Source organism: Notamacropus eugenii, chromosome 2 (assembly GCF_028372415.1).
Source record: "Notamacropus eugenii isolate mMacEug1 chromosome 2, mMacEug1.pri_v2, whole genome shotgun sequence".
NCBI classification, from domain to species: domain Eukaryota; kingdom Metazoa; phylum Chordata; class Mammalia; order Diprotodontia; family Macropodidae; genus Notamacropus; species Notamacropus eugenii.
The window spans coordinates 538,459,904-538,581,799 of record NC_092873.1 but is presented as its reverse complement, the minus strand read 5'-3'; the positions used below and the strand labels follow the sequence as shown (position 1 = coordinate 538,581,799).

The following is a 121,896-nucleotide window of genomic DNA, read 5'->3' as shown; positions in this document are numbered from 1 at the left end:
CATTGGATACCCACAACACCCTGGGAAGGATGTGCTATTATCCCCATTTTATCATTGAGGAAACTGAGGTGAATTGTATGAACCTGTTTGTCTTAGTTTCTTTATCTGTAAAATGAGGGATTAGGTTAGAATGGTGCCTGCCTTACTGTTCTCATCCCCACTGATGTGTTTTTAATTTGCACTCACCATCCAGATGGCATCCTTAGTAACTGAGGCATTTTAATTAAAGGACAATGTAAATAGAGTGATAACAGAATGTTCTCCCATGAACCTTGCATTCAGTCGATGGGCAGAGTGGACTTTGTAATGATCTTTCATAGGGTACCCATAGGTACTTGAGACGTGTCCAGGGCCCCTGCAGGAAGGTACAGACCCCCTGCTTGCCGGCATGCCTGGTTCTCGTGTTCTGAGGTTCATCTACTTCCATGGTTACCCAACATTCTGTCCTCCATCCACTGGGAATCCTGTGGGAACTTCAAGGTATTCTGCAAGCATTTCTTAAACGTTTATTCTATGCCAGGCACTGTGCTAGCCCCCGGGGGACACAGAGAAAACCCTTCCCCACTCTTCCCCTGCTTCTCACACAGTACAGGTATGACCAGACACATACGGAAGGTCACCCCAGAGGGAAGGCCCTGGAAGCTTAGGGGACAGAGGGTAGGATGTGAGGTGTCTGGGCGTGAGCAGAGCCTCCTTCCAGGCACGGGGGCCACCAGGGCAGTGATGTGGAGACGGAGAAAGGGAGTTTTGTGGGTGAGGAGCAGCAGGTGCAGGAAGGAGCCAGCGGGTCACAACTGTCCATCGGATCCTGGAGGGGTCCATCCAGGTGTGGCCAGGAGCGGGGAGCGGCCCCCAGAGGCCCCCCTGGGGAGCGGCCCCCTGGGGGAGAGGCCCCCTGGGGAGCGGCCCCCTGGGGAGCTTCTGGGACAGCCCGTGGTCTGGAAGCCCAAAGGTCAGCGGTCAGTGGCAGCGCCCGGACTTCTCTGCCAGGCTTGTCACGGCCCTTCTCTTCCACGATTCCCAGGACTGCCCCCGCCTGCGGTGGGTCACCAAGGCCTCCGGGGGCTCCACGGAGGGAGCAGCGGAGGAGGATGCTGCTGCGCTGGTAGGAGTCTGGCCTGCAGCAGGTGGGGCCGGGCCGGAAGGCCAGCCTTCCTCTCTGCTTGGGGCAGAGCCAGAGGAGCGTCCGGAGAAGGAGAGGAGCGATCCGCGGCCCCCCAAGGCCTGCCTCCCTGGGCTCGCACGAGCAGGCGGAGGCCGCGATGCCTGCCTGAGCCCTGGGGGAGCCCCCAGGCCGTCGGTCTTCAGCGGACCCCGAGAAAGCGGCGCCTGAAGCGGGGGGCCCTGAGTGGAGACTCCCCAGGCCTCTGGAAACGCCAGGCGGCCAGTGCCCTGAGGCTCCTGAGAGCGAAGGAAAGCCCCGCCGGCCCTCCCGCCGGTCCGTCCGCCCGTCCGCCAGTCCGTCTGCCAATCCCTTCCGTCCCGATCTCCGGGTCCGGGCCTGGTTTCCTTCTGGGGAAGAAGGGCTAGGAGCTGTACTTCTCCCACCCACCACAGGGGGCGCGCCGTGGGGCGAGAGTGGGGGGCGGGGCCGAGGGCGGGGCCGGGGCTGACAGGGGCGGGGCCGGGGCCACAGCGCGGCAGTGCGCAGGCGCACGTCTTGCCGGCCACGCTAGCGCAGTGCGCAGGCGCGGGTCGGCGGAAGCCGGAGCCGAAGCCGGCGAACATGGCGGCGCGCAGCGGCCTGGGCTCGGTCCGGGAGGCCTCGGCCTGGGCTGACCGGGGCCTGGGCCTGGGGCTGCTGCTGCTGCTGCTGGCGCCGGGCTGCGGGGGAGCGACGGACCCGCGCATCGAGGTGGGGGGCGGGCCCGGGAGGAAGGGAGGTTTTGACAGCCAGGGTAACTGAGGCACGGCGCGAGGCGCCTGCGGGGTGCCCGGCCTCGGGGAAGCCCCTCCCTGCTGCGGTCCTGGAGGAGCCCCCCCACCCCGGGGGCCCCTTGGGGTGCCCAAGGGGACGGGCACGACCGAGTACGGAGAGATGGCCCCCTGTAGAGAGGAGGCCCGCCGGGCTCAGACCCCTTGTCCGGGCCGACCAGAGGACGTGGAGGCCCTTGAGGCCGGCCCAGGCGGGGTTCCAAGACGCTTCGGGCCCAGCCCCTCCCCCTCCAGGCCCCCCGAGCTTCCTCAGGACTAACCCGCGCCTTTCCCTTCTCTCCGCGAGCAGGACCAAGCCGAGCAGCTGTTCAGGAGTGGGCACACCAACAACTGGGCAGTGCTGGTAAGGCCCGCGGGGCTGGGGGGCGCACAGCAGGGGAGCGCACAGCGAGGGGGCGCACAGAGCGGGGCTGGGGCTGGGGAGCGCACAGCGAGGGACATACAGTGGGGGGGCGCACAGCGGGGGGGCGCACAGTGGGGGGGCGCACAGAGCGGGGCTGGGGCTGGGGAGCGCACAGCGAGGGACATACAGTGGGGGGGGCGCACAGTGGGGGGGCGCACAGCAGGGGAGTGCACAGCGGGGGACATACAGTGGGGGGGCGCACAGCGGGGGGACGCACAGAGCGGGGCTGGGGCGGGGGGACACACAGTGGGGGGGCGCACAGTGGGGGGGCGCACAGCAGGGGAGCTTCGCCCGCACCCGCACAGCGCCACCTCCTGGCAGCACCTTCCTCCCGGCCCTGACCCTCTGTGGACAAGCACAGCTCCTGTGCCCCGCGCGGGCCTCTCGAGCCTGTTGGGGGGCCAGGCTGCAGCCGGCCTTCTTGTCTGTTCCCCGGATGTCTCTGACTTGGATGGGTTCGGTGAAAGGGCAGCGGCCTTGGTCTGCCCGCCTGCCCTGTGGGGGCAGCTGGGCCCTCTGCCCCGCACAGCCGCTGCCCCCGCGGGCAGAAGGCTGCGTGACTGTGCTTTGTCTGGGCAGGCCCTGCCCGGCCTTAGGTCACTGAGGGCGCCGGTCCTTGCTGAGCTGATCTCACATCATTTTCAGGGATCTGACCTTCGGTAGAGATCATCCTGCATGTTCTGACATTTCCCACAGACCTTGTGTCTAACAGGCTGGCTTAGAAGGCCCATGGCCAGGTAGAAGGCGTGAAGGTCCTGTCTGTTTCCAGCTGCTAGACCTTTGTCTGGGTAATGCTGGGCATCCCAGAGCGCAGGCTTCGGAGAGCAGGGTGAGCAGGCCCGATCCAGATGGCAGGGCGTGGGCAGAGGATTCCTGAAGATGGCATTCTGCTCAGTGCTCAGTGTGCAAGGAGGAGGCATGGCAGCGAGTCCTGGACAGACCGTGGGCTGGGTTCCAAGGCCAGTTCGTTGACTGGTCAGATTTCAGCGATGTACTGGACTTTAATGGCCGCTTCGTTCGGCCTGTACTGCAAAGGAGGCCCCTTACAGCATCCGTGGCATGGGATCCCCCTACTTTTCCTCTTGAAGCGTAGGTCGGGGGGAAGCCAGTCCCTGGGAGGCAGCCCCTTCCATGGTGGCAGGACTCTCATTTCTCTTTTTCTCCCAGGGCCAGACAGGAAGGTGTGTTTCTGCTTCTGGGCAGACCTTGGGTGCTTGAAGGCGGCTCTCCTGGCCCTCAGAGTCTCCTGCTGAGGCCTTTTACCGCAGACGTTGTCACCTTCTTGGTCCTGGATCCTTGAGGCAGCTGGCAGGTGTTTTTAAACGCATTAAAAGAGAGAACTTACAAAGGAAGTGAATTGCACTGAAGTATGATGATCAAGACATTAAAAAGGCTGAGTTCACAGACCCCAGACTCTTCATGGTGGAGACTTTTCAGTCTCTCAGTCTGGTACGCAGAACTGAGCCCTGTTCTCCTGCGGTGCTCTGATCACCTCCTGGTGCTGGGCACCCGGCCTCGTCCTCAGATCGGTGCTTGTGTACCCCGTTCCATACTGCTGACCCAGCTGGGTTTGATGGAATGGTAGCCACACCTCTCCCAGTTTAGGCTGGTGGAATTGATTTTGTAGACCAAAGCAGGAGACAGGTACATCCAGTACTACCAAACGTTGTCTTGTTAGGTTTGTCCCAGTGTCCCGGCCTGTCCAGATCCTTTTGGATCCTGACTGTCATCCAGCGTGTTAGCTTTCCTTCCTGCCATTGTGCCCCCCAGCCCTAAGCATAGGGCCTGACATATAGCAAGTGCCTAGTAAATGTTTCTTGATTGATCAATCTGCAAAACTGATAGTGACCTGTTAGTTTTAGGAACTAAAATTTGTTGGTCAGTCCCAGTATGTTTGTTTGGTTTTTCCCCTTTGCGTTCTCAGAGATATCTCAGAGAAATAAGGACATCAGAGAGTCTTAGAAACTCTTCAGTGCAGACCTGCTTGTGCTTTGTGTTGGTGATGGGTCTGTCTAAACCACAGTCCCTGGCCTCAGCTGGGACTCAGAAAACTGTTGGGCAGTGATGTATTTTGAGTAAAATGTCCAGCAATTTCTTATTTGAGTGTAATAGCCTGTGATGCTTATTTTCAACTTCACTTTCTCTGGAGAATGGATTTCATGTCCCTTCTTGCACTTTCTTGAGATCAAGTACAAATACAGAGGTGCTCTGTCTTCTGGCGTCTCATTGGTCTCCAATCATGGAAGAACAAATTAAGGCTCATCTTAATTTTTAAAAATCACAATTTTGCTTTGACTCTTTAGGTCTGTACTTCAAGATTCTGGTTCAATTATCGGCACGTGGCAAACACTCTCTCTGTTTATAGAAGTGTCAAGCGTCTTGGGATTCCTGACAGGTAAGAACATCTGAAATAAATCAAAGATTCCTACTCTGGCTTGTGTCCTTAAAGTGGGTTAAAAACCCTGGGCTCAAGTTGGCCCTGAGTTGAAAAAACGAAGAGGCACTGTGGCATCACACAGGTTTGGAGTCAGAGAGAGCCAGGGGGAACCCCAGGCAGATCCTTTACCTTCTGGGAGCCTGCAGCAGCTACCACTGTCTTAGGAGATCTTCCAAAAAGCCTGTCTAATTGGGTCGCTCCCCTGCTCAGTTACCCGCTGTGGCTCCCTATCACCCTCAGGAACACATACAAAGTGCTCCGTTTGGCATCAAAGCCCTTTTTCACCAGCTGCATCCTCCCTTTCCAGTCTTCCTGTACCCTTCAGTGCTGGGATACTGGTTTCTTGGCTGCTTCGTGAGCAAGATCCTCCATTTCTCGGATCCAGATGTTTTCTCTGGCTTTCCCTATTTTTATATAAACATGTACATTTGCATATATGTTTACCTGTATGTAAATATAAACATACACATGTACACATATGTTCATGTGTGTAGCTTATCCATACATTTTTGCTTGCATGTTGTCCCCAGGTAGACTGGGAGCTCCTTGAGGATGGGAAGGTCTTTTGCCCCTTTTTGTGTCCCTAGCACTTAGCACAGAGCCTGGCACGTAGTAGGGTCTCAGTAAATGCTGCTTGACCACAACTAGGTCAGTTATTTCCAGTTATTGAATTTGTGGATGATCACAATGATGGTGGTTCCATTTTCATGTGTAACTCTTTATGGTGGGAGAGGGTTTTATGTGCCACATCTTTCTCCGTTTTATGGAGGAGAAGATCGAGGCTCAGCAGTGACGGGGCTTATTCTGGCTCATGAGACGGGTGAGTGGTGGCTGACTTGGGGCTCACAGTTAGCATTTGATGTTGTATTGACATTTGAGTGCGGTGGGGGAGAGATGTTAGAAGTAAAACAGCAGAGTTCTAGTTTGTAAATTTTGTCAAGTAGATTGTCTCCGGATTTCTGGAGAATGTTCTTTTTTAATTTTTATTTTTTTTCTGTTTTCTTTTAAATATTTTTCCCATTTATTCATTTTGAACTTAAATGCAAAAGATAAGAAAAAAGAACATTTTCACATACACAGCACAATGTAAAGAACATTTCGCGCTGTTTCCTTTTTTTGAAAAACTACAGAATAAAGACTCGCCGTTGTTTTCTAGGCTACCCTGCTTTTCTGTGTTTTCTTCTAAGGTTCCTTTGGATCTCTGCTGTGCTCTTTTTGTTTTGTATCCCTCCTTGCCCAGTCCACCTTAGAGAAGGCTACCGTTAAACACACACACACACACACACACACACGCACGCATGCACACACGCACGTATGCACGCACACACGCACGTACACACGCACACCTGTAAAGCCATACTCTACACGCTTGTATTTATCAGTTCTTTCTTGGGAGTGGACAGCATCTTCCTTCCGTCGTAGTTGATTTAAGTACTTAGAATCCCCAGAATGACTTCTTTGTTCGTGGTTCTTCATGGCATGGTGTTGCTGCTCCTGTGTACAGTGTCCTCCTCATTCCGTTCACTTCGTTCTTCCTCAGCTCATGGAAGCCTTTGCAGGTTTTTCTGAGTTCGTCCTGCTTGTTATTTCTTAGAGCACAATAATATTCTGTCACAATCACGTGTTACCGCTTATTCAGTTGTTCCTCCCCTCATTTTCCAGTTCTTTGCACCACAAAGGGAGCTCCTCTAAATAGTTTAGAACATATAGATTCTTTTCCTTTTTCCCTGTAGTGGTACTGCTGGGTCAGAGGGCATAGACATCACTTCGGATTGATCTCCAGAGTGGCTAGATCAGTTCACAGCTCCACCAATAGAGCATTAGGGTCCCCATTTTTCCATGTCTCCTCCAACACTTGTCACTCTTCCCCTTGTCATGTTAGCCCTTCTGGTAGGTGGGAGGTTACCCTGGAGCATGTTCTTCAGGAACCTGTCCCTGCCCGGACTTGGCCTCTGTCTGCATCCCTGGGCTGTGAGCTGATGATTTAAATAGCCAGCTTCTGCCTTGTGACTTGTACCCACATCTGCCTACCCGTGATCCCTAAGCTGCCCCATGCTGTAAGAAGACCAGAAACCCAGGGTGCATGAACTTTGTTGGGGAACAAATTAAATCATTGATTTAGGGAACGTTATTTTGAACCTAACGATGTTTAAAGCAAGACATAGGGAAGGCCTGAGATGAATGGACTGACCTCCTAGTTGCAGGCTAAGTACCCAGCCCGCTCACCTTCTCATGGTGTCTTTGAGGGTGGTCCAGAGTGCTCCTCCCAGCAGCCCTGTGGGTTAGGCAGCAGTGTGGGTACCTTCCCCATTTTGGAGCTGGCACGACTGAGGCTCGAGGAGGTTTGTGGCTTGCTCAGGGCAACAGCACAGAGGACTTGGGCCTTCTGAGTCTGTGGCCTTTGACCCCACCATGCCTGTAATGCCAATGGGATACCTATAGCAGCTGCTATGAATATGCACTCGTATTTCCAGAGTAAATTCACAGAATATAAATAACTCTCTTAAAGGCATAACGAAAATATTTATTTGGGACATCATTAGAATGAGGTAAGATTTAACAGGGTACTTATTAATCCAGGGAGCGCCAACATCTTAAATCTTATTTCTGTCAGGCCTCCCCACAAAAACAAGTTCCCCTAGACAAATTTCTCTCTCTGCCCACTCACAGCTTGTTTCTCTCTCTCTCTCTCTCTCTCTCTCTCTCTCTCCCCCTCTCCCCCCCTCCCTCCTCCCTCCTCCCTCCCTCTCTCTCTGTCTCTGTCTCTCTCTGTCTCTCTTCTCTCCTCTCTCTTATAGGCTCCATGTGATGACAGGCTGCATGTATTAGGCCTATTAATGGGCGGGTAAGATCTTCCTATTCTATTCACATTACAATGCCCTCTCTTGTGGTAGCAGTGCTAGGGAGAGCCAACGTTAGTGGCATGTTTTCAGGCCTATGAAACGTTAGATGTCTGTTGTCATTTCCCATGATGCTCCACAACCTTGTGTCCTGACCCAGAGCTTCAATGATTGATCCCATGGCCAGTCAGGGTTGGACACGGGATTTCCTCCCTTGACTTTGGCCCTCTCTCCTTTGTACCAAATCATCTCTCAGACTGACCTTGCCATTAGGAATTCATGAAATGGTGGGGGAGGCTGCTTTTGAATTGGATCAGTCTTTTCCATTAGCTTGCATCACGGTATCAGAACTGTATTCTGTGAGGAAAACCTTTCACTGAGTCTGGCTTGTAGCAAAATTGGGGGCCCAAACATTTCAGTCTGAAAGGTTGTCTGGGCCGTCTGCCACCCTATTACAGATGAAGACCCAGACACCCAGCCACTCCTATTCCTGCCTATCTTTTTCTTCCATGGCAGCGTTCTTCCTCCTTTCAAGCTCATGATGGAGCAAAATCTGTGGTTTTTCCCGGTGGGGAATCTTGACCCTCGTGGAGGGATGCTCTCCCTTGACCACTTGGGAGACAGGAAGGTCGCCTCCTCTGCTATGGTGTGTGTGGCCTCTCCTTTTATGTCTGGAGCTGGTCCCCCTCTACCTTCTTTTACTGAAATGCTTGGCACCAAATCAACAACACTCACTGAGTGCTGCTAGGCTGATTCTTGGATTGCCTGGCAAAGGCCAGGCTGATTTAGAGGAGGCAGCTTGCACCAGAAGCATCCAGGGGCCTCAGTTGTCTGTACTCCAGTGCCCAGAAAGGGTGACTGATTTGGCAGGTACACATCTGGAGGTGCTGCCCTGGGCCCTCAGTGGCTGAAGCTCCCTCAGCCTCTTCTCCAGGAGTGCACCTTCTCTTGGGAAAATCACAGAATTATGATAGAAGTAACCATAGGTACCAAGTGCTGGGTGCATGAGTCCTGGGAGGCCCCTTGAAGAGCTGAGCCTGCCCTGGTGGGAGGGATGTGAGGGATGTAGGGTGGACTTGGCGGAGGAGCAGGTGAAAAGGGTGGTGACCAGTCATGCAGAAGCTGTGGGGGGCATTACTGGGTCAGGAGTATAGATCTCCAGGCCCTAATATCACTGTAGCCAAAGGTCAGTAACCAAAAAGCCAAATCCCTTTTTTCCTTCAGGCTTATATCAGGTCTTCACATCACAAAAGGAGGGTCCTGGGGTGTCTGGCCATCAGTGAGACATGGAGGATTCTGTAGCCTCACTTTGGGCTACGTGTCTCCAAGGAAACTATCCCATGACATTGCTTCCTATGTCCTTTTCAGGTCTCTTTATTATCACCTTGTGTCCTGAGGCCCAGTCAGCCTGGTCAGTCCTGGGCTTAGAGAGAATGTGGGACACTTACTGCAAGGAGGTGATGGGAAATAGCTGAAAAGACAGGTGGAAACCTATTTGTGACACCATGTTCTGAAGGTGCTCCTGCACGTTCACTGTGTCTCCATTGGAAGGGAAGCTTCCTGAGTGCTGGGACTTATTGCCTGACCCATTGGAGATACTCATAAGAACTTATTGATAAAGTGGCAAGCAAAGGAGCTTGAACAGTAGAGTTACATGGCAAACAGGGGGAAGTGACTTGCCCAGGGTCACACAACTAGGAAGTATCTGAGGCCGGATTTGAACTCAGGTCCTCCTGACTCCAGGCCCCACTCTCTGTCCACTGTGCCAGCGTTAGAGTACCATGAAAATGCGTGCTATGGTGAAGGCGATGACAATATATCCATGGGAAGAAATAAAGGATGGAGGAAAACATCCCCCTATATGCACCTATGTAGGTGTAGTAGCATCTTTTACTGAAAACCCCAATTGATGCCCATTGATGGGAGGATTGTGGTCTGTGAATGTGGAGTATTGTGCTGACTCTGATGAGTTCAGAGGAGCGCCCAGCCCACTCAGGTCCAATAAAGTCAGAGACTTTACTGTCAGGACAGCATTGCAAATAAGAAAAACATCCATTACCACAAAGCAACTGAAAGGGAATGTTTGAAACATGCTTCACTGCTCCCCCCAACTCCACTCCTTTTTTTGTGGAGATTACAGGTCCACATTGAATGTTGTATCTATTTCAGATTTTTGGGGATGTATTGATCAATTCTGCTAATTATTTCCGCTTCCTCTTTTTTGAAAAAATTCTTTGTTCCATGAGAGCGCTCTGTAGGAGGAGGCAGGCAGAGGGTTGAGGAGGAACTTAGGAGCTGTAAAAAGAGATCAATAACAATTTATTTCAGAAAGAAAGGATGGCTCGTGAGAATTTGGCTGAAGAGCATTAGGCAGAGAAACAAGCAGTGTTCTGTTGGTCGGCTGTCCCGGTCACATGGACAGAAGGAAGACATGGGAGCCGGCAGAGGTGCTGAAAAATGTTTGTTGACTGACCAGACTGGCCATTTGGTTGGGTTTGTGAGTCTGAGGTCGAGGGAAGAGTTGAGGATGGCTGAGGAACGGGAGAATGATGGTGGCCTTGGCAGAGATGTCAGAAAGGTCTTTGGAAGATGTTGGATTTTGAAGGCCTGTATGATATCCAGTTGGAGATGGTCAGCAAGCAGATAGAAATTTGTTGGGGTTCGAGTTGAGGAGAGAAATAGGGTCTGGATTGGTAGCTTTGGGGGTCATCTGCATAAAGATGATCTTTGAATCATGGGAGCTGGGGAGATTGCTAAGGGAAGGTATAATAACTGAAGAGAAGAGCCTAGGATTTACTCCCTCATGGGACACAGGACATGCATGATGATTCTGCCTGAGAAATAAAAGCTTGGTCTGACAGAACAGAGCAGAAGCAGGAGAAATCCATATCCCCCAGCTTTAGTGAGCTGAGAGTGTCCAGAAGGAGGGGGACGTCCATCCGTAAGCATTTATGAAGGGCCTGGAGCTGTGGTGGGTCCTGGGGAATTCACAGACACACTTGAGGCATTCTCTGACCATCAGCACTTCTTGGTGCTCGGATAAGGGCATGGGAAGATGTGATTAGATACCAACCTGTCTGAAATGATGTGGGAACTCTGTAGAGTCCAGCCGTGATGTGGATGCTGGGAGAATGTGCCCCAGGCCTTCTCAGAGTGAAGGAGGAATCATTTAATCTTCTGCTTTGTTCCGACTCTCCCAGCTGTTCAGGTCTAGGAAACCAGTCTTGATTTAGGGGCCTTTGCCAACATGGTGTATTTTTTCTTTTGAGAGGAGACATTGTGATTGGGAGTCAGTGTTGACTTTGGAATCCTAGACTTGGGGCCAGGGAAGGCCTGGGGTCTAAACCTGGCTTCTGTGCTTGGTGGTTGTGTGACCTTTGTGACATTACCGAGTGTCCTGGGGCCTCCGGTCCTCTGGTTTGTAGGCCTTTTGTGAGAGACGTGCTGGGCAGTCCTAGAAAGTGCCAGATTGATAGGAGCACGCATGCAGAAGAGAAGGGCAGGAAATGTAGACTGCATGACAAGTGAGTCTTGGGAGCCATTTCTTTTCTGTCCCTTTGCAATTTCATAAGCATCAGATAATGCTATTAAAACTGGAACTCGTGACTGCATGGTTCTTTTTGTACTGGTCAAATCCTGTTATGGTGAATTCCCTGGGGAATCAAGATACAGTTATTGGAATTAATTTTTATTGCACGTGAAATATGTCATTGCTTCTTTACCAGTGTCAGCCTCCTTGGCTCAGCTGAGATCTGTCTCGGTGGGAGCGTGGGCCAATGAACCTCTGCTCTCAAACCGATTCTGAATGAAGTGTTTCTTGTGTGAAGCAGCCTTTGCCCATGTCCTCTGTGCCTGGGATCTGCCATTGTACAGCCAGAAGGGGCGACCATAGGCATAATTTCTCCAACCTGCAGTTTCTTTTCTTTTTTGTAAATTAGTTTATTTGTTTTCAGCTTTCATCAATCACTTCCATAAATTTAAAATTTTCTTCCCCTCCTTTTTCCCTCCCTCCCCAAGATGCAATCTTATATGGACTCTACACATACATTCTTATTAAACACATTTCACATTAGTCATGTTGCATAGAGGAATTAAAATGAATGGGAAAAACCATGAAAAAACAAAACATAACAAAAGAGAAGTCTGCTTCTTTCTTTATTCTGACTCTACAGTTCTTTCTCTGAATGTGGATGGCATTTTGCATCAAGAATCCTTTGGAAATGTTTTAGGTCTTTGCATTGCTGTGAAGGGTCGAAGTCTACCAGAAAAATTCCTCGCACACTGTGACTGTTACGGTATATAATGTTCTCCTGGTTCTGCTGTCTTCACTCAGGATCAGTTCATATAAGTCTTTCCAGGCCTCTCTGAAGTCTGCCTGTTTGTTATTTCTTATAGCACAATAGTATTCCATTACATTCATATACTACAACTTGTTCAGCCATTCCCCAACTGATGGGCATCCCCTCACTTTCCAGTTCTTGGTCACCACAAAAAGAGCTGCTATAAATAATTTTTGTACATTTGGGTCCTTTCCCATTTTTATGATCTCTTTGGGATACAGCCCTCGAAGCAATATTGCTTCGTCAAAGAGTATGCACATTGTTGTAGCCCTTTGGGCATAGTTCCAAATTGCTCTCCAGAACGGTTGGATCAGCTCACGGCTCCACCAACAATGAATTAATGTTGCAACTCTCCCACATTTTCTCCAGCATTTATCATCTTCCTCTTTTGTCATGTTAGCCAATCGGATAGTTGTGATGTGGTACCTCAGAACTGTTTTGATTTGCATCTGTCTAATCAATAGTGATTTAGAGCATTTTTTCATGTGACTACAGATAGCTTTAATTTTTTTGTCTGAAAATGTTCATATCCTTTGACCATTTATCAATTGGAGAATGACTTGTTCTCTTGTAAATTTGACTCATTTCTCTATATATTTTAGAAATGAGGCCTTTATCAGAGACACTAGTTGTAAAAATTCTTTCCCAGTTTCCTGCTTCCTTCCTAATCTTGGTTACATTGGCTTTGTTTGTAAAAAAAAAAAAAACAAAACTTTCCATTTTGCATTTCACAACGTTTTTTATTTCTTGCTTCATCATAAATTTCTCCATTTTCCATAAATCTGACAAATAAATATTCCCTGCTTCCCTAATTTGTTTATAGCATCAGCCTTTATACCTAGATCGTATACCATTTGGACTTTATTCTGGTATACAGTGTCAGCCATTGGTCAATGCCCAGTTTCCACCAAATTATTTTCTAGTTTTCCCAGCAGTTTTTGTCAAACATTGAGTTCTTATCCCAGAAGCTGGGGTCCTTCGGTTTATCAAACAGTAGATTGCTGTGATCATGGACTATTGTGTCTTGTGTACCTAATCCTTTCCACTGGTCTACCTCTCTGTTTCTTAGCCAGTACCAAGTGGTTTTGATGATTGCTGCTTTATAATAAAATTTGAAATCTGGTATGGGTAGGCTACCTTCCCTAGCATTTCTTTTTCATTAAGGTCCTTGATATTCTGGACCTTTTGTTCTTCCAGATGAATTGTGATATTATTTTTTCTAGCTCTAGAAAATAATTTCTAGCTCTAGAAAATTTTAAATTTATGGAAGTGATTGATGAAAGCTGAAAACAAATAAACTAATTTACAAAAAAGAAAAGAAACTGCAGGTTGGAGAAATTATGCCTATGGTCGCCCCTTCTGGCTGTACAATGGCAGATCCCAGGCACAGAGGACATGGGCAAAGGCTGCTTCACACAAGAAACACTTCATTCAGAATCGGTTTGAGAGCAGAGGTTCATTGGCCCACGCTCCCACCGAGACAGATCTCAGCTGAGCCAAGGAGGCTGACGCTGGTAAAGAAGCAATGACATATTTCACGTGCAATAAAAATTAATTCCAATAACTGTATCTTGATTCCCTAGGGAATTCACCATAACAGGATTTGACCAGTACAAAAAGAACTGTTATCTAGAAGATAACAGTTTGATTGGTATGGCACTGAATAAATAAATTAATTTAAGTAGAATTGTCATTTTTATTATATTAGCTTGGCCTACCCATGAGCAACTGATGTTTTTCCAGTTATTTAGATCTGACTTTATTTGTGCAAAGTGTTTTGTAACTGGGTTTGTTTTGGCAGGTAGACTCCGAAATATTTTATAGTGTTTACCATAACTTTAAATGGAATTTCTCTTTCTATCTTTTCCTGTTGAGCTTTGTTAGTAATATATAGGAATGCAGATCATTTATGTGGATTTTGCATCCTGCAACTTTGCCAACGTTGTTTATTTTTTCAAGTAGTTTTTACTTGATTCTCTAGGATTCTCTAAGTATATCATTGTATCATCTGCAAAGAGTGATAACTTAGTTTCTTCTTTGGCTATTTCTAATTCCTTCAATTTCTTTTTCTTCTCTTATTGCTAAACATTTCTAGTACCATACTGAATAACAGTGGTGATGATGGACATCCTTATTTCACCCCCAATATTATTGGAAATGGATCTAGCTTTTCCCCATTACATATAATGCTTGCTGTTGGTTTTAGGTAGATACAGGACAGGAGCAGAGACTATACATGTGATGCACTGGTTAGTGGGCAGCTTCCTCCTCTGCCCAGCCCTCTTGCCTGGGGTCATACAGCCAGGGATATATCCAGAGACTGGGCTTGAGCCTGGGGTCTTTCCAAGGCTGCTTCTGTAGGACAGACTTCAGAGGGAGAAGGAAAGGAAGAAAGTGATGAAGACCAGTGATGGTTTTCTCCGACTAAGACAAACGGACAGATGGATAATGCTGCTGTGCTTTGCACAGTTGGACTTGCTGGTAGTCCGCCCCTGAAGGAGAGTTGGACTGTTTTTGTTCATAGAGTTCTGTTGAATGTGCTAAAAAAATCACTCCTCTCCAACAGGCTTCTTTCTGCAGAGAGCTGTCTATCTGGCTCCACGTGGAAGCCGAGTCACTAATTATGTTATGTTCAAGTTGGGATGATGAATGGAGTGACTCTCTTGGCCTTTGGCTTCTTGAACTGAAGCCAGGATGAGGGGACCGTTTGTTTAATGAGGAGTTGGGCTTGTTCTAAGGATCTCTTTAAAAGTGATGAAAGGTCATTTTCTCTTGTGTTACCTCCATTGGTGCAGTGGATGTGAGAGAGCAGGGAGAGGAGAATTTTACCACATTGTTGTTAGTGACATTTTAATTTTTTTGTGATGTCATAGTTGTCATGACATCTAGAGCCTGTGCCAGATTTCTTCTGCACATCTTCTGTCGTTCAGTTTTGGGGCCAGTATTCCAAGTTCCCGAAGCTTTTGGACTGGGAGGGTAGGTCAGGATTAATTTATATTCGCATAGAAATCATCCTCTGCCATGAAGCTTGGAAAGTACAGCACTCTAACAACTGTGACATAAGGCATAATTTATTTAATGCAGCTAAAGATATATAAGAGATAATTTATAATATCCTGGAAAGTTCAGTCTTGGCATGAGCATGTCAGTTATATGAAAGGAAATGAGGTTTTCAGAAGAATGTTAGGAAAACATTTTGTTTTCTTAGTTTAAAGATTTACATATGCATCAAATACAGCCTCAGACACTTAACTAAACATGTGACTCTGGACAAGTCACTTTACCCTGTTTGCCTCAGTTTCCAAACCACCCCAGGATCTCCTCCCAGAAGACCCCAAAGGGGTCATGGACAGTCGGACATGACTGAAAGGACTGAACAGCTCCAACAGTTGTAGGCTCATAAGATCATGGAATCCTTTGCTATAGGCTCCGTTCATCAGCCAGTAAACAGTGGGCCAAGCACTGGGACTGTAAAGACAGACAGCCCCTGCCTTGCAGAAGCTGAGGATCAAAAGGGGAAAATAACAAGCAAACATGTACAAATTATATACAGGATACGTCTGAAATGTGTGTTCATCCTTTGTTGCTGAAGAAGACCATGCCATCAGAGGAATAATGACACGACTTGCATTTGACTTTATTTTGAGTGAGGGAGGGCTGTTCAGGTCACCAGCCTCACTTCTTCAGAGCCATCTGAATGCAGTGACTGGATATTCATCAGGATGACTGGAGATGACCCAGGATGAGGCAATTGATTGGGTTAAGTGACTTGCCCAAGGTCACACAGCTAGTGAGTGTTAAGTGTCTGAGGTGAGATTTGAACTCAGGTCCTCCTGACTCCTGCACTGGTGCTCTATCTACTGCACAACCTAGCTGCCCCCAAACATGTGTTTGTCCTTCCTTGCTGAAGAAGACCATGCCATCAGAGAAATAATGACATGACTTGCACTTGACTTTTTGTTTTTGAATTTGGGAGGGCTGTGCAGGTCACTAGCCTCACTTCTCCTCCAGAGCCATCTGAATCTAGTGACCAGATATTCATCAGGATGACTGGAGATGACCCAGGATGAGGCAGTTGGGGTTAAGTGACTTGCCGCAAATCACACAGCTAGCGAGTGTCAAGATGTCTGAAATAATCACGAGAGGGACGGCACTAGAATGAGGGGAGCTTGGGAACAGCTCCCAGTAGGTGGGACCTGAATGAAGCCAGGAAAGCTGGGAGGTGGAGCTGAGGAGGGAGAGCATCCCAGCAGGGGTGAGGCTGGGGTGGGGCAGCCAGGGAAAACCTTTGGAGTCCAAAGATGGAGCGCCTGTCAGAGTCCAGGATGATGCATAGCAACCTAGGAATGTAGTGTTGACTTCAATGGTAACAGGAAAATTAGGAACAGCCAGAAGGCCTGTACCACTGGGCCACAGGCTACATATGTGTCGTGTGAGGTTTAAGAGACAGGAAGAGGCAGGGGAATTGTGAAAGACTTTGAAGGCCAAATGGAGGATTTTCTTTTTGATCTTGGAGGGGATAGGGAGCCACAGGAATTTATTGAGTAGGGGGTAATATGAAACCAAGGATCTGAGCTTTAGGAAGATTACTCTGGTGGCCAAATGGGTTGGGGAGAGACTGAGGAAGACAGACCCCCAGCAGCTATTATAGAGCTTCAGGTGAAGGGTGATGAGAGCCTGCACCAAGGTGGTGCCAACAGGTGTACATGGGAGATGAAGGCAGAATCAGCAGACTTTGGCAACAGCCTTGAATACAGGGGGTGAGAAACAGTGAAGAGTCCAGGATGATGCATAGCAACCTAGGAATGTGGTGTTGACCTCAACAGTAACAGGAAAGTTAGGAAGAAAGGGGATGACAAAGATAATGAGTTCAGTTTTGGACATGTTGAGTTTGAGATATCTGTGGGACCTTCCGTGCAAGATGTCAACTAGGTAATTGGAGATAGGAGACTGGAGGTCAGCAGAGAGGTTAGGGATAGATAAGCAGATTTGGGAATTATCCACACAGAGATGCTTCTTGCATTCATGGAAACTGATGAGATCACCAAGGGCAGTGCTATAGAGGGAGAAGAGAGGAGGGCCCAGGACAGACCCTGAGGGGCATTCGCAGTTGGATGTGACCTGGATGAAGACCCAGCAAAGGGGATTGAGAAGGACCCATCAGAAAGGTGGGAGGAGAATCAGGGGAGACGCTGTCCTGAAAACCCCCAGAAAAGAGAGGGCTGAACAGCATCAGAGGCTGCGGAAGGGTTGAGGAAATGCAGATGGAGAAAAGGCCGTCGGATTTGGTAATGTGAGGTCATGCTGGAGAGCACGATGAGGTCAGAAACAAGGCTATCGAATTCAGTGTCGTTGTTTGTCCTTTGTTTTTGAAGAGGACCAGTGATATCGCAAATATGGAATTAAGTGAGGCAGGGTTGCACCAAGTCATCAGCCCCACTCTCTTCCAGAGTCATCAAAGTTCAGTGGCAGAACAAAGGTCAGGATGTCAGGTGATGGCCGGGATGTGTTGGTGGCCTTGGCGTCTCCCATGTCTGAGCAAACTCTCAGCTCTCCACAGTCAGCGTATGCTTCAGCCGCCTTCAGGGCTCTTGGAACGGATTATTCTCCTCTGCCCTTTCCTCTGTAGACACCCCCCTAAGTTACCAAGAGGTTTCAGGCCCCTTGCTTAACTTCAACTAGCCTGCTCTGTGTTCCAGGACCATTTGCCAAGATGTGGAGGTGTGGCTGAGCATGTGGCACCTTCTTGGAGTCACCAGTGAGATGTCAGAGATGCTCATCCTCCCTGAACATTCCATACACAAGAATTAGAATAGAGGGAGAGGAAAGGAAATGGAGGCACCTGTTGTTGGCCTTCCAAAAGAGAGGAGAGATGTGGGATTTTTGAGGATGAGGGAAACATGGGCATGTAGTAAAGGAGCCAGTAGACTGGAAGTGATTGAAGGTGAGGGTGTGGGATGGAATGGGATCACTTGTGCATGTAGAGTGGTCGGCTTTGGTAAGGAGAAGAGCTCCCTTGTTATGGGAGAAGTCTGAAGGGGGAAGTAGAGATGGAGATTGAAGAAGAGGGAAGAAGCAGGAGCTCCTGGCAAATGGCCTCTATTTCTTCTGTCAAATGTGAGGCAGGGGCAGCCATAGGAGGTTCCGAAGAATCATGGTGGATGGTGAAAAAGTGAGTGGGATTTCTGAGCAGCAGTGAGGGCCTGGTAGAGGACCCAGGCAGAGAAGGGGTGGTGGGCTGGTGTGTGTAGCAGATGTGGAGGATGTAGCCCATCTCCCAAGAGAGTACAGGCCCTGCCTGCTGGGCTTGTTTCTCAGCAGCTGCCAGCCTCTTAGTAACTTTTGCCTCTTGGTAGACCTGCCAGACTTGGTGTTGAGTGGGTAGCCTTTGAGGCCCAGGGTCGCTCAAATGTCATAATGTCATATTATTAGGAAAGGACTTAAGGTGTGACTCAATATGGATTAACAGTCAACAGTATCTTACACAAATGTGAGTTGTTGGTATTTGGGGTTGTTAATTAAAAGACTCTTAAAAGTCACAGTATGCTGTCAGTTGTACCGCCAGATTTCAGAGGTGAGATGGATGGTCTTAGTTCCCAGTAAGAAAGGTCTGGAGCTGCTGTGGGTATCACAGCAAGCACACATTGATGGTAGAACCCCTGCTCTTCTGTAGTTGGGGCTCTTCCCCTTCCTCTTTTGTACAGAACCTTGATTCCAGTGGGGATACCCCTGATGTGGATTTTTAAACACTCCCACATTGATGTTTCATTACTGCCTCTGTTGCCGTTTGTGTAAGCAAGCCTCTTGTTTTGGCTCTTCTGATGGTCTTCCATACCGATGAAGGGAAGCATGTTGTTGCCTTGAGCTTTCCTTTGGATATATCTTGTGCTTCTGGAATATGGGCAGGGATTTCTGGCCTTCCCGGGAGCTTTATCTGGCTGCTTCAGGCTGCAGTGATGAACTATGTTAATATATTCAGCGAGTCTAAGAGGGACCATGATGGAGTGCAGAGGTTGCCAGACCTTTCTCCTTGTTCATCCTATCCAATAACATTTTCAAGGGCATCCTCTAATATGGGCACCTGTACAAGGGTGAGGTAAAGGTGGAATAAGTTACACTTATCCCTTCTACATCATGGGGGAGGAATGTGATGCCCCTGTGATCTGGAAAATTTTGCTAAAATTGTTTGGCCCTCCCTTTGTACTAGGGAAGAAGTCTGAATTTTGTCTTTTTCTTTTATGGGCTGTTGACAGAAGTTTATGGTGAACTTTGGGTTAAGTATTTGGTCATAGGCTCTATGTCGCCTGCTGACCTTTGCATGTTATCTTTGGCTTCCACAAAACTCCCTCAGAATTCCCATTTAGTTTCTTCTGCTGACCTGCGACAAAACCACAATGGGGAAAGTCCTGATGTAGTAGGGATAACTGTATATGTAGACATTTAAAACAGTTCCTGGTGTGAACATATATCCTTTGTTATTTATGAAAATCTTTGATTGCAACTGTGTGATTCAGTGTTTTGAAGGTCTGTTAGTCAGTGGGAGGCCCTGTGGTATGTGATCAGAGTACAAGAGACAGTCCCTGCCCTCAGGGAGCTCACCTCTGATGAGGGAGACAGTGTGCACACAGCTCTCTGTACAGGCAAGCTGCAGACAAGATACAGTGAACATAATCAATTCAGGGAAGGTGCTAGACTTGAAGGGGATCGAAAAGGCTTCCAGCACAAAGTGGATATTGGCTGGGACTTGGAGACAGCCAGAAGGCATCATTGTATTTCAGTCCTTGGTTTTAATGTCTGTTGTAGTTGAAAAAGATACCTCACAAAGATGCACAGGTCCAAATGGAAGAAGCCCAGTGTTGACTGTGTTTAGTAAATCATGAGATTCGTTTTTCAATCCCATCCGTCCATCCTGGAAAGGTTTTTGTTAGAATTTGGCTAGTAAATCTCCATCTTCCCTGGTGCTTATCAGTTGCTCTCATAAATTGATTGGAAGATATTGCATTAAGCAAATGGCTTAAATTGGTTGAAACTGTTCATTTTACAGTTTGTAAGATAGAAGATTCTGTCTCCAGGTTTCTGAAGTGTGTCAATAGAGAGTTTTCATGGGTGATAGACATTGTTTGCAGGAAGAAAAAAAAGAATCAGACAACAATGGGAATTTCCCGAACGTTCATTTTAAAAATCCCATCTTCATAGTGTGCGTTTCTTTGGAAAATTAATTACTTTCTCTGAAATAGAAGCTGAAATAAACAAAAACAGACGTATAAAGCTCTCCTTAGCAGTTTGATAGCGTTCTGTGCATGCCAGCATGGACCAGCCATGAGAGCTTTGGGAGCATTGGTGCCTTTCTACAGATCAGGGCTTGGCTGCTTGTTTTGGTGAGCGAGTGTGGAACCTTCGGGAAGTGATGGAGGGGATGTTCATAATGAAGCATACATTTAAAAGTGGTCAGATTTTTATTTTGCTTTTCACAGAGCTTGTTCTTAAGGATTTACCAGTGCACCAGCCAGAGGGAGTTAGTAATTGATGCCGGTTGACTGAAAAACAAAGCACCTCCCCACTGTATATACGGGGGCCAGGGTAAACTTGTCATTATCTGTATTTTGCATTATTTTCAAATGACTCCATACATACCTGCCAAAATATTTTAATGCCAAAAAAATTATACTGTGTTCAATGCACTATTATTTGTCTTTGTAAACTTAGTTTCTTGGAAGCTTTCTTAATCTCCAAATATCTGAACAGTCTGTGTATCTTTTTTAATGATGATTTGTGGCTTAATTGGTTAGTTTGGTGTTGAGGCAAGGGGTATGGGTCTGATTTGAGATTTTGCATTGGTAGAGTGAGCTTCTTGCAGTGATGTGGTTTCCTGCCCCATTCACTTGACCTATACCCTGCCAGTCTCTGTCCTTTGGAGAGCGTGATCATGTGAGCCCATATTAGACCTTGTTTTACATGTGCATTGTGGGTATTTTCTGTCAGAATCTAAAGCCTTCTTGAAATGTACTTCAGTTGTTTCTTTATCATATCTTACTGCATTATCTGGCCTGTTGTGATGATGGTGCTTTGGTAGAGATGGTAGTGAGTAAAGTATGTTACAGATAATGACAGCACGGTGACCTGGAGGCATCGTTTAGGGCTGAGCAGAAAGTCATTGCTTAGAATGGAATGAAGCTCCTTCCGTGGGACCATCACTGTTGAAAAGCTGTCCCGTCCCATGATAGAAGTGTCTGTCGGAAATCGGCCGGCCGGGCCCTTCTTTGTGTTTTAATGTCAGGGTCAGTTTAATTACTCTTCTTTGAGAATAAATGCTCCAGTACAAGCAACTTCGTCCTGTAAGGGCGAAGATGGGCTTTTCATTTGAAAGGATAACATTTTATTCCTTTGTTAGTATGAGTCAGAAACAGCTGAAGAGATGATCTTTGAATTTGGCAGTTCTGGTTTCAAAATAGAAATCTCACCAGTTTTCAAGAAAATCATAATGTTTCAATTTGAACTTTAATGTGTCTTGAACATATGTGGTGGAACATTTTCTACTTGAAGCTAATCACATGTGCTTCATTAATTTATTTTCTGTTGGGCAGCCCAGTTTTATGCTTGAAAGATTGAACAGTTGCCCTATTTCAAATCTGGTGGTAATTATTATCTGTTAGATGAGAATTACTCTTGACCTTGATTTAGCTGAAGTTTTGAAATTTTCTTCTTTAATTTTGCTTTCTATGCTCTCTGGAACCTTCCTTCTCTTGCTGTCTTAACCCTCTTACTCTTGTGCTGTTTTCAAGGCGTTGCATCCCTGGACACATACCCTCTCCAGTATCAGATAGGCCTTTTCTCCATGCTCCCAGATGGAATTTCATTGGGAGGGATGTTAGTGGGTATGTGCCCTTCTGAAGTACTCCCAACATCCAGCCTGTTCGACTTTGGGGCACTTCTCATCATTAGGAAATTCTGTCATCTCGAGCCTGTTTGCTTCAGTGACTTCTCCCCACCGTAACAAGTCTTGCCCACTGGCCAGTGACAGCAGACCTTAGCCCTTTTCCATGTGATGGACATCTGCGTCGCAGAAGGCAGCCATTCTGCTCCACTAGCGTCTTCCCTCCTGAATCCACAGTGCATGAACATGAGGCTTTTTACTATGACAGTTGCTGTCTTGGGCCTTTAATACCTGAATTAATGAACTGTTTGAATTTTAAACAAAATCAGGTTAGTGCACAGGAGGCTGGAGGGAATTATCTCAGGTGGTGTTTCACTCTCCAGAATCCAGTAGTTCTTAGTTATCGACCAGAAACAAACAGTAGCAGAGTGGTTATCCCATGCTTCTCGTCATCTTTCAGTGCATTGAGGGATGGTAGAGATGTGGTGTGTGGATGGACATTGCTTGTGAGCACTCTCATGGAGGGTTTTGTGGAAGAGGGTAAGCACAGAGGGTGGTAGTGACTCATGATCTTTTGATTACCTCTTTGTCTTTTGGAATTAACAAGGTCTGACATGTTTTCCATGCCTTTGGTATTTCCCTTCCTTCATTTACTCTGTATGTTGTCCGGCCCCTCAGGACCCTCAAGATGACGCTGTTGCCAGCGTGGGTTTCTTTTCAACACCCACATTTGCTGTCGTCTCTTTGGTTTTTCTCATATTCAGTCTTTTTTTTTACATTCACTTTTTAAGTTTTAGTTACATATTCTTTCTCTCTCTCCAACCCCTCCCCCATCCGTTGAGAAGGCAAGCAAAGCATGTGTCCACATTAGCCATATTGCAAAAAAAATGAGAAAAAGAAAGTGAAAAAAGTCTGCTTTAATCTGCGCTCAGCATCCATCTGTTCTGTCTCTGGAGGTGGAAAGCACTTTTCATTCTGAATCCTTGGGAATTGTCTTGGATCATTGTCTTGGTCAGAGTAGCTCCATTTTTCACAGTTGATCATTGTTCACTATCGCTGGAACTGCGCAGTGTTCTCCTGGTTCTGCTCACTTCACTTTGCATCATTTCATGGAAGTCTTTTTTCTGAAGCTTTACTGCTTGTCATTTCTTATAGCACAATAATCGTATACCGCAACTTGTTTAATCATGCCCCAAGTGATGAGCATCCCCTCAGCTGCCAATTCTCTGCCACCACAAATAGAGCTACTGTAAATATTTTCGTACAGATGGGCCCTTTGCCCTTTCTTGGATCTCCTTGGGTGTAGCCATTGGTATCATGACTGAGTCAAAGAGTATGCCCGATTTAATAGCCCTTTAGCCATGCTTCCAGAATGCACGAACCAGTTCATGGCTCTACAAGCCATCTGAGAAGCTTTCCTTCTTTCTTTTGTAGCCCTTGCATTTCAACCTTGTTGTCCCCTGCACTTAATAGGTTTTCATCAGGGACTGAGGGGTTTTCCTCTCCGTTGCTTGTCTCTGCTTCCTGACATGGAACTGACTGTAATGTTCTGCTATCTTTCTCCCTAGCACTTTATAGGTGAGCTTATGTTCCACTTGAGGCCTTTGGTGGCATAATCAGATCTTTGCCTTCCGGCCTCTGGTCTCTGGGGTTTGGCTGAAGTTTACTTTGGTTAAACCTTTGGACAGTCACTCTGCTTTTGTTGAAATTCATGATCCACTGAAGAAAAAAGTTTGAAATATCGTATCCTCTGTAAGTTTTCAGAGTTTCTCCCTTCTTTGTGAACTCTTCCCTGCCTCATCCCCCCCACCCCCACTTTCCTGTGCCCTACTCTAATGAACTTCTTGTCTAATTGGGATATTATTCTTAACATTTTCTGTGTGTTTATGCTCTCCCCAGACAGTAAGCTCCATCAGGGCAGGCACTTTGGCTTGCCCCACTGGCCAGCCCTACGTCCTGCCTGTGGTGAAATCTTGGCACGTTGGTGGAATGGACTTAACTATGAGCCTTGGTATTCTCGGCTGAAATTGGTGACTTTTTCTCAAACCAAGGGCTCAGGAAATGAAGGATTCTTATGAAAGTCTTCAAATTCTAGGACTAGAAATTGAGTGAAAATATAACGAATATTTTAAAAAATTCTGTTTTGTGCCATAAATAGTGTTTTTTCAGGAATCTGCTCCATTGTGTTGATTAGTATATCTGTCTTCGTTTATAGTACACATTGTACTTGGCAGTTGGACTTTCCTTCTTTGTAAAATCCCTGTCATTGAACAAAGTTCTGGGCAATGGTTGGAAAGCAGTTTCTAAGTAAATTTTATTTTTGTGGTGATTTTCATGATAAAATTAGTCATATACCTATAATAAGTTGAAAGCTTTTCATAAGGGAAGCTAGACACTGATTACTGTGCCTTTTCCTGTATTTAATGTAGAACTTTGTCTAGTTGAGAAAAATAATAAAAAGGAAACTAACTCCCTATACTTGTCAGTAACTGAGGCTTCACTTTTTTAAACCTGTGCAGTGCAAGAAAATTAACAGTCATTGAAATGACCTTGAGCATGTATCATACTTTCTTGAGTGACTCGTAATTTGGACAGGGATGAATTCAGCTCTTCTTCCTTGATGTTGAAGTTGACTTGTGCATCTTTTTTCTCCAGTAGTATGTGAGTTCGAATTCTTTTTGTTTCTTCCAGTCACATTGTCCTGATGCTTGCTGATGACATGGCATGTAACCCCAGAAATCCTAAGCCAGCAACGGTGTTTAGTCACAAGAACATGGAATTGAACGTTTATGGAGATGATGTGGAAGTCGATTATAGAAGCTATGAGGTAATGGTTTCATCTAGAAACATTTTTGCATTTTATAAAGCGTTTGGTGAACGTTAGATTTGTTGTTTCTCATGTGTTCTAAATGTTTCATTCCTCCGAGTGGATGGAACTGAAGTCACTTTCCTGCACTTAGGGGAGCTTCGTTGTCCTCTTTGTTTCAGGGCTGGGGGCACAAATACAGCGGATCAAAATTTATTATCATATTAACCTGAAGTTCTTTCTCTGCATATGCAATGAACTTTTAATGAAAATAATCAATTCAAAGGTTGAAACCAAATACATTTTACTTCCCCTGAGTTTTAAGGACTGTGGGTATCTGCCCCCCTTTAAAAATAGGTTCCAGCCAGCTAGTATTTTTCTAATATTTTGTTATGCTAAGCAGTGTACATGTGTATATCTTTGTATTCTGGGGTAATTAATTATTGCTATGAGGGAAGCTGTTTACTCCAAAGCATTGTTTATCTGCAGAGAATAAGGGAAGATACAGAGAAGGCTCATAGAGTGAACAGAGGACTTGGGGGCCACTATGGGCCATGGATGTTCAGCATCACATGGCTGACTGTAGAAACCAGGTCTTTGACTCAGCAGTCATGGATTTCATTCACATATAGTCCAGATGTCTTCTCCAGTTTCTGTAGAATTTCTGGTTCAAAATAAAGCCTTTCAAGGGTCCATGACTTTCTCTGCTTGAGAATGCCTTTCACCCATGCAGATTATGCCCCTTCTAGACAAATGACTGGAAATGAGTGTTGGATGTGTCCTCAGGGGTCTTCTGGTCACCCATCCAGGCCTCTCAACCACTGGCCCGTCAGCCTGTGCCTGTGGTGAGGCACAGCCTTGTCCGGCTCTTGGCTTTCAGATATTTTTCCTCATGTTAATCTGAAATCTGCCTGTCTTCAGTCCCCAGCCTTTACTCCTGGCACTGCCCCTCGGACTCGAAGTTCTGCTAACCTCCACAGTCAGTAAGCTGTCAAGTCTTGTTGTCCTTGCTCTCGTCATCACCTGTAAGCATTCTGTCTTCTCAGTCTGTAATTTGGAAATTCTTCTCTTTTGGCCATATCTCCTTGTCCTCCTACTTCTAACCATGCCTCACACCCCCTAAACCTGGTCTCTGTCCTCACTGCAGCCTGCAGGCATCTCACAGCCTCCTGCTTTCCCAGGCCATTCGCCTTGCTCTTGCTTTTGGTTAGCTGATTCAGCTTTAGGACACCTGGCCCCAGAATGCCTTGCCCTATCATTTTGTGGCAGCTCATCCCCCTCAGATTACTCCCACCACCTGCCCCTGCTTAGCTGCTGCTGAATGTGGCTGGAGAAGGTCCCACTGTGTTGACTGGGGCCACTCCAGTTTTATGTTAGCCACTTTGGACTGGGCCCTCCACAGTTTTGTTTCTATCCCTTTGTGGACTCGCTATCACTGTCCCCAGGCCACCTGTAGTCCCCTCTTCCCCCTCTATGCTCCACAGGAAAGAGAAGATGGGGCCATCTCTCTGGCCCTCCTCATTGTCCTAGTTCTCTATTTCAGGGCCTTCTGCATCCTCCCTCCTGCCCTTCACCTTTGCTATGGTCTTGTAGGTACAGATGTTCTTTCCAGTCCCTCTCCTTCCTGCTGACTGCTCCTTTGGGGCCCTCCTTCAGACACATCCATGTCTGACCAACTACCATGGCCTCCAGGATCATTCAAACCCTCCTAACCTGCCTTCCTACCCAGGGCTCCCTTCCTGGGCCCCATAACCCAGCTGAGCCAGCCTCTTGTTCCTCAGATACAGTATGCCACCCCTCCTTGAGGGGCCTTCCTCCAGCTGTGCTCTGTGCCAGGAATGCATGGAAAGGCTGACTGGCTCCTTCCTTTTTTCATCCCTCACCCACTTTGTGGCTCCTTCATCTCATCTCTCAGCTGACATCTCCACTGTTCTCTTTACCTCTTGCTAGCAGCCTGCTCCCAGCTGTCCTCTTCTTCCTCCTTGACCTCTAGGCCATGTGGACACTGGACATTCTGGTCCACAGTGGCCTCTTGTGGTTCATGTCCCCCTTGTTCATGTTCACCTGCCTGGATGTTGGTTCTCGACCTTTTCTGCAGGGTCAATCATCATCCATCTCTTGCCCCTTTCTGTGGCTGTTCCCCAGAGCCCTGTCCTTGGCTCACCTCCCCTTTCTCATCATTTCTGTGGATCCAGTAATCATGCCTTTAGTGAAGCCTCCCTATCTGGCCTGCTTCCCCTGTCTCCATCCCTAGCGGCTGTGCTGTGGGATCTTCAGCTTGGTACTTCCTGAAGTGAAGCCATGGCTTTTCCTTCTATGTCTGCCTCTTCTCTCTTCTCTTCCCTGTACTGGTTAGTACATGGAGTCCTTCGTGACTCTTGTCCCTCTGTGAAGGCTCCTTAATGTGGCAGCGTGTCCATTCTGTTCTTAGCTCCTCCATTTCTAGTCCAGACTCTCACCACAACTAGCTGAGAGCATTGCAAGAGCCTAATTGATGCCCCACCTCAGCTTTTCAGTTCCTCCTTCACATAGCCACCAGATTGGCCTGACCACTGTCTTCATGATACCTTTAGGGTAAATAGAACATCTTCTGATGACCCTTAGAGCCCTTGGCAGTCTGGTCCCTTCCTGGCTTTCTAGGCTCATGCCCCTTGCTCACCTCCTCTGTCCTCCAGCCAAGCAGGCCTTCTTACTGTTCTTTGTAGATGACTTTACACAACGTCCCCTCTTGGGCCCGCAGAGGCTGCCCCCAGGCCTGGAATGCCCTCCCCCCACTCCCTCCCAGGCTCCTTTGTTTCTTTCACATGGATTGTGTGTTGGATCGGTTCCCGTGGGACCCTTTTGGTACGTATTGGCCTGATACCCATCACAGTACCTGTTACACCACAGGTTCTTACTAAAGGCTAATTGATAGATTGTCTGTTCTTCATCAGTCCCTCCCCACTCAGTTGGTCACTGCCCTGGGTCATTTCCTCATTGCTTTTTGCCTGGGCTGTGCAATAATTTTGTGATTCTTCTCCTTCCTTCCCTATATAAGAAATGATTCTTTTGGACCCCTGCTCTATTCCAGTCAGTATTAATCAGTTTGATATTTTGCATAAATCGTATACGGACAATTAGGTAAGACAAGTCCTTCTAGTAGGCCTCAAACTTGAATGCAGTGTTCACCACTTGTTTACCAGTTATGAAGCTCTCTTGTGTAGCCACAAGAATGCTGACAAAGAGATCTCCATCCTCCTCAAATTCCATGTCCAGTTCTGCTGTGGGTGGGATGCCTTGATACTTTGGAAAGTCCCTCAACTTACTTTTGTACCTCTGCAGCACCCTCTCTTGTCCACCATGAGCAGGTGACCATCTTATGACCACTTAGTCCCTGGACATGACCCTTGCCTTGCCCATCTTGTGACCACTTTGTCAACGGAGATGTCCCATGCTTTTCCCAGCCTGTGACACCTCCCCCCAACCCCCGCTCCCCACTAATATGACACTTTTGACCCTCAAGAGCAAGGTCTGTCACCCAGTGGGGTTCTGTTTTTTGGCAGGCCTCTTTTGCATATTTGGGAGCCAGGCGTACCTCAGATCCTGAGGAAGGTCTGAAGTTCACTTCATAGAGGAAGCCAGGGGCCCTTTACTCAAGCATTCTTGGTTTGGAGCTCTGCCTCAGTGGTATTTCTTGCACCTTGGACAGTTCTGACCCTACACCTCATTTACTCTCCATGTAGTAGGCAAATGTTCTTCCTATAGCACAGTTCTGACAGTGTCTCTCTTTTGTTCAAGACTGTCATCTTCCAGGTTCTTGCCTGTGGGAGAAGAGGCAGACTTTTCCCATCACCTCCCCTACATACACTCCCTCCATCCTGGTCCACTTTCTCTTACCCAGATAGGCTAGTTCCTCTCCCCACTTGGTGCCCCAGTTACCTTCCATGTAGACCTTGATCGTAGGCCTTGTCAAAGGTATTAGGGCCCAGCCCTGATTCCTTGGTTTTTATTTGTAGGGTTCTTTCTATGGTGACATCAGACCACTGGGGACCACCATTTATGGGCCACCAGTGTCAGATCCACTCCTCTATCCCATTACCTAGCCTACATGGCATCTCTTCCTCTTGTCCACAGACAGAGCAGGAGCAACTTGTGGTTGACATGTAAGTTGATCTCTCACTTTTTCTTGATTTCCTAGCTCTGTAACAGAAAGAAAATGTGCTTAATTGAGTATGATCTGTCCTTGAAGAAGCGACTCTGGTTTTCTGTCATCATTCCTTTTCATTCTGTTGAGTAATCAATGGATCAGTGAAGAGGTATAGATTAAGTATGTACTTGGACCAGTACTGGATGGTCTGTTCTAGAACTCTCTAAGATCTCAAGGCCTGACTCACCAGCCTGTGGTTTATAGATTCTAGTCTCTTCCCAGTTTAGAAAGTCAGGATAGCCACACTTGGCCCTCTCCAGGGGCCAGGCAACCGATGTCATTTTATTGGCCCTTCATCAGCATGAATGACTAACGGTGGATTAAGGACACTTTAAGAGCTTGGTTTCAGCAGCCATCCTTGTGTGCCCACATTTGGGATTCTGGGTAGTTCCACCAAGGGGAAAGTGTTGGGAGGATCTGACCTTTCAGACATGGTCTTTCATACTTGATGAGTCCCTCGGAGGTGTTTGTAGGCATTTCTTAAAGCACCGACTGCCTCTTTTTCACATGATTTAAATATTAGATTGGCTTGATTCATTTCTCCATGGTAACCCAGAACGCATTTAAAGTTAAGGTTAATAATTTTACAATTTTTATAAAGTATACAGCGATGCAGGTGTTTATATGGCTCTATCTTAAGGGACTACAAGAAGGGAGATGTCTTTATATAGTAAGTTTTATTGGTACTGACAATAGAATCTGTAAATGTTGTCATATGAAATAGGAATGAAGAGAAGTAGGAGGGAGGACAAATCATGAGACTTCTTTTCTAGAGCTAAAAATGGGCTGATTTATTTTTTTTCAGGTGACTGTGGAGAATTTTTTGCGCGTGTTAACGGGGAGAGTCCCACCTAGCACTCCGCGATCCAAACGTCTTCTTTCTGATGATAGAAGCAATATCCTGATATATATGACGGGTGAGTCAAGGTTTTTGGGTGGGTTTGACTTCATTGCACTGAACATTTTTGAACTCTTAGGCCAAGAATCTTATCAGAAGAAAAAATTACTTAAAAAAGTAGGTACATTTTGAATAACAATTTGCTGTCATATAATTGCATACCACAGTGAATTTATGTGGGCTGAATTATTTGAATGCCCGTCTCTTAGCTGAGATGGCATTCTTTGCCATTCTTTATTTTTTGTTATTATAAAATTACCTGGGAGCAGTGAATCCCTGTAACAGAATATGACGCAGAAGCTCCTGGATATTTTTCCACTTTGACTCAGACAAGTAGTGGCCGAGCTACTGAGCTAACCCATTTTCTGGCTATGTTTTCGTCCAGTCATTCAATATTACCTTACTGGGATGTAAGACATGCTTTATGTTAAGTCGACTCATTTTCCAGAATTTAGAACTTACAGGAAGCAAACTGGGCAATGAAATGATTTTGACTCACTCTTCAAGAACTTTTCAGGCCAGAGTATGGCTTGTATTAGCGCAGTGCCATCTGCTGCCCTCCTACGTGTTCTCTGTCAGCCTCTTGTGCTTCTTTAAGCACCCACTGCAATGGATGGTACAAGTGGTCATTCTTTCTGAGAGTTATGCCTTGAAGGAGGAGTGGATGCCCATGTGGTGGGAATGAACACCTTTGTTCCTTCAGAGTTGGAGGCTGTTTGATGGTTAGAGATATCCTAGATAGGGATGTGTTTTCAGTGAAAACAAGAATCTTGGCCCCTGTGGTGCCCAGCATGCTGTCCACGGATGCCTGGATTGGTCTAGATGCTGGCCGGCCCTGGCTACCATCTCTTCTGTCACATTGTGGACAAATGGGAGCCAGTCTTTGCTTCAGCGCCTGAGGGCCTGGACCTTCAGCTCCTGATGTGACCCATCCTACTTTTGGACAGGCCTTCTTGCTGGTGGTTTCCTGCACACCAGCCAAGTCTAAGCCTTCCTTGCTGCTCTGAGCTTGTCCAGCCTTTCTTTTGGATGATCATGCCTTTCCCGTCCCTCTTCCTGCCACCCCCTCTTTAGGCCTGGGACCCCTGGTGCTCTCTTCAGCCCTCTCCATCTCTTTTAGACATCACTATTGAGATGATGATTGTAATGTGCCCAGTGCCTGGCATATAGTAAAAGCTAGAAGTGGTGCTTCCCTGTCCTCCTCATAGACGTGCATCTTTCCTAAAATATGGCTGTCTGCCCTGTACACGCACCCCCCCACCCCCTGCCCCCATGAACAATCACTACTGATTTGGGGATGGGGCTCAGGGAGAGAAGAGGCTTTGCCGTACTTGTTTTTTGCTTGTTTGGCATGTTTTCTTTAAATTGAGCACTGTTGGCTAGAATGACAGCTCTAGGATTCGAGGATCTGAAATTCAGAATTTACTCATCCATCTTGATTCCCTTCTCAATGAAAATTTGAAAATATAGCTCGCTTCGCACAGTTAACTATTTGAAGGCCCTTGATTATTCACAGAGGAGTGTCTTGGCTGTTTGTAAAAAATAAACAAATGCACACGTACGCACATGTACACACACGCATGCACACACACACACACCCCATGTCTGCCCAGCAATTTACTCTGTTTTCTTTTCCCACAAGGCCATGGTGGAAATGGCTTCCTGAAATTCCAGGACTCTGAAGAAATCACCAATGTTGAACTTGCTGATGCATTTGAACAAATGTGGCAGAAGAGACGGTAAGCAGTCCCTTATTTTCCTAAGATAAATTGGGCAGAATGTTTGAGGAATGCAGAACTGGAGCTGTAAGGTCCTTGGAGGTCTAGTTGATGAGGAGGGAGGAGGTTTGCCCCAGGCCAACCAGTGATGGAGAGGCTGATCCCCCCAGGAGTCTATACCCCCTGTCCTCAGTTAGGTCTATGTACTCTTGGGATGTGGGAGCTGAGTTTTTAGTTAAATTCAGTCAGTATGTGTTAAATCCTTGCTCTCTTCAGGGAACTCTGAATTCTTGGTAAAGGAAGCTGTCACAGGCGTCCCAGAGGGAGAGGCAAGACATGCCAGTAATAATGAGAATACAAATTAGAAATAGTCTGAAGGGCAGATCCTTCTAAGGGCTCCGGGAACCTCCAGGAGAGGAATTCAGGGTCCAAGTTAGACCTTCAAGAAAGGGAAACACGAATACATGGAGAGTGATGGGGCGAGGCATCCGCTCTAGTCAGGAGAGCTGTTGTGAGCAAAACTCTGGGGAGAGGGAAGGGGCTGGGAGACAGGGAGTCGTGGTTTAGTAGAATGGTGGGTGTGGCTGGGGAAGAGAGCTGGGAGATGGGGCCCCAGACCCTGGGCAACCATCAGTGGCAGCTGCATATGGCCATAGGGAGTCACTGAGGGTGATGGAGAGAGGGTCTCTCTGTGGCCAGAGAGCCTAGGACACACAGAGAGGCAGGAAGATTGATAAGAGCACTTCAAAGTTTGTAAGGTCAGTTTACACTTCACAAATACTATCTGGGAAGAAAGTGCTGTTATCATCCCCATTTTATGGATGAGAATGTTGAGGCAGGCCTTGTGAGACACTGCATCTAAAAGTGCAAAGTAAATGTTAAATGTTTGGTGATAGTGATGGTGATGGTAGTGCAGAATCGAGATGGAGGGTGGACATCAGAGAGCCCTCCCAGCCCTCCCCCTTCAAGGAGGGCACCCAAGGAGTTCTCATTGTCTCCCACCTGGCTACTCTCCTGGACTTGATCATCTCCAGAAACTTATCTTTCTGTAAGGTGACTTCGACTGGGAGGCTTGTCCACCTCAGATCATTTTCTCCCCCGCCCCCACTCCCAGCCCCTAACCCCCAGCCTTCTCCCCATTGGGCAGGCTGCATCTTGAGGGCAGGGACTGTTGCCTTTCTTTGTATTCTTAGCCCAGGGCTGGCACACAGTATGTGCTTAATCAGTGTTGATTGACTCAGGAGTCTTGGCAGGAAAGGGAAAGTAGCTGGTGAAGTAACACTTTGATCAGCCAGTGTTCCATACTGGTGGGGAAGGACCTTGGGATTCGGGCTGGAATTGAACCCTTTTCCAAAGCTCCCTTAGAATGAATGCTGCAGCTGAAGGGCCTTGGAACCTTTAGGATGGGTGATAGGATGGACTGAAGTGTTGTGGGTGGTAAGAGGAAGTGGTCTGATGCCTCTTCCATCACTCCCTCTTCTTGTCTTTCAGCTACCATGAGATGCTGTTTATTATTGATACTTGTCAAGGGGCATCCATGTATGAGCGCTTCTATTCCCCCAATGTCATGGCACTTGCCAGTAGCCAAGTAGGAGAAGACTCCCTTTCAGTGAGTATCTGTTCCCATTGTGGTAACACTGATTCTATGGCTGGCTTTGTGCTTCTGCCTCTGCCACCATCACTGCCACCACCATCCACACAGGGGATGGATGCTCATGTTTCTTTTTCTTTGCTTTGTCATAGCACCAGCCTGACCTTGCCATTGGAGTGCACCTGATGGATAGATACACATTTTATGTCTTGGAATTTTTAGAAGAAATTCACCCGGCGAGCCAAGCCAACATGAATGATCTTGTAAGTCTGGCCTCTTACAGGTTGTGAGAGAGACAGCAGTGTAAGGGTGTAGGTAACAAAGTCCGTTCATGGTCAGCTCGGGATTTTACTAAGATTTTATATGATTCTGACTTTTAGCACTCTCCATACGGAATCATCATTCTCTGTGTTGGAGACCTGTACTGTGGCCTTCAGGATGAATTTTCACGCGGTTTCTGACCATACCTTCCATTGGCCTTTTCAGGTGTATTTTATGGTAAGGGGGCATATTTTAGAAAAAGGCAGGAATTCGATCTGGCACTGTAGGACTATTGGCATTGCCACTTAAACCTGGAAAAAACCCTGTCTTTAAAAAGCTGATATTTTTTTCTTTTTTTTCTTTTTAAAAATGTTATTTATTATATGGGATGGCCCTCTGAGAGGGGAAGGTGAGATAGTGGGAGAAATTTTGGTGATATGTAGAAAGGACTAATTTTTCAAAGAAGAAAGTCCTTTGTAAAGTATAAACCTCCGAACTTCTTATAAATTATGTGAGAGGAGAAATTATTGTGCAGAAGGGGCCCACCTTCTTTACAACCACTAGCAACAGCTGCTGGCTAACTACCACTGACAGGCAGTTAAGCCCAAGATCCCTGAGATTGGTAGGACACCCCAAGACCAGTGGGCCTGTCTCCAACCCAGGCCCTCCTTCAGCCATCGTCCATCTGAGAATGGCTGCTGGAGAGGTGACCACCAAATGCAAACCACCTGCCAATCAGAGGGCAGGCAAACCAGCCTAATTAAACCAGCGGAGGCATCTTTTGATCACCTTTTCTTCCCAACACTGAAACCAAGAGCTTTGGGAATAGCTGTGTTTTTCCAGCCCAGTGCCCTCAGTCATCATTATAGGAATATGGGCCATATCCTGCGGAGACGCAGCCTGGCAACCACTTCTTCTGCTGGTGCTATATGTAGTTGCATCTATTAAAGACCTTTTGATGCTTCTCTTAATTCTTATGTTTGAAAGTCACATTTTCTTTTCAGCTCTGGTCTTTTCACCAAGAATGCTTGAAAGTCCTCTATTTCATTGAAATACCATTTTCTCCCCTGAAGTATTATACTCAGTTTTGCTGGGTAGGTGATTCTTGGTTTTAGTCCTAGTTCCTTTGACTTCTGGAATATCATATTCCATGCCCTTCGATCCCTTAATGTAGAAGCTGCTAGATCTTGTGTTATCCTGATTTTATTTCCACAGTACCCATTGTTTCTTTCTAGCTGCTTGCAGTATTTTCTCCTTGACCTGGTGACTCTGGAATTTGGCTACAATATTCCTAGGAGTTTCTCTTTTTGGATCTCTTTCAGAGGGTGATCTGCGGATTCTCTCAGTATTTATTTTGCCCTCTGGTTCTAAAATATCAGGGCAGTTTTCCTTGATAATTTCATGAAAGATGATGTCTAGGCCCTTTTTTTGGTCATGGCTTTTAGATAGTCCCATAATTTTTAAATCGTTTCTCCTGGATCTGTTTTCCAGGTCAGTTGTTTTTCCAGTGAGATGTTTCACATTATCTTCCGTTTTTTCATTCTTTTGGTTTTGTTTTGTGTTTTCTTGGTTTCTTATAAAGTCATTATCCTCTATCTGTTCCATTCTAATTTTTAAAGAACTATTTTCTTCAGTGAGCTTTTGAACCTCCTTTTCCATTTGACTAATTCTGCTTTTTAGAGCATTCTTCTCTTCATTGGCTTTTTGAACCTCTTTTGCCAATTGAGTTAGCCTATTTTTCAAGGTGTGATTTTCTTCAGCATTTTTTGGGGTCTCCTTTAGCAAGTTGTTGACTCACTTTTCATTTTTTTCTTGCATCTGTTTCATTTCTCTTCCCAGTTTTTCCTCCACCTCTCTTACTTGATTTTCAAAATCCTTTTTGAGCTCTTCCATGGCCTGAGACCATTGAATATTTATTTTAGATGTTTGGGATACAGAAGCCTTGACTTTTATGTCTTTCCCTGATGGTAAGCATTGTTCTTCTTTATCTGAAAGGATGGGAGAAGTTATGTATTCACCAAGAAAGTAACCTTCTATAGTCTTATTTTTTTTCCCCTTTTTTCGGTATTTTCCCAACCAATTACTTGACTTTTGGGTCCTTTGTCAAGAATAGGGTATATTCTGGGGATCTGTATGATCTCGGTTCCTCCAAGGTGGCACAATTCAGCGTGTACACTGGTCTTAGAGCAACCAGAAACTTTTGTGCCCAGAATCTGTGAGTATTAGTTTCCTCTCCAGGACCACCTGGCCTCTAGTTCCATCAAGTCAGCACTGGGGGCTGAGATTCAGATAAGCTGCTCAATTGCCCCAGGGGCTTTAAGCCATTCAGTGTGAGATAAAGATCAGCTGCTCAATTCTTCCAGGAGCATCAGGTGGGGGCAGGACTGCCACATAGGGCTGAGGTAAGGATCAGCTGCTCAGTGTCCCCAGGGCTTTTACGATCTAACAGTGGATGTGGGCTGCTGTGGGAGCTGCTGCCCAACCAACTGATGAGGCCTCTGCTACCTATGTGGCCTCTGCACGCAGCCCCGCTGCCTAAGGCTGAAGCTATGGGAAGACCCTACTCCCTTACAGCTGAAAAAACCCTGTCACTGACCTTTGGCACCTGTGGGTTGAAGGATCTGCAAACCACTGCTACTGCCACTGGGGATTCCACCCCTGAGGCCTGCTCATGTCCTCCTTCTGGAGCCCTGCTGTGCAGCCAAGGCTGGGCTGGGCTCCGCTCCTCCTCAGGTGCGACAGACCTTTCACGTCAGGCTTTCAGGTCACCTTGTTCTGTGGCTTCTGCTGCTCTAGAAGTTGTTGAGAGTCTTTCTTTACAGGTATTTTATGGGCTGTGGGGGAAGAGCTAGCGTATGAGCTTCTTTCTACTTCGCCGTCTTGGCTGTGCCCCTGATATTTTTTTCTAAAATAAAATTTGGATATCTTATTTTGACATCACCTATAGGACCAAATACAGCCCTCTTTCTCTCCCCTGAGAACAAAGACTAAAAAAGAAAGAAAAAGTTTGGCAAAAGTAGCCAAGCTATGGAAACTGATACGTATTCAGGGTTTCATGGGTATTTGTGTCACTTCAGTTGCTTCAGGGACCTAGAGGAGCCCCACCATCTGTTCAGTTCCACAGGCTCCCAGGCACATTTCATGCCCATCCCATATGTATCTTTCATTGCTGCCATGTTGGCTTGTTCCTTGGATGTGGAGAAAAGAAATATTCTTGCTTATTCCAGCCTTTGCGAATGGATCCCTGAGTGAATCAGGAGGTTGGGTAGGAGGCCCACTAAGGCCTTTGCTGACATCTTTGATTCCAGTTCCCTTTGTGATCTTCCAACCTGAGCTAATGTGGCCTAGATCTGGGGCAAGGAAGATGGAGTTTGTAGTTTGCCAAGAGGCATCTCTGTGGAGAATCCCAGATTGTCTTTGAGCATGGGAGTGATGTGGTCTTTGTTACACAGGCATTAGAAAGACCTGGAGGGCGTTGAAGGAATCGGTGTAAGAGAGTGAGAGTCAACCACACCAGAAGAAGGTCCTTGTTACATCCAGTCAGGCCTCATCCATTGGCTGGAAGGCCTCTTACTTCCTCCCATTTGATTAGTAAGTTTGTCTTAGAGTAAGCCCGACCTCTCTTGGCTGTCCCCTCTGTCCTTCAGGGCTCCTGTCTGAGCAAAGCCATCATGAGAGTCCTTCAGGTGCCTGACGACCGAGTGGGGACTTGCTCCTTTCTACCACCCAGGTCTTCTCTTTTATTTATCTCCAGGTAGCGCTTCCTTCCTAACTCAGCAGGACAGAACAATGTCAAACAGTTACAGAGATTTTGTGCTTCAGTTACATTAACCCAAGAAATCACTTACTGGGTACCCATTCTGCAGTGAGGCATAGTGTGTGGGTATACACATGTGTAGTGCCTTTGAAAATGAATGTGTGTGTGTGTGTGTGTGTGTGTGTGCGCGTACATGCATGTACATGTGTATGTAGGGATCAACGCTTTCCTAGAACAAAATCGTCAATGAGTTTTTCCTTGAGGGTAGAGCTGACCTTTGTCTCTTAGCTTAGCACAGTGCCTGGCACATAGTAGGTGCTTAGTAAATGCTTTCTAATGGGCAGTGCTGATTCTTGAGCCCCTGCTTAGGGCCATGGTGGCAGTTGGTTGTCCATCTGGCTGGTCTTCGTTAACAATGGAGGGGTCTGTCGTCTGCTGGGGACATGATGGATACTCCCCCAGGACTTGTCAAGCCTGATATTTGCTATGGACTTCTAGCCAGTCAGTCTATAAACATTTATGAAGCACTTACTGTGTGCCCAGCACAGTGCTAAGCAATAGGGATGTGGAGAAGCTCACAGTCTAACAAGAGAGCCAGTGTGTAAGTGGCCAGGTCCCTACAGAGTGAGTGAAAGGCAGCGGGGGAGTTCAGGGGGTGTCTCCTGTAGAAGGTGGGGCAGAGGATGGATGATAGGTCAAGATGCCAGCAGGGGCAGCAGGCCAAGTGGGTGTCAAGTGAGGGTGCCCAGGGGACCGAGGAAGCCTTGCAAGGAGGAGGGAGTCTTGGAGGCTGACACCGAACAGCTTAGGAGCCCAGGTGACACTGTCATCATTTTTTCAGGGAGGTCTCATGAGCTTTGGAGGGGAGAAGCAAATTTGGGAAGGTTAAGAAGATGGTAACTGACTGGAATCCATGTTCTGGACAGTTGCTTGAACTTGGTAATGATGGGTTCTTGACCAGGGATAGAATCGGTAAGAATGTGGACGCCTGTAGACTGTTGCCAAGGCAATATTCGTAGCACAGAGGGCGACGATGAATATGCTGGCATAGTTCTGAATCGCAAAGTCTAACAGACTCTCCATATAGAAGGCAGAAGAAAAGCATTTATACAGACACCAGAAGTCAATCTTAGCACTGCAGGGGACACCACCATTTCCGAGCCCCGCTATCCCCCCACTGCTGAGGTGTTCCCACAAGCACTCAGGAGCCTAGCTGTGTCTGCTGTGTCCTCTCTCCTCTGCCCCAGCCACTCTCTGCTCCACCCTTCCTCTTCCACCCATTCAGTAAGCTCCTCCCACCACATATGACTTAGGCTTCCATGTGACTTAAGCAGGTCACACAGGCCTCTCAGTGAATGGGAAAGATGTTCTCATTTAAATGACCATCACAGAAATCTAATGTAAAAGGCAAAGAAAGGCCAGGGAGAGGTTAACTTCCATAGTCTTCTGACCCAGGGATTTTGTCTGGATGGCCCTGGTGGCCATTTCTAGGAATAACTCTGCATTCTTGCTTTGAGGGTTTAGTGTGACAGATGTCCTGGTGGAGAGCATGAGTCGGGGAGGGCAGGAGAGACGTGAAGAGATGCTCAAAGTCATGAGAGTGAGTCAGAGTGCCCAGGGAGGAGAGAGGACCTTTGAGATGGACCTTGAAAGTGGGAGATGGCATCGAGTAAGGGGTTCCCCTGCCAGCTTGGGCCATTGACTGGGTTGTGTGGTTTGTGGAAAGAAATCCCTAGAAAGGCCCTTAGTAGGCGCTGAAATAGTGCAGTGATTGGAAATGATTCTGATACTTAATGCTCCTTCATTTTACAGTTTCAGGTGTGTCCCAAAAGTTTGTGTGTTTCGACTCCTGGCCATCGGACTGATCTTTTTCAGAGAAATCCTCAAAATGTGTTAATAACGGATTTCTTTGGAAGCGTGAGGAAGGTAGAGATCACCACAGAGACTGTTTCACTGAAACCTGATTTAAGCTCCCTGGGATACAGGTATTTTATCTTCTCTTGTTTATGAATAAAGTATGTATCAGCTTCAGCTTGTAGATTTTCATTTGGTAATCTTGAAGAGACAGTAGTTTATACATAAGAAGATTTGACTCAGGCCCATTTAACAGAATCTTCTTAACTGCCTGCTGTGTCCAAGGGCTCTCCTAAGCATGGGAGAGAGAGAGACATAGAGAGAGAGAGAGAGAGAGAGAGAGAGAGAGAGAGACAGAAAGAGACAGAAAGTGATGGAGAGAGATGGAGACAGAGACAGATCTCTCTGTATCCTACAGAGACATCTAGGGGCTTGGGAGGGCCTGAAGCAAATTGGGGAGCTCTAGTGACTGGGGGCATTGCAAAGGACCTCATGTAATGGGTGAAGGTGGGGTTTGACCCTGAACTTTGAAGGAAATAATGGATTCCAAGAGATGGAGGTAGGGGTGAATCCAGTCCAGGCATGAAGGGCAGCCAGTGCAAAGACATGTCATGGAGGTAGAAATGATGAATTTGGCACCTGCTCAGATATGAGGAACAAAGGAGGGGGAGGAGTTAGAGAGGACACCAGATTTGAGAGCCTGGGCAGACCGGAAATAGGGAAGTTCTAGAGAGGGGTAGGTTTGGAGAAAGGGCAACAGGCTTGAGTTTGAGGTGTCTTTGAGGCACAATTGGAAGCCTCTTCCAGCTGGGTGGGGCTACATGAGTATAGATCAGGGAGGAGGAAGATAATTAAATTCACTGGCACTTAGGAGGGTGTAGAGAAAGAAGAGGAGAGACACCTGAACAGAGCCCTGGCATACTCCCACAGTTAGGAATTGAGATATGGATGATGGTCCAGCAAAGGAGACAGAGAAGGAGTGATCAGGCTGGTACCTGGGTATCATGCATGTAATGCAGAATTTGTGAAAGGGAAGTGAGTGTGAGACAAAGAAGGAGGGGCGTCTGGAGTCCAGATGGTGGAGGGCCAGGCTAAGGAGAGAGGTGTTCAGCAGCCCTGGATGCCAGAGAGCGGGCCACGAGGTTGAGAATGGGAAAAGACCTTTGGGTTTGGCAGTTAAGGCCAACTGGTGATGAGGGAGTGGGTGATTTCAGGTGAGTTGACAAGATGATGAGGTTTATTTTCCAGGCTTCCCATTCCTTTGAAATTATTTTTTTCATTGTTGCTGTGGTGTCTTAAAAACAAAGTGATTATGCAAGAGTTTGAAACAGCCACTGTAATGAAAACATCGTTGATTATAATTTGACTCCACACGTTTCACTATTAAGCTGTGTTGTGTGTGTGTGATGTCATCTCTTAATAGGAATTTTTACCCCAAGGAAAAGTTTTAGATTGCACGTTGAAGACATCTCTTTTAGAGTTCTTTTAAAGTTTTCTCTCATTGGTGTTCATTTGCAGTAATGAAAAACGGAAGAGAGAGCACAAACTATTGTCATAAGATTTTAAGTTGGTACTGTCCCTCATTTACACATTTTGAGCGTCTGACATGAAGGTTTGGCTTTTTTCTTCCCTCTAGTTACATGTTCTAAGAAACAGACTTCAGGTGGGCCAAAGGAACTCTGGTTATAATGCTTAGGTTGTGTAGATAATTTCCAATTTGCTTCTAAACCACTAAAATACATATTGATTGTAGCAAACAGTTCAGGAGTAACTTAGCTAATTTAAACAGCTGAAATTTGTTGTTACTGTGCCTGTCACCAGAGCCATTTTAAAATTCCCATTGAATAATAACAATAGGGAGATGCAGGCTTACTTGGAAACAGCCTGTTCCTCGTTATTCCGAGCTTTCGGAATCGCTCCTGAGTATTTGCACTCCCTGGTCTGCCCCGCTGCTGGTCCAGCTGCCTCTCAATCCTCCTCCTTCTCCATTTCTTCACAAATACTAGATAGTAATTATTTCTTTTTTACCCAGGAACCCTGAGGGTCTTCTCCTCCCAGTTTGATTTTTTTTTTTTGATTAAAGGGGCCATCCCTTGAGCAGCTACTTAAAGAAACCTATTCATTGAATGGGTGTAACTCACTCAAAGTGAGGATGCTGTAAGACCTTAACCTGAAAGAGGCAGCATCTCCCATTGCATCCTGGGCCATCTCCAGTCATCCTGATGAATATCAGGCCACTGGACCCAGATAGCTCAGAAGAAAGTGAGGTTGGTGACGGTGCACAGCCCTCCCTCACTCAAATCCAAGTCAACTGCAAGTCATGTCATCATCTTGTTGTCACAGTCCTCTTCGAGACCGAAGGACAAACACACAACAACAGTGGTGCCAGTGGGACGGTTGCTCAGGGACAGTGGTTTGCTGCATTTTTTCAGGAGACCCAGAGGAGCACATGGGATTTGGATGAGTTAAGCGATGTTAGCTTGCAAGTTTGTGTTGGCAGTGCATATGTAGTGAATGCAAACCAGAGTGAAGGATATTTGTGATTTCTTGTTGACTCCAGGGAGGATGCCAGCTCTGTTGAGTCTTTGCGCCCTCTAGCGTTCTGAAGTGCAATGTCTTTACCATTCTGTTACTGGTCACCACATTTATCCTTTTCTTGTGGATCCTTGCAGAGTCATTATTGTATTTCTTTATGTGTCCCCATGAATGGCATCCCATAACTGCATTTCAAGGTGTACATACCTCTCAGATTCTCAGGTACCAGAGGTACCAGAGACTAGTCTGATGTGCCTCATGTCATGAAACAGTTTTGTGTCCCGTTTATTGTTACTGATGCCATCTGTATCCTCACCATTTCTAATTTAGTTCAGTTCACCAGACCTTTATTGACTGTCTGCTCTGTGCAAGGCACTAGGCCAGGCTCAGGGCCTACTGAGACAAATACAAAGCAGGCCTTGTCCTCAAAGAGCTTACATTGTACCAAGAGGCTATTTTATGTGCACAAATGAGTGTGATACAAGGAAATTTCTTGGAGGAGAGAGAACATTGACAACTAGCGGGGATCAGGGGAAGGCTTGTGGGGAGGGGGCACCTGTGTCAAGTGCTGGAGAAAGACCAGGATCCTAGGGTAGTGATGAGGAAGGGGTGGTGTGCCCTGCAAGGGTTATGACCTGTGTAGATGCATGTTGAGGGGAAGGAGTACTGAGCTTGGGGGCAGTAGGCGGTATGGCTTGGTGGGAATGTAGAGTATGTGAAAGGGGAGTGAGTATGAGACAAGCCTGGAGGACCATCTAGAGTCCAGACAGTGGGGGGACCAGGCTCAGGAGTGTGTATCCATCTTGTAACTATTGGGGAGCTGCGGAGGCCTTTTGGGCAGAGAAATGATGAGGCAAGTCCCTGGCCTCGCTTAGTCAGAGACTGCCAGCTCTTCAGTGAATTAATCATTAAGCACCTACGAAGAGTCTGTTGTGGGGTACCCAGTGCTGTGCTAAATCCTTGGAGGGAGTGCATGTTCTGCAGGGAGAGAGAACCTGTCTGTGAGCATCACAGGATCATGCTGGACTTCATGGCATGCAGACTATATGTGTACATTGTCATTGAAAGACATTTTGGGGAGGGGGCCACCAAGAGCTGTGGAAATAAGCTAGAGATGCCAGTAGGAGGCATTGAGGAGAGGCCTTTGGCTTTAACAGTCACGTGATTGTTGGCGATCTTGATGATAGTCAACACTTGAATGATGCATACTGTGTGCCAGGCGCTGGACTGGGTGCTTTACAAGGGTCACCTCATTTGAACCTCATAGTCGCCCTGGTGAGGAGTTACTGTTGTTAACCCCATCTTACAGTTGAAGGAATGGAAGCTGGAGGCAGGGAAGTGACTTGCCCAGGGTCACCCAGTTAGCCGGTGTCTGAGGCTATCCTTGAATGTGGGTCTTCCTGACCCCAGGTCGGTTCCCTGAGCCCTGAGGGACCCCCTCACCACTTTGTATTTCTGTTTCAGTCATGTATAGGTAATGGAAGCCATGTTTTGAGGGATTAAAAAACAAGAAGGTGGTGTGGAAAAGGAGGAAGGGGTGAAACTGTGTAGCTGTTTGGTATTAAAAGAGGGAGAGCTGAAGAAGAAAGGATAGTGAAGCTGAGGACGGTCCAGTAAAGGGATCTGAGAAAGAGAGATCCTTCAGGTAGAAGGAGAAGGGACACCCCCCCGAAGATGTGTGGCCTGGAAGAGAAGGTCATCCATGGCATCACATGGTACAGAGGGATCAGGAAAGGAGAGAATGGATTGGGCCACTTTGGAGAGGAAGGTCTCAGTGGAGAGGTGGTTGGGGTTAGGGAGACAGTGAGAAGAGAGGGAGCAGAGGTGTCTAGGAGATAGTTTTGTCAGTCCAGCTGAGAACAGGTGGAGAGCAGGGGATGGCAGTTAGCAGGGGTGGTGGGGGAAACTCAGAGAGAGTGACAGCAGAGGCCATTAGCTGCACAAGAGTCTCTTGGCTTGGCCTTGGGTTCCCCTTGGCTGGGGAACCTGGAGGAAGGAGGAGAAGGTCTGGAACAGCTGTCTCATTGAGCCCAGATCATAGGACTTCGTTTCAGTCAGGATGCTCTTCCTGTGAGGCCGTGTCGGGAGCCATGGAGTGCCTTGGTCAGTGAAGAATTGAAGTTGAGGATCATCCAGGGAGCACGGAAAGATCCGTGGTGGTTTGTAAAGGAGAACATCAGAGAATGTGTGACAAGAGACAGCCATGGTGCTCCCTTGGCGCCTGTGCATTGGACTGACCTCTCGGGATGGATTTCTGGCGAGAGGGTGCGTGTTCCTGGAGATCTGAGTGAGGAAGCCTTTCCTAACAATGAGGACATTCCCAGAAACGTTCGTCTAGCCAAGGCTGAGAGCTGTTGGGGAAGTGGGTCCAGTCACCTCTAGTCTGGGCCAGATGGAGAGTCTCTGTACTTCAACATGAGTCCTTACAGCTTTTTTCTGACTTGGGATGGTAATTTTACATAATCTGCTTTTCCCTTCCCATCACCCTTCTTTGAAAGTCATCAGTAGGACAATTGAAAATAAAGAGACATGACTGTCGTGTGGGCAGATTTTAGTTGAGGTGTGCTGAGTTGGAGAATCCAGAGGATGTTTTTTCAGTATGTCCTGGAGTTAGATGCAGTTGGTAGAATTTGGGGGGAGGTTAAAAAATTCAGTTCCTGCCTCCAGCAGCCTCTCCACTCCCACTTTTGTTCTGTAGCTTTTCTTTCTAAAAATGACCTCTTTTAGGATCTTTCAGAACCGAGCGGGTATTGAATGCTTTGCCATTAATGATTTTTCCCCCATTACTCACCACCAAGTTAAAAAATGGCTCATTATGCTTCCTCTGGTTACAAATCAATACTGTGTTTGACAGTATTTGCTTTTTACACATGTTCCCCAGCTGCTGGAACCATTTCCTTTGGTCTTTTTTGTTTCTGTGGGGATTCCGTCCCCCACAGTTGTTAAAGATCACTTTGGAAGGTTAGAATCTGAGCTTATGAATTTCATCTTGGGATCAATGTTTAGGAACAAGGTAAAGATCCTCTTTTTACTGTAATTAGCTTTAATTGCTTTTGGAATGATTTTTAAAACTTCTTGGCTATTCACTGATTTTAATGAAAGGAAATTATGTATCATCTCCAGCCCTCCTGGGAATGAGGCCAGACCCCTGAATGCTGCAGGACTCAGTCTTCATTGGTTCATCACACATGCATGAGGGTGGACCAACATCTGGTCACTGATGGAGTCTGACAGTTTCATCTCAGTTCAGTTGACTCACCTTGCCCTGTCTTTATCCAGTGCTCCTTTGTCAATTTAAGAGTATTTGTGAGTTCATGGCCTGTTGTTCGTGGTCGTGTCTGACTCTCCATGACCCCATTTGGGGTTTCCTTGGCAGAAATATTGGAGTGGTTTGCCATTTCCTTCTCCAGCTCATTTTACTGATGAAGAAACAGAGGCAAACAGGGTGAAGTGACTTTCCTAGTTCTGGGAGTCCCTGCAACCTAACGGTGCTCCTCGGGGGCACTAGTTAATGCAGTAAATTCAAGGTCCCTGTAGACTTGCCTAATGCCAACCTCCCATCAACATGATGGCAGTTCAGTGGAGGTACATGGGAAAGTGGGCCTGTGAATCTTGGTGGACAGTCCAACAGATTTGCTGGAACTTGTCCATAGAACAGTGCACAGATTTCTCAGCTTTCTAAATGGTACCCTGCTTTCCCCAAGTAATTACTGTCCACATTGCAGGTAACCTTGTCTTTAGCAGGGAGGCCTTTCTGGCATCATACTATAGTTCCTAAATGTAGCTTCAGTTACATTTATTTATAAATTTCCTTGAATATGTGACTACTTTGATTCACTTGATTTATAAAATATCAAAAATTGATCATTGAATAATTCATGATTTTTGTCACTTGAATAGTTGTTACTGAATTTTTTTTTTATATTAGTTTGAGCAGTTGAATAATTTCAGAGGCAGCTGGGGAGCTTTTCTTTAAGTCTGTTACTGTACCTAAACGGTATTGCTCATAGGTGACAGTGACTTAAAAAAATGAATGGAATGTATCTGAAAGCATATGAACTGAGGTCTGATCATAGTAGTAATTCAATGCCATCCTAAAAATTACGAAAAGAGACTTTGATGATGAAGGCCCTGATTCTCAACTGTTGCATATTAAGAGTATGCCGAGGTATTGCTCATTTCGAGGAGATATCAGCATTCTGAGACAAAGTGAGTTTGAGTTTTCTTTCATGAAAGCAAAGGTTCCACATAGTCCTTTTTTCAGAAGAGTAAATGTTGTGAAAGTGCATGTTAACATGGCATTGCAAGATGACTAGGAATGGGACTGTATGCAATGTACCAGCAAGGGCTCATTGCTTGTGCTGTATATGAGATGAGAAGGTCTCTCACGCTTTCTGATGCTCCTTAATGCCAACGGGACACTGGACCGGTGGGTAAGTTACCATGTGGTACCACAGCATCCTGAAAGAGTGAGGGAGAGATTCTGGTTTGGAATGAGAATTTCATTAAGTTGGAATCCATCCAGAGTGCTAGCAAACATGAAAATGAGGGTGCTCCATTCAGAAGGCCATCATCCTGGAGCAGGCCCTGGAAACATCTGGAAAGGCCCTTTTGGCCAGAAATTGGCAGTGATGTTCAACATCCCAACAGCTGGAGAAGTTCTTTTGGAAGGAAGGTGATAGATTGAGGTGTTGGCTAGAGGCCACCTAGAAGATGTGTTTCTGAATATTCTTGACCAGAGAAAAAGATTCTTGGTCCCGTTATTGTCTCTGCTTTAAAAAAATGGGGAAAGTGTTTTGTTCTGTGCTAATATGTGTGTCTGCTTTTGGAGAGCTCAGGACACTATATTTTAATCGACAAAATAGATCCTTTTTAAGGAGAAGAGTTGGAGGGGAGAGGGGCCGGGTAGGGGAGAGAGAAGGATGATCATTTGCATTTTTCATTGGAGGAGAGAATTCCTTTCAAGGGTCATGTTCCTGGTTTGCTTAAGTCTTACTTCTCTGACAAGATTGTGTTCGTCCTTTGTTGCCGAAGAAGACCATGCCATCAGAGAAATGATGAGGACTTGCACTTGACGTTGTTTTGAGTGAGAGAGTGAGGTCACCTGCCTCACTTCTCCTCCAGAGCCGTCTGAATCCAGTGACAGGATATTCATCAGGACGACTGGAGATGACCCAGGATGCACTGGGAGACCTTGGGCCCTTTAGGCCAAAGTCTTTGCAGGTACACACTTAGGGTGAGGTAATGCACATTCATTGAATAGGCCTGTTTAAGAAGTAGCCGGGTCATGGCCCCTTTAAATCCACAAAGACAAGGCATTTTCCCCAACACCAAAATATTGGGAATAACTGCCAACCAAGGATTAATCAGAAATGAAGGCTTATGTTTCTGAAATTAGAATTTGTCAATGAGTAAAATAGGTTTGGGTTTACAAAACTGTGTGGTTCATGGAACAAAGAACACCTCCCAAAGCCTCTGTTTAACCAGGGCCCCCAGCAGGGTCATCTGGCACTCAACAAATGCCACGTGGGTTGTTCCCCTCCTCCTTCCCCCAGCTTCCTTGAGAGCACAGTCTCCTTTTCTTTGTCAGCAGAGCTCTTGGCACATAGTAGGTATGTAATATATGTTTACTGGCTGATGGCCAAAAGTGTGGTGATGCACATTTGCAGAAATATGGCTAATATTATAACAGTGACACAGTATTTAGTATGAGCATGTTCCTATATAGGATTGATGGTTCAATCAGCTATGCATATTTTAGTTATCAATAGAAATCTGTTGTCACAATTTAGAACCTGTTGCTTCTGCTGAAGTCAGTATTTTCTGCCATTTGTCACTTTTGTGACACCTCAGGAGAGCTCTTCTGGTCAGCATCAACCATCGGTTGGTCATCTTATGGTTGTTGCCATGTACATCATCATGAAGCCCACTAAGCGCTGTCATCTAGCCCAGGTCTGCGTATTGTTCCCAAGGCTCCTTTGAGGAGACTTTAGGATGATCAGAACCAAGGGGAACATTTAAATATGAAAAACAAGCAGTTATATGGAGGAGGTCCAGGGTCTGGGGGGCGGGGGTGGGGGAAGGAATAGATGTTTGTATGTTAGAGACAGGAGGAATGTTCTCCACCCTTCACATGTGCTTCGGGGCCTGGGGTCCAAGGCTTACCCAGGGAGTTTGCAGTGACCCTGCTCCTTGTATATCTGCTGACCTAGTGTGGTCTTGTCAGCTGGGCGAAACTGGACACTTGAGACGTTGGACAATGTCTGTGCTGTTCTCCTTACATCCTTCCAAGCTGTATCCCAAAAGGAAATTGGGTCAGTTTGCTGTGACCTGGTTTTTGTTTGTAGGAATGATTGCTTTTCTAAATCTCTCTTTCTCTCTCTCTCCCTTCCTGTCTCTGTTTCTGTCTCACAGTCTTTCTGTTTCTGTCTTTGTCTCACTGTCTGCCTGTTTTTTCCTGCCTAATAACTGCTGACATTTTAAATAACATTGACCATTTCCTAATGTGCCACCTGTATGCCTCTCCATTGTAACCCAGAAAAACTGTCCTACAGCATATGCTGTTAACTTGGTTTTATCATGTATTCTCCAGAACTGTTACACTTAATCTGAGTGACCCATTTGTGCTGTTGTCATCATAGCGATATCTTACTCTTGGCTCTGTCATTTTCACAAGTCTTACCATGTCTTTATGAATTCTTCTTATTCATAGTTTCTTATAATGCAGTGATATTTTATTATAGTCATATAAGACAATTTGTTCAGTCTTTCCCTAATGGATGGCACTCACTTTGTTTCCAGTTACTGCCAAGAATGCTGCTATGAATATTTTGGAATACATGAGACCTTTCTCTGTGTCATTTACCTCTGTAGAATACTGGTCCAGTAGTGGGGTCACTGTCTATAAACGATTAGTGACTTTTTTCACTTTATTGCAAATTGTTTTCTAGAATAATTGGCCTAATTCACATCTCCACTAAACATGTATCAGTTTGCCTCTTTTCCCATAGCCCTTTCGACATTCATTGTTTCCATATTTTATCTTTGAGAATTTGCTGTATATAGGAAGAAACTCAGAGGTGTTTTAATGGTGCATTTGTTTCGTTAGTGAATTGGAACATTGTTCTATGTGGCTCTTGAACATTTGCATTTCTTCTGAGAACTCTTCTCATCCTTTGGCGAATAGCTCTTGATCCTACATATTTATATCAATTCCTTCTACATTTAGAACATTAGATTTTCATCAGAAATCCCAGAACTTTTCCTACAGTTGCTAGTTTTCCTTTTTAGGCTGTTTGCATTGATTTTTGTTTATGCAAAGGGCTTTTAATTTTAGAAAATTCAAATTGTTTATTTTAGTTTAATGATTACTTTGACTGCTGAGGAGTTCTACATAGAGTCTTAAAGAGGCTGCATTGACCAAAGGCAGAATGATCTTTCTTGTGAATGGACAGAATCCTAAGTATAATATTTTAAGATTAATTAATTAGAGCCAAATGTTTTTAGTCTGATTCCTCCAGGGAGCAGTCAGTAGCACAATTATTTATGTAAGTATGAATTTGATATGTTTTTTTTTTTAAGAGCATATTTAGTGTTTATCTCCTCTGGGTGTGACCCAGTGTTTTTGGTGTTAAGGGAAGGGTGAACTAGGGTGGCTAGGAAGCACAGTGAACAGAGTGCCGGGCCTGGAGTCAGGAAGACTCATCTCCCTAAGTTCAAACCTCCCCTCAGACAGATAATTCCTAGCTGTGTGACCCTGGGCAAGTCACTTTACCCTGGTTGCCTCAGTGTCCTCCTCTGTAAAATGAGCTGGAGAAGGAAATGACCAGGCACTCCAGGATCTCTGTCAAGAAAACCCCAAATATGATCATGAAGAGTCAGACATGATTGACAGTAACAGTAAGGACTGAATTTAAAGCAGGAAGTGGTCCCCTCTCCCCTCAAAGTGGTCAGTCCTGGGCTTGTGGAAAGGAAAATCAAACAGTAACCGATGGCTTTGCAGCTCTGGTCTCCTGTAAGGAGTAGTCATTAGCATTTTAATGCTGGATGACTCAGGTTGTTACCAAGTACAATTGTAACTTTAAGTAAACTGCTGTAGCAACTGCAGCCTAACAGTTGGTTAATTGGACAGCTCTTTTTGATTTAATTAAAATTAATTTAAAATTTAAATTGAATGAACTAAATTTAGCAATCCTAATAATCATGCATGTTCGTAGTGACCCTGCTGCATCCCAAGGCCCTAGGATACCTTTTGAAGGTGCGTTTGGTGTCATTTTACTGTTTTATTTTCAGTACATTAAAGAGCTCCACTCTTTCTGGTATAGATACTTCATCCACCAACTCTCCTTTCATAACCTCCAGAAATCTTTGAAAGTCTATATGGTTAAAAAGCCTGATTCTTCGGCCTGCGGCCAGCATTCTGACGGGCCCTCTGTGGCCTTGGCCTGAGCCTTGTCTTTGCAGAGAGGGAGGATCTCTGGGAACCAGCTTGTGAGAGCCCCAGGGGCCCTTGGGTTGGACTTGACTACGTTTTGGTTTCTTTTCTTCCTTTGGAAACAGGCATGATATAAATCAGACAGAGCCAGCACCTTTGTCAGGCGCTCTCAGGGAAACCGACAAGTTAGTGATAAGCTGGTGCCATAGGTGACTGAAAGACCAGAGTGGCTCAGGGTTGCGGGGACTCAGATTGTTTATGCCCATCCTTTCCTTGTGCTTACTTTGGGTTTTTATTTCCTGGGAAATTCCTCTTACCTCCTAAAACATGTGTGGAATCCATCAATGGTAGAGAGGAAAAGAAGCCATTTCTGCCAGCGTCTGCAAAACTGTGAGTCGGTGGCCCCCCATCTCTGCTGAGGAAAGGGCAGACGTTCCATGGAATTGGACTTCAGGGGCCGTTCGTTGAGTGCTGACTCCTCTAAATTCTTATTGTCACTTGGTGTGTTGCTCTTCTGCTTAGGCTTTGTCCCCCACTTTTGATCAGTTCAAACATTCTCTCAGCTCAGTCGATTTAGAATTGAAGTGAATTTATTGCTTGCTAAATACTAGGTGAGGGTTGGGGCAGATACAGGCACAAAGAAAGACCATCCCTGTTTGTAGTGAGTTTATATTCAAGTTGAGGGAGAGAATATATACATATAAAATAATACAGCATGGCTACAGTTAATACTTACACTTGTGTGTTATACATGTGTATGGATATATGCAACAAGTAGTTAAATTTGGGGAGAAACGGTGTCATCAAAGGCTTTATGGTGAAGATGGTGCCTGAGCTTCACCTTTAAATAAGGGAGAGACTGTCTGAGGCAGAAGTGAGGAGGGAGGGCATACTTAGTGTGGGGGGCAGCCAGTGTGGAGATGGGGGATGGAGTGTCATGAGAAAACACAGATTAGGAGAGTAAGATCCACTGAGACTGGAAGTGTAGATTGGGGCCAGCATGTGTTTGGCTTTCAGAACTAAACCACACGGGACATTTGATCCTAGAGGCCAAAGGAAGCTCTTGGGCTTGGTTGAGGAGGTTAGTCACAGGGTCAGATCTGTGCTGAAGAAAGATTACTTGGGCTGCCATATGTAGAATGGACCTTACACACTGAATCACCAGTTAATTAACATTTATTAAGCAGGTTATGTTTGCCAGGCTCAGCGCTAAGCGCTGGGGATATAAATACCCCTAAAAGAAAGACAACCCCCGTCCTCAAGTTGCTTACAGTCTAATGGGGGAAGGCATACAAAAGGAAGCTGAAAAGAGGTGGGGGCAGGGCTGGGGTGAGGGCTGGGGAGGAAAGGGAGCAGGTGGATGGGAAACGGATGTCTCTATGCTGCCTGTGGTGGGGTGAAGCGCAGGGGGGTATGATGAACGGTGAGTAAGAACCAAGGCTGATTGGGACTGGCAAGATGGGGAGGTTTCCCAATCACGAGTTACTACTAAGATGATAGCTAGGCTAGTAAAAGACAAGATGAACAGGAAGGAGGGAATGAGATCAAGTGTACATGTGGAGGTAACTGTGGTGAGGCCAGGGATATCCTCTTTGGAGAAGAGACTTGGAGAAAGGAGGAGAGAGTGGAGGATTCCAGGGGATTTGGGGATGAAGAAGATGGAGCTCCCTTAGAATGATCTCAATTTTAGTTTTTCAGTAAAGGGACAGGCAGGTCCTGGAATGAAAGGAGAGAGGGCCCAGGAAGCCAGGGAAGATGTGGGCTGGCTTCTATGGGGAGGGAACTGGAGTGAATCCAAGACCTTTCTGGCTGCGACCAGCAAGCCAGAGGGAGGTTGGAGAAGTTGGGTAAGGATTCCTTTAGCTGGTCAGGAGAAACAGATATGGTGGCCACTGAGCCCCCAGGTAGGAGTGTGGAGGGTGGCTGGTCTGATTTCTGATGGTGAAGGACTGTCCCATCCCAGTCACAAACCCCTTGCTTGCACCAGTGCAGTCTTTGCCTTCAGGAACCCCTTCTTTTAGTATTTCCTTCCAGAGTACTTGCCCACCAGTGAGAACTCAGATCTCAAAGGGATGAATGGGTCATGCTCACGCTTTTGTCGATGATCTTCGTTAACCATCAGCCTGTTTCCTAGCCCCACCAGAAAGGCAGCAGCCCGTCGGTCATGCGAGTGTGGACAGGCATTGGAGCATCGAATTTCACCGGTTGTGTCCTTTGCCCGCTGACATCACTTCCCTTCATGTCTTAGCGGTCAGAGTTTTTCAGAGATTAGACTGATCATGAATGCTTTGAGGGCAGAGCTTGACTTCTTCTTGGTCCCTTTCTGTCTTCCTGGCACATAGTAGGTGCTCAGTATGTATTGGTTGATGGAGAGAGTTGACGCAGATTTTTTCCCCACTTGAGAGTTTCTCTTCCTATTATGATTACGTTTGTTTTATTAAGATTTCACACACTTAAGGTTGTTGGTTTTAACTTTTAGGATCATCATAGTTCTAAAAGGGACATCCATCTTTTCTGATTTTTCAAAATGCTATGACTATGTAGGCTGTACCTCTGTCCGGAGCTTGTTTTGTTGGGTGCTGCTACAAACTGAACTGCTTTCCCATTTTCCTAATAGTTCTTGTCAAATAGGGCGTCCTTCACTTAGTAATTTGAGTTTATTAAATTCTGGACTGTTGGGTTTGTTCATTTTTATAGCAAAGAGTAGGGAGGCCTGTTCGGTGACTTCCCAAAGACACATTTATGAATGCTTGAGGTACATAGGGTCACAAGGTCACGGGCAGAGAGGGGAAGGGACCTAAGAGGCCCATCCATTTTACAGATGAGGAAACCAAGACTCATAAAGTAATACAGGCATCAAGGATCATTTAAATGAAAAAGCAAAATATCGAACATTTTGTTACATGACATATTATGTAAACATTGTATTCTTAGTAACGTATTTGCTCAAAAGGACCTCCTATCTGCCAGGCTGATGATAGGAACATGAGAGTATTTTCTATTTCATTATATTTAAAAGACAAAAATATAAACTCTGTCCTTACCCTCAGGAAGTGCCCATTCTAATACATTCAGACATTCTAGACTGGGCAGTGGGGCCTGGGGGAGGGGATGGAGCCATAGGACAAAAGCAGAGTTTCAAGGACTGGTCAGTGTCCAGAATGAGTGGGTGGTCTGAGTCTGATCCAGAGGCTGCTGGTCCGGGTGGGCAGAGGGGGCCACAGTGGATGGGCATCCTTGGAGGCCAGAATCACCATTCCTACCACCAGCCTTTTTGGTGACTCGAAGTTATGAAACTGATTGTGGCTTTGACGGATCTTCACTGCAGTATCCTCAAATCCCACAAGATGGTGCCCTTCCTCCAGAGTAGAAGACAGTGTGGTTCTTTTGCAGTTAGGACATGAGCACTCATCAGAAGCCTGCTTGGGGCCAGGTCTGTGCTAGGCACTGGGCATAGGAAGGCAAAAGGTAAGTAGCCCCTGGTCTCAAGGAGCTTACATTCTTTAGGGGAAACTGTGTGTCTTATCTGTTCCTCTCTCTGTGTGTGCAGATAGAGATAGATAAGTAGGTCTAGATAGATGGATATAGATCTAGGCATACACAAAACAAATATGGAATAATTTGGGGCTGTTTACTCCTCACCAGCAGCTGGGGAGTTAAAAATAGGCCTCCTCCTTGTGGTGGTGCCTGAGCTGACCTTTGAAGGAAACCAGGAATTCTGAGAAGCAGGGATGGGCAAAAGGGGTATTCCAGGCATAGGACCAGCCATTGTGAAGACTCAGGGCTAAAAGAACAAATGACGTGTATGAGGAAGAGTGAAATGGCCAGCCTGGGACAATCATAGAGGGAATGACAGGTAGTCACGTCCAGTAGGTCAGAGCCAAGTGTTCAAAAGGCTTTGGAGGTTAAGTCTTAGTAGTTTATCCTAAAGATGATAAGTAGCCCCATGAGCTTTTTGAGCCAAAGAATGACCTGTGTTGACCTGTGCTTTAATAATATGATGTTGACACCTGTATGGAAACTGGATTCTAGACAGGAGAGACCTGACCCCGGAAGACTAATTTAGGCAGTTGTTGTAACAGTCCAGGTGAGAGGAGGTGAGGGTCAGAACTAGGTGGCAGCCCAGGAAACAGAAGGAAGGGATGTGAAAGCATTGTTTAGGTAGGTAGAGTCATCGAGACTTAACTAGTGAGTGATTATGTGGCATGAGGGAGATTGAAGTCAGGGAGGACTCTAAGGTTGCAAACCTGAGGGAGTTTAGGATGGGATGCTCTGGACATCAAAGGGACTGGAAGAAAAACAAGGTCTCTGGAACATGTTAAGTTTGAGATTAGTCATCGGGCATGGAGTTCAAAGTGATCAGTAGGCAATTGAGGATTTGGGACGAGAGCCCAGGAGACTAGGGTTGCATCTGCATAAAGATGGTGATTGAACCTGTGAGAACTGAGGTCACCATGACAGAGTGTAGAGAGAGGAGACCTAAGAGCCTAAGAACTTTGAGGTGCCCCAGAGTAAAGGGAGGTGTGCATAGATGCTGATCCACAAAGGAGACTCAGAAGAGTCAGTAGTGAGTACGCGTTAAGTGCCAGGCACGCTAAGCACAGAGATACAAATAAGAAAAAGGTAGTTCCTGCCTCAAGGAGCTTACAGTCTGAAGGGGGAAGATGACACATAGAAGGAAGATAAAATGGGAGTTGGGGGTGGGGGGAGAACGACCAGAGGATGCTCACCATGGGGGCATGATTTTGTAGAGTTGAAACCCAGTGGAATAGCTGATGGGAAAGGAAGTTAGCTGAACAGTTCTGAGCCCTCTCTAAGGAGCCTTTGGCTGGAGCTGTCCAATGTTTAGGAGGAAAAGAGAGAGGAGGCACTGTCATGAACAATCCAGAGAGAAGAGATGGTCTGCCATGTTGCCTGCTGCAGAAATGCTCAGAAGAACGAGAAAAGACCAGAAAGTAATCACTGCTAACTTTGTGGGGGAGGAGTTCAGTGGAGTGATACGGTCAGAGTGGCTTTGACGTTCCATCTGGAATCTCAGTGCTGGAAGGGACCCTGAGGCCATCAATCCCCCCACTGTGAGCCAAGGGTCACTCTTGGGAAAGCCCTGGTGTGGAGACCTCCCATCCCAAGGTATCCCCTTCCATTTTGGGAGAGACTTGACATTCAGAAAGCCCAGACTGCATTTATTTACACCAAAATTCATCTCTTGGCACCTGCCATCTGCCAGTCTTCCTTTCCTTCTCTGTGGCCAATGAGAATGAAGCCAATCTGTCTTCCGCAGAGTAACTGTTGCATGTGTGAACTAGGTTTATCTTGTCCCCCTCTCTGAGACTTCTCCAGGCTCTCATCCCCTGTCCCCTCCACTCATCTTTATTAGACATGGCTTCATCCCACTGTATAATAATGAGGTGGCTTTTGTGGACCTGTATGTAAGTAAGTCTTTAATTCAGCTCTGTTAAATTTCATCTTCTTATATTTGACCCCACATTCTTGGAGCTGCCAGGGCTTGTCATTTGGAGTATCAACCGCCCCTGCAGTTCTAGCCAAGCCACCGATAAAAATATTAAAGCAGCCCAGGGCCGAGCACAGATCCCTTGAGCACACCCCTGGAGACTGAGCCACCTACTCTGTGCACCTGGCCTTTCAGGCCAGTCTGACCTCAGACCACTTCTCTCTGTCTTCTATAAGGTTAGCATGAGTGATGTTAAACATTTTGCTGAAATCTGTGTGAACGCTATCTGGAGCGTGCCCTGGCCCAGCTTCCTCGCCACGCTGTCATAAATAAAAACAGATAACACTGATCTAGCACCACTTTTTTTCTGAAGAAGCCCTGGTGTCTTTTGTAATTCTTGCTTCCTTACAGACCCTTCCTTTAAGAACATGGCCTAGATCAGAGTTCTGGCCTATCTGGGCCTTTTCGGTCCAGACTCTGCCACCATCATGCTCCCTGGGCCTTCCTGTCCTGGGAATGCTCATTACAGAGTTCCTTCCACTCTGACCCCAGGCCATCACTGAGGACGTTTTCTTTGTGGGGATCTGTCCTCCCCTGAGCATATGCTGAGGAAGGTGTTTGCTTTTCCGCAGAGTTTGTGATGGAGGGTAGTTGTTTTCATAGCAAGTTCTTCTAGTTCCTTTAAAATGATCAGTTCATAGGAATTCATTTTCTGCAGCATTTTAAGAAAAAAACTATATGTAGAATGGTATCAAACCTGTCCCTCAGTGCTCTCCACAAGCCAAGTAGGAACTGTGTTCTGGTGCAGAGTCTAACGAAATAGGTTAAATCATAGGAATGTGGAAGAAAACAAGCTCTTTTTCATGAAATGCTCCTGGAAGCAAGTGAAGAATCCAAGAAGACCAAGACTGGAAATGTCCACTCTTCTACGCATTTAGTGGTTGCTGTGGCCATCATTGTGCTGCCCATACCGCTGAGGCTGCTGGGCAGAACAGCCAGGACCCGCACCTCTGGTTGGTGTGCAGTGGAAGTGATTCACTTAGGAGCTGTTTGCTAGGTGAGTCTTCTTGGATTGGTGTGGCATCTTCATGGTAATTGTTGACTTATCTCATCTCAAGCATGATAACATCTCGGCTTCAAGCCTTCCAGGTTTGTTTTTGATGGTTACCCAAGATTTATCCAAAGTATGACTACAACACTGGCACTGAATGGGAAGAAGGCTGCCATGCTGGAGTTCTGGGTTCCATATAGGGACTTTGGAGGTCCACTCCCATCAAGACATTGAGGTGGCTCTCTCCAGGGTCATTAGTTGTCCTTATAAACAAGTCCATTGGCCTTTTCCTGTTCTATTAACCCTTGATCTCTGCAGCATCTCAAACTGTAGGTAGTCCTGTTCTAAAAATCCCCTTCTTTAGCCTCCAAATCAGGAGATCTGGCTTTCAGTGCCATTCTCACACCTCCTAGCTGTGTGGTGTTGAGCATGTTAGAGAGTTTGTTCCTGTTTGTGTCCCTTGGGGTCTTGTTGGAGTCTCAGAGCCTAACTTGCTTCATCTGTAAAATGAGGATAATAATAGTGTTGCTGTCTCCTTCACACTTATTCTGAGGAGCCTGTGAGAATAAAGACCTGTAGAAAGCTGAGCGATTCCAACGTCAATGCTTTGAGGCTTCCAATTTCACCATTCTGTCAGCTGATCAGAAAGCCTCAGACATTTTAGTCAGTAGTCATGGTAATGAGTCAGTCCTTGGCCAGGTTTTGCTAGGACACCTCTCCAGTCTGTGGTAGTTCTTGGCTTTGTCCATCATGGCAGGACTTAGTGCTCGTGGTCTGCAAGAACCCCAGGATTCACATCATCCCGGAATGAGGCCTCTGAGTTATTTCTAACATTGGTGCCTGTTTTTACAACAGGTAACAAAGCCTCCTCAGCACTGAGGCACAGAGCTGGGACCTTGGTCTGTTGATTGATAGCGTTAAACGAAGGGAGCATCAAAATGCCACAAGTTGAAACGTAGAGGTTACCAGTGTCATCGAAGAACCAAGTTCTGTCCAGGGAATTAATAAGAAAGTCAGACACTGGAAAAGACAAGACCAAAGATCCACCCAACCACCACTGAAATTGTGCAGGTTTTCTGGAGAACCTGCCTTACCGAAAGAGGAGGACTTAGGTTTCCATAGCAACCTCGAATTTGTGAAACAGCCGAAGAAAAGAGGTCTGGGGGATAGCTAGAAAGACAAATAAACAAAATGGAGGCCGAGGATTAATTAACACCGATTTCTGGAGGGAGAGGAGCTTGAAGTTTGAAGCTATGATTGGGGCTCATAAAGGGAAAAGAGCAATCCAGGAGAGATGTCTTGGCTGACAGATCATGGGAGCAGAAGGACTGAGGGGTCAGCTGCAGAGATTGTGCAGTGTGGGAGCTGCTGAGGACACGGTCATCACTTCTGTTTGGCCTTTCCTGATCTCGCCAATTGTTGTTGCTCTGTCTCCTGAAATTCCTTTGGTGCCTTTGTGTGTCCATTCTCTGGGCGCATGCCCATTCTCTGGGTGACTTGTTTCACTCTGCTTTCCAGCAGCTGCCTTGGGGCTGGCCTGCTCTAGTCCATGACCTCACTTGCTCACGCTAGCTAGCTGGCCCCAGACCGAGGCCACTCTCCCCATCCCGGCCAATTCCGCCCTTCCTCCCCCTTGGCTGCAGCTCCTGAGACCAGGCCATGGTTTTCCTTCAGCTTTGGAACCACTATCCTGGGCTGGTTTGTCCTAATTGATGAGCTGGGACAAACTCACCTTATCTACCTCCTCTGGCGGGCCCCAGACCCACTTCTGTGCTGCTCTCTCTTTTCTTCCATGTTCTTCTCTCCACGTTTTGCCTCCTATTCTGACTAGCAATTGCTTCTGAAAAGGGCATTTCTAGGGAATCCCCTATGCTCCACAAAAGTTACACAGCACCCTTGTCTGGCCTCTGTCCTAGAATGTAGACTTCTTGAGAACAGGGATTCTCTTTCCTTTGGATGTCTATCCTCAGTGTGTATGTGTGTGTCACAGTGCACATGTGTGTATGTGTGTGTGTGTGTGGGGAGAATTAGAGCCCACAGTCCAAGGAGAGCTGGCATGGAAGAGATCACTAAAGACTGTGGGCTTCCATTCCATGGGACACACACAAGGGTCATCTCTGGTGTTGTTGCCCTCAGAGTCCCTACACATCCTAGGGCTTCCCCATTTGACTCCATGTATCTCATCAACAACTTAGAGGGTGATTTGACTCTTCATTGTTTCCGTTTCCTTCCTAGGATGGTGGGATCCTCAGCCCAGCTCTGGGCAGGACCTTTGAGACCATTGAGTTGAAACCCTCATTTTTATGGTTGAGGAAACTCCCCCCCCCCCCCACCCCCAAGTGAGGTGTTTGCTTGAGGTTGAAAGCAGGCAGGATGGGGGGATGGAGGTTTGAACCCCGTCTTCTGACAGCTGTTCTGGCCATTGCAGTGTTTGTCCCCATCACCAGAGAGGAGGAAGAGAAGAGAAGGGAAATCGATGTCAAGCTGGACGGATTGTTTCAAAGGCACTTAGGAAAGGTGGTGGCAGGAGATGGTTTATTTTAGCCCTTCAGTTGTCCTTTCTCTCCCTGCCCTTTCCCCGCTCCCAAGGACTGCAGGATAAAGTGGAGTTGATCGTGAATCATTCCTCTTCCTTCTTCCACCCTCAGCCTATATTATTAAATCAGTTTGCAGTTTTATAAATTATTTGATACTTTGGTCCATGATTTCATTAGTGTGGACAAAACTCTCCATGCCAGTTTATCCTGTGTTAAACTCTTGTCCATGTTTTTACCATAAATCCTCCCAAGAGAAGTGGCCAGGACCTGGGAGGCCTCAGGTTAGAGGATCCTGTCTAAAGCCCTTTACACCTGAGAATGAAGGCAGGGTCTGATGGGGGAGGAAAAGGCGAAATTGAGGGCCCTGCTCAGAGCATCCGTGACGGGGACAGGGCAAGTGGAAGAAAGGGGATCATGGCATCTCAGATTTAGAGGCCAGCCAGTCCAGCTTTCTTCATTCATAGAGGAGCAGAATGAGGGCAAGAGAAAAGTGAGTTATCTGCCCGAGGTCACACAGCCAGTATCTGAACCCAGGCCTCTGAGTCCACATTCTGTGTTTCTCTAGCTCCCATTTTTGCTTCTGCTTGGTCTTCCTGGCTCTAGTCCTCGATACTGGATATCATTGAGGGTTGGTAAAATGTATTATAGTAAAGTCATGGTGACATGACAGTGGGACTGAAACCAGGAGAGGTGGAAAAATAAAACAAGAATATTGATCCCAAAGGGAACACCATTTTGCAGACTTGGCAGTGACACCCACTACTCTCTGACGTCATTTAATTAGGTCTTTGGTGAAAGAGGAGCAGGGAGAGAATGGCTCATGAATAAAACTCATTGAAAAAGGAAACAAAACAGTATGTTAGAGTGTTTTCCCTCCATTGAGGACCTTTCTTAATATTCAGTATGGCTAAGTACTATAGTACAATAGGGTCAGAATGATCTTTATTTTGGGAAAATTGACTGCTTATAACTAAGGCCCCCTGCTTTGTTTGCTATTTTATGTCAGGACCTTATATTTCATTGGGAAAAAAAAACATCAGTAGAACAATAGAGTGTATGGCGTGGAATCACTTAGCTGGAGGTTGCATTTACTTTCACTTGTAGGTTGGCCACAGAGGAATCCCCAGATGCTGACAGTAGTAGGTCCAATATTAGATTCAGTGGGATCTGGCCTCACACTCATAATTATATAGTCAAATATGGAGATGGATCTACAATCCCCTCTCATGTGTTTGCTTCTTTCCTCCTGTAAATGTCGATTGAGACTCATCCATGCCTGCTCATCCTGTTAGACTCTTGTCCATGGTGTCCCCAGATGTCATCACAGGGATCCACTGGATGTGCTAGAGGGCTCTCTTCATTTCTCCTGTCATTTCTTGGATGAATTGGGCTTGGGAGGAAATTAGACTGAATTGCCTTTACCTCTAATGCTCCTGAAGCTCTTCCTCCTGTCTCTTTAATATCAGCGTCCTGCTGGGGTTGCACGTTGTGGTAAGACATGACATTCAGTAGTCACCAGGTGCATGGGGGTACAGACAAGCTACAACATGTAAGTAATGTGGGCCTTTGAAGAAGAACTGGGGACCATAGAGAACAAGAGGAATGTGAAGGAGGCAGCTAGGATGGTCCACTGACATAGAAGAAGTTAGATTTTTATCCTCTGCTATTAACATGCTTTCAAAGATGTTTGAATAAATGCTGAATTTTAGGGTAGTGTGGGCATTTGTGTTAAATTTGAATTTAGTAATAAATGACATTTTAAGTTATATTTAACTTTGTGTTTTCTAATATCGGCATTTAATGTGTTTGAGCATTTATGTTATTTTTGTATTTTCCATTTTTCCTCCAGTCACCTCAAATGCCAAAAGGATGAAGAGCTAACAGAGCCGCTGAATTATGCTGACCAGCTGCCTGTGGCTCAGATTATTCACCAGGTTTGCCTTATATTTTCTCTTTTTTGAAGTAAACAAGATTTTTTTAATCTTTAAAATATTACAGTGGCTTTGTCATGCTTTCTGCATAGCGGTCATCACCGAAAAGCGACGTATTTGGAGTTGTAATCTTAACAGTCCTTAGCTGCCGCCCTGCTGGGCCTGATGTGCTAATAGTTTTAAGCATTCTGTTGACTACTATGCTTACGGCCTTGGGACTTCACTGACTTGCAGACCCTCGCAGACCAACAGGACAAGTTAGAAATCCTTGTGTCAGAGTTCTTCCGAATCTCTGTGGCTTTAATCATGATTGTTGGGTCTTTCCCAAATAGTGCTGTTTAAGTTGTGTGTTTTACTGGAAGCAATGCCTGTTTCCACTTGTTAAAGGAAGCAGAGACTTTCTTTTAGAACTTCTTTTACTCACACACACACCCAGAGAACAACTTTTGGTTGAAATTTGTGCCTTTAGGAAGATGATCTGGTTGGAAATCAGGGCCAGTTTCTATGTCAGGAATTCCCTCATGTTGTTGGTGTGTTAGGTGACCCAACGCTGGCAATATCCCACTTAAAATTCCATCTTTTGGCCTGACTGGGCATGAATGAATGAGACAGTGGAGTCGCTGGCAGGCCAATGTGTCCTTAACGGCATGAGTGAGCAGCAAAAAGGGTGGGCTCTTCAGGATCGGTCACCAGAGAGGGGCTTCCAGGAGTGAGAGCTGATCCAGGAGACAGGAGCCTGGGAGGAGGCTGAGCCCATGAAGGCATGATGTATCTGAGCCTTGCATCCTACGGCGCGATCCTTTGCAGACCAACAGACCTTTGTGCATCCTGGATCCCAGCTTCCTGTTCCCATTAGGACTGTGATGATCTTAACCAGGGGTTAAAGTATTGTAAAGTTTTTTTAGATCTACCATACCCATTTAAAACTGTGTCTTTGAATAAAGGGCATGTTTGTTTCTGCTGAGTGTTTTTAAGATACATGACTAAGATAATCCAGTTCATGTGGGTAAGCTGCTATGGTATGACCACCGTGGTCTGCCTGTATTTTTACTCCTGTTACCAGTCACCCGTCATACTGTTAGGCCTGATTTTATACACATAGTCCCCCCCTCCCAGTAGCCCAGAGGTCTGTTTGGAAGGCTCAGCCACTGGACTGTTCTTTGTTTGATGATCACTGGACCCTTGGGATAGGAAAGTGGGAATCCATGAAGGAACAGAGAGAGCATCAGTGCAGGGATCCCCATTACATGCAGGTCACAAGATGGTGGCTACTCCTCTGCAGGCATACATAGGTTAAGAGTCTTGTCAAGGGTCACATATGTCAGCAGCAGAATCTGAATTTGGCTTTCTGGACCCCATGGCATGAAACCTCCCACTTGGGACAGCCCATAGGTTTTCCCTCCCACAAAGCTTCAACTCCAGCTTCATTTTTTCAGGACTTAGAACTTTTTCCCTGCCTTTACTTTCCCCACCTTCCCCAGTTGACCATTCCTCCCCTTCTCATCATCTAAAGAAGAGACGTGATTGTGTTCGCAATCACCCCATCTCCCTCTGAGTGTTGGGTTTCCAGCTCTTGTGCACTTGGTTCAGAGTTTTGTAAACTGAGGCAGAATGTTCTCAAACCAGTCCTCTATGGTCCTGCTGGTGTTTCCCCCACAGACCTTGACATTTTGTTCCCAAATATGACTCCACAGTCAGAGGGAGTGATTCATGTCTTTGTTTTGGGTACTGTCCTAGGGAGACAGATGGGGGAAGACATGGACGATTTTCAATATAATTAAATTTTACAATTACTTCACAGACATTAAGTTTAAAATCAAACCACACAGCTCTTCCTTAATAGCTTCAATTTAGAATTAAGATATGGATTTTATGACTGAAAGATGACACTTTTTTATGGAAAATTTACACTGTTCTTAGTTTCTTTGCTAAAGAATGGCCAACAGATGGGTTAGACTGCATTTGTTTATCTATTTATAGGTTCATTTCACTTGAATCTGTTAAAATAAAAAGGTGATTACCATTGTGTAGCCGTTATTGATTTTCATAAAGTAAAATCAGATAGGGATTTAAAAAATGTTAGTCTGTTATAAAAGCCTTAGGAAAGGGACTGACTGTGCCTACCTTCTAATAATTGTACGCTACTGTGTACTTTCCTAGAATCAAGGTATGGGTTGTTGGAGAAGAACATGCCCAGTGTGGCTGTTGGTGTCTACATCTCTCAGAGCCCTTTGAAGTAACCTTGGTACCAGGGCTTCTCCTGGTATTTCTGACCTTTTCTGTGTGTCATTGGCCGGACTTGAAGCATTTTTATGTGGACTGTTAGGGCAGTCTCAGATATCTTGACAGAGGCCCTAGAGGATGCCCAGCATGGTGGAGACCCTTCTAGTCTGGATGGACCTTCGGTAAAGCATCCTTCACAGTGGGTTAAGCATAGGTCTCTTTGGATGTGAGGGTCTCTGTGGCTACATTCTTCAGAGAATCTCATGTGGTCCTAACACATTTATACTCAAGAGGATGGCCTCCTTGTTGCCCCAAAAATCTGCATGACTTTTTTTTTTTGTTATCAAACAAATGTTCAAATATTCAGACAAGTGGGATCTTGACTCTGTACCTTTTGGTTCTGTCATAAGGATGTAGGCACTGTAGGGGAATTATCTCTACAGACCTTGCTCTCCCTTTTCAGCTCTTTGAGGGGGCCCTCACTTCTCACAGAGAGTCACTACCTGGCTATCTAGATGGTGGCATGGAGACATGATGGGAAGGGAATTCATTGGCAGGGGGTACCTGGGTCTTAACAGGGTCATATGAGGAGACCCAGGGCACAGGGGAGGAGGAGAGAGGAGCACTGGAGTGGGGTGGGTTCCAGTTTGACCGCAGCTCTGCCAACAATGAATTGGTGTCCAACATTTGTCGCTTTCCCCTTTCATCATTTCTGCCAATCTGATAGGTTTTAAATGACCTCTTAGGGTTGTTCTCATCTGCATTCCTCTAGTCAGTCATGATTTAGGACATGTTTTATGTGACCATAAATTGGTCAGATTTCTTCATTGGCCAACTGCTCGTTCATATCCTTGACCATTTATCGATTGGAGAATGACTTGTATTCATATGGATTTGACGGAGTTCCTTCTGTATTTGTGATTTGAGATGTTTCTCTGAGAAACTGTCTATAAAAAATTTCCCCCAATTTTCTGCTTTCCTTCTGATTTTTAAATTTAATGTTATCAAAATTACCCACCTCACAGTGCTGTCTCTTGTTTATTCACACATTCTCCTATCCATAAGTCTGATAGGTACTATGTTCCATAGTTTTTCGAATTTTCTCATAATACCTTCTTTTCTATCTGGCTCATGTATCCAGTTTGACTTTATCTTGATAAACAGTGTAAGCTCTAGGTCTATTCCCAGTTTCTAATACTGCTTTCTAATTTTCCCAACAATTTTTACTAAATAATGAATTATTATCACTAAAACCTTGTGCCAAACACAAGGTTACTATAGTCATTTGCTACCGTAGACTGTATGTCTTCCCTGTTAAACTGATCCGCCTTTCTATTTCTTAGCGAGCAGCAGGCATTTTTGATCATTGCTGCCTCATAACATGGTTTAAAACCTGGTACCGCTAAACGTCTTTCTGTTGCATTGTTTTAATTAGCTCCTTTGATATTCTTGACCTTTTGTTCTTCTAAATGAATTTTTTCTAACTTAGTCAAATGATATTTTTGGTCATTTAATTGGGATGGCATTGAGTAAATTGAGATTAATTTAGTAAAATTGTCACTTTTATTTTATTGGTCCTACCTACCCATGAACAATTGACATTTTTCTAGTTATTTAAATGTGATTTTATTTGTATAAAAGTTTTTTATAATTTTGTTCATATAGTTCCTGGGTTTGTTTTGGTAGGTGTACTCCCAAGTATTTTATACTGCCTAGAGTCATTTTAAGTGGTGTATCTCTTACTGTCTCTTCTTGCAGGGTTTTGTTGACATCTGTCTGTCTATTTGTCTATCTGTCTACCTATCTATCTGTCTGTCTACCTATCTATCTATCTATCTATCTATCCATCTATCTATCTGCATTTTATATATGTATATATAGGGTTTTACATTATGTTTAAATATGAACGTTTTTGTAGTTATTAAACTGAGCTGCTTTTGTCCTGAAGTTTCCTAAAATTTCTCAAAGAGAGCCATTCATGATATTGAAAGAGAGACATGCATCTCCATGAACAGAATACACAAATACCTACTTGGAGGAGCTGCCACACATGAGAAGGCTCCCCCTCTCAATCCAGCTCACAGCCTGGTGGGTCCCTATCCAGACATAGATCCTCGGGAACTGGATCTTCCTGGTGTCCTTGCACTCTCACTCTAGGTGTTTAGGGTTCTGTGTCCCCTGTTGTAACCTTTGGGCTGACTGTCTAGTATCTCTAGCTCTTGCTGCATGACCAGTCGGGCCACTTTACTGTCCAGTCTTATGTGTCCTTTGTGATGTGTTTTATGACAGGTCTGTCACCCAGTCATTCTTGGGAATATGCTAAAACATAGCAGATAGCAGCACCTACCTGCACCTCCCCCTTTCTCTTTGGATCACTGGTCAGCGGGATGTTCCCTGAGAAGCTGAATTTTTGTGTCAGGGTGCAGTGTGGGATCCCTGAATGCAGCATGCCACTTTGCAAATGCAGTCTATCCTGTACTCTTCCTCCTTTCAAGTTTGGAGCCCCACTGTTATCTTTAGTGACAGTCTAAAAGACGTTTGCTGGAGGCCTTGCTGAATGTGCTACCTGGATACCTACATGTCACGGTCTGAATAACTAGGCTTGCTTCATCCGCTTAGTATTCTTTAAGTGCCATCACATCTAAATGAGGATGCCATTTAGGGCCATGCCATAAGTATCACGCCATTTAGAAACCAGAGCATCTGGAGAATTGTGGCCTCTTTGTTTGGACTTTGCAGGAGATGGACTCCCTCTCCATCCCACATGTTGCAGGCATTTTGTAGGAGGGCTGTAGAGTGGTGCGGGTAGGCCCTGAATGGCTGAGCTGAAGACACCACGAACTCCCCCTGTGATCCAGGTCAGGTCAGCACGAGGGCCTTGTGATGAAGCTCAGTGGGATGGTGTCACAAAATGCCCCATGATGGGTATGGGAGTTACTGCAGCTGCTGGGACTGTTGTCCTTGTTCCTGACCAGACACTCGTTGAACTGGGCTGTTTATGTGTCAGTGCTTTTCATGATGGTGCCAGATGTCTGGTGGGAGCAGAGCTGCTGAGGCTGCTGCCTTGCTGGATCGATTCTTTTCCTCTGTCTGCTCTTCTCAGCCTCAGCTCCCTGAGTTCCATCTCTGCTTCCTCATGTAGCCCACTGGTGATCAAGGGGAGCAGATAATGTCAATTTTTAAACAGGCCCAGTGTGGCCTTTGGCCCTCCAGAGGGCTTGTCTACTTTCATCTGTACTTGCTTTGTGAGTGAGTGGATTAGGCTTTCCCCACAGACTTTCCCAGACCCATCCTCTTCCCCAGAGCTCCTTGCTGTTTTTTTGAGGGACACCTCACCAAAGGGTGGTAGGCTGATGGGCTAGTCACCAGTGTGGCCAAGGTATGGCCCTGGCTGCTTCCCATTTCCCTAGAGGAGTTAGTTATTGTATCTGCAGCTGTCTCCAAGAAGGGAAACCACTGGGAGAGGCAAAGGACCATCACAAAGGAAGGACAGAATCCAATCACTCATGGCCCTGTGCAGCCTGCACTCCTGTTATATCACTCCAGTTTCTCGAGGGAAACTCATTGGAGGGGAAACGGATACCTCTCTTTAATAAGCCAGCTCCCCCAACCCCAAACACAGGGATCCACTGGGTGTGGGGAATTGTGGACCCAGAGTACTGTGGGCTCTTGCTTCTGCAGATGCAGGAGGCGCTGAATTGAACCATCTCCCTCTTGATCCTTTGGAGTTGGTACAGGATAGAGTACATTCTGATTAGTTCATGCTTGATAGGGAAAGAGGGAAGGTCTTTGAGAGTCTGTTTGAAGTGTCTACATCTTTTGTCTCAGCATTTTAGGCTTCCCAACTGTCTCATCAGCTGTGTCTTGTTGGCCACTAATTTATTGTTGTTAACAGTGACTCCCTGGGCTCCTTCCATCCTGCCTTTCAAGCACACAGAATTTCTTGTTCTTTCCTTTAAAAGACAGTTTGTTTTACACTGGTCATGCTCAACTATATTTGTCATTTCTTAACCCAGGAATTATTCCGTTTAGCTCTATGCACACAAAGAGAAAGTTACCTGCATTTTCCCCCCACTATTTGCTGACTCTCAAAGGCCTCTGGGTAGCTTCCTTTGTATACTTTTAGGGATAAGTAAAGACATTTCCAGTGCAAGCTATGCCAGTAGATAATCTCAAGAATGGTGTACATCAGGAGTTCTGAACCTGAGATCTGTGATTTTGTTTTAAAACATTTTGATAACAGTATTTCAAGGGAAGGGGAATATGCGTTTATTAAGTACCCTACTACATGCCCAAGTACTTTCCAATCATGATCTCATTCGATCCTTATAACAGTCCAGAATGTAGGTGCTGTGCTTATCCCTATTTTACAGTCAAGGAAATTGAGGCAAGCAGAAATCAAGTGACTTGCCCAGGGTCACTCAGCTTATAAGTTCTTGAGGCCACGTTTGAATTTAGGTCTTGCTTACTCCAAGCTCAGTGCTTGACCAACTGTGTCTTTTAATATAATTTGGGTCCTTTGTAATCCTATGTATTATATCTATTTAAAAATATTCTGTGAAAGGGTCTGTGGATGTTCCTAGACTGCCACAGGGTCCAGGCCACAAAAATGTGAAGGGTGTCTAGACTCTACACTTCTGGGCTGCCCTGGAAGAGTCTTCAGAGGCAGAAATGCAGACTCACTGGCCTCTGTGCCCGGGGCCCTCCCCTCTCTGGATGCACTCCCACGTGGTGGCCCTGTCTTCTCTTTGTGCACATTCAGATGTTCATCCTTCACTTCCCTCCTGGGCTCTGTTTCTGCTGCATCACTTACCTTCTGGGCACTCCCAGTTCTGTGTCCTGAAGCCATTTCCTCTCTTCTCCCCACACATCCTTCATGGGGCCAGGGCACCATTAGCCTCCCCTGCCCACTCAGTCTCCTTGTAATCACTCCCATCATAGACTCAGGGATTTCTTGCCTCCACAGCTTCTGTCCTCTTCTTTCCACTGGCAGCCACCACCCTAGTGTAGACCCAAGTCTGTCCTAGCAGCCCTTCATTCTTCTGGCTGCAAACCTCTCACTGCAGTCCATCCTCCCCAATACCACCAGAACTATTGTCCTCAAGTGCAGGCCATTTGTGTCACCGGCAAATGGGTGCTGAAGTCTCCAGGGAATTTGCGCACCTCTCCAGGCTGGTTACCCAGGGCTGCCTTCTAGCTCCTCCACAGTCTGGCCAGACAGGCCATCCCTGAGCCCTGGAATGCCTCCTTTCCTCATCGCCACTTCTCAGAGTCCACAGTTCCTTCCAGACTCAGCTCAGGTGCCATCTTCTGCAGGAGAACTCTCTTCTCTGCAGCAGCAAGTGTCTTTCCTCCTAAAATTACCTTACATCTGTTTAGTGTGTGATTGTATATGTTGTATGCCATCTCTACTGATCGCATAGATACTTCTTGAGGACAGGGACCATTTGAGAGCCTGGCACTGGACCTGGGATCTTCTTGGATGTTTAATAAAAGTTGATTAGGCTGATTGAAATGATAGGCAAGCTTGTGAAAAATGCCCCCAAGAGAAAGGAAGATTAAAGTAACTTCCGACATTGCAAAGGCAAAGAGACAACACCAGGAATAGTCCATAACTGGGTTAAGTCTGGTTGAATTTGTCTGAGTTTTATGTTTCATGTTTTTGCTCTCTATTATTTTTTTCCTAGCTTTGGATTATCTTTCTAACAAGTTGAGTATTTGAATGTGTTCAGGTGACTGATTCAGGAACGGCTCTCCCGTTGAAAATGAATTGTTTCCTCTCTTTTAAAATAGAATCAGTTCTGGCTTTTGTGATGTTACTTGTGGCATTCTCTGCCCAGGAACTTTGGGTTCTTAGGAAATTCCTCATGCTGTAGAGGTAGGAGGGTTTTCTGGGAGTCAGTGTGGCTTTGCCTCTCATTCTTTCCCACACATTCTTCCCTCCACCCCTGTGCCCACCTTGGCACTCAGGTCACTAAGTTAAAAAAAGGGGGGGACTAATTTAATTTGAAGGATCTTATCAAGATCTTTGAAGAATTTTCCTGTTTGTTTTTTTAATCCTCCGTAGGAGATGCTGGTTTGTAAGCTGCAGACATTTTCACTGGAGTTTATTTGCAGATATTAATGATTAATATTGCACCGTGAGATACCAGGTGTGCTGTTAAACATTGTTCCTGTGTTAGGATGCACGAGTCATCCCTCCACTTAGCTGCAGCATACTTTAAAATTTTAACGTACAGTGAAGGTGTTAAGATGGATGGGATTGCACGAAGTTTTCATGTTTGCAGTTGGCTTGAAGACTGACCCCTGCTTAGCCTTCTTTGTCTCCATGCCTGCCACCGTCACTGCGGAAGGGGCAGGGGAGGCATGAAGGATTGAGGACGATTTAAAAATGTTTCTTGATGTGACCAAGTGGTCATCATGCTGATGACAGGCCTCTCCATTTGGATGTGGGTGGTGTGGTCCATCACCCAGGACCATACTCAGACTCTTCCCAGCAAGACAGAAACTGCCAGAGATTGTGCCCTGTCCAAACAGCCTTCAAGAACCCAGAGCCCTTAGAAAGGGATGAGATAGCCAGGAGACAGCTTGGCAGAAACTTGGTATAAACCATCACTCCTACCATATACCACGACAAGCCCCAAAGAGGCACGGGACTTAGGCAGGAAGGGTGAGAGGAGCAAGGGAGAAATGACATTTCAGATCTGTGTGTAGCGGAAGAGTGACAAGGGAGCAGGGGAAGGAAACACGATGATGACCGTGTTTTAGGCACTGTGCTAACTACTTTCCAGATATCTCATCTGAGAATACTGACAATTTCAGTGAAGTAGAATTGAAAAGATTTTATATAAGCAAGACCGCTGCAGCCCAAATAGAAAGTGTTTGCATCAGTTTTTCTGATAGGAGTCTCATTTCTAAGATATTTAAGGAGCTGGTTAGAATTTTAGATTTTATTGATGCTTTTTATTGGTATATCCTAGAGTAATTTTCTTACATACTCTTTTGTCCTGTCGAAGCCCCAGAACTTTGTGACCAAGAAACAGTTAAGCAAAGCAATTACATCTCAGGATGTATGTCCAGGCCCCCACCCTTCCCCCCTAGAGGGACAGAGGAGATGAATTTCCTCATTTCTTCCAGGGTCACGAGGGGCTCCTTCAGGGACGTATTTGGCTTCCCCATGTGTCTTTTCTTTTAGGTGACCTGACCCTGCTTTACTCTTCACAGGGCACCAGAATCTGTTCGTTTTTCAGAATTCCTCATATTCATTTTCTTGCAACTTAAATATTCCTTTCGATTCACATAATGTCACAGTTTGGTTGACCCTAACCCTCAGTAGCAGGCACTCACTGTAAGTGTTGCAGAGAATGTTTTGGTGTGTTTGGGACCTTTTGCCTTTGCCCTCCTTGGGTTATGTTCCCCTCCTCCCCACATTAGTCACATTTCTCGCTCAATTCCACAGTCTCTTAGCGTGCTCTTTTCCCCATGGGTCATTGACTATTTCCATCTTTTGTTGTCTTGGCTGATTGGGTTGGTGTGAGGTAGAGATGCAAGTGGCTTTAATTTACATTCCACCTATCTCTCGCTAGTGATTTGGAGCCTGTTTTCACATGGCTGTGGATAGACTCTTCCTAAGCGTCAGCCACTTCTCCATTGGAGAGTAGCACTCAGACTCAGTCATGTCAGTTAATCCTAGAAGAGCTTGACTGTCAGACTCTGGGCAGCGACATTTGATGCAAAGTTGGGTCTCTCTTCTTGGCCTAGCTATCTTGGTTTTGGTTGTGTCGGAGTTTTTTAAGTGTCTTGTTTAATTTTTCCTTTTTAACATATTTTTATTTCATTAAATATTTCCCAATTACATGTGAAATTTTTTAACATTTTAAAAAAATTTGAGTTTTAAATTCTTTTATCCTCGCTCTCCCTCCTCCCTTCTGGAGAAGGCAAGCAATATGATAGTCATTATACATGTGAAGTCATACAAAACATATTTCCACATTAACCATGTTGCAAAAGAAGACATACAAAAAACACCAAGAAAAAAAGTTTAAAAAAGTATGATTCAATCTACATTCAGTTCATCTGTTCTCTCTCTGGAGGTGGGTCTCATTGTTCATCACTGGTCCTTTGGGATTGTCTTGATCAGAGTGGCTGAACCTTTCACAGTTGATCATTCTTACAACACTGCTGTTCTGTACAATGTTCTCTCTATACAGTGTTCTCCAGGTTCTCTTCACTTCACTTTGCGTCAGTTCTTATACATCTTTTCAGTTTTCTCTGGAACCATCTTGCCCATCATTCTGTATAGCACGATAATATACAGCTTGTCCAGCCATTCCCAAATGGATGGGCATCCCCTTAGTTTCCAATTCTCTGTTACCACAAAAAGTTGTTATAAATATTTTTGTACGTATGAGTCCTTTTCCACTTTCTTTGTGCAGACCTAGTAGTGGTATTGCTGGGTCAAAAGGCATGTACAGTTTGATAGCCCCTTGGGCATAGTCCCAAATTATTCTCCAGAAAAGTTAGAAGAGTTCACAACCCCACCAATAGTACATGAGTGTCTCAGTTTTTCTGCATCCCCTCCAACATGTCATTTTCCTTTTCTGTCATGTTAGCTAGTCCGTTAGGTGTAAGGTGGTAGTTCAGCATTGTTTTAATGTGCGTTTTTCTGATCAGTAGTAATTTAGAGCATTTTTTTCATGTGACTATTGATAACTTTGATTTCTTCTTTTGAAAACTGCCTGTTCACATCCTCTGACCATTTAACAATGAGAGAATGGCTGATGGTTTTTATAAATTTGGCTCAGTCCCCTCTATATTTGAGAAATGGGGCCTTTGTCAGAGAAACTTGATGTAAAATTTTTCTTCCCGTTTCCTGTTTCCCCTGTAATTTTGACTATTTTAGTTTTGTTTGTGCAAAAGCTTTTTAATTTCATGTTATCAAGATTATCCATTTTATATCCTGTAATGCTCTCTATCTGTTTATCTGGTAATGAACTCTTCTCCATAGATCCAAGAGGTAAAAGAATATTCCGTGCTCCCCTAATTTAGTTATGATAACACCCTTTATGACTAAATCATTTATCCATTTTGCCTTATCTGAGTATGTGGTGTGAGATGTTGGTCTGTGCCTCCTTCCAATCTGTTAAATGTGTAGTTCTTGTCCCAGAGTTGGAGACTCCTAGATTACTGTGATCACTTACTACTATCCTGTGGACCCAGTCTATTCCCCTGATGCATCGCTATTTCATGGCCAACACCAGACTGTTCTGAGGACTGCTGGTCACCCTGCTTCACATTCTTTTTTCATTAATTCCTCTGATATTCTTGACCTTTGGTTCTTCCAGATGAATTTTGTCATTTTTTCTTTGAAGTCATTCTTTGGTAGTTTGATTAGTCCGGCACCTAATAGGTAAATTAAGTAGAATTGTACTGACTCAGCCTACTCACTTGTTCCAAACTGTCTTTATTTGTGTGAGAAGTGATTTGTACTTTTGTTTACAGAGTTCCTGGCTTTGTCTTGGCAGGTAGATTCCCAAGGATTTTATATTGTCTGCAGTTGTTTTAATTGAAATTTCTCTTTATATCTCTTGCTTCTGCGTCTTTTTAGTATCTTCTTATCAAGATTGCCTGTTGTACCCCTTATGTTCACAGGAGACCATCTTTGGGTTAAGAATCACCCAGAGATACATACGTAAAAGGTGGTTTCTGTCATTTTCCTCTAGCTTTTCATGAGGGGACTGTTTTCATAGAGATCTCATATTCATGCAGGACTTATTTGGGCATATGATGCAGGGCACTGGTCTGAACCCTTTGGATCTCAACTTCCTGTCAAGTAGGAAACCCTTCCCTGTGTTGTTGGGTGGAGGGTCAATGGGGTCATCGAATATTGGGCAGCTCACTTCGATTGTTCCTGATTCTTCCTGACCTCATCAAGTACCATTGATCTACTTTCCTGTTTTTTTGTTTTTAGACAGGTAGCAAGTAGTTGTGATAATAATAGCTGTAAATAAGGGCTGCCCTCCTTCTTCCAATCCTTCTGTAAAAATACCCGTTTCCCCTAGGATTTTAAACCTGCTTCCTCTTAGAGTCTTGCTTATGTGCAAGTCTTCATAGGTACCATGTTGTAGCCATGCCTGCCAAGCATCTTTCCTCCCCTTTGGATTATTTGAAAGTTTGTTTATTCTGATGTTTGACTGATTGGCAACCAGATAGAACCACCAAAAATACTGAAGAATGTGGAGATCTTTGACAGTTCTTCCCAATTAATCAAGGGTTTCATTTTGACTGATCTTTGGTCATATCTATGATTATTTGATCCTGAATCCAGGGCCCAGAAACTTCACTGACAGGAAAATAAGTTTCACTTTGAGGCACCAAGAAATGATTTCAGTAAATAGAGACTGTTTGAACAGCCATAGTGTGTGTGAGTGATTCAGTTTACAAAGTATAATTCACACATGCCCTTAACAATGGCCAGTTTTTCGACACAAGGTTTGTTTGCTGCCTCTCTGCCAGCACGTAGGTGACAGAGCTTGGTGGCAGTCTGAGGCCTTCATTTAACTTCTACCGCAGGGAAATCCCACATTTTGTTATTTTGAATCAAAGATGCTCAACTCAATTAAAATTGCCATCTTTTCCAGCTTCTTGTGTGCATCCTAAGCCAGAGGGCAGTTGTCCATCATTTTGGGGGTGAGGGAACAGTGATAGAAGAGGTTCATTTCCCATGTAAAACTCTTGTTTCCTCAAAGGCTGACTCTGTGTTTACTTACTTCGGATAGGACTTACCTGCTTCACTCTGAAATATAGTGAACAGTGAAGGCAGGTTGTTGTTTTTAAGTTTCTTAGAGGGAATGTTTCTGTCTGTGTTTCTCTAGACAAAGAGTTGAAAAAGAGCAGGAGTAAAAAAAAACAAGGTGAAAGCTGTCTCTCTTGGAGCTGGAGAAGAAGAGATCTTACTGGGTTTTGTTTCACATTTTTTCCCCAACAGGCAACAGTGTAATATTAAATGTTTTCATCTAAACTAGAATTTGTTTGAAAATTTGTTTTCATCTTTTGTTAAAAAAGGAATTCAGGGAAAATGTTTTATAGTGTATTGTCTTTCTGCTTGGTACCACTTTTTTCAGACTATGTCAGAATCTCAGTTTACCCCTAAACCCAGGGCTGGGTCACTAATTAATTTCCCTGTCCCCTGTGTTGCCTATACTTTGCTGTTCCTCTTACAACGTGAAGCGGGGAGGCAGCTGGATTTAAGAAGGCGGCACATGTCTTTACGAATCACATGTAAAGCAAAGATCAGACTGTCTTGTCACTGTTTCTCATGTGTAGCATCATTTTCAAACAACTTATCTCACAGTGTTGACATTTCAAGAATTTTAATTAGAGCACCTTTCAAACCACAGAAATGCATATGTGTAAAATACTGGGAAATGGAGGGAAGTTTGGTCCTTTGTAGCTTTGTGCCAAAGATGTATTACTGAAACGTTGGGTGTAAATAGAAGCTGATTCTAAGTACCGCTTAAACGAATTCCTCTGCTTTTTGTAAAAGGGAGGTCTGATTGTAGAGGGAGAAAGAAGCCTCTCAACTATTACCATTGGAAGGTTGCTTAGAGAGTCAGTCAATAATAGTCCACATTGATTAAGTACCTTCTGTGTGCCAGGCACTTGGGACCATCTACCTTTGAGGAGCTCCCTGTCTGAGGGGAAAGGCAGCACGTAAAAAGAATCCGAAAACGTGGGGAGAGAAGTAGCTGGCATGGGAGCCTGAGGAGGAATGGCCAGTGACAGGCTTGATGCCACTGAGGAAGCACTCAGGCCAGAGCCTGCATTTACCCCACTCCACTCCCAGGTCATGCCGGGTGGTCAGGATGACGAGGAGTTGGTGCTGGTCGTTTTCTTTTCTGGGACAGACTCAGAAAAAGCATTTTCTGAGACATTTCCAAAGATCAGCCTGAAGGACACTGTAAGGTTCGGGGTCCATAAATTATGTACATATTTTGTGGTTTCAGATTATTTACACATTTGTGATCCATGAATCATTTGTATGGTAATCAGGAAATCTTATCCCCTGAATCTTTTTAGATAAAGAGGAATTTACAATAAAAAAGCATCAAAGACCGTTGGGACATATTTTGGCCCTGCTAGTTCCTCTGCCAGGTTAAATGTTGCAAAAAGGTGGCTTGGGATGACTTCTGTTTTATTCTGCTGTGATGCACAGAAATCCACAGAACATTTTGTTGTTGTTGTTGAGAAAATGGAAAAACCATTTTAAAACTTTAAATGGTCTTCTAAGTATCTTTAAGATTCACAAAATAAAAACGTGAAATTTGACTCACTCTGCTTTAGCCCAAGGATCTAATCTGCTGCTGGACTCCACTGATGGAGCCTTCACGCCTTGAGGGCCAGGCCAGATTCACTTTTGTCTCTGTAGATCCCAAGCCTCACACAAGGACTAGCATGTAGTACGTGTTTGATTGCGGCATGTTGCTCCAGCCAGCATACCCCAAGCAAACACAGCCACTTCTCTTTGCCTCCCTCTCCTGAGCTTCCTTGTCTCCAGTCCTCTTGTTTCTGCTTTCAGGACATCTCTCATGTGCATCCCCTTCTCCTGGGCCCTCCATGCCTTCCCCCTGGATGACTGCACTGGGCCTCTAGAGTGTTCATTCCCTCCAGTCTCTGCACCTGAAATCTTGTCTCAGCTGCCATCTCATCCTGGGAAATCTGGCTATCCTTAGAGCCTTCTCTCTTACCCTGGCACCTTAGTCTGCCTCTACCCACCTCCTCGGGGAGCCAACCTTTCTTTTGTACTTGTATTCTTGTGATTAGCACAATACCTGATAAGTCCCTTCCTCCCCTTCTTTCATCAGTAGACAGTTATTAAGCACCTTCTATCTACGGGGCACTGTGCTATGCAGGGGGTGCAAAAAAGAAGCCAAAGACAGTCCCTGCTCTCAAGGAACTCACAATCAAATGGAGAAATGAGATACAAACAGATATGTACAAGACAGACTATGAGCAGGTCAAATAGGAAGTAATTAACAGAGAACTTGGGAAAGGCATCCTGTGGGAGGTGGGACTTAAAGGGAACCAGGGAGGTCAGAAGTCAGAGCTTAGAGGATGGCCAGGTGGAGAGTCTTGTTTGTGGGCAGCAGGAGGGGTGCCACTGGGTGGAAGAGTATGTGGTGGGCAGTGAGGTGCAGGTCTGCTGGGAAGGAAGGAAGGGGCTGAGTTAGGAAGGGCTTTGAGTGCCCAACAGAAACAGTAGGGAGCCATCTGAGGTTACTGAGTGAGATGAGATGGGGGTGCATTTTAGGAAAGTCACTTGGAGTGGCAGGAGCAGGGAGATGGGGAGGGAGTGAGGTAGGTAGACCCTATCCCCCAGCATTGATTACAGCAGTGGTGGGGGGTGAGGGGATGGGTCTGCACCAGGGTGGGAACAATGTCAGAGGAGAAGAGGAGGTGGATAGGAGAGATGCTGTGAAGGCGAAATTGGCCACCTTGGCCCCATGTTGGCAATGGGAGAGGGGCAGTGAGAGAGTGTGGAGTCCAGGATGGCTCCTAGGTTATGACGCTGAGAATTCAGACTGGGATAGATGGTGGTATCAGTAATAGGGAAGGTCAGAAGTCAGGAGGGTTTGGGGGAAAGAGAATAAGTTCTGTTTGGGGCAGGTTGGATATAAGGTATCTACTGGACATACAGTTGGAGATATAATCGCCAGCATTGGATGGTCATTGAATCCATAGGAGCCTATGAATTAGGTAAGAGGGAGAAGAGCTGAGGGCCCAGGACAGATGCTGAGTGACACCCATGGGTAGAAGGCTTGGTCTAGAGGAGGATCGGGCCAAGGAGACAGAGAAGTAGTGGAAAAGGAGAAGCGGGGTGGGGAGTGACCCCAAAACCTAGCAAAAGGAGAGTGTCTAGGAGGAGAGAGCGAGTCTCTGTGTTGGAGGCTGCAGGGGGACTGAGGAGAATGAGGATAGAGAGCAGACCCTTTCTTCTTCCCTCCTCCCTTTCTTCCACTTTGTTATTGTAAACAAATCTTAGGCTTCTTCATTTTCAGGACTTTACATCGTGGTGGGACGCACGAGTAAATTGTAGGCTTCATTTGGTAGCAGAACTGGAGGGAAATACCTCGCAACTTTGTGCCTTTTAATTTTATTGTCACCCACAAATGTGATGTCACAATACTGATCTTCACTGTAAATCATAAATCATGAGCCCCTTGAAAATAAAATAGTGCTAATAAGAAATGAGAAAATGGAGCGCTTCAGGGAAAGCTGTGAAGATCTTTATGGACTGGTCCAGCCTGAGCGGAGCACAGCCAGGAGAATTTACAGTCATGGCAACATTGGAAAGAGAAGCAGCTTTGCCCATGACACCTCCCTGATTCCAGAGGCCTGTGGATGAAGCCAGAAATGGGCTGGATTCAGACTGCTGAAGGAAGTGTGTATGGGTCTGGCCAATGTGGCTGGGAGTCTTTATTAGGAGGGCAGGAAAGGGGGAGCAGAAGAGAGAAAAATCAGTGCTTAATGGAAAAAAATATATATTTTGGAAAAGTAAATGAATCACCCCAAAGGACTGAATGTGAAAGCATTATTGTGTGCTCAGGGTTTCAGATTTCAGAAGTGTGACAGTCCCCGACCTTCAGGACAGTCAAGGACAGACAAGTCATGGAGGGGTTGGGCAGGGGTCATCACACCAGTGAGCTGATCCGGCCGTACATCATTCCTTCGAAATGCTCATTGTACAGCTAGTGGTATTACTGATGTGATCTGGCCCTGTGTCCAGAGATGGGAGGCATGGTGGTCTGCAAAGCAGACAGTGTGGGTGGAGGCCTGGACAAAGCCAGGACCCTGGCAGTGTGCTGGGTAGAAGGGTGAGAGCAGCTTTGACCTGCCCGTGCCTGAGATATGGCCAGGACATCCCGGCTGGAATGGCCAGGAAGCTGTTGGTGATGTGAGAGCAGAGACAGGCTTGGATATGTTGTTCTGTAAGCAGCCTGCATGGAAATGGGCAGAGGGAGTGAGTGAGACCTACTGTGTGCCAGGCGTGTGCTAAGTGCTGTTTAAGTAGGCTCTCATTTCACCTTCAAAACAACCCTGGGAGATGGCTCTGTCATGGTCCCCATTGAGTAGCTGAGGAAATGCCCCGAGTCACAGAGCTGGCGAGTGTCTGAGGCTGGATTTGAATTCAAGTCATCCTGAATGTGGCCCTTAACAACCTTCACTGGAGCCGATTGGTGGAGAACAGAAGGGAGAAGAGAGGCAGCAGCCACTGGCGGAACCCCGCGGGAACTTGGAGTCTTTAAAAGCGGTCTTGCACGCTGGGCACAACCTGCTTTCTGTGTGTTATGTTCTTTGCAGAGTGAAGCCTGATGGCTTTGGGCACAGCCTTCCTTTAAGAAAGACTGACCATGTGTAACCAAATTTCTACTTTTACCTCAGATAAATGCAGGGTGGGTTATTGCCTTCCCCAGCTGATGCCAGCCGGCATCAGCTTCCATAGGGACATCCTAGACTGGGACGTCTGATTCCATTTGGAAGAATTTCCCATCTGGACAAGTCTCCTGGTGCAGGAGCATGGTCTGAAGTGGAAGGCCCTTACAATACCATCTCTTTGCTTAGCTCTGATTGTCACAGACCCCGAGGGTACTGAGACTCATTCACCATTATTGTTTTAGGCTAATGGAGGCCATTTTTACTACCTGAGAAAAGAGAATTCGTTTAAATTAACCAAATTATTTTACAGATTAAAGGGAGGCCTTTGTTTTTATAACCCTTATGTAGTACAAGGGATCCTATCTTATACAAATACTCGAAGAGGATTATGCTATTATCTGGTAGCAGGGATAATTGGGATTTTTTTTTTTTTTGCCCCATGGCCATACAGGTGATCCAATAGGATTCATTTTTGTGAGCCGTCCTGGGCTGTTTTCTATTTTGATATAATTAGCCATATGTAAATATTTTTGAGATGCTTTCTATCCAGTCTTGATTAGTTCTACATTTTAAATCAGGTAATCAAAAACGAAACCAAGTAGAAATTATTTTACAGAATATCTGAGAAAAATAGGGCATACAGATAGGACTCAGCTGTGGATGAAGTTTCAGCCAGCAAACTTCACACGGATGACCATTCAGCAAGTATTCATTGAGTGCTCACATTCACTGATGTTGAGAGTTCTTATTCCTCTTGTTTTTATTCTTAGATATTTAAGAGAAACACTTCCACCTCCAGAAGTGCCTTTTGCTCAACAGTGTAACTTTAGACACTAACTTATTCAAGGTGGTCCGTGTTCTCATTGATCAGAAGTTCCCTTCAAGGACTGAGGTTGTGACCCAGGTGATCCGCCCTCCTCCCTGAGCCCCCTGATGTGGCCCTTCATCCGCTGTCCCATGATACATTTCCTTGGTGATGACTTCTCTTTTCATTCTTTGGTGCCTGGGGCGTCTGCTCATTCCCCGATGCCTCTCTGTTGCCTTCTTTGCGATGTTTACCTTGAATTCCTTGCAGATTGTTGTCTTCTGAGCCTCCTTAGGCCTGAGTTCAGATCTGGCCTTAGACACTTATGCTAGTGTGACCCTGGGCAAGTCATTTCCCCCTGTTTGCCTCAGTTTCCTCATCTGTAAAAGGGACTGGAGAAAGAAATGGCAAAGCACTGTGGTATCTCTGCCAAGGAAACTTTAGATGGGGCCACAAAGAGTCAGATGCAACTGAAACGAGAGTAATAAGTGAAGAAATCACTATTTCTTGTACCTGTGGGCATACAGGTGCCCTCTCTTTGATCTCATTATGGTACAGGCTAAATGGCGGAATGGCTAAGCCAGAGGTAACTTTGGGGACACATTTCCACGATGCTTTAGCTCAGCTGTAACAGCAGTGGTACTGCTCCCTCATCCCTTCCTTCTCCGTTTCCCCACCCTGCCATCCCCACTCAAAACAAAAGCAGCTTTTCTGTCCTTAACCAAGAGGACTGGACCTTCTAGGGCCATGTTCCTCTCTCGGAATCCATGTCACCAGTCACAGTGACACCTGTGTCATTGGAGGCATTGTGAGCTCCACCTGTGAGCTCCCAGGGCCCCAGGCCTTTTCCTCCTTCCCTCCTGGCAGCTGCCACTCTCCTTGGGAGAGGGGGGAGCTTGGGGGGCTGTACCCACTCCTCCCCCTTCCCTCATGGGCCTCCCAATCATGCATGTGTTCACACATGTGGATGCATGTTTCCTTGTGTGTTTTTACATCACATGACAAACTTGTACATCAGAATACATATGTTTCAGTCATGCCTGCTGTTGCTTTATGAAGAAAAATGACTGACAATACCGAGGCGGGAGAAAATGAATTTATTTTTATCATGGAATCCCATCTTTCTGAGGCTCCACTCAGTTCTCTTTGTTCAAGACAACTTTGTACGTGCGTGTGATGTTGTTCCTCACATAATAATTCTGCTAAAGCCAATGAATGGACATCCTGGAAGCGGGACTTTGGTGTGGACGCTGTTTATGCTGCCAGAGCTGGAGCTTCTGGGGGGAAGAAGGGGTGGCACAGTCTTGCTTGTTAAGTCTCCAGTGCTTGGCACACAGTCAGGGCTTCATTCATTCATTCATTCATTCATTCATAGTTACTCATCCACATTTGGCATTTTTGTTTAATCCAAACTTGTATAAATATGGAAATTCTAATAACCTCCTTCCCATCCAACAATGGAGAGTGAAAAACATCATTTGTTAAGTAATTCTCACAATGCTTTCAGGACATTTGCTTGATCATTTTTTCTTTCTATAAAATCCATTTTAATAGCATTTTTATGTTCTATATGTTTTATGAAAAGGCCTTACTGAAAATCTTGGACAGTTTCCATCCATCTCCCCATAGACTCATTTAATTTGAAAATCCTTAGTTTCATCCTTACCTTAATTACGAACCTTGGAACTGTGCTCTGTTAACTGGTTTTTGAAGTTTCCTGCAGTGATGTGCATCTTGCCTCATCCAGGCCAGAAACTGGGTACCGTTCACAGTGGGAAGTTCACTGTTGCTTAGCTACCTACCTTTTAATTCAAAATATCAGGCATTTCCATAATCTGCGGCCTGTCGCAGTTCAGCATTTGTTCATGATGTTTTACTTTTGTATTCTAGCTGTTATTATCTGGGGGAGGGGGTCCCAGTGGCTTTCTCTGTGCAATGATTGCCTTCACCACATCGAGTCAGTCATTCTGTGGGAGGCTCAGCCCATGCCCCTGTGGTTGCCAGTGTCTAAATGAGACCCATCTGTGACTTAATTGTGAGTAAAAGCGTTGAAGACCGACTACAAAATGTCAGCCGTGGTTGTTGGAAGAAGCTGCTGCTAAGGAAGGCATCAGGAAACAATCCTGTGTGCTAGAGAGAGCGAGTCCATGATGGGAGCAGACATGTTCATGGTATTTCTGTGAAAGTCGGGGGCACCCAGGCCTCATCAGTTAGGCAAGGTTCCTTAAATTGATGCCCTTCCCTTGCCTCTTCCCGGTTTTAACTGTCAACATAGGTCATGTGGTGTACAGATTGTGGCCAGATGGTTGCATTAAGTCAAGGAGCATTTCTGAAGCACCTACTATGTGCTCTGGCACCTCTAGAGAGATGAGGAAAGGCAAAGGCGGCTGCAGATGGCTGTGTGCAGACAAGATGGACGTGGGATCAGTCAGAGATGCTTTTAGCATGAAGGGTGAGGTTAGTGTGGGCTGACCCGAGACCCCAGATCTGTGTTGGTCTGGAAGCCTTATGGAGCATCTCCTTGTTGTTAGCCCCCCATGGGGCACGAGGGAGGAGATGGAGAGGTGGTAATGAGGATTTATTAAGTGTACTTTAAAGCTGGCATGTGTCACTGCATTTGGTCCTTACAACAACCCTGTGAGGTTGGTATGGTTGTTCTCCCCATTTTACAGATTAGGAAACAGACTCAGAGAGGGGAAGTGACTTATTCAGGGTCACCCAGCTAGGAAGTGTCTGAGGCAGGGTTTGAGCCCAAGTCTTCCTGATTCTGAGTCCTGCAGCCTTGAAAAACCCACATATGCAGACTCAGTCTCTTAGTATCAGTTACTATAAGAAGTTAATTAATTTTGCAGTTGTGGTGCACAGTGAGGAAGCCATGGGGAAGGAAGAAAGGAATGAGGCCTATTGTGCTCCCTCAGCTCAGGGGCTGAGCTGCAGACATGTGAGGGGCTTGCAGGCGCTGCGGGGAGCTGCAGAGGGCAGGGATGCGCCTGGAAACCCTGACCAGGCGGGCTGCGCACCCTGAGCTCTCTTGCCCCGTGCGGGATCTGAGGAGAGTGCCAAGATGGGCCCAAATTCACCTTTGTCGTTGGCCCTTCCTCCCATGTACCTTGTTGTTGACCCAGAGGGCCTTTGTCTTTGACTCGTAGCCTAGTGGGTCTGGCGTCACTCTTTGTTGGATTAAAGGTAGCTCCTTGCTATGTAGTCCACACTCTTTCTCTCCCTCTCCTTCCCTCCTTCTCCCCTTTTCTCCTGCCTGTCTGTCTCTAGTGTCTCCTTCCTCTCATTGCAAGAGAAGAAATAGTAAGGAAGGAGTGCTGTCAGCATGGAACTGATGTTTAAATGCTCTCCCTCATGTTAGGAAGCTTTGTTGCAAGCATCTCAGTTTGGGGCTGGGTCTGTACTTCTCATTTCAGAAGGTTTGGTAGGGCTCCCCACCCTGACAGAGTGGGAGAGATGGGCCGCGGAGAGTAGATTCGTGAGCCTGTGCCTTGATTGGATGAGTGACTAAAAGCCCGTTGTTAGTGCTTCCTGTGTCCCAGGCTCTGAGGGAGGAGCCCACAGTGGTCCTCATCCTGGGGTCTTCTTAGAGATCAAGGGAGGGGCTGTGTCAGTCAGTCAAGGAGTGCCCACAGTGCTTTGGGCACTGTGCTGGATGCTCCTCGCATTGAATGAGGAAGCCAAGAGTGCACAGGTGAGTCCGGACTCGATAAATCAGAAGAGAATAAAGCCAGAGTGGTTTGGGAGAGGGCAGGCATGCTCCTGCCATTTGGCACTGGAGCCTCATCAAGTGGAAATAGCTGAATTACCGTCATGGGGACAGGGGAAGAGAGAGCAAATCAATTTCCTATTTTTTTTCTTTATTTAAAAAACAATAGTTCTGTAACTGTTCACAAAGCATTGGAGTCAAGTCTTGGGTGCATTTAAACAATTCGGGGGCTGCCCCCTTCTAGGCGGATGATCACACTCCCCCTTTCCGTGTGGTCATTCCCACAGCTCCAGCTTTCTGTAGGCCAGATCCATGGCCCTCTGGCCCCGAAAGCCTGCTCCTTCAAACTTCACACCCCGGGGCCCTCTCCCAGGCCTAGTGGCTTGCTGCTTCTTCCTCATCAGTACTCCCTCCATGTGTCCCCATTCTCCAGGGCTGCCCCATGTCTGTGTTGGATGGGTCCTTCCCGTGGTCTAGCCCCAGCCTACCTTTGAAGGCTTATTTTACGTCACTCACTAGTTCTGTCAAGTTTGACTCCAAACTGTCACCCAAGTTCTGAATGGCATCTGTGCATGTTCCCATTGGGAATGCCTGGTTTCCTCTCCATCTTTCAGGTTCCTTCCCTTGGTGTGGAGCTCACCTTGTCCCTTTGTCTCCTCTGTTCTCTCTGGTGCAGAGTCCCAGTGGGAGCCCCAACCTTTCCAAGAAAATACCCCACGTATGTTCCATGTCTATGCTGCCCCTCCCCTAGCCCTGTGCCTGGCATGTATTGGACGCTTAGGACACATTTGTTTAGTTTGAATTTTATTGGGACAGATATTGATTCTCACTTGGAGCTTAACTGGGCTGCCATCTGCAGCCTTTAACCAAGGAGTAAACTGTCAAACTGCACTGTGGCGCTGTTCACATGTACCCAGTTTAACATTGAGCATTTCTCACTCCTCTGTACTTAGAATCTTTTGTCTTCAAGATCGTTATTTCAAGATGATTCAGTGATGATGGCGTTTCATAATTACTAGTGTTTTTTCTTTTGTTGGCTTGGTCTTAAAGAATTTTTTATAATAGCATACCCGGTACTCCTGCAAGAAGTACTGGTCATTTTGTGCCCTTGAATTCAGATGTCAGGACGGTGCTGTCCAACCTGGGAACCGGCTTAACGTGGAATCTCACGGGAAATACATTAGATGGAAACCCAAGGTCCCAGTCCATATTCCTAGATCAGTCAGATGACTCACTGACTCCTTCAAATTCTTTAAAGAAATAACATTCCACAGAAAATCCAAAAGACTTCTAAAGCCAGTGGCTGAATTGAAGTTAAGGGTCGTGTTAGGATTTTTGTCTCAGACCCAAGACAAGGAGCAGATAGTTCAAGGAGATCCATAAAATGAGCACATCTGCAAGGCTTGGCCGTTCCTTGGCAAAAGGGGAAAGAGGCCTGGCCTGAGATCCCAGAGGCTGGATTCTAGTCTGACGAGACCACCCACTGGCTGTGTCAGTGAGCAATGCGCTCATCCTCTTTGGCCGCAGTCGGACCGGCCGATCTCTGAAGTCCTGGGAACCTGCGGCTGAAATCGAATCATCAGACTGATTTCTAGATAGGAAATACTAGATAGGAAACCTCAGTTTAAAGGATATAATGTGTGTTCTTTATTTGGAATTGCTTTCATTAAATTCATAAATGCCTATGAAGTTTCAGTTTTAGAAATTAAACACTATGCATGTTGACGGCTTGTGGTTTTTGCAGATTAATTGTGGACCTGTCACAGAATATTGATTTGGCCCTTTAACACGGCTGGCCAACAGGACTGCTGAACCATGGTGGGGACATCTGAGGATTAGGAATGCAAGCTAAATGCAGTGCCTCAGGATGGTGGGAGGTCATATTGGCCAGTGAGTCTGACATCATGACTTGGTTAAATTCTAGAATGGATCTTAAAAGAGTTGGTGAGTGACAAGAGCCTTAGTGATAGACAGATGATGCTAGACTAACCTCATTTCTCTCCCTTTCCTTCCTTCCTTCCTTCCTTCCTTCCTTCCTTCCTTCCTTCCTTCCTTCCTTCCTTCCTTCCTTCCTTCCTTCCTTCCTTCCTTCCTTCCTTCCTTCCCTCCCTCCCTCCTCCTCCTTCCTTCCTTCCTTCCTTCCTTCCTTCCTTCCTTCCTTCCTTCCTTCCTTCCTTCCTTCCTTCCTTCCCTCCTTCCTTCCTCCTTCCTTCCTTCCTTCCTATCTTTTTTCACAGTGTCTGGCACATAGTAGGCACTTAATACATATTTATTGACTGTTCCGACAGGGTAGGGCAGGGCTGTCTGTGTGTCTTGTGGATAAAGCTCACCTGGATTTTAACAAAGGATTTGATAAAGCATCTCATGATACTATTATGTTGAGATGGAGATTTAATGAAGAGTGCATGGACTTGGTGCTGGTCACAGTCGCCGTTAGTGATTCAATGGGCCTATTATTATCCCTATTTTACAGTTGGAGAACCTGAGACAAGCAGGAGTGAGGTGACTTCTTAGGGTCCCACAGTTGGCATGTATCTAAGTTTGGATTTGAACTTGGTCTTCCTGCTCTCTGCACTGTGGCGCCCCCTGGCTGCTCTCAATGATAAATTCAGAAATTGGGAACGTTTGAGGGGAAAGATAAGGAGTTATCTTTTTTTTCCCCACAGTTTAGTTAGGTTTTTTATTTTATACAGTACTAAATAATTAGCCATTTTATCTTTGAAAGATTCAGATTTCATTCTTCATGAACTCAACAGGTAGTTAAAGATATTTTTACATATCCAGAAATTACTGATTTTTTAGAAAATTTTTTTTTAAGTAACAGCAGGTAGATTTTAGGGTACATACACATATAAGATGTTCTCAGCATAACAATTTGTATTATTTCATATAGTCTACAACATTCCTTTGCCATTTGCCAGTGCTTTTTCTCCTAAGTAGACAAATCTGTTCTTTATCCAGAACATTTTTTTCTAACATGAATATTTACTAAAGAAAAATGGTATTAGTAATCACTTGTACTTTACAGTTTAGGGAAAATGTCCAATTATGGTCCCTGAGAATGTATAATGAAATATTTTCCTCTCTTCCTGTCAGAAAGGTACATGACTGGAGAAGTAAAATGTAACATGTTGTATTAGACTTGTCGTTTTATTTTTTTCCCCACATTTATTAATTTGTTTTCAGTTTTCAACAGTCTCTTCCATAAGTTCCAAATTTTCTTCCCCCCTTTCCCCCCTCCCTCCCCAAGATGACATGAAATGTTATATGGGTTCTGCATATACATTCCTATTAAACACATTTTCACAGTTGTCATGTTGCATAGAAGAATTAAAATGAGTGTGAGAAATCATGAGAAAAACAAAACAAAATATAACAAAAGAGAATAGTCTGCTTCATTCTGCATTCCAACTCCATAGTTCTTTCTCTGAATGTGGATGGCATTTTGTATCATGAGTCCTTTGGAAATGTGTTAGGTCCTTGGATTCCTGCGAAGGGCTAAGTCTATCAAAAACAGTCCTCACACACTGGCTGTGGCTGTGCACAGTGTTCTCCTGGTTCTGCTCACTTCACTCTGCATCAGTTTATAGAAGTCTTTCCAGGCCTCTCTGAAGTCTGCCTATTCGTCATTTCTTAGAGCACAATAGTATTCTGTTCCAGTCGTATACCACAGCCTGTTCAGCCATTCCCCAATTGATGGGCATCCCCTCGATTTCCAGTTCTTGGCCACCACAAAGAGAGCTGCTATAAATATTTGTGTACAAGTGGGGCCCTTTCCCTTTTTTATGATTTCTTTGGGATACAGTCCTAGAAGTGCTATTGCTGGGTCAAAGGGTATGTGCATTTTGGTAGCCCTTTGGACATAGTTTCAAATTGCTCTCCAGAATGGTTGGATCAGCTCACAGCTCCACTAGCAATGAACTAGTGTTCCAGCTTTCCCACATCTTCTCCAACATTTATCATCCTGTTTTGTCACGTTAGCCAATCTGATAGGTGTGATGTGGTATCTCAGAATTGTTTTGATTTGCATCTCTCTAATCAACAGTGATTTAGAGCATTTTTTCATATGACTACAGATAGCTTTAATTTCTTTCTCTGAAAACTACCTGTTAATAAACTTTGACCACTTATCAACTGGGGAATGACTCGTATTCCTATAAATTTGACTCAGTTCTCTATATATTTTAGAAAAGAGGCTTTTATTTTATAGTTTTCAGCTTCCTTCCTAATCTTGGTTGCATTGGCTTTGTGCAAAAATTTCTCAGTTTGATGTAATCAAAATGATCCATTTTGCATTTCATAATGTTCTCTATCTCTCATTTGGTCATAAGTTCCTCCATCGTCCATAAATCTGACAAATAAGCTAATCCTCACCCCCTAGTTGGTTTATGGGATCAGCCTTTGTACCCATTTGGACTTTGTTCTGGCCTGTGGTGTCAGGCACTGGGCTGTGCTCAGTTTCTGCCACACCGTTTTCCAGTTTCCCAGCAGTTTTTGTCAGACAGGTGACTTCTCCTCCCAGAAGCTGGGTCCTGGGTGCCGTAGTCACTGACTGCTGTGTCTTGGGCACCCGGCCTGTTCCACTGGTATGCCCCTCTGTTGTGTTAGACAGCACTGAGGGACTTTGGTGGCTGCTGCTCTATAATACAGTTTAAGAGCTGGAGTGCCTAGGCTATCTTCCCTAGCATTTCTTTGGGTATTGATCTCTGGATATTCTAGACCTTTTGTTCTTCCAGATGAATTTTGGTCATATTTTTTCTAGTTCTATAAAACAATTTTTTGGTAGTTTGGTTGGTATGGCACTGGATAAGTAAATTAATTTAGGCAGAGCTGTCATTTTTATTATAGCGGTTCTTTGTTATATTAGCTTGGCCTACCTATGAGCAACTGATGTTTTTCCAGTTATTTAGATTTGACTTGATTTATGCGAAAAGTATTTTGTAATTGTGTTCATGTAGTGCCTGGGTTTGTTTTGGCAGGTAGACTTCCAGATATTTTATAGTGTCTACCATAGCTTTAAGTGGGATTTCTCTTTCTAGCTCTTGCTGTTGGGCTTTGTTAGTATCATATAGAAATGCAGAAGATTTGTGTGGAGTTATTTTGTCACCTGCAGCATTGCTAAAGTTGTTCATTATTTCAAGTAGTTTTTTACTGATTCTCTAGGATTCTCTAAATATATCATTATAATGTCTGCAAAGAGTGATAACTTAGTTTCTTCTTTGCCTATTCTAATTCCTTCTCTTTCTTTTGCTTCTCTTACTGCTACAGGTAACATTTCTAGTACCACATTGAATAACAGTGGTGATAATGGACATCCTTGTTTCACCTCCAATCTTATAGAAAGATAAGGAGTTGTCTCTTAGTGTTTGGAGTACCTCCAATTATCCAGTCTAAAATGTCCGGGAGATGTTTGATGTTGTGGAGCTGTAGTTCAGGAGAGAGATTAGGGGATGATATGTGGGCCTGAGAAATTATGGAGATGATGGGAGCCTGTGAGATCACATAGAGAGAAAAAGAAAAGGCCTTTAGAGGCCCCCCCCCCCCCCCCCCCAGATTCAGGAGGCAGGAGATGGAGGAAAATCCAGCAAGACCCTGAGAAGAAGCAGTCACACGAGGGCCAAGTACCAGCAAGCGGAAGAGGAGAGAGCACTGGGAGGGATAGGTGGGCTGCACTGCACCGCAGAGACATTGGCAAGGGGAAAGAAATGGAAAAAGCTGCTGGGAAAGGCAGAAAGGATGTCTGGCCTTTTCCCACAAGCCAAGAGTCCAAGCTGCACAGAAAGCAAAGGCAGCTCTCTCTTCCTCAGAGAACTCCCAGAACACTTTTTGTCAGGATGAATTAATCCAGAGAAAGAAAACACTCATTTTATACCTGCAGACAAACCTCTTGCTGTCAGCAATTGGATTGTTTTTCCAGACTCTGATGGATCCAAGCATCCAAGTGACCTCCTACCAGCTCCATGTGATTCTGCTTAAAACTGATCAGAAAGAAGGATTTGTTTAATGGTTCACCCTCACTCTTGAAATCTTTCAGAAGGGTGACTTGTCATCTTGATTCTGGGTCTGAGAACACTGGTCGGAAGGTCATCGGGTGAGGTGCTGTGTGGGGCCCCTTCATAAAACTTTCCTGGGGTGGATCATGTGAACGCTTCAGATCCTGGACCTCAGGACACATGCGTTTGTAGATCACCATTAGGCGGCTTCATCCCTCCTCACCATGTGCCTCTCCATTGTCCTTGGTGTGCCTTATTTTGAACTCTTTGTCCGCCATGTTTTGCTGCCAGTACAGGTTGGCGTTGAAAAGATGGGGCTTTGCTTTCCTGTGAAGCTTGGGGTCAGGAAAGGATTCCTGGGAAAGGTACTTGCAGTTTTCCTGAAGGCGGTCCATTGGGAGCGTCTGCCTCTGCTCAACCCAGTGAGGGGAGGGAAGGGAAAGGATGAGAACAAGTGTTTATTAAGCACCTCCGGTGTGCCAGGGGCTGTGCTGAGGGCCATACAGAGATCTTGTTCGTTGTTCATTGGTACTGCCCGTACCAGAAGCATGTTGATGAGCTCTGAGTGCATGACATTCTTCAGTCTTTCGGTTTTTCCTGAGTTGATGGCAAAGCCAAACTCCTTTGAGTGATTATCTGGGGCCTGGTGTGGGGCAGCTAGGTGGTATGGTACTCAGAGCACCGAGTCTCGAGGCAGGTAGACTCCTCTCTATGAGTTCAGATCCATCCTCAAGCACTTACTAGCTGTGTGACCCTGGGCTAGTCACATCACCCTGTTTGCCTCAGTTTCTTTATCTGTAAAATGAACTAAAGAAACATATGGCAAATCCCTCCAGTATCTGCCAAGAAAATCCTACGTGGGGTCACAGAATCTGATAAGACCAAAAAGTGCCTCAAGCACAGCTACACCAAGGTGCTTGGTGTGGTCAGCACAATGCCATCCGCAGATGGCCCGTCCCTCCTGACGTTCAGCCCTGGACAGCATCCCTCCCTCTGTTTATCCACCTCATGCCTTTGGTCTCCTGGCTTTGGCAGATCCTTCCCATTGGCCTCACTGTCATTTCTGTGGACTGTCCCCCACTTTTGATTATCACTTCCCAAGTGCAGGGCTGAATTGTTTCATTTGTGAGTCTCTTTGTTTTCTCATGATCTTAGTTCTGATGAATCGGTGCATAGACAGTTTATTCAGAGATCACGCCCACACCAGCAGCGCACCTTGTATTGTCTGCTCACGTACCTTGTGTTTTGGCATCACCGTGTTAGTTGGTGCTCACCATGTCCAACCCCTAAGAATTTTCTTATTGAAGTAAGCGTTGCTGAGAGGAGAAGGGACAAGCCCTCTGTGTCCCCTGCTCAGCCCTTCCTGAAGGACTTTGCCCCAGAGTTCTCCTGGGCCTCTGCATCGAAATTGCCGAGCAGCAGAGTGTGTGTCCATTTTATGGAACCACGCCCATCAGAGGATTTCCACTTCCTCTTAGAGCCTCAGCAGCCAGTGTTTGTCATAAACCGCATCCATTTTCATGGTGGTCTTTTGCAAAGAGCATCATTTGTATCGCAACACGTGATGACCCAGCATCCCATGAAACGGTGATTCTTGTTGCCTCTGGATGTGTGTGTCAAACCCACTCTTCTAGTTTCTTTGGTTGCCCCTTCCAAGGACACCTGGGACTGCTCTTTCCATTTAGCGGCAAACTCCCTTATTTCTTTTGTTTTCCTGTTTACCCGGTATGCTAAGAATACCAGGACTCCGCCTCCTCAGCCGTGTCGTCCTGTCATTGCAGAAAGATTTCACATTTGGCGTTCCAGTTGTCAGACTGATGTGTTTTGTATGGCTGTGTGCTGTGATAGTATCGCACAACTGCTACATCTACCACATGCATTTAATAATGAGTATTTTTTATGTTAAAGCTGGCTTTAATGAATCAAAATATATTTAAATAAAAAATTTGATAAAAGCAGGAAAATCAATCCAGTAACCCAATTTTATGTCCCTTTAATTTTTTTCACCTATGTTTGTCACAGAGAAAGTATTATTGAGAGCCTTTTACATCCTCATCATTGTTATCTATCATGTTAGCTATCATGTGTTAGAGAATGCATTCTGTGTTTGTGAAGGTGTATGAAATTTTTGGCAAATTTTTCCCTTCCCACCTACCCCCACTGGAAAAAGAAAAAGAAATCCCTTGTCACAGCCAGGCACCAGCCATCCCCTCCCTGTTGGAAGGTGGATAGCTTGTTCATCATTCACTTTCCAGATGGGGTCAGTCGAGAGCTGAACTTGCAGATAAGCAAATGCCCCTGGCCGAGCAGGAGGCCACTGGATATTTTCCGTATAGTCTCCATCCGAGTTTCATGGACCCTAGACTAGAGTACCAGAGAGAAAATCAAGGCAACAGTCAGATGGCCAAACACTAAAGCACCTACTGTGGGCCAGGCCCTGACCCATCCCTGCTGTCAAGGAGCTCATCCTCTGAGGGGAAAGAGAACATATGAACAGCCAGGTGCCTCCTGGCTCTGTGGAGCCTTGATCCTACCAGGGTCATGGGGCTTGTGATTCCTGCCTGATCTCTTTTACATGGAGGTAAAGGAATTCCAAGAACACTTTGGAACCTGGTCCAAGCCCTTTCTCTAATGCACCTTTGCACCAGATTTAGAATTGAAGTACCTCATGTTGCCCTAACATTTAAATCAAATAGAAAATCAGGTTGTTAAAAATTACATATAAATATCGAGACAAAAAAAGGAGGGATAGAGGATTGTTCGCAGAATGAACCACGGTGCTGAGAAAAGTAAGCTCATTGATGAGCGGCCATCTTTAACTAAAAAAAGTCTTGGTTTTGTTTTCATGTCAAGAGAATAGGCAAAAAGTAGGAATTCCATTTTTATTAAGCAGTTTGTTGTTTACTTTGTCACTGTTAAAACAAATGCAACTTTTTCACTGTCAGATATTTTAAATTGTGGTGCTTTTGGGGACCAAAGTCCTATGGCTTCATTTTCCTGATACGACAACTTGTGGGGCACTGGGAGAAGGAAAGGGTGTCCCAGCAGGAGTCGGAAGACTGTAGTGAGAAGAGCAGGAGGGGTCCACTCATGTCCCTGTCATACGTGGTAGAAAACTGGGTCTGTGTCTACTTCCACTCTGCCGCCTGTACTGGCAGCTGCTAGGAAAGAATCAGCCTGAGCTTCAGCTGGAGCTCCCGGGCACAAAGCAAGCCCCCTTCCCATCCCCCAAAGGGAAGATGAGGGTGAGTGGGTGGCCCTTGTGAGTGCCCAGGGGTCGGGCTCATCCTCTTTGGGCCCTTCTGGTCAGACTCCCACCCTACCCCACCCTGTCGGGCTTTACTTTGCTATCAGGCTGGTACGATGTAACTCTGTTGTCTTGCTTTGCAGAAACCCAAACCAAAGGAGTGGCACCCGCCGGGCGGCTTCATCCTGGGCCTCTGGGCCCTCATCCTCATGGTGTTCTTCAAGACGTATGGCATCAAGCACATGAAGTATGTATTTTAGAGGAGGTGGCCATGCCTCAGTCCCTGAGTGCCAGACAGAGGGTGAGGAGGGTCAGGGGACCCTGTGTTTTGACGTCGTCATACAATTTCATACTTGAAACATGCTCAGCTCTTAAAGGAATTTTCATTTTCTGTGTTCAACGTTGTGTAAGTAAATCATGTCTTGGTTGATAACTTTTCAATGTGAATACTTTGGGTCTATTAATAAATGTGAAAAACACCCCTTCTCTCTCATCTGCTTCTAATTGTGCTCCTGAATCAGCATGATGTTTGATTTTTTATAAAGCTGTTACTGTGTGGGCTCTTGGCACACAGGGCATGGACTGCTTGTTGGAGCAGATGTGGAGAGCTGGACAGGACCTCAGATGGGTGTAGGAGCAGAGGCCAATAGGGAGTCATGAAGGTGGGGAGCCTGAGAGGCAGGACCTCCAGGTACATTTTCTGACTTCTGGACTCAGGGTTTGTACCCTTTGGGCCATACTGCCTCCTGCTCAGCAGAAAGAGAAAAGGCTTCCCACCCAACTCCATGCCCTCCAGAGGGTTAGATCCCGGGGTCTGGCATTTTCTTGGTTTTGGCTCCTCCCTGCAAAGGAAACTCCCTTTACCAAGGCAGGCTGGTGACTTTCCTTTAGCTTGTAGTCTTGATTGCCCGTAGGAGTTGAATCGCTGGCCCAAGGCCCCCTGCCCGTGTGTCTCCCTGGCCACTGTGTCCCTCTGCTACAGTGGGCCAACAGGAGCATTACTGTAGGAAGGCTCTTGCAGTTTCCTTTAGATGACCTCTGAATTGGGCCTTGCAGGAGGTGAAGGTTTTAAAAGACATCACTGTCCATCCTCTCTGGGTCATAATGCCAGGAGTGCCCCATCTCTGCCCTTTTTGCCCCAGGAAGTTACCACCTGTTGTGAAAACCACCTCAGGTGCCACAAGCAATAGTTGTGACTCTGTGCCAATGCCCCCTGCATCCCTTGTACCCCTGGCTTTGGGAAGAGACAGTTTGAAGAAATCCCTGAATGGGCATCTCCCGTGGGCATCTCTGGAGCTGTGTGTGAGCATGCTTATGGCTGCAATGTCCCAAAAGATCCTGTCACGATGGTGAGGTCATTGGGAGGGTATTTCAGCGGTCATCTCTTCATCCCTCCCCTTCCCCAGACCTGCTCTCTGGCCTTCGGGCCTTGCCCATGATGTCCACTGGTCACCAAGCACTGTCCATTCCCAGCTTCCCTTCTCGTGGCTCCCACCCTGGCTTGTCAGAGGAGGTTTGTAACTCTCCTTCCCTCTTCTGCCCCACGGCTCCCCATCCTTGTCTGCCACCTTGATGGCCTCGCTCAGTTACCCCCAACCACCATACACTGTGTCCTCCCCAAAACTGTGAGCCACGGTGGGCTCCTAACCTGCAACCCCCAGGCTCCTGTGCTCGGACAGGACAGAGCGCATCTTTGTTTCACTAGCGTTGGTTTCTTTTGGAAGCCTGTGGACTTTATTTTATAGATTTAAAAATGCTTTTCTGAGGGGCTGTGAGTTTCCCTAGACACCTCGGAGTGCAGGACACAGCAGGTTAGGAACCCAGCATACAGCCTGGCCCTGCTCTTCGTGTCCCCTCCAGGAGTCTCTTCTCCTCTGCTCTCCCACTGCACTCTGAAGCTGGGACGCCAATGGGGCACCGCCTCAGGGCTCTTCTGGACCCTCTTGGCTTTTTTTAATAGTAACTGTGGCCGTTTCCTTCCCAGCCTGATGTCTTTCTTTTTCCTGGCTTCATTAAAGGGGCCGTGCCCTGGCTGCCTCTTAAACAGGCCTATTCAATGAATAGGCATTACCTCACCCTAAGTGAGTACCTGCAAAGACCTTGGCCTAAAGGGCCCAAGGTCTCCCAGTGCATCCTGGGTCATCTCCAGTCATCCTGATGAAATCTGGTCACTGGATTCAGACGACTCTGGAGGAGAAATGAGGCTGGTGACCTGCACAGCCCTCCCTCACTCAAAACAGTCAAGTGCAAGTCATGTCATCATTTCTCTGGTGGCACGGTCTTCGGCAGTGAAGGACGAACATGGAGTCTAGTGCAGCCACTCTGTAGTCTCCTCCTGCATCCTCCTGCCCGGCACCCACCAACCCAGACCCCCTGCCCTCTCCATCCCACTGTCCTTGTCTTCCTTGTCCCTCTCCCCGCAAAATCCTTCCCTTTCTTTGATACCTGATTCAGGTGTCTGCTGGACCTTGCATGGCCCCTGTGGGGCCATGAAAGGGAATCTCTCCTCCCAGAATAGCGCTCTCCAACACTGTGTGACTCCCTTCCTGCTGGACTTTGCCATCCTTACAGTGACCCAACCATATGAGCTGGTTATAATCTTCCTCAGGGCCGGGGCTCTGCCTAGTCTCTAGTCCTGGGTCCTGGCACAGTGACAGGCACATGCCAGGTACGTTGTGAATGTGGATTGAATTGAACCACACGATACAGTCTCAACTCAGGCTTACAGAAAAGGAGAGACACTGCCCTTTCTCAGTCAACTCGAGCGGCTCTCAGGGCCTCCAGGATGAAGTACAAAGTCCTGGGCTTGGCATTCAGAGCCCCTCTAACCTGCCCCCTTCTCCCTTTCCAGTCTTTTCCCCCTCCCACCTGCCCAACAAGAGCTCTTCTACCCAGCGAGTCCAGCCTCTAACTATCCTACCAACCAAACCCTCTGGCTCTGAGCAGTGGGCACTTTCTCTGGCTGCTTTCAGGGTCCAGCCCAAATTCCACCTTCTCCACGAGTCATTTCCTGGCGGCTTCAGGGTCAGGGGCTTCCCTGTGGTGGAGATCCCCTATTTATTCAGTCTAGAGCTGGTTTGTACAGAGTGGGAGCACTTGGTTCTTGGTCTCTCCAGCACTTAGCCCAACCCTGAGTAAGACCAGAGTAGGTGCTTAATAAATGCTTGTGCCCTTGGCTTGTTCTATTGAGCAGATTGGTTTGCTGTGAAAGTCTTAGCTTTAAAGTTAATATTCAGCATTTGCCTTTTACGTTGGTTACCACGCAGTCTAATGGATTTCATTCGCTCTCGTTTAGATGGTGGTTTGTTCTCAAAGAGAACCATGACATCAAAATGATGGCATGACTTGCAGTTGACTTTGAGTGAGCGAGGGCTGTGCAAGGTCACCAACCTTACTTTCTTCTCCTGAGCCATCTGGGTTCACTGATCTGATTTTCATCAGGACAGCTGGAGATGGCCCAGGATGCAAAAAACCTCACCCCTTGGCAAAGGTACTGCTGGGATTCGAACCCAGGATCTCTTCTGTATTAGACAGGTGCTTTAACCAACTAAGCCATGGCGCCAGAAACTCTATTTCAGTATCTGAACCTACAGATGTCACAGAGGAAGCCATTCCCCATCCTTCCAAACAAGGACAGTTGGGGTTTGTGAAGAGCAGCCCCCAGGGCAGGCGGGGGCTGAGAATTTTCTAGATGGTGGTTGGATTTCTCAGGCCCCCAGTACCCCTGGCTGCTCTAGAAGTGAGCTGAGAGCATTGTTTGAGCTGGGAGTGGGGGACGGAGGGCGCAAAGGCTCTGAGGGAGAGGGATGGCTGCTTGGTGGGGGGCAAAGGGCAACACAGGAGGGTGTCTTTGGCCTGAATTAATGATGTTGTGCAAAATGATATTGTTTGGGGATCTCCGTGTTTCTGATAGTTGGGGGTGCACACATTTCTCCTCCTTTACCCCTGACCTGAGTGCCAGGATGGGGAGAGTTCCCTCCTCCTCTCCTCTGCCCCGACTCCCCACCAGAGCCATATTCATGCACCAGCAGTACTCCCAGGTTCATCATATGGTTGGGGGGAGGGGTGTCTGAAGCTTTTCATTTCTTAATAGGTTTTATTTAATAAAACAATTTGTGGATCTTTGTGACCAAGATGTGCTTTACAGTTGTTAATGACTTAACAACTGTTCCTCTGGAATAAAATCTGCACAAATTGATGTAATTCACTTTCTGTCTGTCTCCAAGCTTTGAACCATATCACCTGAACATTTCTAGACTTGGAAGATCATTTTGTTGGGTGCCCCCCTCCAAGTGGTCTTCTTCGGCAACGAAGGACGAACACAAACAATCCACACAAGAGGTGGAAAGTGAGTCACCAAAAGAGCAGAGATACATTCAAGGAAAGGCGTGAGTGAGTTAGGAACAGAAGCCTAAGGAACACTGAGGCATCCACTGGTCCTCAATACCCCAAAACCTGTTTTGGAGGTCTGCCCACCACCCTCTCGAAGAGGGATGGATGGAGGGGAAGTGCCTCCTGTCACATCCTGCCTTCAGGGCTGGAGGGCAGGGAAGAGGCAGGAAGGCAAGCAGCGATTTACTCAACAGTGCCAGGGGCTTTACCAGTATGACCTCATTCAGTCCTCACAACAGTCCTCTGGTGGGAGGCAAACATCATTCACACACCCTGCACTCTCCTTTTTGTCTGGGACACAACTCACCCATCCACAGAGTCCTTCCTCCACCGAGTCTGACCCGTGCTTGCCTGTGGATGGGAGCCCACTGCCCCAAGCACAACAGGCTGTGTGTGGAGTCAGGACAGCCTCTGACTAGGGTCACGCCCCTTACCCTCTCTCTGGGCTGTGGGGAGGCCCACAGGGGACCCTTTGTGAAGGGCTTTGCAAACCTAGGAGTGCCAGCTGTGGCCACAGTGCTGGGGCTGTTGTCCTCCATGGTTGGTTTAAATGCTGGTTCTACCTCCCTCTGCTTCTGTCCTCTGCATTTCTGAGTACGTCCTCGCCAAGCACTGCATCCCCCCAGCTGGCTGCCGTTGACAACAGACAGTGCTAAACAGAGAGAAGGGTCAGGCAGCCAGACAAGGCAGCTCAGGAGCCAAGGCTGGGGCGGGGGGTGACGACATATCATGAGCCAGCAGGCCCCCTCCTGGCCCGTTATTTTGGTCACTTTAGATCTTGTGTGATCTGCATGTTCGGTGATCAGAGCAGCCGTGTCTTCATGCTGGTCCCTGAGAGAATGTTCATAGCCCTGGGTCCTTCCCCTGGGCCAGGTCACCCTGGTCCTGGCTCTGAGCTGCCCTGTCCAGAGCCAGCCTGGCTTCTCCTCTGATCCACATCTCTGCATCTTTCCCACCTGAAGAAGAGATCCTTGATTGAATGCTTCACTCAAATCTAGGCAGACTGCATCAGGACCATGTCCCAATCCACAGATTTAACAAGCCTGCCAGAAAAGGAACATAGGTACCTCCCACCAGAGGCAGCTGCTGATGTAGTGGACAGAGTCAGGAAGATCTGAGTTCAAATCCTGCCTCAGACACTTAGCAGCTCTGTCTAGGCAAGTCACTTGTCCTAGCCTCTGCCTGCCTCAGTTTCCTTAGCCATAAAATGGGGATCATAATAGCACCTACCTCCCAGCGTTGTGAGGAATGAATGAAATCATATTTGTAAAGCAGCATTTAATAGTAATATGTATGATCTGTTCGTAATGCCATGCTGGCTCTTTGTAATCACCCCCAATCAACATTTATTAAGCATGTGTGCTCAGCTAAGAAAGGCTGCCAGTCAAATGAGGGAGATGGCGTGCAAACAACTGTACAAACAATGTGAAGAGATAGAGATGACCTCTGAGGGAAGCTGCCTGCATTCTGGGAGATGGGGAAAGTCTTCTCCTAGATGGAAGAAAGGAACCTGGGAAGCCCAGAGGTGCAGAGGAGGGAGGAGAGGGCCCCAGGTAGGGCAGAATCGACATCCTAGGTGCCTGCCCTCAAGCCTTCCCTTCAGGAATCTGTGACTTCAGAAGTTGGTGATGCTCATTGGCCTAGAGTGGAGAGCCTCTCTACCTCCTCCCCCCTCTCCCCCACAGGAACCAGGCTAGGTGTTCCTCTTGTCCTATAATGTCTCTCCCATCCAAGAACTTAGGACCAAATGAGAGAGAAAGAGCATTACAAAATGTAAGACAGATCATTTTAATTGTATAGAATTTTAAAGTTTTTGCACAAACAAAACCAGTGCAATGAAAATTAGAAGGAAAGCCAAAAACTGGGAAAAACATTTTGCAACAACTCTCTCTAATAAGGGTCTCTTTTCTCAAATACATAGAGAACTGGGTCAAATTTAAAAGAATAGAAGTCATTCCCCAATTGATAGTCAAAGGATATGAACTGGTAGTTTTCAGACGAAGCAATCCAAACTACCTATAGTCATATGAAAAGATGCTCTAAATCACTATTGATCAGAGAAATGCAAATTAAAGCAATTCTCAGATTGGCTAATATGACAAGAAAGGAAAGTAATAAATGCTGGAGAAGATGTGGGAGAGTTGGAACTCTAATTCATTGTTAGTGGAGCTGTGAGCTGATCCAACCATTCTGTAGAGCAATTTGGAACTTGCCCAAAGGTCTATAAAACCTTACATAACTAGCAGTAGCACTACCAGGTCCGTATCCCAAAGACATTTTTTTCTTAAAGGGGAAAGGACCTATTTGTAAAAAAATGTTTATATCAACTCTTTTTGTGGTGACCAAGAATTGGAAATTGAGGGGATGTCCATCCATTGGGGAATGGCTGGACGTGGTGTGGTGTACGAATGTACTGGAATACTGTTGTGCTACAAGAATTAATGAGCAGGTGAATTTCGGAAAAACCTGGAAAGATGAACTGATGCAAAGTGACGCTAACAGAACCAGGAAGACGTTTTATGAAGAACTGTGAATGACTTAGCTCCTCTCAGCAAAACAATGATCGCAGACAATCCCAAAGGACTTATGGTAAGCGTGCTCTCTGCCTCCAGAGAAAGAACTGATACTGCCTGAATACAGACTGAAGCATTCCCTCTCTCTCTCTCCCTTCCTTTTTCTTTTTTCCTGATATTTTTTCTGTTTGAGTCTTCTTGTACAAAATAACTAATATGGGAATGTCTTGTACGATTGTACATGTATCACTTGTATTGGATTGCTGTGCCATCGGAGAGGGGGAAGGGGAGGAAGGCTAGGATAGAATTTGGAATGCAAAACTTAAAAAAAAAACCATAAGAAATTGTTTTTAATATATAATTGGGGAAAAATAAACTGTTATTAGAGAGAAGAGTGTCTCTCCCGTCCCTGTGCCCCCTTCTTCATGGAGCTCCAGGGCAGCAGGCTCCTGAGTTCCTCCTTTCTGCCTTCCATGTCCTCTCCCCATCAGCCGGGTTCTGTTATTTCCGAGTTCTGCCGGGCTTCGTCCGAGTCCAAGCCCCAATCCCAGCTTCTACAGGCAGCCTTTCCCTTGTTATTTTCCTCTTGAGCTTGCTTCCAGATCTTTGTTTCCCCATTAGATGGTGAGCCCTTTGAGGGTAGGGCTTGTTTTTTCTCTTTTTGTGTTCCCAGAGCTTAGCACAGTGTCTGGCTCACAGTAACATGCACTTAATAAATGTTTGCTGATTGATTAATAAATGTTTATTGCTGACTGACTCTGGCTCCTGGAATTCTTTTCTCCTTCTCAAGGCTACTCTGACTAACTCCCCTTTCACCAATTCCATTTCTTTTGAATGAGATCTGCTCATCCAGGGTCATCCATATTTTGTTGTTGTTGTTTCAGTCCTATGTGACTCTCTGTGGCCCCATGCGAGGTTTTCTTGGCAGAGATACTGGAGTGGTTTGCCATTTTCTTCTCCAACTCATTTTACAGATGAGAAAACTGAGGCAAACAGTGAAGTGACTTGTCCAGGGTCACTTGTTTAGTGTCTGGGGTCAGATTTGAACTCGAGTCCTCCTGAGTCCAGGCCCAGCACTTTATGCACTGCACCACCTGGCTGCCCTTCATCTATGTTATACTCATAGAATTTATCCTTACAAGTGAATAGGTCAGATCTGTACCTTGGCATTCTTCACACAAAGAGGGCAGACTGGGTGGGGTTTTTCCTTCAAACCTGAAATTCATTTTAAATGGAAATGTTGAGCGTCTTGCCCAGCCCCAGTCCTTGATCACTCCTGCCCTGTCTCTGCCTCCTCCAGTCCTGCTCACAGACTGAATGGATCCTGCTGGGTCCATTATAAGCTGGGCTGAGCTGGTATCATATGTTAAGTACCTCTCTTCTCCTTTCTTGTGGGGAGACAGACCCCAGGACACAAGCATAGGATGAGTATTAGAGTTCAGGTTCCCCCAGATCCCCCAGGCCCATCAACATGCATTCTCCCAGAACAGAAGGATGCCCAGCCCCTCCATCCTGTGTAGGTATTAATGTTAGGTGTGCATTTGACATGTACTGTATATGAATGTGTTCTCTCCCCCCAATAGACTATACTGCTTGGGAAAGGGGATAATTTCATTTCTTTGTGTTTGAATGCCCAACGCTGATCATGGTGCAGTGCCCAGCTCATGGTTGCTGAGTTGTTTGCTCTTCGTGATCCCACTTGGGATTTTCTTGGCAAAGATACTGGAGCAGTTTGCCATTTTCCTCCCCAGGGTCGCCATTTTACAGTTGTGGAAACTGCAGCAAACAGGATGAAGTGACTTGCCCAGGATCACACAGCTAGTACATGTTTGAGGTTAGATTCAAACTCAGGCCTTCCTGACTCCAGGCCTGGCACTCTAGCCAGTGTACCCCTTAGATGCTCTCACACATAGTTGGTACTTAATGTTTGTTTGCTTTGGTCCTTGAAATTTAGATATACAGAGAATGTCATGCTTGGAGTAAAGAACACTAGGGTTTGAATCTTGTCTGCTGTATGACCATGGATAAGTCATTTCTCTGAATCTCACTCAGCCTGCGTGTATTAAGCACCTACTGTGTGCCAGGTGCCAGTCCTATAACACTCACCTTTCAGGGTTGCTGTGAGGACCAATTAGATACTGCATATAAGGCCTCCTTTAGGAGCCTTTATAGCCGTATACAAAAGAATAAATGAATGAGAGAGTGTGCGATTAAATGTTTACTGTGTGTCGGGCCCTTTAGTGAGCACTGAGGGTACAGGGAGGAAGCCACCAGACAGTTCTGCCCACCAGGAGTTTATTAAAGGAGTCTGTGAAAGACAGCCGCCCCTGGGAAGATGCAGACGTGAGGAGTGGGTCACCGAGCTATTATTAATCTTGTTGTTGTAACCTCCATCTTTGTTGTCATATCCCATGGAAGAAAATGCTTTTCTATACTGAAAGGGAGAAAAAGTCACAATCCAAGAATAGTGTGAGCTGGGTGCTCCTCAAATACCTGGACAAGGTCCTGGACCCCAGAGGAGAGAGGGAGGGATGCTGGTGGGAAGGAAAGGGAGTTGTTCTAGGTCTCCATGCCCTGACGATGGGCCTGGGCTGGAGGCTGATGGGTCCCTTCTGGGAGGTGAGAGAAGGCGCCTTCTTGGAGACAAGAAAACCATCTGCAATGGTGATTCTTGCTACTCTGAATGGCCACTTCTGTCCTCATCCCAGAAGACAGTTAAAGCTTAAAGACAACACCACTTGGAGTATTTAGCTAGTTTTTCAAGCTTCAGAATAAAAAAGTTATTTCTCCCTCTAACCTGTTCTTGAGTGTAGGAGAAGGGAGAGGTGGGAAGGCAGACGTTGATGCTTAGATCTGGAGATGGAGGAATCTTCTTCATAAGAATGGAACGTGAGGTTGGGCATCTCAGCTTTTTCTGCATCATCTGGAGGAACCATCTCCCTGGGCAGTCAGTCTCACACAGTTCAGATTGTGAGGAAGTCCTTTGATTGGGCCCAAAATTGACTTCTCAGTGTCTGCCACTCACTGGTTCTCCTTCTTCCCCTTGGAACCAATGATGGTGATGATAGTATCTGTCTCACACTTTAAGGTTTTGATCCCCAGCTGTGGGGTAAGCACTGTTCTTATCCTTGCTTTACAGATAGGAAATCGAGGCACACAGCTGAAGTGACTTGCCCAAGGTCACACAGCCAGTAAGTGTCTGAGGCAGGATTTGAATTCCCAACTTCTGAATCCTGGTCTCATCATCTATCCACTGCACCACCTATTGTCCCCCTAATAATCAAAACGATTCTAATCCCTCTTACACACGTGCATCCTCTCAAGTCCACAAGACTATTTTGTCCACATGAAGTCCTCTCTTCTCTAGGTTAAACATACCACCCAAAATATTCCAGCCTACATACAAGTAATTGGCAACTGGCCAGTGTTTTCTTTCTGCTTGAGAAGATGCCAGGGGTAAAATAATCCTCACGTTGCCCCTTCCCATGCATTCCTTTAGTTCTGGGCATCTCAGAGTGATTTGTATTCTCTTTGGGTTAGGCGCCTCCTTCTCACCTACTGTATCCTTCAGAGTGGAAAGGAAGACAGAGAAATGGAACCCTGGAGACATACCCTGGCATTTGGGGGAGGGGGACTATGTCAGGGTGCATCCACCTCCAAGATTAACCTCCCTGGAGTAAGGAAACAAGCTGCTGCACATTTAAAATGTGCAGCTTATGGAAGGAAAATGTATTTTGAATGCAAAGCTGATTAAATTGGATCAAGTAAAAATTAGAATTAAATGCAAAAAAGAGTGCATTTATGGTTTCGATTTGTATATAGATGCAGCCAGTTGAAAATGATGATTCCCACAGCAGACATAACTCAGCCTGTTTTTGCTTATTGGGTACATTCCACTATGGTATTTGCTGATAACATCCCTCCCATAATGTATGTGTATAACAGAGTTACACTTACTATGGGAATCATCATTTAGAATTTCTGACCTGTGTATTTCTAAACTCTTAACAATAACTGTTACCTCACCATAGTACTTTTAAAAATGCGTTGATTATACATAAAATAAACACATCACTAGAGAAGTATAATAATTAGGATAGATGTTTAAATTCATGAAAGAAGAGGTATTTTTCATGTACATTGTCAGAAGCATTAATTGTTCATAGCTGACACCAGGGAACGTTGTGATGCTCCAGAAAGGAGATGTTGGATGGGAGACAATCTCTGGGCACTCTCCCTGAGTTACAATCACCACATGGATCACAGGACCCTTCTCTCCCTTCCCATGAGAGGACATGGGCTCCCCACAAGAGCATTGCTGGAGACCTCATCAGGTGCCAGCCCGTTAGAAGAATTAACTGTCACCACATGAATCTGATGCTGGTGATCCGACCCAGGATCTCAGCCTTCAGGAAAGAAGGTTATCTTGGAGCAGGAAATCAGTCGGGATGTCCACGAACTGCATGTGGAATGGAAGCTACCTCATTATCTGGGATCTTTCTGCCAACTACCCTAGCGTGGTTGTTTGTGACTCTTGGGTTTCTCTGCTCAAAAGTAGCAGAAGGAGAATGTGCCTTGTCTTTGCTTTCCTAGGAAAGTAGGTGCCTTCTCTGTTCTGTGTCTGTGCGTATCAGGAGAGGCCCCGTAACTCACCTAATCCTACGGATGCAATGAGCCATGGCTCTGAGTGTGTGACTCCGAGGCTTTGTGTTCAAGGACCACATTCAGGGAAGAAGATGGTAAACTCTTCTAAAGGGGAAAATTAAAACTATAATAAAGCTGATTTTTCTTTTGTGGCTTATGCAACCAGTCAAAGATGGGACCCAAAGAGCCGCACTTGAGGACCTGGAGCTAGGAGGTGCAGTTCACAGAGCTTCAGACCTGGAGTCAGGAAGATTCATCTTCCTGAGTTCAAATCCAGTCTCAGACACTGACTAATTGTGTGACCCTGGGCAAGTCACTTCACCTTGCTTGCCTCAGTTTCTTCATCTGCATAATGAAGAAGGAAATGGCAAACCACTCCAGCATCTTTGTCGAGAAAACTCCAAATGGGATCAGGAAGAGTTAGACACAACTGAAATGACTGAAGAACAAATATTATTGTAGGAATCATCGATTAAAATGTTCCCTAGCACAGGGCTGAACCCAGGTCTGTCACTCTGTAACACTTTCTAGAGCTGCCTTTCATCATTGTCATCCCCCTGGGAAGGGGGAGAAGTAAGGTGAGCACCTGGCTGTCTCAAATCAACTCAAGCTGACCAGCATCCTCCAGGCTGTGCAGAAGGAGTTCACAGCTGGTATTCCAAAGCTTCTGCAGGAGCAGAAGCACCTCCAAAACTTGGTGGGGGAGAAATGCCCATTTGAGGAAACCTTTGGGGCTCCCCATCCCCTCAGAGTCAAATACAGCATCTTCTGATGGCTCCTAAAGCCCCTCGTCCCCTGGGCCCCTCCTCCCTTTCCAAGCTTCTCTCCCAGAGTCCCGCCACCTGGCTGGTCCTTGAACGAGCTCTTCCTTCTACCTCTCAGCTCCCAGGGTTTCTCTGGCAGTCTGCCGTACTCTCCCTCCTCAGCCCCTCCTCTGGTTTTCCTCGAGCCTTAGCTAAGACCTGCCCACCCCCCTCTTCACGGAACCTTTCACAATCATCCGAAGTTGTTGTTTTATGTGAGTTCTCTGGTGTTTCTGGGAAATTGTGTCAATGGCTTTTTGGGATGCCCTTTTTTGAAAATCATCTACACTGTTAAACCATGCTTCCTTGAGCACAAGGACTAACTTGGCTTTCTTTCTACCTCTAGCCCAGAGCCTGGCACGTAGTAGGTGCTTCATCAGCGCTTATTAAAACTTGGAACAGTGATTTCATGAGTCGAGGGAGCTCCCAGGGATGACTCTTCGGCCAATGTAAGGTGGCACCTTCTCCACAGCCTGTGACCTTGGAGAGCTGCCTTGGGAAGGTGGACTGGACCTTGGTTGTCCACCCCCTCTCTATGCACAGCACCTCCCTACCTTTCACAAAAACATAAACACATCACAGAGATGTATGTGTATGGATGGATGGAGAGGCATGATATGGTACAAGAACAAATGTAATGCGCGGGGTCCCAGTCACCATGCCAAGTGCAGGGGATACAAAGAAAGGGGGAGAATATCCATCCCTGTTCCCAAGGAGCATGCATCTTAATGAGAGGGACAACATGTGAATGATTACATCCAGACTGGTAGCTTGGGAATAAATGGAGGGTGATGTGAGAGGAAAAGAGGCTGTTAGCTGGTGCAGTGGAGGGTCTTTTCTGAGCTGTGTGGGTGGAGACCAAGTCTAGAAGGCTGAAGTGAGGGGTGCAGTGTTTGAGAAACAGAGAGGTGGGGACAACTGGGGCCACACATTAAGGGGAGAGAATGAGACTGTATTCAAACAGTGCTAGTGTGAGTGTGGGGAAGTGGGTGGATGGCAAGAGGCCAGTGGTGTGGATGACTGGGAGAATCCCAAGAGATGCCCCTGGGGACTAGTGACTGGAGATCTGAGGAAAGGCAATTTAAGGATAGTGTGGCTATGAAGAGGCCTATTTGAGTTGGGATGAGGCCAGAGGTCAGGTTGTAGAGGGTGGGAGAGAGCAAGTGGAAGGACCAAGTGGAGAAGTCTTTCTGAAGGAATGCATCTGGGGAGGATACTCAGATAAAGCTGGCATGGATGGGCAGACCAAGTGCTTTGTGGTTTTTGAGGATGGAGGAGGCAAGGGTGCATTTGTGGGCAGCAGGAGAGGGGCCAAGAATGAGAAAGAAGATCATAAAAGGGGGTGTGTGGTATGGTGGGGACAGTCTGCCAGAGAAGATGGTGCAAGAGTACACCTGAAGGAAAGAATAGAAAAGAAATGAGAGCTATGGAAGAAACAATTGGAAAGGGAATCAACATCTTGGCACAAGAGGGATTGGGCAGCTAGGTGGTGCAGGGGATAGAGCACCAGTGCAGGAGTCAGGAAAACCTGAGTTCAAATCTCACCTCAGACACTTGACACTCACTAGCTGTGCGACCTTGGGCAAGTCACTTTTAACCCCAACTGCCTCATCCTGGGTCATCTCCAGTCATCCTGATGAATATCTGGTCACTGGATTCAGATGGCCCTGGAGAAGTGAGGCTGGTGACCTGCACAGCCCTCCCTCACTCAAAACAAAGTCAAGTGCAAGTCATGTCATCATTTCTCTGATGGCTTGGTCTTCTTCATCAATGAAGGACAAACAACACACACACAAGAAGGATTAGCCATAATCAAAGCTAGCTCTGCCTGAGGATGTACAAAAATATTTATAGCTCTTTTTGAGGTGGAAAAGAATGGAAATCTGAGGGATGCCTATCATTTAATGAACGGTTGGGCAGCATATACATGTATATGCTGTAAGAAATGATGAGGAGGATGATTTCAGAAAAAATAGATGAACTGATGCAGGGTGAAGGGAGCAGAACCAGGAAAAAAGTTTATACAGTGAAAACAATCTTGTTTCTCAGTTGGGTTTGAGGCTGCAGTGGGAGGGAGAGAGGGAAGAGTTTTGCTGAATAAAAATAAACTTAATTTTAAGATACACGTATACATATACACACATACATATATTCCTTTAAAGGAGCCTGCCTGTGTCTCGCTAATACTTTTATTGAGGATGACGACTTCATGCTCGCTTTTCTTCAGTATGAACAAAGTCTAAGAATATTTTCCATGCCTTTGTCTTCTTCCTTCAGTGACCTTGCCAATGGGTCCCTCAAGGATGTCACAGTTGTGGCACATCCAGCACAAGCTTCCTGTTCTTGTTTTCTTTCAGTGGAATCTCTGCGTCTTCTGTTAGCACATTGGGAATGGTTAGGGCCCACGTGTGGTCATTCTACTGGTCAAGGGTGAAATGGTTTGTTTGTGTTTGTTTGGTCTTTTCCCAGTGCTTCGGGCTAACTTTTCCCATTTTTTCCTCAGTCTGTAGTCCTCTTTCCACTTTCATCCATGCATGCACTTGGGATGCTTAGTTGCCTATCTTGGCAAGGTTTTTTAAAGCTGGTTTTACCTTCCATTCTTTCTCTCTGCTTTTCAGACAGCACCACTCATAATCTTGCACCATCCTTCTTCAGAAGATTGTACACGTTATTTTGTGCTCTAGTCCAGCCCATGGTTGCCTCTAATCACCTTCTTCGCTTGGCAAGTCAGTAGGACTTACTTGGTTTGATCACTGAGGTCATTCTGGGGCGTTTGCTTTCATTTTTTAAGACAATTGATTTATATTGCTTAAATTTGTGGTTAAAACTATTATAACCTGTGTCAATATCGTTTCTGTTTTCCATGATTTATTTATGATTCTTGGTTACTTGTTTAAATTGTTCAGGGTTGAGTAGTTCCAATTGGATGCTGAATCTTTTTCCTCCTTATTTTCCCTCTCTCCCTCCCAGTCAATGTTGGAGGGGTTATGGAAAAACAGGCACATGAATACGCTGTTGGTTGAGCTGGAAATTAGTCTATACATTTCAATCCATTTGGAATTATTCAAAGAAGGTGAATAAAATCTCCATGCCCTTTGGTTAAGAGATCCCATTGCTAAATCATGTACCCCAAGGAAGCTGACAAAAAACGAAGAGTCCTCATATAGTCCAAAGCCCTTTGTCTAGGGCTAAGAGATCCCCCTTATCTCTTAGGATGAAAAACAGAGTAGATCTCTACGATTAGGGAAGGGCTAAACATATTGTGGTACATTAATGTAATGGACTATTATGGTACCATAAGGAACAATAAACATAAATAATTCATAGAAACATAAGAAGATTTATATGAACTTCTGCAGAGTGAAGTAAGCGGAATTGAGAAAACAACGTACAGAAGGGATGTGAAATGGAAAGAGAATGACCAATTCTCCCTCCTTCCCCCAAATGAAACCGATAGCTTTGTTGGTCAGATATGTGCCTGAAGAAGACAAGACAAGCGACTCACCTTTCTCCCTACTTATAGATGGTGGGGGCTTCGGGTGTGGAATGCTGCATATACTTCCAGACTGGCTTCATGTGCTGCCTTCTCTTGGTGACAAAGGTTTACTGTGTTTATGCAGCTTAGGGGAGAGTTACACTTGGAAATGAGGATGGCTTCAAAACTAGTTCTCCATACAAACTTAAGTAAACCTGGTACCATCTCGAACCTCATCCTTTGTGGGGCATCCACCCTTCCAGCTGGACTTTGCACTGGACAGCCTTCACATGGATGCCAGATCTCCCTGTTCATTTGCATTTTTTCCCTTGCCTGACATCAGTTATCAGAGCGTCTCCAAACCGTTCCTCAAAGAATCCTCTCCAGTTTTGACAGAATTGTGTTCTAATAGTGTTGTCAGGCTAGAATGCTTTTGTAGAACCAACAACATGATATCCAGTCCTGATTTCACTTTTAAAAGTGCATGAGATGGGAGACTTGCCTTGGCAGCTGCTCATGTGGAAAAGTGTGGGGGGATTTATTTGACTAGGAACCTGCTCGGAGGCAGCAGTCTGATCCAGCTAAGGAGGCTTGTGCCGTCATGGGCTGCCTGAATACCAGCGGGATCAGGTAGACGAGGAAACCAAGGGAGACCACGGTGGCTGGGAATCTGCCTGCATCTCTGCCCCATGGGAGGAGGACATTGGTAGACTGGCATATGCCGAGGAGTAGGGGGGCAGGTACGTGATGACCTGGAATATGTGTGTGGGGTAGATTACAGAAGTGAGTATTGTCTATTGTTTATCTGTACAGGTTGCTTGTTGCACTAGAAAGCGAAATAAGGGCGTGTGGTGTGTGTGGGGAGCCTTCATCCAGCCTGGACACCGCATGGGCCCTCCCCTCCACCAAGGGGCAGCCAGCTGCAATTCATGGAAAGTTCTTCCCAATCTCTAGCCTAATTCTGCCTGTCTGCATTTGTAACCTCACCCTGCCCCCTTCTGTGGCCATGCAGGGAACATCTAACCTCTCCTCCTTGGGACATCCCTTCACATACTTGTACTATTTACCCCTCCACGCACACTCATGCACCCCACGCACACCCACTCACACAGACGCACAAACACATACACCGCACAGACACAAAGCAACACACATAGGCAGACAGACAGACACACAGACACGTCTCTTCCGAACTTCCTTTGCCGCCCCTGTTCTCCCAAGGGGCTCTCCTACTTTCTTTTTTTCCTGAGGGGAGGTAGATCTGCCTTGGAAAGACAGAGTATCCCTCCTCATCCTCCGGAAAGATCCAGTCCTGAGCGTCAAGTCGGGGATGTGGTTTGGCCGGGGCTGGGGAGCGGGGTCCCCTCCCCAGCCTGGCTCGGGGTCCCCTGCCCAGCCTGGCTCAGGAGCCCACAGCCTAGCTGGAGGAGTCCTTTTCGGTCTCTCCAGGTGCAGCATTCCATTTGTCAGCATTAGGTTTCATTTGTCGCAGACCCGCTCGGTGGCGGAGACAACACAAAGCTCGCTGAACCTTGCTCCTCCGAGCGAGAGAACGTCGCGCCTTAGCCGGCTTAGTGGGTTCAGTGTAGGACCGCGCTCCGCTCACCGGATCAGCCGTATTGATCAAGCGCAGAGCGGCCCCGACATTGCCCCGGCAAAGCCCACTTCTCTCTTTCCGTCTCTGTGATTTTCAACACTGCATTTCTTAAACATGGACATGGAAGCCACTGGTTATTTTTGTCCCATCAAAAATTTACTTTCCAGCCAGCACTTAGAAATGTTCGTTGGAGACAGATCTTTATTAGGAGCCTCCTGTATGCAAAGCTCTGTGCTAGGCACTGGGAATACTGAGGTAAAAGACACTGTCCCTGCTCAAGGGGCTCACAGGCTAGGTGGAGGCACAGGACATAGAGGCTTAAAGAAAAATGACAAGACAGGTGAGCACGTGGAGCAAACGTCGGATGAGGCATGCAGAGGACAATCCCCTGGACTTTGGAACCCTTCCTTTCCGTGGTGACTCACCCAAGGGAGCGGGGACAAGTGGGCCGAAGACAGCTCCCCCACACACCTTGGCTTCCCAGTTCCCCGGCCGCCTCAGGTTTACCTTTTCTTTCTACCTCTAAACCCTTCTGAGTCTGCAAGCATAGCGACCACTGGGCAAAGCCTTTGCTTTTTTCTGTTCATGCCCAGTGAGAATGAAGCCCTTGGGTTCTCCTGCAGCCAGACTAACGGGACCTCCCCAAGAGCGGGGCAGCTGGGGAGATTCCAGTCTGGGGCCACTGACTGCCCTGGTCTCCAAATTCTCTGGGGAAGAATGACTGAGGCAGGAGGGGAGAGGTAGCATGTACATGGTGTTCCAGTGGGCCAGAGAAAATACCTTGGGCCCGCTGGAAACCTATGGAATCATCAGCGTCACATCCAGAGACCAGAGAGGAAAAGAATAAAAGCCCTTATAATGGGAGCAATTTAGAGATTCTCAGACTCTATCCTATTTAACCTTATAGGTACATATGCATATATACATCTAGGTGTATGTGTATACATAAGTATGTGTACATATGGTAGATACACACATGTGTGTGGATCTACAAATATACACATACACCTATATATAATACGTGTGAGTAGCTGGTAGAGGCAGCAGAACATGGCAGATAGAGGAGTTTGCAGGCAAGAAGACCAGTGTTCAAATCCTGACTCCAAGCCTGCTAGCTGTGTGATCCTGGCTCAGTCCCTTGATCTCTGGGTGATCTAGGCTTTATGTGGGAGGTCATGGACAGGTTGCTGTCTGGTCAGGAGGAGGGGTCACCCATGCTGACAGCATCACAGACCACATGTGTAACTGTACATGGCTTTCCCTGCTGGTCAGGGGTGTCTGCAGATAGACATCGGCTTGTACACAGTGGTGATGCCCTTTGAAGGTGCTCAGTTCCAGGTAAGTTTCTAGAGGCACATTTATGCTTTCCTGTAGCTCCAGAAGGGGACAGTCACCTGTCACGATCCTTGGAACAGTGGAAAGAACAAGAGCTTGTGACCTTGGGGAAGTCATTTAACCTCTGAGCCTCTCTTCTGTCATGTGAATTTGGAGGAGAGCGGTTGGATCAGATGACCCTTGAGCCCCTTCCAACCCTTTCTTCAAATACCTTAGCCCCAAGAAGGTTTGAACAGAGCCAGCCTGTCCTAAAGGATGGAGCGTGGACTGGACAGAGACTCCTGAGGTCGCATTCTGCCCCTTTGGGACAGCATATAAGCCAAGAAGTCTCTCAGCCTCAGTGTTGTCATCTGTAGAATGGGAGCGATCACAGCTCTACTCACCAACTCTAGGGCTGCACCCGAGGTAATGAACATAAAGTGCACCCCAAACAGCAGCTGGAAGGGCCGCATGGTGCAGTGGGCAGAGAGGTCCTAGCCCGTCCTGGCTGTGGGTCCCTGGGCCAGCTCATCTCTACATTCATGTGCTGCAGAACACCTGCCTCCAGTCTTCGTGGGAAGGCATGTCTTTGCCCCCAGTGAAGTCTCCAGTCCAGGTTTGTTTAGGCTCCATTTATTATTTAGGAGACAAAATAAGTTCATATATTCATAGGTCACACTGTTCAGTTAATGGAATTGGATCAGGAAGGGGTTTTGAGTCCCCATTTTATAGGCAGGGAAACCAAGGCCCTAAGAGCTTGCCTGGAGCTTTTCTGGCAGCAGAATGTGATTTCCTGACTTCAATCTGCTTACATTTGGAGGAAATCCCTATGTGGCTGTGATGTGGGCAGGTCACTGTCCCTGTGAGCCTGTTTTCTCCTCTTTGCCTCATGGGAACAGAACGCTGTTCCCAGAGCACAAGTCCCCAGGAGAAGATGGGGGACCTCAGTTTGACTGGGCACAGGGTCCTCTGAGTCTTCTCTGCCCCCACTGCATGAGAAGTGAGAGGGTGGGACTCGCTGAACCCTAAGTGTGAAATCCAGGATCTGAAGCAGAATTTCTTAACCAGAGCTCTATAACCTTATTTTTGAAAATATTTTGCTAGCATTACTGCATATTATTGGTTTCCTGTATTTTCTTTTATGCATTTGAAAATGTTATCCTGCCAAAGGGGTCCAGGACACAAAAAAGGTGACCAGCCCCATTCCTGATGCCTTCCCCAGGCTGCAGTTACAGATTGCTTTTGTGCATGGGTGCCGCCGCTTTCAGAGGATAGCCTGGAAAGGTTAGGATCTTGGCCGCCCCGATGTCTGCTCCCTCCCATCAGGCCCTGGGGAGTAAACACGGCTGGGGACGCACAAGAATTTTAGCCCAACACCCATTAACCATAATGGGAACCCTACCACCAAATTCCCATGCAGCGCAGAGAATATTTATTTCTTAATGTTCTTTTAATGTAACTTTTCTTGGGCGACTCTTTACTGCTGAATATGAAACGCAAGATTCCCCTTTTATGGGCCATTTGGAGTGATGAATTTCTGTTTCTGAATTTCCGTTCCCTTGTCCCTAAATGGCTGAGCACCGGTTAGGGCCGCACATCCTAGTGTGAAAATGGCAGAAGCTTTGAATTGTCTATCTGTGTGGCCTGTGCAGGGTCCATGCTCGGAGAAGCAGGGATGGAAGAGGGAAAGACACACATTGGACATGGCCAGAGCTCGGAACAGGCCAGTGATGTCTGTAAGATGCAGAGTGCCCCTCATTGAACTGAATTTTATGCCTAATCATAGGGACCAGAGTGGAGGTTGGCCCAGGGGGAGGGAGATTCAGTGACTTTCTGCCGAGTCCGTCAAAATGGTTTTTTAACTGGGCAACATAATCTCTGTCCACACTGTGGAGGCTCACAGGGCCACAGCTGCTTTTTTTTTTTTTCTTGTGAAAAGTTGTCTATTGGCACCTCATCAAGTGGAAACATGGATAAGGGAATCTGGCAGTTTCAGGAATTAGTTATGTTGTGATTACAAGTCCTAAGAAGGGAGAGGCCACTAAGCTGTTGCAGAGAGCAGTCTAGATTTCAAGTCAGGAAGATCTGGGTTCAAATCTTTCTTCTGACATTTACTGTGTGGCCACTGGCCAGTCATATACCTCGCTGAACTTCAGTGCCCTCATGCGCAAGGATAAGTCTAGAGAATGGTGACTACCCTGAGTCCCTGCCTTGGATCCTCATTTCTTAAGAAGCCCCAGCTATACTGCTCCCTTCACTTCTGGCTCCTTTTCTGGTCAGCAGCTCCTCACACTAGCCCCATTCCCCACCCACTCACACACCTTTCCAGCTCTTCCTCAGGACCTTTTGTCTCCTTTCTTCTAGAAAGTCTGCATCTCCATGTTGTTATCTCTTCAGTGTTCAGCACAGTGCCAGACACAGAGTAGGCACTTAACGAATTCTCTATCAACTGACCCACCCATCCACTCATCCATCCATCCATCCATTCATCTACCCATCCATCCATCCATCCATCCATCCATCCATCCATCCATCCATCCACCTACCTTCCATCCATCATCCATCCATCCATCCATCCACCTACTCATCCATTCATTCACCCTCCCACTCATCCACCCATCCACGCACCCATGCATACATCATTCATTCATCCATCTATCCACCCACTCATCCATCCATCTACCCATCCACCCATCCATGAATTCACTCACCCATCTATTCATCTTTAAGGTGTCAGAAATGACACCTTTAGTACTTGCCACACAGGTATGTTGTGAAACTCAAAAGAGATGATGTATGTCAAGTGCTCCACACACATTAAAGCCATCTTTAAGCATCATCAGGAAGTGCTGCTATCAAGACAACATCTACATTGAAAGTCTGGGATTAATTCTAGTGTGATCCTTGACTTAGAGGTGGAGAAGCCCTGGAAATCACCACTCCTCACTTTTCAGAAGGGGAATCTGAGTCCCAGAGAAGTTTGGAAACAATGTCACAGAGTGGGGATTTGAATGCAGACCCTTTGACTACAAATTGTATGCTCCTTACTACAGCCCGTGGCATCTCACTTTAAGCTGTTGCTGTGGTGGGTATGGTTCATGAATACAGCTCACAGCTCTACCTTTAGAAATAATCATAATAATGATCGCAGCTACAGTTCACACACAGGGCCTCATTCGATCCTCACAATGAACCTAGGAGGTCAGGGGCTACTATTATCATTCCAATTCTACACAGGAGGAAACTGAGGCAGATGCCCAGCATCACACAACTAGGAGGTGTCAGAGGCTGGGTTTGAAGTCGAGTCTTCCTGACTCTAGGCTCCACGTTCTATCCACTGATACACCCTTTTAATGGACAGAGGAACTGTTTCAGCCCAAGACCATGCCTTCAAATAATGAGGAAGGTGGCCCATATGTCTGTTTGACAGAAGTCCATACACTTAAGCAATGTTTATTTAAAACCCGCACTAGCCTGGCATGGAGGAGAGGTGGGAGGGGCTGGGGAGGTGCAGCCTGTTACTGTACAATTCCATTATCTCATTAAATACAAAGAGAGAGGAGATGGACCTACTGAGTTCCTGGAGGCAGTGAGGGCAGCTTCAGTGCCGTAACCACAGTCACAATGAGATCTCCTTTGTTTTTCCTAATGATAGAACTGAATTGCCTCAGTGTCTGCACAAACCCCTCCCTGTGATTACTGGAAAAGAATGGGATTTTCATCTTGGTGAAGGAAAGGGCAGAGGAGTAACTGAATAGAACTGAAATCCACTTTACTGACAAGTTCTGGGAGTCAGTCTAGGTCTCTGGACATTCTGGACGTGGCGTTTGCTAGAATCTTTGAGTTCAGCTCTGCTGAAACCCATCTCCCCCAATGGTATGTAGTGGAGACAGTGGTGACATTTTTTTCCCTTTTGGGAGACCCTCTAAAACCTGGAAAGCTTTACCAGGAAATGATTTTGACTATGTGTGAATTGTGAAGCACACAGCATCCTACAACTGACCTACGGAAGTTTCCAGCAAATGATTCTGGCCAGGGAGTCCTTGTTAAGGTCCCTTCTTATCACACACACAGTTTATGTTACTAGGATGCTGATGGTGATGTTTTCTTGCTGGTGTAGGCTACAAGCACCAAGGTTGTAAATGCACTTGGTCTATGGTTTAGAAGGCATCAAAATAAGTGATGGGCATCTCAAAAACCAAATAGGAAACAATCTGTCACTAGTCAGGAGAAGGGAAGCTCCAGGTACTAGGGAGGCATAGAAGGCCACAGAGATTGTTGGGATCACCAAAGAAGCTCTCTCACCTGCAAGTAGCAGGACTATCACCCAGAGAGCAAAGACTCACTCTTGGCTCTTACTGAGAAAAGTTGGCATTAAGCTCATCTCTCTGGTGGAAAGAAGACATGTTGGTTTGAAGTTTGTACTCCTCAATTTTTTTTCTCCAGATAGCACTAGGATCATGTTGGGAGGGTCTTGCTGTGAAAAGACAAATCCGGGAGTGAAACCCTGGCTTAAAATTTAAACAATGATCTTACTCCAATATCAGTTACATGCAAATGATAATCATGAAATGAAAAAGAAAGAAACACACAGCAACATATCAACGCAAATGGAAGCCTTCCCAAACCATCATTGATTTTCATCAATTGGAGGCATAAAGGGTTGTGAAAAATAAAGAACCACATAGTGTAGAAAAAATCAAGCAAACGCTGGCCTAGCGTTGGTAAAAATCCCTCAGTAACCAAATACTGTAGATTTGCACGATGAACGTCTGTGGAAATGTGCTATTTAAAAGCCACATCTTGACTAGTGTGGGCTGCCTTTGACAAATCCTACACACATTGTTCAGAAAGATGGCGGAAGTCAGATATTAGGGTAAGATACGGTCCAATAGTCAGAGTCCTCTTACGAGGTGTGACTGTCAAGCAATTGTGTGCCTTTTCTTCATGGCTCATCAATTGGCTGTGAAGGCAAGGGGGAAAAAGAAACTCATACTATTTTTAGCAATGATGGTATTATTGGGATACGTGTACAGCCTCCCAAGCTGACTGCCTTACAGGAGACAATGCTCATTTGGCTGGATAAAATTATGGTATATTGGTTTAAAAACGAAAAAAAAAATGGGCTGTATTATGTGATAGTCACACCTTGTACATATTCATTCATGGTAACCTCTTGAGCATTGGAGCACTTCTCTCCAGGTCCTGTTCACTTTCCCTTTCACATTGGCTGGCCCCAAGGTCAAGTTTAAGACCTGGCAGCTTGATACTCCAAGTGATAGCAATTTCGACTTTGTGCATTCATTCTTCAGAACACCGGCTTGATCTCAGCGTGATTGATAGCGAGTGATTCTGGCTTCCAGTCTGGTTGAAAGAAATGGATATTGAATGCCCGTGCCCAGCTCTCAAAGACACGCTTCTCCGTGATGAACCGGTGATGGCTCCCCTTCCGTCCCCGCTCATGTGAGATGTACATCGTGCATTCATCAGGTCCCAAGGGTTCGTAGTAGTGATAAGGTACTGAAGGGTGGTTGGGGTCCCTGTTAAAAGGAGAAAAAATCCAGAAAATAGAAAATTAGCGACTGATGTCAAAGATATTCCTGTGATATGTGGAAAAAGGATGCTATCTTTAAAAAGCAGACAAGTTCACACAATTCCCTCTCCCCAGGTAAACTAAATGTTAGCAACTGTCAAGTCAGATATTTAAACAATATGTATATGGAGAGATTCCGTGCTTGTTAAATGAAAGTGTAGGCAGCTGCTCAGCAGGAAGAGATACCGAGGGGGCTGTTGGCCATTGTGGCTGCCACTGTGCTAGGGAGAGGTCCTGACCAAGATGGTGAATTGACACAAAGTCCCCTTATTACCAAGTGGGGAAGTCATTGATCGGGGCCCATTTCAAGTCCCCACTCATGGGTCATGACAAAAGCATTGTATGGAACAAAAAGCAGATGTGAGATATTTGGCCCTGAAATTTGAGGACCTGGTTCAGATCCCGACTGAGTTACTCCCTGGATTTTTGATCTTAGGCAAGACACACGGCCTCCCTGAGCTTCAGTTTCCTTATCTATAAAATAAGAGTCTTTGATCAGACTATCTATAGATCTCTGGTCCTATGAATAAGCATGAAAGCATCCTTTGTTTCACTGCCTCTGTACACTCATGTTTTTAAGAGTTCTGTTGTACGGGTTCAAGTCAAGTTCTGCTCTACAGGTGACTGTAGTCTCCAAAGAAGTAAGGTTGTGGGTTGGCCAGTGGAGATAAGGAATGCATTCATAAGTCACAACATATTCTGGGGGAAAGATAACAAATGCTTTTGATCATCAACATTCAATAATAGGTGGTGAGGTGAATTTCACAGGATTTGATTTCCATGGAAGAGGAAGCTAATGCTCTGACTTCTTTTGTCTAGTTCTCGGTTATACTCAGTACAAGACGCCTCCATTCCACCATGATTTAAAATTTCTGTCAAAAGAAGCAGTAGGATAAATGACAGAATAAAAATGCTTGACTAGGAAAAGGGGAGGGTCAGCCATGTTGCAGAAGTGAAGGATGGCTGTTGCATGTTAAAGAAACCTCGAGTTAGGGACTCGGCACATTTGGTGACTGTCCAGAAGAATCCAGAAGATATGATCCAGACTCTCCCCAGTTTGAGAGGTTTGGACCCACATTTCTGGGTGGAGTGCCCACATCTGGGAGCTCCAGAGTCAGCATTAGATGCATGAGGATGTCCTGGAAGGTGAGGACAACTTTTGCTGTTCGTGCTAGTTCCCTAACATTTCCACTGTCTCTGCCACACAGGAAGCACTTAATAAGAGCTGATCACCGACTGACCTGCACTCCAGCCAGCGGGTTTCTGAAAAGATGAACCCAAGAGTTTTCAGCCAACCCTGACTTCTCCATTATGTGCTGCCACAGCGATTAGGGATGCTCTTATAACACGTGGTCACTGCATAAGCAGTTATCAGGACTTTCTGCTTCTCATTTTCACTAAGAGCAGGTCTGCACAACCTGCATGTTCCTCTAGATTTTTTTGTACTAGATTTTTTTGTACTAGATTTTTTGGCAGGGCACAGGTTGTGCAGGCCTCACTTAGGGCAACACATTGTTTGAATGACCCACCTTGGAAGTGCTTCACTCTCCTTCAGGGAAGGGTTTCAAAGCACATTTGTAGATTCAGTTTGATTCAATCTGATTCAATCAGCCAATGTTGATAAAACATCTACTATATGTAAGCCTTGGGACTGGGATGTTGTGGATTGGGTTCCTGCCTGATCATTGGTTTGGCAGCATGACCTCTGAGGAGGACCTCTGTCAGTGGCTAGGGGCTGCATAATTTCTCCTCCAATGTTCCATCCTCTTACTCTTGCTACCTCTAATGAGTCCTGCCTGCCACCAGCTGTCCCCCTCCTAACAAGAGCATGAGCCCCAGAAAGTCTCGATGACTGCTTTTGCAGCAACCATGCGTTAGGGCTCCAGAACTTCTCAGACTTTTGACCTGTCATACTTGAGGCTCTCCTCTAAGTGCGATTTGGTGGTTTCCCAAAGATGCTCATCCTGTTAGACCCCTAGAACCATTCACTTTGCTCAGAAAGGATCAATGCACAAATGGCTTTTAGAGAAGCAGCTTATTCTGTCTGGGGGCAAAGATAGAAGTCGTTCATCAAAAAGGTGTGGAGACTGTGCCTCTGACAACAATAAACCTTTGATCTACTTCTCCTTCAGGTTAAAGTTCCTGTCAGAAAAGAGATTTCTTTTTTTGTCATGCATCATTTAAACATTCTTCATTCTGGCTTGGGAACCTTGCTGCATTAATATATTGTGTTATCAACATGCCTGCCTCGCAAAGGGTGTTTGCTTCCAACAGTGTAGCAAATGTTCTCAAGAAAAGATGGAGCCCTTCACGTGGAACTTGTTCACTTTGCCTGGAAAGCCTTATCTTCTTCAAATTTCTGCAGCTACTCAAATAGAAATGGCATTCCATAAATTCAAAATCAATCAACTTTATTTTAGAATAATTTTATTGATGTTTTGTTTTTAAATCACTTACATTTCCCAACATATCCTTTCCTCCTTTCTCTAAAAACTATTCCTCATAACAAAGAACAAAAAAGAGGAAAAAACATCAGTTTCACAAAACTAACTGATACATTGAAACATTCTGACAATTTGGTGTTCCACGGACATATCCCCCGTGTTTGCTTGGACAGCATCTAAATTTCTCATAGTATCCTTCACCCTACTCCCTTCTATAGAACCATTTCTTATAGAAAGAATTAAAAAAAAAGAAAGGAATAAAAACAGTCCCACAAAATAAATGAATGTATCATGAAAATCTAATGTTATATGCATTATTTCATACTAATGGTCTCCTACCTCTGTCCCCCCATAAAGAGAGAGAGAGAGGGGGGGGGGCATCTTCCATTATTTCTCCCTTAGGACTTAATTTGGTCATTCAGAAAATCCTGTCTCTAAGGCTTTATTGTTGTCTTTTCCATTTGCCTTCTTGTAGTCATTGATTTATTGTTTTCCTGTCTCTGCAACAGTTCATCAAAGTCTTCCCATGATTCTCTGAATTCATTGTGTCTTACAGAGCATTTTGTACTCCAGCACTCTAATTGGGTGCCATTGGTTTAGCCCCAGTTGCCGAGCATCTATTTTATTTCAAGCTCTTTGTCACTATGAAAAGTTCAGTCAGCATTTATTAAGTGGTGACTAGATACCAGACACTGTGCTGGACTCTAAGGATAAGAATGTAAGCAGAGCACAGTCTCTGTTCTCGAGCAACTGACGTTGAAAAATGCATCAGAAAAGTTCTGATGCCAAGGGACCACACTGAAGAAATAACAAAACATTAAGATGTGTCACACTCCACATATCCAAATCTGAACTTTTCTTTCATCCTCAAACATCCCCTCTTCCAGATTTCCCTGTTACTGTGAGGGCACCATCATCTCCCACCTCAGCTCACAACTGAGGGGCAAATCTTGACTCCTTACTCTCTCACCCACTATATCCATTTTGGTGCCAAGACCTGTTGATCCAACCTTCAGAACATCTCTCCTATATGCCCTCTCCTCTCCTCTGATGCTACCACTACTCTGGTGCAGACTGCATGACCTCATAGCTGGTCTACTTCTCTGGCCATCCGGTGGGCTTCCCCTCTGCAAGTCTCCCCACACCAGTCGCTCCTCCACTTCTCGGTTCAAGAGACCTTCCTAAAATGCATAATGCCCATGACATCTCTCACACTCTATGGCTCTTTATCCCCTCCAGGATTGAATAGATCCTGCTTGGCATTCAAAGTCCTTTATAACCTAGCCCCACCCTCCTTTATCTTTCCAGTCTTCTTAACACCTTCTCCTTTCTTCCCACCCCATTGGTTATCTCCAATTTATCTTGCACATGGCTTGTCTTACATAATTGTTTGCAAGTTATGTCCTCCATTAAATGATGAACTCCCTGAGAGCAATGCCTGCCTTTTACTCTTTCCGCATAGGAGACCTTTAATAAATCCTAATTGACTGACTGACTGACATTTGTAGAAACTTATCAGACAAATTCTATGTCAACTTCAGTTTCAAAAGTGATCTTGTTTGGAGAGCACTCCAAATTCATCCTGCTTTGGCATCCTGAAGAATTAAGCTTTGATTCCACCATGACTCATGTTTTTAATTGATTCATCAAAGTTTAGAACACACTGTTGGAATCAGTCTGGTGACAGACACTCGATGTTTATAAAAATAATACGTGATTGACAAGGAGCAGGCTGAAGAGAGAGGAACTGAGAACCGGCGGAAAGAAGCCAAAGCTTCCATGTCCTTCTCTGTGGAAACTATGTCCTGTGAAACTGCTCTCCACTTTTATTACTGAACTCTGACAACTAGCCAACTGACTTGTCATCTATTCCCTCAACTGGCTCTTCTGGGGCCATGATTTTGGTCAGTATCACCGGTCTCTGATCCTTCCATCATCTCCAAAATCCCATCTTTGATTTTTCCTGTTCCCTCCCCCCTCAACATCCAGTGACCAAGTATTCTTAGTATCAGTGACATGGCATGGCACCAGGAAAACCTACGTAGAATTCCTGCGTCAGATACTTTCTGACTCTGTCATCCCAGGCAAGTCATTGCCCCTCTCAGTAACTCGTTTTCTTCACCTATACCATGAGGGCAATGGATCCCACAGTCTCTATGTTCCCTTCCAGCTCTAAATATACAAGCCCATGAGCCTATGATCAAAACCCTGTGAGTACATCTCTGACACTTATTAGGTGAATAACTATGGGTGTCACCTTCGTGAGGCTCTCTACTTGTACTCTATAAAATGGAGATAATAATAACTGCCTTGCCTAGATCTCAGGGGTGTTGTAAAGAAAGTGATTGGCAAACACACATGGGAGATACTACCATGGAGAGAGAATGGATTTGGAAAAAGTGGAGGAAAGGACAGCAACTATTCCACAACATTCATATGGAAAAATCATTTTGTAAATGTGAAGTGAAATGTGAATCATTGCTTTGTTGTTGCCCAGGCAGTCAGTGCTGTTCTCTGTCTAGCCTCACTGTACATCCAGTCTTATCTCACGACTTCTCTTCACATCCTCGATCTGGAGACCAGTCCAACTGGACTGAATTATGCCCTGAATACCTGTTGGACGTGTTTTCTTCCTCCTGCCTCTGCTCCCCATGCTCTCTGTTTTTGGTACACCTCTCAGTTCTTGTTTTACCCATCTCTAAGCTACTTTTGGCTTATTATTTTGTATTATATCCATTGAGGCTTGTGTTACACGCAGCTACTAGACTGTAGGTGTCTTGAGAGCAGATACCACATCTCTCCCCATGGTGACTCTTCCCCTTTGCCTGGAATGGGGATCTGTACACCATTTTTGTTGCTTTCTTGATTA

General features: G+C 45.9%; 2 protein-coding genes across 4 annotated transcripts in view; one reads left to right on the top strand and one right to left on the bottom strand.

Annotated features, from left to right (window-relative positions):
- The first annotated feature begins 1,633 nt into the window (after nt 1-1,633).
- PIGK (phosphatidylinositol glycan anchor biosynthesis class K) lies at nt 1,634-92,734 on the top strand. Of its 3 annotated transcripts, XM_072649891.1 has the most exons (11): nt 1,641-1,855; nt 2,225-2,278; nt 4,642-4,733; nt 24,521-24,656; nt 29,627-29,738; nt 31,362-31,458; nt 32,929-33,046; nt 33,181-33,291; nt 38,859-39,031; nt 60,759-60,843; nt 92,396-92,734. In XM_072649891.1, exons 1-11 carry the CDS (start codon nt 1,727-1,729, stop codon nt 92,510-92,512), a joined length of 1,224 nt encoding a protein of 407 aa, XP_072505992.1. In that variant the 5' UTR covers nt 1,641-1,726; the 3' UTR covers nt 92,513-92,734. The 3 variants fall into 3 exon arrangements, with proteins under 3 accessions (XP_072505993.1, XP_072505992.1, XP_072505994.1); XM_072649892.1 differs by lacking the exon at nt 60,759-60,843 and having other exon boundaries at nt 1,634-1,855; XM_072649893.1 differs by lacking the exons at nt 1,641-1,855; nt 2,225-2,278 and adding an exon at nt 3,079-3,787.
- A 23,531-nt stretch (nt 92,735-116,265) lies between these two features.
- Nucleotides 116,266-121,896, bottom strand: part of ST6GALNAC5 (ST6 N-acetylgalactosaminide alpha-2,6-sialyltransferase 5) — a 243,791-nt gene continuing 238,160 nt past the window's right edge. Inside the window, exon 5 of the mRNA XM_072638617.1 lies at nt 116,266-116,530. Coding sequence (XP_072494718.1) covers nt 116,299-116,530 — 232 coding nt within the window. The 3' untranslated portion in view covers nt 116,266-116,298. The remainder of the gene's footprint in view (nt 116,531-121,896) is intronic.

What these genes read in the sequence shown, in the direction of transcription:
- PIGK (XM_072649891.1), top strand. Translation starts at nt 1,727, where the DNA reads ATGGCGGCGCGCAGCGGCCTGGGCTCGGTCCGGGAGGCCTCGGCCTGG. An exon ending in CGTCTTGGGATTCCTGACAG is followed by an intron (nt 4,734 to 24,520) that starts GTAAGAACATCT and finishes TGTTTCTTCCAG; the next exon opens with TCACATTGTCCTGATGCTTG. An exon ending in TAGGAGAAGACTCCCTTTCA is followed by an intron (nt 33,047 to 33,180) that starts GTGAGTATCTGT and finishes GCTTTGTCATAG; the next exon opens with CACCAGCCTGACCTTGCCAT.